The sequence below is a fragment of the Trichoplusia ni genome, chromosome 2 (assembly GCF_003590095.1).
Source record: "Trichoplusia ni isolate ovarian cell line Hi5 chromosome 2, tn1, whole genome shotgun sequence".
In the NCBI taxonomy this organism is placed as follows: domain Eukaryota; kingdom Metazoa; phylum Arthropoda; class Insecta; order Lepidoptera; family Noctuidae; genus Trichoplusia; species Trichoplusia ni.
In genome coordinates, this window is record NC_039479.1 from 15872459 (window position 1) to 15994354 (window position 121896).

Below are 121896 nucleotides of genomic sequence, written 5' to 3' on the forward strand. Positions count from 1 at the left end.
TACTTTTTGACATTTTTTTATTAATATTAATATTTAAGTACATGTAAAAAAACATGTACACTTATCGCTGAAACTAAACAGCCTTATGCCTATTCATTTAATTCTTTAAGTATCCTTATCTAATCAATCAATACTTCTTTAGCCAACCTGAGAATTAGAAGTACCTACGGAACTGTGATCAAATCAGCTAAATCAGTATTTGTACCCTTGCTCGCTAGCTGGAACTAAAGTTAGTCGAACAGCCAAGATACTAACTTAGTTCTACCTTCTGGATTTGTGAAAGGATAACTTAGATTTACAATAGACCAAGTCCTAACTCGATTTAATCTAAGTCATTTCTTTAGATTTAATAGAGATCAATATAAAATAAATTATTTGATAGTAATTTTCATTTTAGGTCAGTACAAACAATTATTAAAAAAAGACTTAAAAATGTGTGTAGGTAGATATATATGTATGGTGTTCTCTATAATATGGGCATAGATTGGTTCACGTAAATGAAAAAAATATTTGAATACAAAATGAATCGTTTCAGGATCTCTTTGTAGGCACTATATACATAGATCAGTAACACAAATGTCTTATAATTGTATCTCGAAAAAAAAGTACCATCACAAAAAGATTATATTCGAGGCGTAACATCCCCGAGAATTGATAAGTTTTCTTTCTTTTTGTATAGAAAGAAGTAGTGCGAGTGGCGCAACGAGCGCGATAACGAGGTTTCCGCACAAATAGCAACACGTGTGAAGTGGCTAATGGAGCGGCCTGCCCGACGGCCGTCGGACACAGGCTTCCGACACCGGCCCGACACCCGCATTACCCGTCCACCGCATATCAGCTCATAACAGATATTAGGAACAATTTAGTTATCCAATTTATAATATGCTGAATTGTTTCGATATTAACAAAAGCCATTTTTGCTCTCCTGCAAATGTTTTTAGGGTCAATAGTAATGGAACAAACGTACGTTGTGTGCGAAACAATTTTATCGATACAATGTACATATGTTTGGATTGTCGAGAATTAGAGCGTGAATATTAAAGCTATTGTTAATACAGTAAATTAAAATGTGACTGTTTTTTGACAATTATGGGTACGCTGTAAACCATACTATTTGAAGATTTTATATGCATTTTTTTATTGTGATTATAAAATGACTCCTGAATTATGGAATTTAATCCTTGTTTCTCGAGAGGTTTCACAAACATTCAAATCGCATGCACAAAGACACCTAGACTCAGGACAAGTATTCGTGTTGTCCTACACGGGGTTTGAATCCGCAACACGTCGCGCACACTGGTTTTGGAGTAGAGACCTTAGCCATGCGGCTATCCGTGCAGTCAGTATATTACGTGTTTCAGAAAGAATCGATATTATTTCCTTGCCATTGCTAACTTCACATAACATCGTTAACAAGTAATAAACGCCAAAAAGCTATGATTGTAAACGTCGTTAAGACTCGACATTTTATACGTTGATAAAAATATCGCAAATTAATAACCGTTTTCGTTTCATCGGTATTTTATGATTATGGAAAACCGATTCGACGATTGATCGAGAACAGATAAAAATCTATTCGATATGTTTAACGGAGAAGTTAATGTGATGAGCAGATCAGCGCTCGTTGTCTGCGCCAAGCGCGAACCTTACCTCCCGACCCCACGTTTCCGTTTTGAGGAAAGCCTAATTTCCTGAAGGTGCTCATTACGGAACAGATTACTCTCCCAACAACCAACGTATCAAGAAAATAAACTTCTACGATATTTAAAATCTAATCGATAGAAAACATATGTCACAAACATTATTTTACAACAATTTCATTTCATGTCACATCTATATTGTAATGTCTGTCACTCCAAATTTAATATCCGGAAGCCTTATTCTGTAAATAAATCACTTTCATGAACGTGAATAAAAAATCTGGTGAAAATGTCCCAAATACATGGTAAGCGTAGGTGATGGAATAAACTTGTCATAAACTTTTTTTTTATTTTGACACTTATTACGAATTATGCGTCCCTAAAGTGGTTTGTAATGTTTTCCCTTTCTCTTGTGTAATTCTACATCGCAGAAAATCGTGGAAATAAAAGATTGGAATAAAATGTTGCACGTAAATTGCTTCTTAATATCCGAGATGGGATAACTTCGGGTCTTAATGACCGAATCTCTAACTCAGATATAAGAAAAAAACATGGTGTATTTGCGTATTGTGTTTACGTGTAGGTATGTAGGTAGGTATTATCAAGTACTAAGCTGTAATTATCAGTGGTTATTTCAATATTTTGGTAATGAAAAACTTATATATACAAAATTTGGTGATGTAGTTCAGAAACCAGTCACGTGTCCTAATGATCGCTCATCTCATTTCACTGATGATCAAAATATTTCATGAAACACGAACAAATAAATGAATAATAATATTTGTAATAGATATATGAAGTTAATGTGTAAATGAAACTGGAGCTAACAGTATCACTCGTTCACCATCCGTTCATGTTAGCGGTCAATTATAAACGCGAGCGTAACAATTTGGCACACAGCGTCCGTACCTAGTACTGTTATAGATATCACGTAGTACTTGTATACTAGGTATGAGTATACTAGTATGTGGAATACTAGGGTATAGTACGTAGGTGTTTGCGTGTGTACGGGGAACAGGGCGCGTGCGACCGCACGACAGCCGCAAACATGTCGCATGTCGCGGTCCTGTCCTGTCTGTCGACCACTTAGCATACCCGACCCTTTTACGTAAAATATCGTATATCGAAAACTGTTACAGAATGGGATTAACCTTCGATCTCAAACCGAACTAGCACTCTCTTCATTTACGTGTACGAGGGCTATTTATATTTTAAGGTATGGGTCGTGTGATTGAACTACAATATATGTGCCTACATTTATTAAATAATACTAGATAAATTATGTAGTAACAGATTCATGTTGATGTTTTGCTACGATTAATGGAGATTTATGGAACAAATAGTGAAATTGTAAAAAAAAGCTTTTATAAGTTAACATTTTGCAGAGACGTCAATGATTAAGTGTGACGCGCAGCCGGACAAAGGCATGGCAACCGGATATTTTTACTATCAACTCTCGCGTTGCGAATACAAATAAAACTCACATTCCAGATAATAGGTAGCGACGTTTGCTCCGGTTTTTCACCTGTTAGTTCTTTAGCTACGCTCTTTTGCATTTCGAAATACAAATGCACTGCAATATCATGCGAATATTAAAATAAAGCATACTCGAAGTCATACACATTGTAGCACAAAATGAACACTGAAATCTTAAGAGTTTTATTGTAGTGAATTGCTTCGCATTGTTAGCTAGTAGGTAGGTATAATACAAGTACGAATTCCACAATAGTGTGTAATATTCACGTGTATGTACCTACAGCACGACGCTCACAATTCGACCTGGATCTTAGTAATTGTGCTAGGATTTATGTAGGCTTGACGACGCGTAGCGCCCGCGGGCGGCGGCTACCGCAGCATCGCCACCGCCGCCTTTGATTAACGGAGCCATTGGACGTATTCCACCGCCAATAAACATTACTATAATACATTTGTACGATCGCTAGTACCGTTTGTATAGCCTTTGGGACCCAAGTAACAGCTACACCGCCGCTGCTAACCGAGCGGCAAACGACAATAAATTTATCTTAATAGCTAGGGTGTGGCTTTTAGCTTCCGACGGACCGAACGTCCGTGTACGTTACTGCCGATGCACGATTTTCAATTAATCAAAATCTGCGATATCGTTAAATTATTGTATTATACCTTCCGATAGGCGTCGTAAATATTTATTAGAACGAGCTCAGTTTTGGGATTTGTTTGTTGTTTATAATTTAAGTCTTATCTTATCTGTAATCCTTTGACTTCACTATGCCCAGTAGAACGCTTTTCACTGGTTAGAATAAATTTGAAAATTAAACTCATTGTTGATTTCAACAAACTGTATAAATTATGTATAGTAATAATATTAAGCTGTTGCTGTTGCTGTATGCATTCATCAACCTGAGTATCATGAAAATCCTATTGCATAAAAATATTCTAAGTTTAGACGAAAACCAGGAACAACTATAAAAGCAAATTCAAAGAAAACGTTTAAGTTTACGACTGAAAAATAAAACTAAAATAATACGAAAACAACATGATCTGAAAACTTTTCCAACACAAATACATAGAACGGGAAACGTTACACGTACAAATAAATATTATTTGTAAAAACTAAGTTGTTTGCGGACGTGACTTCTGTAGTCAGGACTGATAATAATATATTATTCTTGTTCGATTTGAGTCGGTAACTCAGTACTATCATAAAGAGTGGGGAGGCTAATTAAATTGGTCGTAGTTTTGAACAAAGTGACTCGTTAATGTGATAGTGTCGCCGGCGCTCGTACCTGACCCAAAAGTTTGTCTTACACCTCAAAGGAAACAAACTCACCGAACTCACATTATGAGAATTGTTTTACAGCTTTTTTACATTAGTAAATTACTTTTCTAAACAAAGCTTAATTATGTTGGCTTTTGTTTTATTCATTTTGTAGTTTGACGATTTTGTCATCAACGTCTTTAAGCTTTTATAATCTGTTTTGTATTTTCTTCTGTTTTTGTTCAAATCATTTTATCCTTCACCAAATCTGTAATTTTTGGTAATTTGGTTTATCACATTTAATAATAATAACTCTTACAGCCTCTCTTCAAATCTTCACCAAGTTATGTGTTACGAAATATCCTTTTCGTTTTCTATTTAAGGCCCGCTACGAGTCAAACTGGTGACTTCGAGTGTTCCGTACAAATAGATTTAAGGAAAACAAATATTCACAATTAGGTAAATAAATATGGTCACCCAAAAAATATGATCCTAACAACCATTGCTGAACGTAGGTACATTTTATTTGTATTTGTGGTGGCTACAGAAACCAACAGCTTGGTGACATACGGACCGAAAGCGGTGTTCCATTTATGATCCTTTGATCCTACAAATAACCATGCCCTGCATTACTGATTTTATGTTTTGTTTTTAATTTTCGATTCAACACACCAGAACCTAGATAACTGACTGTCAAGTGACAAATATGAATACGAAGTCTAAAGCCTCCCCACAAATAATTTAATTAGTTGATGCACGCATTTAAAGTGTAGATATTAAAAAGCGATGGGTTCGCGAGCACCACTGCCAGTAATAACATTGTTCGGCCGCGGGCAGTTTAATATGAACACATCCACTTATTAACGTTGCACACAATACATTCGGTAATTAGTACACATTAACATAATGGGGTTTTTATATGTGTCTGTTAGTTTAAAACCTATGAAAGGTTGTTTATGCCCTATAAATAAATAATAAATAAAATTGATTATCTCGCGAATAATTTAGGTACTGGCAGCGTAAATAGTGTCCTCAATTCTGCTAAATACTGATCAATTAAGTATCTTAATGAGAAAGGTAGAAAAAAAATAGCTGTTTTGTTACAATTCGGTATTATACGGGAATGACTAATGGCATTAATATTTATTGATATAACAATCCTTGGACATCACTAACATTCACTCGCTATCTTAAAGTAGTGTCATTGCTGTTGCGGAAAAGAGACGCAGTTAAACGTTACGTAGAGCCCTGTCCTGTTTACTCTATTGCAATAATATTTCTTAAAGACGTAACGTTAGGCCGGCTTGTCTGATTTAATTTGACATTTAATTTTATTATTGGATAAGAGATAGTCATAATAAGGTTGTGATTTAAAGGAGACTCTATCTATGAAAGTTAGGCCTGATTAATCGATCAAACATCTTAAATATTTACTCTCAGTCTGATCTTTTGCATCAGTAACTTTTAGATAACAATTGCATTATAATTTTATAAGACGATAATAAATCGAGACTTGTTATTAAACATTTAGCTTGGATATAGTTGCCATTTCGGAGGCTGGCACAGGACCGCAGAAAATGACGTGAAGTCGAGGCCTAAGCCTAGCAGTGGGAGAACAAAGGAGAAAAACTATCTTGTTAGTTTTAAATATCAATAATTGCTTGGTTCTGGTGAGTTCAATTATTTTCTAAGCTTTAGAGGTAGGAATGGTTCATTAAAAAGCCTGTAGCGGGCATAGATACAGCCATCGGTTTTACGAATTCCGTGAAATGTTTAGTTCTCGATTAGCTAATTGGTTTGCTCAGTTTGAACCACGTAATGTGCCCTAAGCGCACACCAACAAAATACTCAGTGCTCTATCGGATTACCTAACATTTTGATGTAGTGTTGTTATGCAAAAGGATATCCAACGAGCTAATAACGAAAAACATCTAAAACAATTGTGTCAATATAAAAAAGTAAATAAACATAAAACAAAAGGTGTGATGATTATAAGTTACTATACTTCTTCTCCATATAGCTGTTATGTAGATTATTGAGAAATATATCACAATACATTTTTAATATAACTAATGGAATTGATCACTGCTCAATGTGGAAAAAGGCATTTGCCCAGGTTTGGTTTGCTGGTCTGACTGGTTTTATGATTTTTATTATTTAAAAATGAACTATACAATTTTATTTATGAATACGTATTCAACACTACCAATATCATATGTGTTAAACCCAATGTATAAAAAATATAGACTCGTTTTACCATACACTATTGATGTTTAAATAAAACTCAACATTTAAAGTAAAGAGGTATAATGTTTTAATTTCGCTGAGTGCTAACAAATAGATAAAATGCTAACGGACGACCGAGACGCTCACACTTTGTTAGCACATTAGACTAACATGTACTGTGTACTCTCTCAGCATAAATGCATGTATATACGTACCTGGTATAAATCTATTCACTACTATAGGTACTATGGCTATTTATTGCTCTATTATTTAGTTGTTGATTATCGTATATGTACGAGTATGTACTCGTTCTCAACAGTTTCAAAATAGGGAATCAGAATCTTGGTGTGTTTTTTAAAAACATAATTAATAAATAAATCTATTTATGGCAGTGGTGTTCCTTCTCTGTTTTATGTTTAAACTGAGTTTTTAAGCAAGAAAAACCACCAAGAACGTTTACTTTTTTTAAAGTACCTTGCCGATAATATCTGTGAGAGCTGAGGGCTCTCGTCTACTACGAGTTCGCACCGCGTGTCGTTTAATAGACTTTAGCATTTCACTTTTTAACATCAAACATAATTTCTATAATCTTTAAATAAAAAAGAAAAGCGACACGAGTGAGGCACGTCTAAAAAGTGTTGATAGTAGTTGATAGAGCTCCCAGCCCCGACCCGCGTCAGGGAAAACAATGCGTGAAACTATTCCGTAATCTAATCTAAGCATTAGGTGAACCACTGCTGAATATAGATATAGAGGCCTTTACACGCAGTTTTCCTGAAACCATACATAACCATTCACAACCACAATACATTAAGGGCCGCTATCAGAGAGCTCGCTATCAAAAACAAAGGTAAATACTTAATACACTCGTAATAAATAGTAGCGAGTAACATGTTTTGTCCTTTCAAGAAAATCGAAGACAAGACAAAATAAAATACAATAAGATATGTGATTGAACACCGGGCGACGGTTACCTTTGCGAAATAAAGACGTTTACGTTATCCGATTGAAGAAAATTCCAAACATAATTTGAGATAAATCAATGCTCTCTCTCTACATGAGTAGAACTTACTCTGCAATGGAAGAGTTCCTGGCTAATATAATTATTTATTTTTTGATAATGTAATTGCATACTTAGTATGTTTTAAATTGTCATTAACGTTTGTGCTTGCGCGATCTTATATTAATACACGATACATTGCGTACTGACAAAGAATACGTATTCGCCATCCCGTATGTATCCAGCCAGGGTTGATGAATAATTAATTAATACTGATAATTTGTTGATGTGCTAAAGCGAAATAACGTAAGATGGGCAACATAGTTAGTATTTTTTTTAAATTCAAAATGTACTTATGTTATGTGAACAATCATCCACAACATTTGACATAATTCATATCTACACATTTATTGATATCCGTCCTTTAGGATCAAAGGCAGCTGACCTTACATTTTCTTTGTTGCCCGCTTCTGCATGTATATGGTAGAAAAGAATGGAAGAATTCCGTTTCCGGCAAATAATAAGCTTCCCTCCAGTGGGATTTGTGACAGAAGGCTAGCTCTTTGTAACATGACGTTATAAGTAATTTAAGCAGTATGTAAGATTCAGATTAGCGGGATCCGGTTTCGGTTGGTAGGTTGAGTGAGAAATAATAATTATTGTAAATATGAGAAGAGAATCTTGTTGAATGTAAAACATAGAGATAGACATATAAAAAATTATTTAAAAAGCCAGTGAAGAACAAGTTTTACTTGCTAAACTAAAAGTTCTGCGCAAAAAGGCTAAAGACGGACATATAACCAGACGGATAGACAGTGGAGTATTTGTGTACAGAACCCTAAGAACACAACGAAATCAGCTCTAAAATCCGATTCAGCAATAAATTAAAATCCGCGTTATTGAAATAACAAACTATTATTTAATTCAGGATTAACAAGGCCATTCATAAACAATGATCCATTTAGGTTTCGCATTTCAAACAATAAATCTACGCCTGTCAATTGCAGACTATTAGCAAATATAATGCATTTAATAAGTCACCAAAGATATTAATTTATCAGATTAACGAATTATCAATGCAAATGTGGAATATTTACAAAAGGTCAAAGCTACAGCGGCAATATTTGCGTAGGCGGACGCGTATAACTTATTTAAATAAAACTTCGATCGTTTGTTCTCAAACAAAAAAGAATCAATAAATTAAATTAGTTGCAAAATCTGTGCTGCTGGCACCGTCGCAGTGTCCATTCCGTTCCTCCCCAGGGACCGAAATTCAGTTGTTTTTTATTTTTACATTTGCAATCGAATGCTACAATATGAGTCGGCTAGGGAAAAGAGGTAGTCACGGTACTCGCATATAGGTACTAATAGGAATAAACTCGTTTTAGTATACAAACTCTTTCGTAATTTATGAAAAAAACTATTCGTTGCTGTCGTCTGCCATATAACATTGCAGCCTATCGGTACTTTTTTTCCCTAGCTCAGATCGATCTGGTACTTTCCTCAAAAGGCCAGTCCAAAGAAATACCGTGCACGGGTTTATGCATTTCTATTCGCATTTAAATTGTCTGGACTCAAAAGAGACTGTGACCCCTGAGTTTGTTTCGACATTTCTTTTTAGGGTAGTCAGATAGGAAATGTCGACTCCAGCGATCTAAAAAAAAAGACTTGTAAAAGTGATGATATATCCTACTTACAGAATAAATGATTTCATTTCATTTCACTCTTCTAAATAACATAACTGCATGATAATGTCAATTTACATTATCAATCATTGTTGACGCTTTCAGAATAATTATGTTTGAACTAATTTGGTAAAATTTTAGCACGGTCACACGGAGAATTCAATGTTCATTGGTTTTACTAGGTGAGCCTCACAGTGTAACCATTGCATTAAATTAAGCCAATGTGTTTTAATTAATCAAAGGTGTCAACTTGCACCATACAAAATTTTACAAAAAATATGTTAAAAATTTAGGAAAGCAAGAAAAAAAACAAACGCCTCCCATATGTCACGTTGAAATCTCACAACCGTCTTTTTTTCTTCATTTAACTAAATATTTCTCCTTCAGAAACTAGTCCATCCAAAGGCTGTCTATAATTGATCGCTTTTAGCGATAAGACCGCCTCTTGTGGCACCATGTAAACATTTATTTATATAAAATCCTGTACTTAAGTGGTGTGCAATGAAGAACATTCTACCTATCTATCTATTATGAAACTTTAAGAATATACGAATAATAGTCGTTAAATAAATTGAATGCAATAGTTTCTAGTTACAGTTTTCCACCGGTGCCGGACGCACGTACCATGCCCAGTCGAGGATGTTTATTGTACCGCCGACAATGAGCCGGGATCACTAACCCCATGCATGTGGTAATTGTATTGTTTCCCCGTATCAAGTTGCTAATGTGATGTACGGTAATGAAAGGTTGATAAAAAGTACGTTTACGGATTGTTTTTGGATAATGCATTTTTAGATCTGAAACGAAACTTAATCGACATCGGTGCTTACAAAATAATGATTGATTTAATAAACAAACTTCTGAATAGTTATGTTTTTTCTTGTACGGATTATGAATGTTTCTTAAATTAAAACTTGTGGCGAGACATACCCTTCATACACTGCGGTGTATGTATCACCAACATTTGTTCTTACCTGTGTTTAACAAATAAAGAATTTATTTGTAATTAATCTTTGCTCAATTTACACCAAAATTTTACACTTAGTAACTTTTACTTCTCACAATAGATCATTAAAAGTTACCGTAACATATGAATAAATCGTGTACTATAAAAGTCATGTCCCGGGCACCTGGAGTCAAGACGCGGGCCGCACTGCCTCAGCGTTTGCGAGCCCGCAGCCAACTCTTAATTCTTATTGCCTACAGTCTGATCCAGTTCTTCATCTTTATTGTTTCTATCATTAACTTTCTACGTTATCAAAACTTTATATTGCCTTCGTATACAAAATTGTACTACACGTATTGTACTACGATCAATTATGGATAAAAAAGTTGTAAAAAAAAAACAAGGTCATTCTGATTTTTGTATTTTTTCCGCATTTGTAAAGGTACTCATTTGTAAATATTAGATCGTTTACTATTCATATAATGTTCCTACTCAAGCTACAATAAACGAAACGACACACAAACAAGACAATTCATTAACGACAAAGAATAATGCTGAACACAAATCGTAATTCATTTCCAACATCCTATTTTAATTCCTTTGTTAATTTTTAACTGCACGAGAATTGTAAAACACTAAAACAATATGGGCGTTAACGAAAGAAAAAAGTTGAATTGAAATTAAGTTAATAGTCAGCAGCAGCAGGCGGAAGCAGAAACCGCAGCACTGTAGGGATCGGCCATGAAGTAAGCGAGGTACCTTAGACGCGTGAGAGCCTAGTACCGCCTCACAACCAAGTGCGGAAGCGAGATGGCGCTCTACAACATTCGATACCATGTATTGCGTCATCCTTGTCCCACATCCTTGCGTCCCAGGTAGCGGTATCTTCCCTGGCTACAACCGACTTAAGAGTCGACCGAGCAGCAATTTAAAGGGGTTTACGGAATTATAAGATTACTTTTGGGTTTTCGGAATTTTATTCTTAATTTTAGACAATGAATGTGGTGGTTCAATTATAAAACTAGCAATGGCCAGTTTTCTAGTGAGAGTGGAAAAAAATATATTTCATGTTTTCAGTTTTTATAAAATAAAATTCGTTCAAGAAATTCATAGAGAATAGTAAAAGAAATTGAAGTTTTTGAAATAAGAAATAGTGAATTGAATTCTCAGTGGCATCCGATCGACAGAAAATAATAAACAAAAACATAAATAAAGCATTTTGTTTTATTGTATACTTTGTCGTTTTGGATACAGTTCCGAATTTAAACATATTAAAACAAAATGAAATTCATTCATCTGGCAACACATCTCTTCAATCGTGAAGAAAAGAGTATCCAATTCGTTGTGACAATTTCTCAGACTCGTCCCGCCGATTTCATGGCTCATAGCAAAGAATTAAATGTAGCGTCGGTCGGATCCGGGATCGCTGAGTTAGTGCCCCGTCGGTGGCCGGAAACAGGTGCTGCCGCCCCACCCGCTCTTACAACTCACTAATTTTATATAAATGTACGTAGGTTCGGCTCGACGCGTAAATGTGGTCGAGTGATTTGTCATGGAAAATGTAGCCACCTGAAAATTGGTCATTTTCCAATCGATGTCAGGTGCATATGCAGCTAAATATCAGCCCGAAAAGGTCGTATTAAATTTCTCATTTACGCGTTTGTGCGGTTGCATTTGGTCGTTAAATTGTTTCACGGTCTTAGTGTATTCAAATCATTAAAAATTATATGAGCCATTAATGTGCTAAATACTTTTAGCTTATAATAGGGGTTTAGTTGCTTGAGTCGTTATGTTTGTCTGGATTTAGGACTCATATGTAGGGATTTCTAGGAACATAAATTATCACCTGTCACCGTTCAAGGCATTATACGCAAGTGCTGACGCGACAGGCGCAGCGACCCCGTTTGATTTGTGTCCGCCTGCTGACCCCTTTGATGAATACAAGACACACAATACTGGTCCACACAGAATTCCAACCAAGGCAAATAAAACAAATTAGCAATTCAATAACGCAATCAATCACATTGAAATGAAACGTGTTTCTCTTTATAAATACGCGCCCAGTCTGAAAGGTTGTAGAGCAAAAAATATGTTTCATAGTTAACACAAAAATTGAATTTGACTCGTAACATGCTCTTGTGGTTACGCTGCACGTAATCAGATCAACAAAACGAAATTTAAAGAGATGCAAAACATACCGAATTCCTCTTTTATCCTCCGAACTCGAAAAACAATTCAGCTTATATTTTAAAACCAGTGCGTTCTTGATTGACAAGTTTAAACTAACTAAATCACAACAAGGTAACATAACATTTAACGCGATTATTTTTGTTTGCGTAGAACGTAAAATGTTAGTTATCATGAAATGAAAACGACTGATATTTACTGGGTGTATACAAACGCGTGCACTGGCGGATATTGATTTTTTATTTGTTTGAAGCTGTGGATAATGGACGCTTTTATGCAAATGCAGCATCCGCACTGCATCATATACCGAGCGAGGTGAGCAAGAAAAACAAACAGGATAAGCCCGTTGTCCATTATAGCGTTATGTGTGCGTAGTGGTGGTGTAGACTGGTAATTACTGTAATAAGTATCTACCTATCAGGTGTATTAAGAAGAATACTTGTAACGTTATATTAATGACAATCATAAGCAGTTATTGGAGAAAATTTGCTAAAACCGACAAGATTAAGATACAACCGGACTCGATACAACCAAGATAATCAACAAAAAAGGTTTTAACAATTAATGCTGGTTACTTTTTCGGGTCCAATTATTATATTATATTTTAAATTAATGATTATAATTAATGGGTATTTTTTTACTTCCGTAGGTTTACGTTAATCCATTAAGTATTGTAAGCTGATTTCAAAGTAACGAGAATAAGTCTAACGCACTCGGTAGACTGCACTACATAGCAGTGTCATTAATAATACCCGCCAGTAACAACATTACAGTTTCAGAATAACGGTGATGATGCCTTTACATATTACGTCTGTATGTCATACGAACGTCCATCATATCGTAACGATTATTTTATGCTCCACTGATATTTGTTTTTGTGAATTGATTTGTACGTACAACTCGTGCTAACAACAGAATTGACTGCGATCGTCGAAAACATTTATTATTTTCATATTTTTTTTCTGCTGTGAAACAATGTCATTTTTTAAGGGATGATTTTTATTATTACTTCCGGAACTTGGATAAACATGTAACAATATGGCTCTAAAACCTTAAACAATAATTGTTACCTAATGTCTCCATGATAAATCTCAATGGAAACTGTGACGTCATCTGTATTTCATATTCACCAGTTTATAAACTGTCTGTTCTGGCTGTAGTTAAGCGGTTCTGAAATGTACTGTCACTGTCCCCTATCTACGCAAGAGGATTAGTATTCCCCGTATGAGGTTATTCGAACACGGCTAAGAGTTATTGCCAATCCATTTACGAAGCTGTAGCCTTTATACATACTTGAGAAAATTGAGTGTATACAGAAACAGCTGTTTAATAATCCCAATTCAACGAGGTAACAATACAGCACTCGACAAAGACGAAAGTTTAATCTTTGAAGCGTACTTTTAATGAATTTCAACTACCATCGTGAAGTCTGCGGGCTGAAATTAATCTTAAGGTACCGAACGATTACGAGGCACAGTTTAGAAGCTGCAAATACCATTTGTACTGGCACAAAGACGTTTGTATTCGACACAATCACTTCTTTGATCTCTGTGACTTTGACGTGACTTCAAATAAGTAGCGGCTTATGTTGATCATTAGATAAATACGGAGCATCAATATTAAATCAAGGAAAAATATGTCGGTCTCGGGCAAGAAACATTTTTTGTGTTTTCCCCTCTTTTATATATCGCGTATACAATATCAACACAACAGAGAAAGCGACGAAACTCAATGAGATTACGTTTTCTTATATTCCGTAGCTAGTTTAATATAAGCTTTTAAAAATAATCAGTAACAAAACAAATCCAGTATATTTTCGTTACCAGGATCGTCGTGAAAAGAAATTAACACAATATCCTAAATTGAATAACGTACACAAAAAGCCATTTTTGCAAATAAAATACAATACATTGAGTTGATTAACGCACCGTAACGAATTTGTGGTTATGACCCCCCTTAGTATCACAAAAATTTATGTAAAGGTACTTACACTAGATAAACGGGGTATTGCTACTGGCCCGCTTGATACATGACCACCCACTGTTTTATGGGAAACAGTCATAGACGTATAATTAAAATAGATTATTCTACGCTCTACATGTAGAGAAATCTAAGATCACAAAAGCATTTCAAAGTGTTTATTTTGTTCAATGTCAACCCAAGGGACGCTTCGAATAAATTATTGGCTCACTAGATAGAAGGGCTGCGGTTGAGATCCCCGTATTAGACAAATGTTTGCGTGATCGTATGTTTCAATGGTAATAAAACACCTGCTTTTATAGTTTAAATTAACAAAACTTTAACATTTATTAATATTGGACGTTAGCGTAGTGAAGCTTATCAAAATACTAGTTTGCATGAAATCTGTCCCAATACATTATCTTAGAAGCTTACGGAAGCCATTGAATAACCCACATTCAGCCAATAGGTTGAACTTATCTATCGATGTAATCAGTTGACTAAAGCCGGTCTCACATGAGCCTTCAGCTACGCCGCTCATTTTAATTAATTTCAGTATCAAAGCCAAACTAAATACCTCGCAAAATACTCGAACAGATAAACGACTATCGATTGGTTGAAACCGTTTCTAGAATTAGGTAAGAACAATTTATTTATACAGCGTTTCGGAAGCCCCTAGCTACGACACCCGAGTAGATCAACTGCCAAAAGCAGAGTCAGGCCCGCGGATATTACCGCGAGACATTTAATTTTCTACGTGAAAGGATAAGGCGAGTAGAATTTCCTGGAGCATCCTGAATGGTTCAAACTGTGTTTAGCCTCGCCTTAAACGAGCGCGGCCCATAGGGTGAGCATGACAAGCAGTTGTTGTATTTCATTTGTACGTATTGTGTTCGATCCTGTTTCGACTGTTTACTTAAACGGATCGTCTATTCAAAGTAATATCGATTTCAATGTCCGATTTTTCTTTTCTTACATCGTCCTGAGAGTAAATAAGAGGTAGGAATGGACCTTTAATTGATTCAAAAGCTTCAAATTTATGAAATAGCAATACCTAATTAATTAATGTTGCTTTATGTCTCATATTCTGTAACACAATTATTTGGAGAGCAATATTATTTAAATGGAAATGAATAATGGGAATTTGCAATTAATACGTATGTACAAAACTAATTAATGTTCATTATTAGAGTTATGCGAATTCACTTTTGACACAAACATCGTAAAGAGCATGCATGACTTATCACAGGCTGTATTGTTACATGAGAAACAAAAATAATGGCAACTGTATTGTAAAGATAAGTTACCTTTTGTTTCTTGGAGACGTCGGTTTATAATAATAAGGCGATTCTCGTGTAAGTATGAGCAAGCTTAACTGGCGCTCCGGTTGAATCCGGATGCGAGTCGAGCAAGCCTCCCCGGAACAAACCCACCACATTTTCGTATTTAAATTGCATGGATCTTCACAGACATATTTTAGTTAAGTGAGAAAGCCTCAGTGACGCCGCGACTATGCATCAACGTAAACAATACACGAATTATATATGGGCAAGCTACATTAAACATAAAACGGGTCAAATCCTTTTAGCCGTAACTTTCAGCCGACGCTGAGCTCTACTTTTAAAGGCAACGTTATTATCGTGGACGCTGATTTCTTTAGAATTACAAATGGCAAAAACCTTTTTAATGGACTCTTATCGTCTTAATGTTGAAAGTATAACGAACCACTTATCAGGATTTCAGTAACCGCTGAAGGGGTACAATAAAATTCAATATCGCGGTTTAACTTTTGACTCGACGGAACTTCGGCGGAAAAAAAACGTTAAAAGCCATTCCAGTGCAGTTTTTCGCCGAAACGGTTGGTAATTCTATTTCACCGCTATCCGAGAGAGTGCTGTGAGGTGAAATTATGAAGTACTTACTATCTTTAAAAAGTGGGATTTTAATGTTGTTTGTTAGTTTCGAGTTCTGCAATGACTCCGGAAATAAAACTGTCCTCGGCTACTTAATGCTCTATTTCTGCATGAAATGCTTCTTTGTTTGCAAATTAAACGAAGCATAATGATATATTATTTCTATCCTTATAAAAGGTAAATGACTAAGAGCGGTGAAGTAAGTTTGTTTCATGTATGTACATACATATGTATACCAAAACTTGAAATAGATCAAAAACAACTAAGCGCACTACGCTACGCTAATCAGGTTAGAATTGAGTGACATTGACTAATTTGCTCGCTCTAATTCATTGTTCATAATCCTTCCAAATATAATACATTTGAACTAATGCTCTACATAGAACATGTTTTACAGGCTTGGACATGTGAAGTCATATTTTACTCACTGCATAAATATGTTCATGAGATTTAAACAACTCCAACAAGCAAGGAATCAAGAAGAAAGGAAGTGAATTTGATTGTATACTCTCAATTTAGATAGTAATATTAGTCGTTATATAGACAGTGACAGCTTGTTTGTATAAGGAGGGTTTAATCACGCGTATTTATCAGTCAGATTTTTTCAGATCAAGCTAGAATCCTGAACCACGAGTTGATGCAACAGGGGGATCGAACAGATAATAATTTTGTTTTTGATACTATCTCATTTTGAAGAATGGCGTATAAAATACATAAAAAAGATTTTTTTTTTTAAATTGGAAAGAGGTTTTATAAACACAATGTACCTAAGTTGTACTCGTATAAGGTATGGAGTGAGATCAGTTACCGAACATAACCGCTACAGCTGCTGACAAATAACCGTTTTCTAACTTCGGTAAACTCCAGTTTCAAAACAGTAATTAAACCTTTGATAAACTATATTGTTATTGTTGATATAATTCATTTCCTGAAGTCTCAGCCCGTAAATACAGCTTACGTAGGTGCTGTAATGGCCATGGAAATTATTTAACAGTAACAACTTGGTACCTCTACTACCAATAATCTATCAACATTAGTATTTAAATAATGTGGAGATATTATTATTTTTTCACATTTAATGGATTTAAATTAAATAATAGTGTAACAAATCAATTTGATTCGAGGTTATCTTAGGTCAAGGTTTTGTTATAATCAAGTACATGAAAAAGGCAAAGGATCTATAACCGTAGGCGGAACTTGTTGACAATTAATCGAAGATATTTCGAGTAGAAATAGCACGGTTTTTAATATAAAATAATGTAAACATTCGATAATAATTGTATATACAAACAAAAATATTCGGTCGTCGACTGCCATCAAAGAACGTAGATTAATCTGTCTAAATGGACGGTTCGTTCACAAAACACACATATGAAAATACATATTTTCACATCCATAGAGCAGTTTGGTGAAACTTTTTTTCTCGCTTTATTTTGCCAGCGTTGTACTATGCGTAACGCCTTTATGTGAAAAGCAAATATGTCGGCTCTGTATTCAGTCGTATGCAAGCAATAGCGAACAGCGTAAGGGGAAAGAATAATACCGATGTAATTTACAAATCAAGATACTTAATTAAATGTTTCAGTGTGTGGTTTATAGAGGTTTGAGCATCGATCACCCAGCTAGCTCACAGTTGGAGATCTAAAATATGAAACCTTATACGATGTTTTCCATCACCACCTGTTGTCTAAGAATGATTTTACAATGTCTAAAGAAAACTGAATTTAACAGCTTGTCTAATCTAATTAGTACTAATCTCTATGTAAGAAAACATAATTAAGACGGCTCAGAATCACGTAAGTCGGATCAGTGAACGAACGAAGATATCTCTGTACGGGATTATTCTACACATTAATTCTCTAGTTGATAATATAACTTGGTACGACACATTAAGCTACCGAAACAAATGAACTATTGGTAGACAAAATAACTCTAGTAATTATATTGCGGTAACTTACAGACGGGTTTCTTGTGAACATGGAGTATATACTTCTAGAGGAAAGAGCATGCTTCGCACTTAGCATTGGAACCAGTATTTCCGACTGCACAGATAGCCGAGCACAGAAGAACACCACGTCAATTGAAAGTCACCATGCACGACGTGTCCTGAGTTCGATCCCCGCGTTTGATCAGGATTTTTGTGAATCACGAATGCTTGTTCTAAATCTGGGCGCCTTGAACTTTTTTGGAAACCCCGCCACTACTTAAGTTTTCAATTCTTTAAAGAAGAACGTGGAAAAGAAAAACCTTTTCTTATAGTGGTCTCTTTGTCGTTTATCAAATACGTAAAAAAATAAAAATGTATCCGTTTGTAAGGATTGAAAAATGTCTTGGGTTTGGACATGAAATTATATCTCGTGTCGAATCTAACGAAATAAATGGTAAGGTTGATCGCCTCCTCCTAATATTGACACGAATGCGTAGCTTTCGCGCAAATTCCTTTTCCTCTTGTTCTAGGTTAAAACTACTAGAAAAGCTAGTCTTTGTATTACAGTATTCATGTCTCTCGGATTGTTTCTGTCTAACATGTGCCACATTTCAGTACTTTAAAACTCGTTTCCATTGAATTAGTAACAGACTTGTTAAGTAATTTTCCTCAAGACAACCTTCGTAAACAATCCTTTTGTTCACATTACGAACAATATTATTCATGAAATGTAGAGCAAAATTAAAAATGTCTGAATCTTTAACAAAATAGTCCCGAAACCAAAACAGGTAAGCCTTAGTGCTAAATCAAAACGTAAACTAATTTTAAAGCGCTCATAGTTCTCTTCTTGTTACAAAAATAAACCAAAATTCTAAGGCTTAAAATACGGCTCATATTTCAGTCTTTCAATTTCAGGCAATCAAGGGTGTGGAGTAAAGTCTGGGTTAAGATTTCAATAGACATGCCCGCATTATGTATGTCGGGGAGTGCCGCCAATCCAAGCTAAAAAGGTCAATAGGTACTTGAGTACATACTCAATTGAAGAGTCGAAGCGTTTCCGTTTATCGATTAAATTTTACACAAACCCTTTAAAAGTCACTCATTCTATATAAAGCGCGTTATAAATTGGATCGCGTCTTAGTTTATCTTCGATAAAATGTTTTTAGATAGATTTTTAGAATAATAAAAATGGTGACTCGTAGAATATATTTGTCCATCAAAATTCGTCGTATTCACAATTTTCTTTGAATACCTTTCCTGAAGACAATGTCACAAAAATCTAGGAAAAACAAGAACTCTACATATACCATGAAATACTCAGTATTTTTAAATGAACTGCGTTTAAAACCGTTACATTTTCCTGTTTTAAATTTGTTACAATTCCCCGCTACGGATAAATCTAGTGAGTTCCTCAAAGCTAGTAAATTTATAAAATAAAACACCATCTAGTTCATTGCTTTCACAGATTTAGAAAGCTTTTTGCAAGCACTCCTTTGTAAGTCGGTGTTTTCAACAGACTGGGTTGCTTCGCGGCTAAGCGCTTAGAGCCTTAGATACGATTCGATGCGAGTTCGATTCTCGTACTTCTTGTAATAGTATTTGTACCGATTGGATTTTAACCTATCCTGATATTACAAGTCAAGTTGAACAAATGGGAATTAAAAATAAAGAAGCAATGGTTTTTCACAGAATCACATTTAATATCTGGGTAGTATTCACCAATGGCCATGGTGAGCTTTTCTATAGAAATTGATCACAATCAAGATAGGAAAACAGATATTTATTCGGAATCGACAATTGTTTACTCGGAAAACGATCTTTATTCCCATGCACAAAGGCGGTGTTTAAAATGAAATTCGTCGAAACTCGTAAATATAAATGAAATAACTTCTCCAAATAGACCGCGTTATTTTTTTCTTGAATGAAAAAGTGTAAAATTTTGTGATCGGTGATTTCAACCAGCTCAAATAATTTTCTGTCGACGACAAAACGTTTTAAAGCCTCCATTTATCCATTTGGTTACGTGTATTCATATTCTTGTTGTGCAAACACAACACTGAGCAACAATGCCAAACGTTATTCCGATACACCGGTTTCAATTTCAGGGATTAAACAACTTTAATGAAAAGGATTACAGCATACAGTCATATGTTTCTTGTTGTATGTAGCACGGTTGTTGTGAAATGAAATTGATTTTTTTTCATTGAAGTATGTATCTCTTGGTATTTTCGACCTGTTTATTATATTTAAGCGAGAAGCATGATTTATGTAACTTATATTAAAAGCGGTTTTTTGGGAGCACTGGATAACTTCACCCTCCGTTCTTTTTAAAGGATTCAAAATGTTTAAAGGAGTCAAAATCTACCACAGATCGTTCAAATGTGTGATAATTGTAGGCTACGTGGACCAGTTTTGAGTTCAGATTTTCCGGGAAGCTACGGCACTTACTTTCTACACTTGGTGTTGTACATTATTTATTAGTGCGCAACAACACGAAACTTGGTCCTTAGCCATAATAAATGAATATCTGTGCTACTACATTCATAATTGTACTCAAAACAAATTATTTTCATGAATTCATTAATTGATTGGACTTCTATCAGCAGATAACGCAAAGTAACAAACTAAGGATCAAAAATTCCTAACATTCGCATTTATGATATTAGAAGGAAGTACGGTGTTCGCAAACATGGAGAAAATGCTTTGAATCATATATGTGTAGCCTGCGGGGGTACGATAAGGCAGTGTAGTTTTTACATGTACCATGTGCATACAACATGCTCGTAACGACGTGCAACGCACAATGTTCTTTTGTGTCGACTCTACCTGCATTTTGTATGCATGCATTTACCATTTCACTCGTAATATTGTGCTCCTAATTAAACTATGTAATGTAATAAATGTTGTCTGTCGGCAAATGGTTAGGTGCTTGAAGAATTCACTTTAAAAACTAGAATGAACGCTTGTTTAGTAAGAACTGCTCATATTAATCATGAAATGGTTTATCTCGAGAGTTAAGCATAAATATTACCGTTTTTGAAAATACTAACGATTTAATAAAAACTGGTATGGAATGACTTTCGTGAGGCCGATTCTTTTTTTTCATGTACTACTACTATGGCCTGATAACATCTATAAAAGATGATTAAAGCTGCATCCGTTTCAGGTGGTTTGGCTTTGGCACTTGCGCCGTGCAGTTTCATGTAGGATTGATTTATTTAAGGGGATAGTCCGACTAGTTTCGGTCCCAACCGGAGTCTTTCAAGAGCTCAGCGGAGGAGTCAGAAGTGCTAGAAATCACTCGGGTTCGCGGAACTAGTCCGGCTCATCATCGGCCTAGCCTTTTCCCAACTATATTAGGGTCGGCTCCCAGTCTAACCGAAATCAGCTAAGTACCAGTGTTTTACAAGCTTCTGACTACCTGTAACGACTGTCAAAGATGTAGGAATAACACCCGGGACCCACAATTTAACGTGCCTTCCGAAACACGGAGGAACTCGTTATGACGAAGATGGTCACCCATCTACGGACAAACCGCGTCAAGCGTAGCTTAACCTGTGATCGATTCAATTGTGCGGTTATAGCTTAGCCACGAGCTCCTCGGAACTAGTCTGGCTATCCTTATAAATATCCTAATCCTTTGGGTTTAATCTGGAGTTACTCACTATGTATTAATTATCTGTTTTTTCCTAGAAGCTATCTACGTCTTTCTTCTTATCTCAATTTTCTTTTTTGCTATTCAATACGATTTAATGATTTAAATCTATAAAAAAATAACCACTACCATGACTATGTCTGGATTCCGGTCTCACCTTCGTGTGAGGTCTAAAAATCGAATAATTGAACAAATGAAAATAAATATCAACGTCTCAATTATCATGAAGATGTGCGTGTGAGCTTGAGCAATTCACGCGTTTGTGCCCTAGGCTATTGATTGTATTGATCCACTTAAACCACGCGCTGAATATTCATTAGACAACTTTGGCCTTCGCTAATGCATTACCATGAAAAATTGTACATTATGTAACCTAAATATTGTTTCATCTGAATCTGTTTCGCTTGTCATCACACGTATATAAGGTTATGCAGAGTGACTTCAGTTACAGTTGCAAACGATAATGAGTTCGACTTGCTTGTACTTGTTCCTTGTGTTGGCGTTTTTTGCTGGGGTCGGTGTTTGTCAGAATGCCACCACGACTGCTGCTACCACGGCTGCGGCTACAACAGCTGCAACTACTGCGGCTGCGACGGCATCCGCTACTACTTCCACTCGTCCTCCCATACAACAAACGGTAAGTCTGTAGTAATGTACTGCAAAATTGCAGATATTAGTTCACAGACAAAATGATTAAGCTAATAACTTTGTGCACGTGAATTTAATGTTTCTGAAACCTCCCGCGACACAAGGATGAAATTCCTCGAAGTTGGTTTTAAAAAAAAGAAAGTAAAAAAGAGTTGCATCACACGACGATGACTTATTTTGCTAAGCAAATACACTTTTTAAAACGTTAATATCCAATAATGTATCGAAGTGTACTGGAACAATCCCTTATATTGTTTTTACTTGTTGAGTTAAGATTTAGAGTATTTTGATCACCATTTCTGGATCTTATACCTTTTATTCTATTTACAGATTTTCCAACACTGGGCAGCGCTCTTCACAAAAATCCCACTTAAATTAATCGAAGCCTGCAAATATGTGAGTTATATTTTACTGCTATTTACTACCTTCAAAAAGGAAGTCACATTAAATAGGTAGTCGCATGAATTTTTGATCCTTGAGCTTTCTCAAGGGTAAGGAAAATGAACCCTAATTCATTCTCTGGATATCGCAGAGGGTAATAGAGTGTGCCATCTTCTTGAGGGCTCCAAATTAAATGGTCCGAAACGCATCGGCGTCTCGTGTGTCGCAAATGTAAATGGACTACCGTGATTCCCCACCATTAGGTGACCCGCAGGCATTTTTTGGAATTTGTTCCTTTCCTTGCCTTGTAAATGTACCATTGAAATAGATTGTTACATCTAAAACCCTTTGGACTACATGAAAATCTGACTTAAATTAATATTTACATCACATTTGTTATTAAAAATCTTGTGCCAATAAAAATACAGTTATGCCATGTGTTTTACTCAAGATCTTCTTCTTTACAGAGCGCGCAAGCTATGGACAACATTTTTCGGGCATTTGGTTGAATAGAATAAATAAAATTTTTCTTTAAAATTGTATTTTATTTCTATTTAATATGTTATTTTAAATCTCACCTGAACTGAATATTTTAGTAATTTATTCTACATACATTCCCATTTTTAATAGTTTACAACTTAACAAAATCGTCAAAATAGGGAGAAGAGTATCTTACTTATTTCATATGAATCTCTGCCAGCAGACCCGCAATAACAGAGGGCCTGAAATCGGCAGGAAACAGTGCAGTCTATATTCACTTTATAAGATTAAAAAAAATAAACTATAATCGTCTCCTAATTAAGAAAATAGACAATTTACAAAATATATTCTAAAACCATTTCACAGCGACGCTACTCATTTGCAACTAAATTAAAAACACCAATTTCGAAACATGTAAATTTTGAGACCTGTTACAAGCTCTTGTACCTTTGACGATTTAAAGCAATATTTTTTATTTTGATCCTAGAATGAAAGGCTCAGTATTACTAAGTTTTATTTTCCGTCTAAATCTCATTTGAAATTAACAACATACAAAATTATTATCAGATTTCGGAAACGGTTCAGCACATTTTTCAAAGAAATAAACATGTACGTAATAGTGAAGTTCCATGGTGTTTTTTTAACTCTTTTTGCAACATTAACTTTTACTTTTCAACCTGAACATAAATATTGACGCCTAAGTATTTGACCTCACAGAATGTCACAGGTAAAATTAAGGCCAGTTAGCACTCACCTCAAACGAAAATTTTGAGAAACATTAATACAGTCCCGTTAGCTGGCATTTAAATACTGCTAAGTTTATGCATAAATATTAATGTTTTAGAGTGATATCCTTCCATATCTATACGACGATATCTATTTGACGGGCCTGTTGGTCTAGTGGTTAGCGACCCTGACTGCTATACCGGAGGTCGTGGGTTCGATTCCCGCCCAGGACAAATGTTTGTGTGATGAGCATGATCATTTGTTCTGTGTCTGGGTGTAATCTATCTATATTATGTATGTATTTAAAAATATATAAGTAAGTTTATCAGTTGTCTGGTTACCATAACACAAGCTCTGCTTAGCTTGGGATCAGATAACCGTGTGTGAGTTGTCCCAGGATATATTATTATATATTATTATTATATACTAATTTTATAATGCTGAAGAGTTTGCTTAAGTTCACTGGTTCCAGGAAATACGAGTCCGATTTGAGAATTCTTTCAGTGTTAAGTAGCTAGGCTATAGAATCAATATATTATTAACGCTCCACAATGAATAGCAGTAGAGAGGGGAGGGGAAAGCGACGACTATAAAACGACTGTTATAAACCCGACATAAAATCCAAAGTTATACTTTCATAACTCGCGCGCAACAGTTAATTTAGGATAAAAACAATATTTTTTTGTCTCTATAGAAAAAGTTTTTAATCCTTTAAAATTAATAAATTAGTTTCTCGTAAAAACTCCAACGCACGCGTTTGAAAGGAACATTGTTATTCTATAGCTCAAACTTTGTTTATATTACACAGTGGTTATGTTTGTATTGAATTAACACTCGAAACTTTTGTCTTGAGCTGCTAATTGAATATTCATCACAGCAAAAACTCTGTGCGGCCTCCAGTCAAAGTATAACCATGAAAAAATTTACATCGCTGTTTCCAAAATATTTATTTCTTTATATGCGTCATGGAGTACAAAGACTTGGTTTCGGTTGTCAACGAAACATATTTTAGTGTTCATTTTTGAGTGGTTCAGTTGAACAGAGACAATGGCGAAGACGTACGCGACGCTGTTCCTTGTGTTGGTATTTACGTTAGAGGTTGTGTTTTGTGATGATAGCAAAAATAATACGACAGCGGTGCCTGAGACCACTACAGCTTCAGTGCCTTCGAATACCAGCACTCCTGGAATGACTACAACAACAACTGCTGCACCTACGAGTACAACACCACAAACGGTAAGTTTGTAATTGGTAGTATATATATATATAGGTATATTCAATGAATATGTAGAGAACTGAATATGTCATGGTGATTGAGCACATTTCATTTTTTGCAAATACTTTTTACGTATCTGTAGTTATGTAGTAACTGTCTATGAAGGTAAATTTCATATCAATACTATTTGGGAATTAACGCGAACATCTGCAATTCTGATGCCAGCGTTATTTCCCAAAACATGAAGCACTCTCAAACTTGTTCTATTCTCCTAAAAAATATTCCTGGTACAAAAGCTGTCATGGATGCCTATCAAAACTATTAGTTAAAGGAAAAAATCCTCGAAACCAATCCTAGTACGATACCGGGCTCACGTCCCTCCCTCACAAATTTTGAAAAAGCAAACCTAGTTTAAATAAAATAGCAAAATGTGAAAATTGAAACTACCAGAATATCTACACGAGGATTCGACACTATGGTAAAATTTCAAGATACTGCGTCAAACCGTTTCCGAGAAATAAAACTGTGGAAACCAGACGCTAGTATTATCTAATAAGAGATATTTGTTTTCTTTAGCTTCGGAGTGGTAAAGCAGCTTTTAGTTTTTTGAGTTCTATTATTCTTAACTATTACGAGATTTTTTTAACATTTAAGAAGAAGAATATTATATATATTTCACAGGCCATAGAAGATTTTGCTGAGATGTTAAAGAATCTGCCGAATACTGTGATGAATGCTTGGGCTAACGTGAGTATGAAACTATTGTATCTACAACTCAGTTCAAAACTAAAAATAATCTTAAATAAAATAACATAAATACTCAGCTTTACAGAAGTCACAACAGTGGATGAATTAACATCAACCAACATCTACTTTTCTGACTTCAGTAGAATATTTTGAGAGCTAGAACAAAATAAGATACGCTGAATTCAGTGCTGGTGAAAGATGGGTAAACACACTTGTAGTAGCGACGTGCATCGAGCGCAGGTATTTGATCTATCGTGCGGCAAATGGCAGCGACCGGCGACCGAGGCAATACGCTCCGCTGGAGAACTACATATTTTACCGAAATACCTGATAGAAACGAACTATATAACATGTTTTTTTAAATCACCTTTTCCAAGCTCTGTTCTTCTGTGTACGATAGACAAAAACAAAAACAAAGGATCAATGCTTAGCAGTGATTTAGATCTATATAAGACTGATAATGATGATGATTCCTGTGTTAGGCAAATATAACATCATGTTACCATTTTACAGACCATAGAAATAAAATTACATGCATGTCTTACTGATGTGAATTTCTTACAGGGAGCACAAGCAGTAGAGAGAATGGTGAACATATTATTTCATAGTTTATTTCCAAAAGAGTAAAAGAGAAAAGTGTATTTCTTAAAACATAATAAATAATCTGTTTTAATTATTGTTTTTTTTTGTATCTAAACGTAAAAATGACAACACATTAGCAAGCAATAGATAATCAACTAAGTACTGAAATACGTACGATGTAAACAAAACGTTACCACTAAAACGCGGTGGACTGTCCGTACGTGGTTTGAAATATTAAGTCGTACAAACATGTCAGAAATTACGATTCCACAAAAATAGCAAATACGAATAGCAGCAAACTGTAGCAACAGAGTAACAAACGTAGTCCACTTGTCATTCTAACAACACATTTAGAATCAAGCCGGAACGACACAAATTTACAATTAAATTGCTGCCTGCGGAACTCGAATGAGACATTAAGTTTTTTTGTACAAAATAATACTGCATTTGAATTAGATTTGTAGTAGAACGTATTGATGGTGTTGATGTAAAAGAGTAGTGATGAAGAAAGATACATTTTCTTGTTTGTTAGAATGAAGTATCTTTTCTGTTCATAGAGAGAGGTGATGATAGTTCTAGTTCCAGTATTTTTTTTCGACTTTTCAATACTACCTTTTATCGATTACCTAAAAGTCTACCCATAAACGCTTAAAATAAATGTAAAACTATCTGATTTGTTTTATAACAAACAGACTTTTTCTCAGAATTGCTTAGGCTTAAGCGCATTTTCTAAATCACTCATTTTTGGACTAGAACCTTTTTTTAATATTACAGTATATATATTATTTGAAAGGACTATTTCAAAGAACGTAATCAATAATTAGTTGTTAAAAATTAAGCCGACTGTAAAAAACTCGCACAAATAATCTTTCATATCATCTAATTGTTTACTAATCTGACCAAAATCGATTTAAAAAATTACATAACCTATCCCCAGCTTAATTAACTAAAATTAGTCATCACATAGGCTCATAAAATAAAAACTATTGGACCAAGCTCAGCTTTTTTTACACCAACTGCAGCTATTTCGCATCGAACAGAATATTAATTACGTATACCATACAAGACGTCCGGTGTAATTAGATTACACATTCACAAAAAGAAAACATACCGTCCGAATTTAGTTACGGTTAAAAATACGTAATACAGCGGTATATTTATTGAAAATATTTTAATACACGTATTGTTTTTGCTTGTGTAGTGTGAAGTGACTCATTATTGCAATAATGAGTAAGAACAGGAGAAAAAGAGTGCAAACGTTTTTAAATTTATAAACACAATTTACAAAAGAAAGTAATCTAAATCAATCACTGACTTGCTCCCTGGCCTGTTTCTATCTCAACGGAAATAAAGTCCATCATTATGTAACTTCTGAATGTTTAATCTAACTTCTTAGTATTTTAAGATACGGTTCTTAAATCCACTGAGAACTTCCTCGAAACTTTAATACAAACTTCAAAAAGAATTGCGACATGTTTTAAATAAGGCTGTCCTTCGCGACACTTCATTAAAACGTCCTCGTGCTTGTTAGATAAACTGACGCGTTGTTTTTGCTCAAACATAAACAATACTCGGCCTTTAATGCTCAAAAAACATTACCATCTCATTAGGTAATTTGAATGTTACGTGTGTGGGTATTTTTGCGAAAACATGTCGTGACCCAAATAATACGGTAAGAATGCCTAATAAAGTAGTCGGAAAGCCTTTTAGTGCAATAGCGAAGGTGAACTAATAATTGGGAACTTCTGCTTTTGAAGAAATATTCTATAGTACCTAGTCTGGTCGTGTAGAGTTCATTGGCAGTACGTCAACCTGTACCTTTGTTGACGAAACGACCGTATAAAAGATGAGCCACCTGGTGTAAATGCCTTGTTAAACGTAAACGCTAATACATTGTCAATAAGTAATGCGTAAAATTGATGATGGCGAGCCAAAGTAGAGACGCGTTTTTCGTAAAGAAAAATACTCGTGGAGTTTGCATTTAGACGAAGTAGACAGATTCTATCGAGTTATTATTTTGTTAATTATTTAGATATACATATCTGATGGATTTTCTTTAGGTCCATTGTCGTGGTGGCCCCTTGAAGCCACGGAATATCTGTTCGTTACTATCGCTTGCAGGTTGTATATATTGTAATTCTGAGATACCATTGACGGAAACGCTGAAGGTAAATCACACACCCTTATCAAACCTGTATTACAAATAATGATAATTAAAATTACAGACCCCATAATGATCTAGCTTGGTGGCAACACGCAAGCCTGGTGGGAGGTTTGTAGGCTGCTATTGTTACTATAATATCTGATTTATTCGATATTTTCAGAGGATTTCGTTTCCTTTCAAGTATACATATTGTGTAATACACGATACGCCCGCATTCATTAAGCAAGCACCGAATATAATGGAGGCGATTTTTCCTGTATTGATTTCTAATAAGTTGTGGGAAGGTAAGCAGTCAATTTATACAATGGTTTCCGGGATTTGTAAAGCACCACAAAAATAATATTCTCATGTTTACGTTCATTTCTATCAAGAAAGTATCGGTAATCACGAACTTTGAGGGCAAGGAGATTTTGTTTTTTAGATTCTTCGATGTCGCAGGTTTGAAAAGTTATGGTGTGTGCAGCTAACGAGTTAAGGTGATCTGAATCTTAAACACATTCTTTTTGTGTCATTTTAAACAAAACTTTAATGAATTTAAATCTAAATTTGAGTCCTTTATGTAATCCTGTGAAAGCATTTAAAAAGAAACAATAAAATTTAGGTCAAAACTTATTAATGACTTAAAAAATTGATAAAAAAATCTCGAAAGAAAATAAAATTGGTATTATTTTTCACAAGTTGCCATATTGTGTTCACAAAACCTACAAGTTCTATTCAAGCTGAACTCCACCTTAGTGAGTAACTTTCAGTTCTTCGTAATAAAGTACAACGTATCGATAAAAAGCGGACTTGTGATTAATAAAAAGGTTAGATTAGATTAGATTGTTTTCGAAAAACGTTTGTTAGTTTTATAACATTTTCAGACTGGAACTTATATGTTAGAGTAGAATAAACTAAATTTATGGAGGGCAGGCATCTTTACTCAAAAAAAGCTAGGCAGTCAGTAGCTAGTCATTGAAATGATTCAATGACTAGATATAACCACCAGTAATTGTTTTTACCTGCGTATTTAAAAACGTTATCTACTCAGTTAAACCGTTCTTCAGTAGCTCGCTGACAGTGTCATTTCAAAGTGGAATGTCTGATTCTCTTTACAATTAGATATTATAGAACGAAACTATCAATGTCTGTCGTAAATTCGACTGTATTTGAGATTTTATCAAAATTCTACAACTTTGGTTGTTTCTCAGGGTTGTCTATAGTGTATTTTTCATTGTTAAATAATGAATAAAGATATCAGAAGAAATAAAACGCTCATAATAAAATAATTTTAATATCACATTGATATATTTCCATGCTTTATATTAGGTACTGAGTTTACTTATATATGGCATCTATATAATTTGTACAACAAAAATATACTTTGATCAAAAACAACAAAACCCTACTTACTTATAGTAAACACGTACAAATCGGAAGTAGCATACATTACAAAGTTACTACGTACCTACATACATATATATTATATTCTTAAAATATAGCAGTCAATGTGTATGTAATAAAATAGTCGATCTGTATTTTTATGAAAAATAAATATATCTTTGATTATTCAAAAATTATCGGCATATGTATAGTTTGTAAAATTATAATAACAATATTTTTTCATCATTTACAGCATAAATGCATCGACTGCCTTCAATGGCCTTACCTACCAACTGTTTCAATCAACAATCCATTCCATTGATTGAAAAAATAAGAATACTAATATTAATTCTAGATGAATCTTGATTAATTCCAATCACGAAAAATATCAATTTGAAAATCAATACATTTACCAAATAATTTTATTCATAAACTTACTATGGATTTCTGAAGTTTCTATATTTAGATACTTTCAAAGGCAATGCATTGCAAAATATTTTAACAACAGCTTTTAATAAAAATAAAACACATTTTAGGAATGTTTTCGGAAGATGTACGAATATTAAAATCATATTTACAATATTATTATAATGGTGGGTTTAAAAAAAAACGTAAATACTGACTCATTCTTACTAACGCGTCCAATTACGAATTCCTATATCAAAATATCACATACACGCCTCGAACTATGGCACTGGCATAAAACGTGTTGCCAGATCAACGTCAAATACCTTTCCAATAACGATCACTTTGTAAAATAAAACAGCATTACATACTTATTAGAACGTACCCAGCAACGGTACCTGCTGAATTCATTAAATAATAACTATAGCATTTTGGTTGCGACTGTACTCATAGAAAAATTATACCAAGCACAAATCTGGCCAACTGGTAACAGCGAGTGGCAAAAATTCGACAAAGTCTCCCGTCTCTACACACCGTACAAATAGGCCACCACATGCAGTCCACATATAAACATAAAACACGTCTGTACACACAATACACCTATGATACGAACCTATTAACATGTATGAAGATACAACTACGAATAAGCCTACACAAGTAAATGACAAGACAAATTAATTACGAAGAGAAAACGATAAGAAAAGAAATCAAGGTTATCTAGAAAGCAAAGTAACATAAATTCTACACAAAGAAGTTATAGTATTTATATCAAAGAAATTAAGAGATCAAAAAACAGTAATAAAATTTAACATTTACGCTGGTAATGAGAATAATGTTCCACAAGTAGATTATAAAGTACGTGAGATTAGCTTATTCTGTTACACGAAATGAAATTATTTGACTAGACCGTTCGGTACGTTTATATACGAGTTAATAATATCTTTAGGTTTCTTCTCAATGTCGACATCCAGTGTTATGTACGTGGGATTTGTGACCGCCGTGTTCTGGGCGTTCTTTGCATTGTTTTGGTTAGTTTCGAACACGTCGTCCGTTTCTTCGTTGATTGTCGGACACATGTTGAGGTAAGGCGATATGTTTCCTTCGTGGTCGGATTCCGAGCCGCTCCTCGCCGGCAGGTTGTTCAAAGTAAGCATCGGCGTGAGCTCCGAACCACAGCTACCTTCAGACTCCCTCGGATTAAATTTGCGAGCGTCGAAATCAAATTTAGTATCCTGAGTTCGTGGACTGAATATGTTTTGTCTTGTCGCCGGACTCATCTGCAGATAGCCTTCCTCGTCTGGAAACGTGATTCAATATTAGAACGGTATTAGTTGACGTGACTTGAGCAAACCATGCCACACCTAGAAGTGGATCACAATCATTCAAACGTGTGTTTTATTGTTTTAGTATTTGCGTGTACTCCTTCCTTTAAAAAACGGTGCATTCAAAATATAATTAAACAGTGTTTTTCAGAAAACACCGTTTATCTTATACCAAAAATTAAAATATTTTTTAAGAAAGGTGTGTGTAAATTTGTTGAGATCAGTACCAACACCCACACAGTTTCCATTGTTAGTTACAACGATGAACACCATGCGTTTTTACCGTTTGTTTGTGTAATCACAAAGTAGTGTTATCCGTTCCGTCTGATGGAGAGAAAAGCTATTATAATATGATTTTGTAAATTGTATAATGTAGGTGAGTATGAATGTATGTCTTAGGTCAAAATTATAAAGGTGATAAAATGTTTTGAAATGGAAGTCAGATATCTTCTTGACGTATTCTTATGACAGGTTGGAAAATTATAAAATATCAGCCTTAAATTCAGATTCTATAAAACTTAAATAACAATGCTTACTAATTTTACCTTTTTTGACTTCGGCTGCTTGAAAAACATACAACTTACTATTACTACTTAATAGTGTTTGTATTAAAAATGAATCATTCGAAAAAAACATATGAGTCTATTTTATTTCAATTTACTTATAGAACATAGGCTCGTTCCACTGTGTGCGTAACTTGGATATAACATTCCACTGCTGGGCATAGGCCTCTACCCAATAAACCCAACCAACTAACGCTACTCTAAAGCTGACTACACGACGATGGCTATTTAAGAATAAAAAACACCAATAATGGGAACAACAGTCTTTTTGATCTCTCTTTTTATGAGCCCAATAGTTCTGATCATCTAATACTATAAAACTTAATAATAATTACCAATTTGCGTCGGTGTGTTTGGGAAGAAACTTCTGTCGTTAACGTAGTGATGCGGGCTCGGTGTCACCAGATTGTTATAGTCTGGTGCACAAACCATCGCCAGGTAGTCTTCCTGACCAACACCACCCACATTCATTTCCATGTACGCGGAGTTGAGGTCCACGTAGTGCTGGAATAGACAGGTAATTGATAGTTATCGATCGAGACTGATAGTCATATTGAAATATTGTTTTGTTAACGAAACCTCCTTTTCAAAGTGAAACCTCCTTCAAGATCCTTAGTGAAACCTCTTTCGAACCTGGGATTTGACAAGCAGTCCGCTATAAAAGACGGAGCGCTCTTAGCAACGCTCTCTCTCCGGTGTCAGCTGGCTTCGCTGGAACATCTCCGTGACCTTCGTTGTATTTATTCAGCATAGCAGCCATATTGTTATTTCGATAATTGCCATTCATATTCCTTTGCAGTAATTAGAGTTTGATGTATTAACTTCAAGTTATCTTTGTAATGATTGGGTTTAATTATTTGTGACGTAACCGTGCTTTCTTTTTAAAAACCTGTCCTCACTTCTGGTTTCTAAGATCAGAAGTGGGATAGACCACGTGCTTTGTGCTGTTTGTGCCATCTGTTTTCAGTTAAAGTAAAGGATTTGTTGAATTTCATCTAATTACTGCAAATTTTATTTTTGACTGTGCCACGAGTATCGGTGAGCTTTTTATTTTTATTCTGCTTTTCCCGAGACATGTCCGAACGTTTGAAAAAGTGTTAAAAACCAAAACGATTCGCGTAGATCGTGTCGTAATTGTTCTCGCATGTTGAGAAGTAGATCGCTTTATCATCGCATAAACACCGTGAGTTCCGTAGTCCATGAAGTGGTCATAGACGTTGTGATAACTCATATAGCTGCCGTGATTCCACGCGTGATCGGGCCTTAGGTTGAATATTAGCTCGTTGAGGTTATGTGTAACATTATAAGTTCATGACATATGCCGAAAGTCTCTTTTGCGTTTTATACCAAAAAGGTTTGTCTGACGATCTGAAAGTTGCAATAATAGTCAGAGGTATTACTGATACTCGAATAAGGGCTGCTGCGACGAATGCGAAACTTAAAATAACAGACTTAGTTGAATTTTTGTTAATACCTATGTGTCAAGAAGGACTTTATTTGTTGTCAAGTTTTGAGTACTGTCACGAATGCTGGTTTTTATTCGGTTAATTTAAAAATATTTCTTTCGTAGATACTGAAATAGATTACTTTGGACGTTTTGTTGATAATGGTCAGGAGCGGCCGAGCTCAAGAAAAATTGAGTGGCTGGTAGGCTTCTACACAAGTATCATGCTGTATAGTGTGTGACGTAACACTTGACAACCGTAACCCTAATCGAGAAGCATTTATGTCTCTCAGGAGACAGCGTGCCTCAGAATTGTTTACAGACAATCAGCGGCGTCAATACAACTTCACCAAAACCAAAACAACCACGAGAATACGCTGCTGGCGACTCTGTAGAAGGCTTCGTGGAGTGCAGCAAAGCTGGACTCTGGCATGCGGGAGCCCTGTAAGTTCCTACGTGTACATCATCGCTGCGAGCTGGAACTGCTGGCTGGTTTGGCTACGGCTGCCGGGCGTATGGTGCTCTGGCGCGGCGAGTCACGCTGGACGCATGCTGTGCTGTCTTCGAGAGTTCAGAGCAACAGGAAGACTTCTGTTTGGCCTGGGCCTCTGGTTCACAGCTTCTGTTTGGTCTGAGCCTTTGGCTTATGGCTTCTGTATGGCCTGGACCTCTGGTTCATGGCTTCTGTTTGGCCTGAGCCTCTGGTTCATGGCTTCTGTTTGGACTGAGCCTCTGGCTTATGGCTTCTGTATGGCCTGGACCTCTGGTTCATGGCTTCTGTTTGGCCTGAGCCTCTGGTTCATGGCTTCTGTTTGGACTGAGCCTCTGGCTTATGGCTTCTGTTTGGCCTGGACCTACAGTTCATGCCTTCTGATCTGGTTAAGTATATCAGCTTCAATACCATCTGTTTATCTTGGCTAGCATTCTACACAATGAAAGTTGGGAATTTCATTGCTTGGAATGTTACTAAGCTCCATTTACATTTTAATTTTAAGAATCAGATTTTGCTGTGCAGTATTTTTAGGTCTTAGCTTTTAAGTTTATTTACTTTTAAGAATCATTGATTTTGCTGTGCAATATTTTTAAGTCATAGCTTTTAAGTTTACCATTTCAATAACATTCCTGAAATCTTTCTGTTCGCTTGTTGGGTACTTGATGGTGGGAGTGCACGCTCACTATCGCGTACTTAACAAAATCACTTCAAATGGTTTCTGTTTTCCAGCTTCGACACAAGTGTCGCAAGAAAACAAATGTTTAGTATGTGTTGTTGTCATTTTGCAGATGATTATTTCCAGTCTGAGAGCGACAGCAGTCTGGTGATGCTTGAGCTAGTGAAGACTCCAAGCAAGATGCGGTCGAGGACGCCTCGCTGTCAGGAACGGCCGTGTTAACGAAACCTCCTTTTCAAAGTGAAACCTCCTTCAAGATCCTTAGTGAAACCTCTTTCGAACCTGGGATTTGACAAGCAGTCCGCTATAAAAGACGGAGCGCTCTTAGCAACGCTCTCTCTCCGGTGTCAGCTGGCTTCGCTGGAACATCTCCGTGACCTTCGTTGTATTTATTCAGCATAGCAGCCATATTGTTATTTCGATAATTGCCATTCATATTCCTTTGCAGTAATTAGAGTTTGATGTATTAACTTCAAGTTATCTTTGTAATGATTGGGTTTAATTATTTGTGACGTAACCGTGCTTTCTTTTTAAAAACCTGTCCTCACTTCTGGTTTCTAAGAGTTTATAATCTACGTCAGTTAACACGTCCAGTAAAAGTATATCCTCGTTATTTTAGAGTGACCTTACTTTGTTTTACTTGTGTTCAGTTAAGTATATCTGTTTAAAAGTTTTGAAGACAGACACACAGCGCCATCTGTGTCGTTTACGATAAACTACCAAAAGGTGCGTGCGTTGTTAAAGTACCACTTGTACTCGTAAGAAAATGTTTCAGCATGGCGCTAGCAGCGAAAATAAAATAATCGGTTAGCTGTAGCAGCGGACTCTATCTTTCCTCTTATTATTATCCTTTTTCATATTTTGGTTTTAATAAAAATTTCTTATGAATTCTGCTCAACCTTCTCCCTTTTCACTTAGGTATATTCAAAAAGTGTCTATTAAATCATCTTAAGTTCAGACTGGTTACTTACGTTTCGTACGTTATCCTCTAGGAATCCGCCGATCATTTCTTGCAGTTGTGAGAAGGTTGGCCTTGACGTGGGCTTCTGTTCCCAGCACCGCATCATGACGTCATACAAGCGGCCATCTGCATACATGGGCTTCGCCAGACGGTTGCTGTACGGTAATTAAAAAACAATAGAACAATCTTATCGGTCATAACAACAACATACATTTTCCTCTTAACCGTGTTATGAGATTACGATTTTGTTGTGACCGTGAAATTTGAATTCGTTTTGGTTCAGTAGTTTTAAATAATTCAAGAAGTTTAAATTAGAATCCATACTAATGTTACAACAAGATTTTCCTTTTTTTTTTAAACTGCAAATACTACCTAAACATCAATTGGAAATCCACTTGATCTAGCCTTCTAAAATACAGCTACACCTTCAAATAAATTAAGAATTACAATAATCTTGGGTACGGTATCTCTATAGTTGAGGATTCTTCTTAATAATAATTGATATTCTAAAATTGACGTTGTCCAAAATTAAGCAACATCCACGCTTTATAATGCTTCACCCTGATAACCTTAGTATATCTTTTAAAATTCAAAACGTACCCTTCAGAAAGCCACTGCAGTAAGCTGGCTGGGCCCACATTGGGGTATGGCGTCTTGGCAAGAGAGAACAGCTCCCACAGTACAATCCCGAACGACCACACATCAGACTGCGTCGAGAATATACGGTCTGTCATGCACTCGATGGCCAGCCACTTGACTGGGAGAAGACTCTGGAAAGAACAATATTGTTTGTTAATTTCATACAAATAGCTTATACATGTATATACTGTTATGTCATTATTATACTGTTTCCATTTCTTGTTCCGATTCAACGTCGAAATTCTGATTGATGAATTTTGATTTCTATACGAACACTAGACGAGATGTAGGTTTTTGTTAAGATACGTTACCAGAAATTTTGGTCGGATAATTAGTTTTGTAAAGATGTACAGCGTAAATATTTGATCGTCGCTGCGGTGTATGTATATTTTCAATAAGGATATGTGCTAAATGATGTTTTAGAATCTATGATCTTTTTCGTTAACAAGGAAGGATGGTACGATAGAATTAGGACATCGTTATGTTAATCTTTTGTACAATTATTATTCTGAAGGTATTCTTTGATCGTTTAATAGCATTGTATTTCTATTTACTTTTGAATGACCTTAGCGATGACTAAAGTGGTTGTAAAGGTATTTTCGAATTACTCACGTTTTCTTTCTTTTGATATTCATCGTTCTTGTAGATACTCCTTGCAAGACCGAAGTCGCAAATTTTGACAATGTTGTCTTCGGCTAATAAGACGTTTCTTGCCGCTAAGTCTCCGTGGAGAACCTGGAATTTATCAATACGCATATAGGTACAATCCTATTGACACATGAAGCATAACATAGAATGCTTTCAAAACAAACAGTGTGAAAGCATTGGTTTTTTAAATCTAGACAATAAAATCGAGTGATCTACAGATACATAGGTATATCTGTGATATCAAGTAATTTTAACATTTTGAATGTGTTCCACAACTCTTGCTTGTAAAACATTAACCAAACATCGAAAAGTTCAAACAACACTTAACAGATATTATTTTATATCTATCTCTAAGTACATTACAATTCATAGGGGCGACCTTTAGAGCTTAGTAATTAATTTATCTTAGTTCCCGGAACATACGTTACTATTATATTGGAATAAAGGATGCTGTACCTTTCTGCTGGCGAGGTACTCCATACCCCTCGCGATCTGGAAGGCCCACACGAGGAGGTCGCGTGACGTCAGAGGCCGCGGGTTCCGCCCGTCGAAACTGTAGTCACTCTCGTAATTAGTCCGCCACTCTGGTTGCACGTAGCCTTCCGACACTGGAATATTTTAAAAGGAAACCTTTTTCATTTACACAATACAGCGAACTGTTGTCCGATTCTCTATTATTTTAAAAGAGAAATCGTCGAAAACTAAAAATCAACTAATTTTGAAAACGATTTGAAATGTTTTTTTATCGGTACTCAATATCTGAAAGTGTTTGAGACAGTATTTAAAACTGATTGACATGTTAGTATTCGTGTAGTTTTTTGGTTAATCAATAAAATGCAGACTTAAAATAGCTTTAAATTAACAATCTTATACCACTAACATTTAAATAAATATATACAAAATCAGGTGGGAATACAGTGCATAAATATCTATAGGTAATTCACACACAAACTATCTACGTGGAAATTTATTTATAGTATCTAATTCATTATGTCTCATCGAGTAGGTTACATTTTAGTCATATTATCCTTGTCGGTCATTTGTAAGCACTAATAAAGTCATTAGTCATTGTCACGTGCTATGCAATAAATTGATTATTCTGTAACTCTTTTCTTAGGCAAATGTACACAGCGATAACGTCAAGAGGTCTGCTTTAAGTATTCTTTTGGTTGTCTCAAGTTAGTCCCATAAAAGAAAAACCAACACTACTTAAAAACTGTCAATAAACTTTGACACGAAATAATGCTTGACTTCAAACCGAGGTATCTAACGATAAAATGTTTTTTTTTCTTTACTTTTTTTTCTATTTATTTGGGACTTTTATAGATGTCAGTCCATTAGGCTTAAACTTCTTAACTTTAAAACTGTATTCTAAAGAAAAAGAGGCATGACGGTATAGATACTTAAATAAATTATAATGCTGGGAAATAAATTAAATTCTGTGTAATTAAGCATAAACGCACTCAGAACACTTGCACGATAACAACCAGATGCATGCAAAAATGAGATAAATGGTGATAAAACAAAAACTGTGTGCTTTGTGACAAATTGGCACTTAAATGACCGTTTTACAGTCGTATTGTTTGTGCACTACTTTGTATGACATACAACATGCAGAGTACACGTGCTCTCCATTGTTAGAAATGTAATCATAAAATAAATAATGTATTTTATTATCGGAATAAAGTCAGTCTGATAATCTATGCAGTTTATTCGTACTAAAATGCTTTCTTTAATAGAACATTAAAAAAAAGAATTTATTAAACGCTTTAAAAATTAAAGCATAAGTTAAGTTTGTTTTTGATAGCAATGCAATGGTATACAACAACATGCTTGAAAAGTCAATGTCAAAGACCTACGTGTTTTTTTATAAGTGCAAACTGCCTAAAGATTTACCTTTTCCAGTTTCCGCTTGGTTAGTGTTGTCTGGTAGAAACAATAAAAAATAAGATAATTATATTTAATTATTTCCTCAAGTCAAGGATGTTAAGGTTTACTTTATAACAAAACTATTGTTGTATTGAATGTAGTCACATGGATATGGTAGTCAAATTCGACACCTAAGATTATGACAGTTCCACCGTTTATGACACGGGTATTTAAATATTTGATGCAAACTGAAGTACATTTAAAGTGTCAACAAATGCCTGTACTTTATTGTAAAACAAGCTTATCTCAAATTACAGTGCTACAAGCCCTAAGGAATGCCCCTGGAGAGCGGCTGTCAACCTTTCGCAAATAATTACCTTAAATAATAAAAATGAAGAGTGGATATTATTAGGGTATGAAAAATTATAAGAGTTTAATATACCTTTTCTCGCAGATCTGTTCGTGTTGGCAGTGTTGAGGCAAGTGTGGTCTGTGTCTTGAGTACTCGAAGCAAAGTAATCTGATTGGGCTCTGCAAAAAGAAAATAGTAGTTGTTAAGCAGAATCTTGCTTTTGATTAAGTAAAAAAGGTCAAAATTAAGCTCATAACCCAAAGAGTAATAGACATACATAATATAGGTGCATTTAAGCAAGCTTCTAACTATGTTTCAATAATCAAGATGATTCTGTAACTGTAACTGATTCAGTAATCAAGTTAATAAGCGAAACAGCCGATAAATCATTTCGAAATTTGCCTTTCCTCAAAAATATTAAATTCTATGGGCCAAATTCGACACATTTCCGATACAACTAAACCTGGTTGAGAGACTTTCTAGCTTCTGCAACGTAAAAGGTGTGTAAATAACTGGGACCCACAATTTAACGTGCATTCTGAAACACGGAGGAACTCGTTATTACATGGCATAGATGGTCATGAATCCACAGATCGACCTTATCAAGAGCAGCTTAACATGTTATCGATCAACTTGTCTAGTTGGTTGTTGTTTAGCCACGAGCTCCTCCATCCTTCATTCTCCGTTACATAACACTATGTATTGGTGTTATATATTCTTGTTGAAAAGAATTACCCAGTGCTGCCGCTACTGCAGGAAAATCCCCTGTTGACTCGTCCGACGTTCTTTTCCTTATTATCAGTCAGTTGGTCGATGAAAACCTCGCGATGCCTTTGCATGTAATTGTGAATGTTCCCGAACTTGCAATATTCGACAATCACTATCAACTCACCTGGAAAAGCAAAAGAAAAATATTTTTAGTATTTTGGAGTAACAATCCGAATGGCGAGGTATAGGTCAATTCGCCAAACCCTTTGTGCGCTAAATGTCGCGAGTTCAACATCCGCTTGGGACAAGCATTTGTGTGATCTAAGAATGCTTGTTCTGAGTCTGGGTTTATATTTGGGCATGTGACTTGAATGTTAATAAAACGAATCGTCATTCAAGGAGTAAATTAATTAGTGCGTTTAAAAAAATATTTCATGGTATAATTTTATTTTAATCTTTGACTGTCTGTCTGTTTGTCCCAGCTAATCTCTGAAACTTTTATCGGCCGGTAGCTTATGTCATAAAGAGTAACATACTTCAATTTAAAAAAAAGATCTGTTATTTTAGAAAATCAAAGTAATATTTGTTAAATAATAATTAAGATCAAATCACAAATACCACAATCGAATGAGGTTAATATACGTTACATTTCATGCATAATTAGTAATGCCCATATTTTACAGGAAAAATGTATATTTGTGACAGACAGACAGTTATCACGTATTTTTGCAGGCAAAAAGATTGTAATATGTATTTCAAATAAGTAAGTAAACGTGTAAATATTGTTTAATTTCTTACGTTTCCCAACATTCTTAGTGCAAGCTCCAAGCAGATTCACAATGTTTATGTGTTTCCCCATGTGCACCATTATTTTTAGTTCTGAGGCCAGCGCTTTGATATACATATTGTCAGCCGTTTTCTTAACCATTTTCACTGCTACCTCTGTTGTTTCTTCAGCATTTATGATTCCACGTGCTTCTGCCTTGTACACAACGCCGAATGCTCCTGCACCTAGCTGTTTACCTGTTTGAAGTATTTTATTAATAAATAAGATAAATGTTTTGATTGATTTTGTTATAAAACCCCATAATTTCACGTAGTGCTTACCGAAAATTAATTTGTCCCTAGGAAACTCAAATTTCTCGTCGTAAGGCAATAGTTCTGCTTGTTCATCGATACCCAGATCTGGGTTCAGAGACTTTGTGACACCTTCCTTAAAGTATAAAAGGCCAGCAGCGGCTAATTCCCGTCTAAACTGCTTCTCTTTACGAACCTTCCATGTTAGATACAACACGACAAGTATTAATGCGAAGATTATTACTATAATGACGCTTAGATATGTTGTATATGTCGCTTCTGCTGAAAACAATCAAATGGATCAAAAAAAACTCATATTGCTTTATGTAAGCAATGCTAATTCAGTACAATATATCTTGAAGTGTTTTAGAAATATACAAGCATTTTTTTCATCTAGTTATCTATGTTCGCAAACAAATCAAATGACAGCAATTCCTTAGATACTTAATATTGCGGTAACATTACGCTGTCAAGAAAAATGTATGTGAGTAAATCAATAAATAAGAAAAATAGCCATATGACCTTTTAGCTAAGTCTGACACACTCAATTACAATTAGATCTAGCAATATTTGTAATACCACCAAGCTTACCGTTAATGGCTATGTTATAAACTCGTCTGGCGGTCCTGCCATCGCTGTTGGCCAAGCATTCGTAGGTGGCCTCATACTCATCCGTCATTGGCGGTAATTCTAGCGTCGAGTTCACAATAGTACGATTTATAATGTTTGTAAAGAACACTCGTCCATCAGTATCGTTTACTATGAGAATGCCATCCTGAAAAAGTCATTTAGTTTTACATCTTTTATTTCTTTGAAATATTTCCTGACATTTTATAGTTAAGTTTTACGACAACTATCTGACTCTCCCACCTCAGCTCATGATTAAGGACTCCAGATGGGTCCAAAACTAGTCGGGCAATCCATTCGCCTGAGTAAACCGCTTCTATTCATCTTTATCATATGTTTTTAATTGTTTTGTTTATAAATATCTACAATATACATATGATGCAGTATGATGCAGACGTCCCGTGAGTAGCAAGGAATGAATAAAATAATTATTTTGCTAACGTTAAAACGAAATTTGTATTCTGCTCGGATCATGATTAAAACTTTATTTTTTTGATAGTAACTGTTGTGAGAATGATTCATTATTAAATGATGTAACGGTTTACTCACGCGTATTTCGACGCGAGTTCGACTCGCGATCCCGCCGCGTCTGCTCATGATTAAGGACTCCGGTTGGGTCCGAAACTAGTCGGGCTACCTAGATAAATACGCGTGAGTAAACCGTTACATCATTTAATAATGATTAAAACTTTACCTTGTACCATTCCAATACAGGTGGGGGTACTCCTTCGGCTTGACAATTCAATTGTATATGTTGGAAACGATAAACTTCCTCAGATTTATCAACAATTGGCTCTTTAATTTCTGGTGGTTGAAGAGCTAGAATTTAAAAAGAAAATTTAGTAATAAGTATCAATTTGGATATACTCAATAGTAATGAAATCACCTCAATGATTTCGTGAAAACTTCTTGTTGAAAAAAAAAAACAACATACCTGCCACTGAAATGTTGATAGTTTCCTCATTATAGGTGTTGTCAAACTTTTTGCCTCGACAAACGTACTGACCACTTTGGTTTACAGAAATGTGGGGCAGCCTTAGTTTGGCAATACGCGAGAACGGGCTCATCACGATTTCCACTGCATCGGCTTGAAATAAAAGTGAAACATAAAAAATGTTAATGGTGTAAATAATACCAGAATAGCGTATTTGAATCTAATATTCACTTTTTATTTACGAGATAGAAGAAAAAATACGTATCCAATATTTTTTGGGAATATAATATAAAGTTTATTACCTGTTTCGTTCATGTCTTCTGCGTCAAGTCCCAACCAAGTTACGCTTTGGTAATCGTATATAGAAGCAATGCATGTGATGATAACATCTTGGTTTTGGGAGAACCAAGTGTTCTCAGCATTTTTGATTCCGAATCCTCCAAAGATCTCGTATACAAGAAGTCTTCTGGTCTCTATGGATGTGCCCATGGAGTTGGTGGCCTTGCACGATATGTTTCCAGAAGCGTGTATGGAAAGGTCTAAGTAAGCGGTTACGTTGTACACGCTGTTAGGCTCCTGCACTATTCTTGTGCTTTCCTAAAAAAAAAATTATATAAAATATTTATTTTCACTATAAATGTAATAATATTATTATAAAAATCAATAGCTTTGTGTCGCGAAGAACTGGAACAATAACATGTTCTTACTTTTAACTAATTCTGCAATAGCCATTATCAATGACCGCTTGTGTTCAACATTCGTCTAATGAATCAATATTCGCAGAGTGACTCCAAGACAAAACTAGTTTAAGTCGTCCTCGGATGTCACGTGTCGTTTTAGGAAGTCTTTATGTTCGCAATTAACATAAAAATTTAGTTCCATCCCAACATTGATTATGCTAAATTCGATCTACTCTTAATAAAATAAACAGATTACAATTCCTATTTAAAGTTGAGCCAAATGGTCATATCTTACATGATCTTTATCTATTATTGCAAGTTTACTATTACACGTCCTTCTAAATTAGGGTACAAATAGAAAATGATCTCACGGGAACCTAAAATTAGGATAAAAGCAATCTTATGTGTTAATCCGGGTTAAAAACTATCTATACAACAAGTTTCGTCTAAATCCGTTCAGTGGATTTTGGGTGAAAGAGGAAAAACATCCATACCAACATAAAAACTTTCGCGATTATAATATTAGTAGGTTAGAAAGATAAAAATGCTTGTTACTTGTGTTTGTTCCTCGGTGTTAGAGAATACCCAAGTGATATCAGGCAGAGGGTACCCGGTCACGATGCATCTGAGTGTCGCTATCACATTCTCCATGTACTTCTTATCCACTTGGGGCCCAAAGTCTATCTCCGGTTTCGCTGTGGAACAAACTTCCTAATTAATATCTTTCGACCAAGCTGCATAGTCTTACCAATGCGTCTCGAAAGAAGGTGAATCTAATATTTTATGGAAACTGAAAAATAGTGTTCTAAGTTGGTACATGTACATTTTTTGGAGGGAAACTTCTTCATCGGCGTTGGGTAAACATTTTCGTCACGCGTCACGCTTCTATTTTCTTTAATATTAACTCAAACAATTGGTTTGACATTTGGGACTCTGTAAAACAACTTTCTTACCTTTTATTCTGATATCATACGTAACATCTTTTGTCAAATACCCATTGGAAGCGACAAGGGTGTAATTACCGCTATCATTGACTTTAGTGTTGTATATAGACAAGCTGACGTCACCAGAAGGCCCAGGTACTCTCTGGATATGATACTTTGTCGGTATCTCAGGTAACGGACGGTCATTAAGCAAGCTATTATAAAAAAAATAAAGAATAATAATTTAAAGAAAAACATAATTGCACGCTTTAAAAAGATTTTAGTCCATAATATGACACTAAAGGACATTTACAAATATAAGAACACTTACAAGTAATATTCAGCTTCGGGGTAATCTGTTAATACCGTGGTGACTGTAATTCTTTTAAGTTTCGATTCCAATAACCTTTTGTTCAGCTGTTTAAGCTTGAGCTGGGGTTCAGCTAAAAAGAAAAAAAACAAGTGAACTATGAACTGGTGATACTTATAAGTTTTAAAAGCAGAACTGTGGGATACAGCACAACACTTCCTCAAAAGCGAAAGTCTTCTATGGGCACTGAATTTCAGAGTTAGTCTCCAATATACACAGTTATGGCGTCTTTATTCAAACGAATATCGGTTCCTTTTTGCAAGCGATTGTTTACAATGATATTATTAGGTATTTCAGCACCTTCAGCTATTTTTTGTCAGGGAATTTAAAACCTTGACATGTTAATTCATGGAATAGTGAAGTAATGTTCCGTGCTTAGTACTTATGCATAAGGTTAACGAGAAATGTAGGTGTAAAAATTTTGCAAAATGAAAATAGAATCATAAAAATATGACGTGCAAAACTTCAGTGAGTCTGGAATTCGCAAAAGACACCGGCTTCGAAGCAAAACAATGATGCATTTGTCCAGGAAAGATGTTATAAGCAAAAAAAGTTACTTATTTTTTGGATAACAAGGAAGTGTTAAGCAAATACATTTAGTTCGTTTATACATGCAAAGGTCAATCGAGCCGATGAGTGCTTATGTTCGAATCTATTGCATATTCAATCAGAAACCGTAGACTCGCATTGCCTCGTGTATGAACGAACTAACAGTTCTTAATTAATTTTCTTTAGCTCCACTTAAGATTACACCAAGAAGGTTTTATTACCTAAGAAAGTCTTGTTGTATGATTTCGCTTTTTTGCCGCAGTTGTTTTGGGAGACACAGTAGTATATACCGCCATGCTCACTTGTCGCATTTCTGACAGTGATGTTACGGTACACTATGCCACCCATCACTTCATTTGCATTCGATGTTTCTGTTCTTGATTCCTAAAATATTGGTAAAAGAGTAAAGATTTCTTCTTCTAAATTTGGGATATACGACACGTTACTACATAACTATAAACCATATATGCTGCCAGTGTTGAACCCACTGCTATTGAAGCAAAGAATATATACAAAAATAATTTTACTTCAAACAAATTAAGATTCATGACATTACTAAATGAAGGCAACCTAAAGAATAATTCTTTAAAACCTGTAAAACTAAAATACCCAACCACCAAAAAAAACTTAACTCACATTAGTGCCTCCCGGCGGAATCCAAAATAAGTTAACAAGGGAATCGGGTTGATACTCAACGGTACAATTAATTGTAAAGGTTTCTCCTGCCAGGAATCGTGCATCACCGCCTATAATTTTTGGCTCAGGAGGGACCCTAACATCTGAAAAGACAAATTCATTATTAATCCCATCGTTTTCATTATTAATAAAGTTAGATGCATTATGTTCTACTGACTTATTCAGCAGAAATAAAAGCTTCTAGTGACCGTATACTCAAACTCTACTTAATTTAAGTGTCCGTTATGTCTCATGTATTCTTTGTCACCAAGGTGACATGTAGTTAGAAATAGACTGTTATTATCTCCTTTAATCTCAAGTACAATTCGAGCACACGGATTCAAATGACTAAATATGATATTGCAACTATTGATTAGAATAAAAATAAATATAAAAATCATTCATAGCACTAAAAATAAATTCATGTAAAAATATAAAATTTTATAAAACTGCTGTCGTAGCCATTATAAACAAAGAGATAAGCAGTTTTACTTTATGATTATTTAAAACAATAAAATGTCAATAAAAATAAACATTTATGGATAAATTATTTCAAAATAGATTAAGCAGCATTCATTTACTTAATCATTTAGTATGGTTTATCAAAAACGAAAAGTGCTAATAACAAACTCAAAATATCATACCAGGCATGTGAAGAATAAAACAAATCGATGTAATTATGGTATTAAACCAAACCCACCTTGAATACATAACATTAAACAATCAACTAATTAAATTAATAAATTAGAACAAAACAGTGTTAGTAAGTTTTGTAAATGTGTGCATGCATACAGGAGTTACGCAGAGCAACACACCAAAGAAGTAGAAACGACAGATAGAGTAGTAAGCTCAAGCTAAACACAAAACATCAAGTATTAAAGTCATCTAAAACATTGAGTATTATTAGACTACTTGGTCCAGTGAATGAAACCATCACACCACGCTACCTTGTTAGGTGACATCTATATTGTAGCACTACTTACTACGTATAAGTTTCCTTTCGATATCGTTTCCGCGCTGTCCTTTGCATTGGTAAGCAGACCTACTACACGTTCTCATTAAAAACCCAATCTTTGAAGAATACGTTATTGATTCTTGTGGTGTCTTGTTACTCTGCGACTATTGTAGTAATTGCCAAATAAATTTTTGGTTAGTAAATATGGATATTTATATAAATTGTTATGCTTTTCAATTATTTAGTGATTTATCCGGTACTCTTATAAGGGTCGTAAGAAAATTGAAAAACACAACAAGTCCACATTCAGAAAGAGTTACTATTCATTATGTTTCGCACTGAGCGGGCGGTGACACACCCTTTCTCGTGAATGTGGTATAAAGTATTTATAATAAAAATGTTAAAACGCACACATCTGCTATTCACCTACGTTGAAAATAAACTTCTTTTTCGTGGCGAACGTTTCGTCCCTGAAACTCACAGATGCGATAGATCATATTCGACCCGAGAGGTTCCGAAAGCATGTCGCTATCGATGACGAACCCGATTTTGGGACTATATTGCTGATAAATTGGTTCTGCAAAGTCCTGAATATTAAGAATGTTATTATAAGTTTATTTCAAATAGCTCGATTAAATGTCATGCTTTGCTGTCTCGGCTTTGTCTTTAGCAATAAGCGTTTTGTTAGTGGTACTTTCGTTAAGGAAGGTTTGAAACCCCTATTTCCGTGGTTTTGTACATTTTTGTTTAATATTTAAACCTACATGTATCTTTACGTCGCATTTAACGTTTGTGTTGAGGTATGTTTACACTTTATACCTATTTGTTTCAGTCCACATCTCACCCATTCGTTTCTGTTCATATCTTTGTGACCCCGTGTGGAACATTTGTTTATTATTCTAGTTATTCTCGACGCCAAGGTTACGAAAAAGCTTGTCTTCAAAATTATTTGTGCATTTTAGCATGCGTGAGCATGGAATTGTGTATTAATTGCATGACGTTCAATTTCATTACCAAGACAAATCATGAGAAATAATTAATTTCTGTGATATGTGCACTGGTTTTGAATAAATCCACGGAAACAGGAGTTTTGAGGAAACCTACTGATACGCCTAGAGCATTTGATTGAGTATGAAACAGTAAGGAAACGAGTTTTACGTCATTAGATCACAACGGTAGCATTTGTGTTATTCAAGTATTGTAAATTAATATCATGCAGTTGCATTAAGCAGTTCATGTAGCGCCTCATGTTTTAAATTTTACTTGTTTTATGATGTATTTTTTAATGATTTTGTACACAAATAGTACCTACAATACAAACACTTATTGTTTGTACACGTTAAATACGCTTTTATGATCTATCATTGACAGCCAATAATCATGTATACGTACCGACGTCAGGGTAACTTCAATGTCTGGTGTTGTTGGTCTACATTCAATAACGACCTTACATTGTTTTCTTGGAATGATTACCTCCCGCATGGGCGCAAACAAGCTATCGGAGCCTAAAAGTTGTATTACAAATCATGAGATACAAACACAGACGGAATACAATTGTATTTAAGTAATACTCAATTAATCTCACCATTGACGTAAATATAAATGAACGAGATATGCTCTGTGTTATTCGGTTCTTCAATAAGGTTATTTAGTATTTCGCTACCGTTTACCGTATCGTCGAAGCAAGCGTAATAGCCAATCGCAAACTGGTCAATGTGATACAACTCAAGGGCTGCCTCAAACTTGTACTCGTCAGCCTGTACAGTCTTATATTTCAGCTCTTTAGAAAACGGTCCGATTACTTCTTCCGGTATTTCTTGTTGCTTAATATGCACTTTGGTTTTTCCTTTACAGTTAATTGTAAAGTTTTGTCCCTTCTGCAATATTATTTCGCTTTGACATGGACTAATAACTGGGCCGTTCAGTTGTAGATCATCTGAAAGCGACAAGGTGAGCAACCCTTTAACGTTTGTTACACAGTCAATGATATGAAAAAATATTGCTATGATTATGTGTGTGAAGGAATGTACCTAACAAGCATCCAAACTTTACGTTTTATACTATAAAAGATAAATATCTACTATTCCCTAATGAATATACTACTATTCAAGGACGTAAAATTGTTTCTATAAAACATAATCTATTTAAATTAACCTCCTCTAAGTCGATTTATCATCATCGAAGGGTAGAACTTATTAATGTTGATGCATAAGCAAATATCGATGGCCTTACAAGGGTGAGTTTAGTGTTTCAGCGCTAATCGAGAGGTAATATATCATCTAGTTGGTAACTGAAGGACGGTAGTCGGGCTGTAACAAGTTGACGAGCTTATCATCATACTAATAGGTTTGTAACTCGAGCCACCGTCGGCGGCGCACGATGGGCTGAAATCAAGCTTCCATAGACTTAGGGACTCACGAAAATTGATGAGCAATTTATCAGAAAATAATAACGGATTTGCAATCTACCACTAAATACAAGACATTTTTCCTCTTTTCGATTTTTGTTTATACCTAATATTTTTAAAGTTATAACGATTTGAATTTATTTTTGTATGAAGAAATTGTATTTTATGTGAATAACTTTTGATTCTCAAAAGTTCTCAAGAAACGGCTTTTGGTATTCGACTGTGCTATTTTTTAGGCAAATTTTCCAATATATCACTTGCTTCGATTTTCTTCGATTTTGGAGTAAATTGATTTTCATTCTCTTTTCCGCACTACCCTTGAGGTAGAGAACTAAGCGCGTTTTTTTTTATCAGTGGTGTCCCCAGGTGTCCCCAGGAGGTAACAGTCTTGTTTTGCATTTTGCACCTTGTAGTAGGAAGGGAACATGTCGACATTTTTCTCTTTGATACTTATTCTTAAAGTATTATATTGCCACTTTGTTAATTTAAGGGACAAAACAAGTCCCAAAGCTTCATCTGGAGTAAATTTAGGTTTTTCATTTTTTTCTAAAAGTCTATCTTTTACTTTATGTACATCCTGTGGATTTTTAAGTAGGTGTTCGAGGATTTCAGCTATTCCTTGATTACCATCCTCTCGTAATTTTATAATACATGCATGAGATATTTCCTTTGTAGTTATAGTTGTATGAATATGTTCCGTACGTCTCTTTTTTTGCTTACGTCCTAATTCACAAAATGGTTTTCTTGGACTTACATTCGTTGACGTGGCAGTAGACACTTTTGCTGGAGATTCATGTACACGTGATGTACTAGGAACAGAGTCTTGGTATCTTTCAAATGCACTTGCAATGAAATCAGGCCAAATTATTTCCGACGATAACCATTCGTTATTATTTTTACGAAACAATACCTCTTTGCTATGAGCAATTTGCCATCTCCTTTGCAGATTATAGCAATATTTTGCACAAAACGCTTTTAAAGCTTTATCGTTTTCATCACTTAACACATTGGGAACTAATCTAGATTTAATAGCACTATATAAAACATTATTATTTTTAAAACTTCCACTTTCCTTTAATAGCACAACAATATCAATATTTGACACCAAATCGAACATTTTTACGTAATAAATAGTAATAGTATTTCAAAAATAGTGAGTAGATAGTGCGTTTATTACGATGTGTAACAACGTACTGAGGGTAATTGTTTTTCAAATGTAACCGTGTCATTGTTTATCGCTGCGCTCATTGGATGACGCGCTAAGAGGGTACCTACACCGCGCTATTGTTTAAAACAAATGACGTCATAAGGGTGGTGTAGAATGCTTACCAATAATTTATTTTTTTGCTATAAGTACATATTTCAGTTATACAACAATAAGACGTGTCAGATTAAACCAAAAACCGATAAATATTTCATACAAAGTTTAGGAGTCCATAACTCGAAAAGTACTAGGTATAAAAAAAAATTACAAAGAACAAAAAATATTTGTATTAGTACACAAAACTCAAAAATGCTCATTTGAATCCTTAAGTCCCAACTTGCTGATTTCAGCCCACCGTGCGGCGGCGGGGATCGCACCTTGTACTGCACACCTATCGAAAACACTTTTAATTAGCAGTATTCGCGTCCAGGGCGTGACACAGGTGCGGTCAACATTCGGAAAATTAATCCTACCAGTAGGATAGCAAATGAACCGCAACGTCATGTCCCTCGCTGATAACAATTGATCGTATTAAACCCTGGAAACAGCGACCAATTAAGTGATTAGGACCCCGCAGCTCTACTTATCAACAAATTAATGGTCTTCTCATCACGCTAAGTGCAAGTGATGACGACTTTGTCTGTCAATATCATATGATAGGCGTTTATAGGAAATTACGTGTATAGCTACAGCTATAAGGCAATTTAATTGGCTCGTGTAACACCCATATCTCAATTTGCAAGTTACTTTTAAATTAGATGAATTGTTTAGCCCCTAGAGCATTTTGTATGGTTATATTCAGATACAATTCGTAAACATGTTATAGGTTGGGACGAAAGTAAAAAGTATTGAAGGAATAAAAAATGCGAAACCATCACTCAGAAATTTACTAGTTATGTGTGCAAATTGTAACAAAACCAACAACGGTGTCTCCCAGGGGAGTGTGTTAGGCCCAATGCCACGGATCGCCCACTGACCTTAGTTGATGTCGGGGCTGTTTTATTTACAAGGCAAAACGACTGTACGTGTGTTACATTACATAAAACACGAACTGTTTCATGTCGCCTTCAACAGCTAATTATTATACCAGGTCAGGTATAGGTAAGTTGAATACTCCAAGTGGAAAATTATAGATGAAGTTTTTACTGTCATAGTCAGTGACGGTAAAGATGCAACAGGAATGATAAAAAGCCTCTAAATATAATTGAATTTTGTTCAAAGTTAATAATGAACTATTACGTAACACTCGTTCGTCGAATATGAAGCCAGTAATCAAATAGAAAATTATTAACCAAAGACTATTATTGGGTGATAATTAGCCATAGTTTTAAAATATAATAACGTGCTTATATTATACTAGTTTGCGATCAGAATTTAATTGGTACTATAGGTACGTATAATTATGTGGTAAATTAAAATTTTAATATAATGTGAAATTATTGATTTCTATAAATACTGTAAGCCGCAGTCTGTTACCCAGTGGTTATAATTATGAATGGGTGCGTTGTGCGAGGTACTGTTTAAGATGGGTCTTTCCTGTTTGTCCAGAACAGTGCATACTGGATATTTCTATACGATGCAGCTGTTGACGATAACAACTCAGAAATACGCTGAAAATAGGTCACATAAGCTTATAATTTTAAATGATTGATTCCCGGATTCGGTAGCATGAAGTATTTCGAATACAGATTAGTAGAAAATCGACTGAACATCTGAATGTGAGTCAGGTTAGTCGAAGTACCCAGGAAAGATGAAGGAATTTGTTTATCATAAAGTTACTGATACTAGGACCTTATAGGCTGAATTGAATTGAAATGGAACTAAAGGGGAAAATAAAGGGATTCACATTAAAAAAATGTGCCGTCATAAAAGCGTATTTGATATAGTTATAGTAAAATTGGGATAGATTGAAATCACTCCGTCTCTTAGCAGAAAAACTTAAATACATAAATAAAACCCTACGCTGGTAATACCACCACTAATAATGCTTGAAATTGTATACAATCCGCATCCGCGAAACCGCAACTACTTTAAAAATGGTCCAACTCGAAAGCAATACTCGCATATCAATCGAAGCTGACTCAATTCAACAGGTCATCGGCACGTTTATTAATAACTACAATCATTTGTTGCAACTCTATTCTAATGATATTTATTTATTTAATATTACATATTAAACGACGGCGGTTGACGTCCTGTACAACGCATGCGCACGGCTTGCAGGAAGTCTCTGTTAAGATATCAGTACGGCCGTCCGGTCGCTAAAATTATTGTAAAACGAGATACTTCCTTTACTATAATGAGTAAAGTGACTGCAGTTAGAGACTAAAAGAAAAGGTAATGAGAAAATAAGCGTATATTATAATTGTTTAAATGATAACGTAAGTACCAGAGTCCTTAATCAGCTGACACGGTAGCGCGTGGTGAGTCCGCGAGACGTATGAAACTTGCGGGTGATTTCGATAAACACGTGTGAATAAACCGTTGTTAAATGAATAATTAGGAATTCGCCTTAAGAAAGTTATAATAATAATATTGTTTAAATGAACTGATTTATTTAAAACACTTTCATTAGGAGTTAAGAATAAACCATTGTATTATGGAACAAAGTTATATTGAATTACTAACTTTGTCTTTGTGATGAAGACCGCAGATTCTCAGAAAAAGACTTATAACATTATTTAATATCAGATATTTTTAAATACTAACGACGTTTATGGACTTTTTATCATCAACGTTATATTGACCCACATCGTTACCTTAAATACTTTTACCGCGATGTTTCAAACTCGTTAATTAAATGGCCTTCAAACGCACAGTTTAATTAAGCCTCTACTAGGTTATAGCAAACAATATATAGGTTAATGTCAAGACAATACGCATAAAAAGACAAATTGGTTCTGGTTACATATAGTTTGTTTACTAATAAGTCATATCGATGCTGGCTGGTCACGCGATCACAATAGAGGGTACTACCTCTTGAAGTAAAATGATTGTGGAAGTGTGACAGCGCATTCGCGGCGTAGAGCGCTGTCTCTTTCCAATAACTGTCAAAATATCACTTTAAAAGATCGTGGTAGGAGGGTATACGGTAACCACCTCGTAAGGAATTATAGCCGTATTTCTTATCATTGATTAAATTATGATTTATGACTATCTATTTGTACTGTTATTCGAAATTTTATCATAAGTAAACAATCCTTGGTTTAATTGATTGTTCATTAATGATTTGCTAATTAATTAATTAATCATATCTATTATGATATTCGAATTATTATTTAGGTATTTAAGCATATTACGAGTTGTATACTTCTTAGTCAGTCTGTTTCAACAAATAATACGTGAGTTTTAAGTCTAGAAGTAAGCTTGAATCGGATTAACATGAATCTTTTAATCATAAAAATCTGATAAACAATATATGGCCAATACAATCTACAGCGCATATAGATTTTATATTTATTATAATGAAGCACGAATAGGCTTCAAATAAACCATTACATTATCAGTGAACTCAACAGATCAGTACATTTATCGTGCCGAAGGATCCAGGAATGTAATACAATCCGTCATCGTGTATTTATAACGGCCATTACATCAGTTCACAATTGCAGGCACTAAATAATGCCGAAGTACTACGATTGCATAACTCAACCTTAGCAAGCTAACTGTTAAACGTGATTACGTACTCTGTTACGGCTACTTGAAACAATTTTGGCTATGACTTCTTGCTATGAACTCAAAGTATAGTATAAATGCAGCTTATATTGGCGAGAGAGCGAGACACTGCTTCACAGTACAACGTGCTTTCTCGCTTCCACAATGACAGCAGCTGTCTTTAGAGACATGGAACTGTTATGAATTTTGTGATGAATGTGGTTTATTTAGGTTCTAGGTTCAATTTACCCGAAAATATTGTTGAACACATTCGGTCGTGCCATTTTTCGTAAGATTATTTACCTCAATATGTATTATTTTTAATTTCACTGAATACTAAATTATTTTGCTTGCATTTTGAAATTAATTTTAATTACATAGTAAAGTCGAAATGATCCTGAAACAATCCTCTTTCTTTCTTCAGACTTTTTCCAAGACATTGGGACTAATTTTACCTGCTTTCCGGTAGTTTCCATTCAGACCGGATTCAACTGAGAGCTGAATTTTAGACACTACCTATCAAACTTTTTATCAAATGAGCTTAAACAAAAAATGTGATTTCGCGTAAAGTTTAAAATATAATTTGGCTACTAATTTACCTAATCATTTGCTTGTTCAACAAGTTGTGAATAATGCCGTACATAATATTTAAGGAAAAACCCCATGTGCGATATATGTGTTGACAGGATACAGATTTTTTTTCTGTTCTATATATGGCATTATAATTGGTTCAAACTAAATCAACTTATTAGACAAACTTTAAACAAGTCTCTGTGAGAACGTACAATTTGATCGTCGGTTTTTTGAGTAAATCTGTAAAAAAGTTAGAAGTTCTTTTTGTTATGATTCAAGACTACAATACGCAACAACAAGATGCAAAAAGTTTGATCACTATGTGAGTCCGCATGTCTGTCTGTAGTAGCAGTAGCTCTGAACTATGTTGAAATTAACAACGTTGTTTTATTTCTGAAGTAGTACTGAAAATGAAAACCTATGTTACATAGAAGGAATTTCCAAATACAATACTTAAGTGTAATTTTTGGCATTTTCAGAAGTGTCCGAAGACATTTTTGATATTTTATAATTTTTGCATTTACAGTCCACAGGGAATATAACGTAACTTTCATCAACAATTTTCCTGATACGATCATGACCATGAATATTTTCCTTAATCCAAATATCATGCTGCACTTTCGTTCACCCTTATCACAATAATGCAAAGCCATTAGCAGGATAGGCGTGATAATAGGCTTGTTAAGAGGCAATTTACGACATCTGTTGAAATTGTCCATTGATTTGTGTAATAAAACAGACTGCGCTCAATTTTATAGGCCATTACTGAACGCAATTTTATCCATGGTTTATAGGAAAAGTTTATTTCCTTTCCCTATGGAGTTTTATTAAGATTCAGTACTAATATTTTATTTATGGCTTTGTTAATCTCTGGCAGTAAATTAGCTATTATTACTGTTTGTTTGTTTCTAGTATATACATCTCATTTTTGTTTATTAATTTTCCCTCCATAATGCTCATAATCCTCTTTACCCATTCTCCCTTTCTCCTATGAAAACATAGGTCTAATAAGTTCAATTAAGCTGAACTTTGGTCTGATGTAAAAAAAAAACATTGTGGCGGGTTTTAGATAAAGATAAATGATAAACCATCATTGGTTTGATAGATTAGTTCAAGGCATTTAGAACACCCACAGAGTTCAAATAATGTCATCCCCACTTAAATAAAGTCCATCATAATCTAAATAAATTGGAACGCCTACGCAACAATAACGCCAGGTTTCCTATTAACCATCTAACCTTAACATTTTCAATATCTACTAACTTTATATTTCTGGAATATTGACAAGAAAAGGTTGTTGTGACTCAACCGAAGCTAAAATTATGCAGTTGGCGGCGCCGTCGTGTAAATGAATACCATCACAAATTAAACAATGAAATTGAACAATTGTTTGAGTTGAGTAGGTACAAAATGTTTCAAAAAGTCACGTTCCATTTCGTCTTTAAGTATAACAAACTATAAATTGCTAGTTGAAATTTAACAAAAGCATGGCAGTAAGCAATTCTAAAATTTCACAAAATTAGTACGACCTATCCAATTGAATACCCGAACCAAATTTTCAGAAGAACTGTTTAATATGTATACTACAACATATACTGCATTCCATTTATCATTTCTTAAATAATGTCAAGATCTGACAATATGTAAAACGTCGAACAATGAGTAGGAAGTACTCATATCTTTAGTAAATACCATATGTAGTAGCAGATAAGAAAGGTCACGTGCTGATATTATTTATATCTCCGAACAAATTCGTGTTTAAGAAATATTTTCAGATTATAACACCCGATCATAAAATATATCATCGATTGGAAATACTTAATACATTTTAATGAAGATAATTATTATTACTCTATGAATGACCAAAGGTAAAGATGTTGCAAAATGGCTGACTCAACTGAAAGTGATCTTGGGATATGTAGGGTATTCCTAAAAATATTTTTTGGAATGACTAAAACCAACAAACAATCTATTCCGCGTGCTCTATTTAAATAAAGAAGATTGTGTTCTTCCTTGGTGTGAAACGACATTTTCTCATCTTTCTACTATACACGGTGATTTTTTAGTCGTCTTACAAAAGGAGCCCAGTTCATGTATCCGACGTAAAATACCCCTAGGCGCGATTATTATTTGTTTTTACCATCAACTAAGATAATAAGTACGACGAAAAATTTAACAAGAGAAATCTGAAAATACTCTTAAAAATGATAAAAACGCCGCCGTCCGCGCCCCTCACCATTGCAACAAGGCTCGGACCGCGCTCACAACAGAGCTGTGTTTCTAAAAAACTATGAATTGCATCATAATATTAAATAAAAATTGCATTTTAAATTTATTCAAATCTCATAAATATCTATTTTTTTTATCATGAACGTGTTTCAGTCATTGGATACATGAACTGGGCTGCTTTTGTAAGACGACTAAAAAATCACGGTGTATAAATTTAAGTCGGGTTTTCCTTCCTGACGCTATAACTCCAGACCGCACGAACCGATTTCCACGGTTTTGCATTCGTTGGAAAGGTCTCGGGCTGCCTGAGCTAATTTTATAGCAAAGAAAATTCAGGAAAAAATTCAACAGAAAAGCGGAAAAACCATCTGGTGGCGAAACGGAGTTCGCCGAGTTTGCTAGTCTCAAATAAAAAAAATGGTTTTATTAGTGTGATTTTATGAATCTAAATTCTATTTTTAAAACCACTTAGAAACACTTTAGCCTGTTATCCATTTGCGTGATATTTTTACAATGCAAATGTCTGCCTATATGTCAATGCAAAATGAATAAACATCCTAAGGATGTCCTTCATTTTTTGGATTAAGGCAACTAACGACAGAATCCCAAAATAGGACGTTGACAAATTACGGTCCTTACACAACGCCTAACACACTTGTACTTGAAATGAGAGAAATCTTTTTTCCCATTTATCTAATCCGTTAAGCTGTCAATGTTTGCACTAAGAGGTTTTCTGTTATCTATTGCTACAACGTGATTTGATCCAGAAATAGATATTCGTGTAACATAATCACCAATGCTTTCAGTTACCTCCTTCGGGCTGACTATGGAAAACACGGAATCATTGAGAAGGATTTTTTTATCAAGGATAAAGTCTTTTTCGTTTTTCTATTCCATAATCCGATTTTCCATTGTTTGTCTGCCAAATAGGAAAAAACATGTCACACGTATTGTATGCATGATATAAGTAGGAGGAATTAATTTTGTGAAGTTTAGATTATTGACAATATTACACATCACCAATACAACATACTTGTCAGTTGAACGATGGTTATACATTGAATTTTTATTCATATTTACTTCTATTACTGTCACTGGTCGTATGAAATTTACAATTGAATAGGTGAATGTAATATTTACTGGTTGAAATACAACAAGTAAACAATCACCTGCTTGTTCATTAATTATGCTATTTAAGTTAATTCTATTTGCTCCTTTTGCTCACTGATGACCCCTAATTTACTTTATAAATACAGTCATTACCTAATTGTTATTTGAAATGACACGATGCCAAACACTTCGAACTGCTTGTTTTGATTCCGTAGGTACTTCGAGTCCTACCTAATTGAAATTTTCCTTCACAATGTTTGTAAGTATTTAGATAATGACATTCCGAAAGAGGTTAGATACTAAACATAATTATCATAAAAACAGCACGTGGCAATAACTTGTCTGTTAGCTACCCTCATTAGCGGAGCATGGTCAACTGATTACAACTAATTACGAAATATTTGAGTCGATTGTTTTCCCCTGACGTCACCACCTTTCGCCGAATACACAGAACCTTGATGACGTCATGCCCGTAAAAACAGAACTTACGTTCTCAATTTAAAGTAACTAGCACTTTACATCATTACACTTTGTTTCGATATCTAAATATAGAAACTTCGAGACGACCTTGGTGGACGGTTGAGGCCACATGGCAAAAATTACAAGCGACGTATTGACGATAAGGCATTAAATCAAGCAATTTTGAGTCTTCTCACGAACAGTACTATTACTTTTTTGCATACCTCTTATTAGTTAAAATAGAGGGTACTTCGTAGAATCAAGTAACTCATTATGATGTTGAATCGCAATTTTTGTTGATAACCGCAACCCACACAATATAACATGCCTTAGCTGTTGAACCGGTTTGTGTGAACTTCGTGATTTTGAGATTGCCATTGAGACTATCGGCCCATGAACCGATATTATCAGTCGGATATAATAGCGATGAGTGTTTTTTTACAATAATCCAAAAAAAACTTTATACTTTAGCGTGTATTTAAGCTGCAAGTATATTTCTTGTAATTTTCATAAAAATTGAGCAACAAAATAATATTACATTTTTTAAACTGAGGATTGCTCCTGGGTCTTCTATATTTCATTTCCCTTATAAATTTCATGAAAGCCACAAGCCAAAAATTTAAACTGATCTTATGAACACAAAGTACTTAAGTATTCTGCCAAAATAAGACTCGGTATCCGCTTAATTGTAACTAAGTGCTATAATTATATGATTGTATAATGTAGTTATCTTATCTCACTGCATACATATCTATAAATTTTGTCATGTACTTATCACTGTCACTGTCCAAGTGGACATGTTCATCTTTATGTCACATAATAATACTGTTACTTATCTTGTGTCAACACTAAAATAAGAAATAAAATGAATGTATTTTTAATCAATCGTTAGGTTTTAAATATAATTTGTTTAAGAAACATGTCTTTTTTGAAAAGATGACTCTTGGACCAATTAAAAGTTTATTCAAAACTACCAGAAACTGGTATCGTTCTGTTTTTGATTTTGAGTTTTCTATCGAGGTTTGGTTAGATAGGTCCTTTACAAATTTCGATTAAAAACAAACCAGTTTCGGGACTATGCTTGCTAGTTCTAGCTCCATTTATTTACCAATTCTAGCAAAAATATCAATTTAGAAATAAAAACATGATTATGATACAAAAACATATGAATGAGGAGTATTTTCATCTAGAATTTAAGATTATCCTGTGCAAAAACTAGTTTTACTATCTATAAAATGCTCTTGTTTTTATTAATTCGTAATAAACCAGTTACAAACTAGATTACATTCTTGTTCTTTTTAAACATAAATGACCATTGAAATTTACATCAACAACAAATGCGTTTAGAAGTGAGTTCATAATTAACATTTTAAAAACAATTATTTCCCACTTCTCAAAAAAATTAAATCGATTAAGTATCTCATTAGATTTTTCTTAAGAATAAATATATTTTGATCTCCTAAAACTTAGATGAAACAGCTAAAATTTTGAATGACCTTCATTTTAATAAATGATTTTGTTTAATGAGACCAAGATGGGAGTTAGGTTCCCACGCGACGTAAAACATGTTTGTCTGTTACATACCGTCTGAAACTGTGTCTAGTATATTTGTTTATATTTTTAATCGTAGATGAGCTAAGCCATTTAAGTAGAACTTTACAACGTAACAATATTATTGTTAATTTTGAGCCTTTAAAAATGTTTAAGTAACGTAGGTCGTCGACACCTTTGTTTGACAGTTTTCTAGCAATTTTACATAATCATGTTTTGTTACGCTGTACGTTGATTTATGGTATGGTATGGAATATAATTACCGTTATGTGTATCAAAAGTTCATTACCTAGTCAACGTGACGTCACGAGTTTTCACATGTTCAAAATTGTTGCGTCATTCTATAGTAGAATCATCAACGCATCATCAAAATTTCGCTTACGCAGAAAAAGATAAATACGTAAAATTTCCCATTCCCTTATTTTTAATTATTACTGTATCCTGTAAATCGTAATTAATTTCGACTATCGATATTCCCAACCGGTTATGAACGCGTTCATCATATCGACCATTGGACAGTTTAACACTGACCTCTTTGCTCGCCGTAACTCGACTATAGTGATCTATGGCCGCAATTACGCGGTGAAGCAAGATAATTGATTTAATCGTGTTTCACACAACCCTCGGGAACGGACCTTGAGGAATGGCCTTTTTAACCACACTATTTACGTTTTTCAACTACTTTTATGTTGTAGCATCGCACTAATATTATTAAGGCGTAAGTTCGTATGTTTTGAATGTATGTTTTATTCTATTAATATCAAATGGCTTTTAAAAAAAAATTGAGACATCTACAAATACATTGACATATTCATGGGTTACTCTTATCCGCGGTTTATAATGCTGGGCGCTTCTGAGTAACAATATTCTTTTCGTATGTATTCGTTGTATGGTTGTTATTAAACACGTCCTTAAAAAAATATTAGTTCTGCTAGTTCTTACACGGTATTTTCCTTCACCATCCTTAGCAAGTGTATTAGTTGTATGAACATTAATTTGATAAAACGTTGATGCGTGATTTGCACCTACGACTTTTGACGTAGGAGTCCAATGATCAGACCTGCACGTGTTAATCTAAAGTCAAGATGATTTGTATTATACTTGTCTGTATGTTTAATAATAAGAATAAAAAATAAGTTATATTTTTTACAATACATATACAGACGATGTCGCAACTATTGTGTTTGAGATTATACAAAAATAAGCGTGGGAGGCCCACCAATCTGGTTTTGTGCATTTAATATTTATATCTGATGCCTCCAACATAATTTGAAACCGAAACTCTTTGGTATAAAAAAAAACAATACAGAAAACTACACTTTTCGTCCTATGGATTCTGATCTACAAATATTATAATATTAGATTAATTAAATAAATATAAAAATTAAATATCGTAAATAATTAACAAAAGAAGATAAAACATCAAAGGTATGATTAATTTCTGTAGGTACAGACGGCCAATGAGTCACACCGTACGTTTCTCGTAAAATATCGTGAATTCATCCGAGACGCCATTGATGGTATCTGACTCATGGCCTCTTAGTAAGGCTGTCCCGGTCTGAGGATGCTGTTATTAAGAAATCCATAGAACAGAGAAAATATTAGACGGTAAGCAGACGATCGAGGCAAAGTGATGGACGAAAATGGGAACATTCGCTTATAGTATTTTTATTGCAAACGTTGAGAGACAAAAGAATGTAATGAAAAAATAGGAAGCAAAAAGAAAACAAAAGAGTTAGATTTTTTAACGACTTAAAACTAGTTTTGGATTCACATTTAGAACTCTTCTCCGTCTTTTATTTTGTTTTGGTTTTCAAGAAAAATAAACAAGGCTACACATCTGCGAAACCGGTCTACGTCAATAGTTTTATAAACACTTCCTTAAGTATATATTAATAAAAAAAACCAATGAAATACTTCCAAGTATAATGACGTTTGGGTTCTTAGAAAAAAGTGACGTAAATAGTTCAAACTGAATGTAATAGTGCGTATTGGAAAATAGTAAAAACTAAAAACTTACAACATTTTGGAATAGACTAAAAACTCTCAGATGAATGAAATTAAACTCTTAAGGCCTTGTATTGTCTGGAGGAAAATAAATAAGACAAAAGAACCCTGCTATAACTGAGTAAAATGACAAAAACTACTTTGTCTGTTATTCTGAATTAGTGGTAACCCTAGACGAAGGCGCCTCCCTAAGACAATCTCAAACAGTTGCAGACAAGTTACAATACGGTACAGTCTGACTCAGACAAATATTTGTTTTTCTTTCAAGTTAATTATGGACGGCCACTCATAGCACTGGCGGATGCAATAAGCGTGTCGTGGACGCGTGCATCACTACTGTTTATGCAACTCTACTTCAAGTAGAGATTGACAGTTAAAAATACGCGGGGACAAAATTTAAAGCGACTCACCTAGGCCATAATTTTGTCAAATATAGCTTTAGCAGCATGTAAATAAACAAGTTTCTTCCAGAAACCAAAAGACTCTTTTTTCCTTTGAGTCCCACACTAAGCTCATAATCCGATCATCAGGAGAGGTCTGACAAACATTCGTGGATCGCAGAAAACCTAGGCGATGATCGAACCCAAGACCAAATGCTCATTTTGAGTGGTTACAACATAGCAATACACTAGGCGTGCAGTTAAAGAAAATCTGTTCTATTCAGAAGACAGAACATACAGATGCAGAAGCGGTAACTAAGATATGTCTGTCAGTCTGGTGTTTGCTTCAACCTGTTGTTCGTAAATATAGAAGATCATTTGTATATGTTGTATTTGCAATTTGATATCTTCCCGAAATCGGCTACATTGGCAAAATACTCAAGCATCAGTAATAGAAATAAACTTTCAGCTATAGACCGTTTGGGATTCTGGTGAAATAGAATAACAATTGAGGATTGTCCTTGTCATTTAAACCTCTTTTAGCAGGACCGGTGCCATATATACAGTTCATCAACACGCTTTCACAAATGCAACAGGTTTTAAGAACTCGTAGTTCTTAGTTCAAAAAACTAAATGATAATGATGGTACGGATGATGTTATTATTCTCAAAACAAGATCTGCTTTGTGTTCCTTCGAAACTCTATGTAAACCAGTCAAGGTGCTCATGTATCAGTTTATTTATAACGCTAAACATGCTGAGAGCAGTTTCATAGCCATGCCTAGATATTCGCGGGAGATAACGCCTCTATTCAATTTTAGTACGCGCTATGTAACAAATATGTTTCAACAAAAATGCTATCCGTCAATCAATAAACAAGCTGATTGGGTTTAATTGATTAGTTACTTAGATGTCCCGTGTCGTATATTCTTCTTTCAATCGTTACCTTAAATTTATTTCACCTATCGTGGTTTTTCTTTTAAAGATTGTTTACGTAAAAAAAATCTTTAAATATTATTTTTTTCAATAAATGTTTGTCCATTGACATCATTTAAAACGGGATCTCTATGTCTAATGACGCATTTAGCTGCAAAAATATTGTCACCACAATAAGGCCATCGATAGTTAACGTGTAAAATACCTGATACCTAGAAATCGAACCCTTTGATAATCATATATCAGTTGCGCATGTAACGATTATGATGATATCATTATTGTCAGTATAACGTGAAACTGATTTTCCTACATGTTGGGCAAACTTCCAAATTGTCAGTATCATTTAAAATTTAGGCGCCAACTACGTAGGTAATGAGTCGGATGTTTCTACTTCAAGATTAAATATTTACTTCTTTTAATTTGAATTTAAATTACAATGCTTGTATTTATTCTTCTTTTTTCACTTTACGACTTTTGTTATCTATAAATAAGGTATCACAATTGAAAGTACGTAAATTATTAAAGTTTTCTTTGTAGTGTGAACCTCTTTTTTATTTTATATTTGAAAGGCATAGGTTTGACTTCTACTTGACTTTAAGTTAACATTTTTGCTGTCTATATTTAACTTAATCTGACTAAATAGGTAAAGTAGTGTTGTGGAACCTGACCTTTAAATATCAAATCGATTGGACTAATTTGTAATGTAAATTCTTTTGTGTGCGTAGTGATAATCTATTGTTTAAATAAAGTTTATCGCGTCGTGTCCTCGCCTTAACACAAAGTATTGGATGTCTCTACACATGTGTGTTCTCGATTTGTGTAACAGCTGTTGTTTTATTTGATTTAATATTTTCTGCCGTTATAATTAGACGACTATTTTCATATATCGATCGCAGTACTCTCTATACTACTACATATGTATATTACCTATGCATAGACGCACACCTAAACAAACTTGTTTGATTAAAAAATAAACTTCTAAGTACTTATTGCAAAGTCTGAGGTTATCAATCAACGGTTATCCGTACCAGACACGCAATTGCTAATGTTATAGCATTCGCACGTCAAAATATTCTGGATGGAAAAACCAAACAAGATTTCCCTTTATTTTATGGTTCTAACACTGGTAAGTGCTAACACTAGAGTTCTATTACAGATACACATAACATTTTCGAAGTGATTCAAGAAAAACAAACTATATTTAATTCTGAAATACAAACAACGCTTTTGTTGCAAAATTCAAATAAGAAAACACATTTGAAATAGCTTCAGGTGTATGGTTTCAATATTAGTGACTGGTTTTAATAACATCGTTTTTAACCACTGTGCGCAGTTGTTAGGTCTTTCGTTATCCACACAGCATCCATGAAGCTGCACATTATCCATTGTATACATACCCTTGCAAAGCTATCCTGTATATACATCAGCATTCCTCATTTTGGGCTAAACTATGTCAGTAGCAAGCTTGTTACAAATTAGTGACCATTATTAAACAAATTCAAAATGCCAGTAGGTATTAGGTTCGCGGAAAAGTGTCAAAAAGATATAATGCTGTTAGATTGTTCGTACATTAGCTGGCTATTTCTCAGTGAAGCAGAAGTGCTACCTTACAGAGGCCTATTCCAACACGTGGTTGCCAATTGATGTCATTCCATTGTGTCCTAATTTGAGTCAAATCAATTTTGTGTGTGAAGGAGTTACAAATTGTTCAAAAAAGGTGCAACGTTTTGTTTAATGTTGATCTTATATGATGGATTGATCTTATATGTATGAATGTTGTGTATTGACTAATGAACGGTAAGGATAGATCTGACCTGTGTCTTGTGGTTATATTTCTCCGAAGTCAAATAGTTTTGTGTTCTACATATTAAAAAAGTTGGTCATAATAGTCTATCTACCTACATCAGAAACCACTGGTTGGAATAGTCCCTGATCACTGAGATAAGGAAACAGTGCAGAAGGATGTTGTTCGTGTATTAAAAGTATGTCTCAATATCCATTTGTAGTAGATAGGATACATGCCTTACAATCTTCATTCAATTAGTCTCATAAAAGGAAACGTGACCAGTATGTCACTAGTAATTGTGCATCTCTAACATAACCTGTTGTTAACCATTAAACGGCATTAACAGTTATTTGTGTCAGAAAGAAGGTCCACTTGGTGTCCAATGAGAAAAATGATCAAACCTGAACAATTGGTACCATCAGCTACTGTGTTCCAGGTCTGAGCCACACTGCTATGTATACACACAGCAGCGACCACAGCCGTAAACAACTGACGAACGCAGCTGTTTGACATATTGCTCACAAATCTTTACACTGCAACTTATAACGAGAAGACGCAATCAGTATCTCCCATAATAGAGAACTGTTTGATCCACCACATGGAATCTTAAAGTTGTTCTATTTTTAAGCTCTTGTATCCAGTTGAACGCAGCTAAGAACGCACATTCCACTGTTTAGCTGTCTGGAACACTATAGCTGTAAACACTTTAATTTACCTAAAAACACTGAGTCATTTTGATTTATAGCATAGGTACGCGAAATAATTGTGCACAGAATATGGGCATTTTGATCATTATTACATTTTAAAACACTAAAGACACAGTTGCCGAACAAAACTTCCTCAAAAACGAGTAGAGCGTATGAGAGACGCGGTTAAGTCACGACGAAAGTTAGAAAACTATTTGTTACGTGAAACGGTATAAGGTTGTGTGTGACGCGGCCGATTCGCGCCATCGACTTCGACGGAATGTCATAGCATAGTACAAATGAGGCGCGGAGTGCGGCGCTCGCGTGTGCTCCGCGGCAAACAAGATAAGAACACCATGAGTGAAAGAGACCCACATAGGCACTATGTAACATAACGCTCGTAAAATTACAAGCACACATACAATTGATTAAGGTTTCGTTGCGAATAGTTTTTTATGAACAAGGTATGCTGGCTGGAATTATAAATTGCAACTGGCAAGGATAAAGCGACGAAGCGAATATTAGTTATCTAATTTATAAGTGTACCGGTTTGTTTATATACATGTTGTGTAATCGAGAACACGTTTACTATTAAAATCTCAGTACAAGATTTTATACGATTGTTTGGTAATACAAAGCACGTAGAAACTTCACACTTTCAAAGAATTTATGATTACTTATTTAATACTGGACACACATTTAACATATTTTCTTGAGTACAAGAAACACGTGTCAAATTTGTAATTGGCCAGGAACTTAATTCTAACATTATTTTCGTTTTATATAATGCCGGCTTTCGTATAGGTTACTTGCTGCACAATAATTTAAATTACTGTTATAATGAGACTCAATAATAAAAAAAAATCTAAAAATAAAATGCATGTAATATTGTTTACAATCGATTTCTGCTGAGTAATTCATGGAATATCATTACAATACATTAAACTTTATTTAAAAGCACTTGAGAAATTTGAAATTTAAATTCGGACTTCGTGAACGCTTAGGCGATTCACCCCTATGGCCATAACTTTAATTATTCATAGACCATTTTAATGGCTACAGAAACATTACTTGTGTATTTTAGTGTCATGCGTTAACTTTATTGAACTAAAACGGATGCAGACGTTTTATACTAATTGAAGACGACTTTCTACACTTATCTTGTCGGGCTTCAGACATTTTGACATCGTACAGCTTCCTTCACTTGTCTTAATAAACAAAAATGATAACGTTTAACTTTACACAAGTTTCTTGTGGCATGATTTATTCCCTCAAGATAAGTTTTTTTTTCTCGCACATGTAGTAAATAACAAAATCATCGAAAACAAAATCGCAAGAATAAATAAATTGTAACAAAAGAACGAGACTGAAACAAACAACACTAAAGCAATTTAACGTGCATTCGTTGCACTGCAGGTACGGTGAAACATTTTTAATTTAACAAAGTATGGTACAACCTAATTAATTTACGAGGCCTCGAGAGAATGTTGGAACCCCATGGTGTGTAAATTGTACTCGGTGCATGGAACACAGGTGTACTACACTGCACGCCTAAGCTATTAAATGCATGTACTTACTGAAAAATACTGTCTAGACTAGCTGGGAAACTGTTTCAAATTCTTTTGTTTTCGAATTCAAAATGCTTTTGTTTTTATAGTTAGTATGGTTAAATTAAATAATAGAGACTATAGATTGTAAATGTATGCTTCAGAATAAATTTATTTACAAAAACAATTGTATTTTGTATTCTCTTCCCATTTTCATATATCTATTTATTAACTATCTTTAACCCAATAAACCAAATCCACAATGAAGTGCAAGCTTCACTTATCTAAGGAGTATCGAAACAGATATAAAACTTCATGCAAATGATGTGGAAAGATCTACTTTATTCATTTTTTATTACCAAAAGCAGTACTTGTTGTTTTCCAAGACCAGTCATTCAGTGGAATATTATCTTATATATTAATACCGTGTTTGACTTAGACCCAAATGTCTTATCTAAGTTGGTCAAATGACTAACATTTTATTGCTAAAATCCGAAAAATTACGTCAATACATCACGGAACTACTGGAATAAACATTTTGATAATATTAGTAAACAATTTTGATGACATCTTTACGACACAGATACTTGAACATGTTAAAAAATAGATAATTAAGCTACTCTACACTGATATCAAATACAAAACCTAAAAGCTAATAATTCTATAGAGAACTTATAAAAATGCAGAAGTCCCCTATGACCTTGTCTACCATGCACTAAAATTTCACTTGAACGAATTCATTTTTAAATGATGCAATGGTTTAAATTGCCCAACTAGTTTCGGACCCAACCGGAGTCTTAAATCAGACTAGTAATATTTCTACCTATGTTTAATATAACCCTACATTACATGTAACAATAACTTTAACATATTCTTACCGTATTTTCCTCATATACAGGTAAATGTTAATTTTTCCAATAAACCTAACTAAATTCTGAGTATGACGATTGTAAAATTGTGTTTCTATGTCATTCATGTAAACGTTTCGAGACGATACAGACGTCATAGTCCGAGACCCATAAAACACTATGCTTATACATTTTGTCATTTATAGAAAGTATTCTTTAGTAGAAAGGTACAGAACGGATAAGCACCGTTACATATTTCAAAAAAAAATCTTTATGTTCCTTATTTAATGTGTGTAAACCTTGTATCCTCCGTTGTACATCAAAATTGCTTTACTGTTTTTTTTCATAATGAAATATAAATGAAGCAAGTGTCAAAATCTTCTCGGATAATTCAGAAGCTATGTTTGAATAAAGACATACAAGTCGGGTTTATTAATAAACGCTGTAAATATAGCACTCCATTGTGTGAGCAGTCGTGAAACAAAAACAATTGAGCTAGGGGCTCTTCACTAAGTGGTTAAAGTTAAAGCCCTACGGTTTAACCGATAACAAAGGTTAAGCCTCTTTCGCCATGTGCGTGCAGTGACCGTTTGCAAATATACCAAGACCCCTCTGTGGCTCGGGACACGTGAAACCATTGATCACAGATACACGTTTATCACAGTGATTACGTCATTACGATTCGAATTCTGACAAACAGTATTAGTTAGTTTAGGGTAATATGTTATTCAGAAATGATACAGGGTCCCGATTCTGCTATTTTACAATGGCCGATGAATGAATGGCAATTGAATTAAACTTGAAATTATTCCTATTCTCTTAACCATTTTGGCGATACAATTATTGGAAGTTAATTGTATTGACTCTGAGTGTACCGTCCCATACTGAATTTACAATTATTGTGTAGAAAAATGCTTAAGAGAATTCGAAAATTGTCATCTTAAGCCAAATTTCATTCATTCATCGGCCGTTGTAAATAGCAGAATTGGGGCCCAGGACTGGTACCTACATAATACATTTTGTTTGGTGTGAGAAGAACGCGTCGGTAAAATGGCTCGAGATACAAGCAGAAATACTTGTATGTGAAAAGCACTGGTTCTACCATCAGCTTATTAAGAAGGTGATTGAATACCGCTCATTACGATATACTTTACCTTGCGTGACTTTAATACAATTAAATTATTTTTACATTTAAAATAACCTTGCTTTTAAATAATTGTTTGATGTAGTCAAATGCATGATACGAGTGTTTACCAACACGACAATCAAAATAACATTTAATAACTCTTCCAAAATGTAACTTTATTGTTTATTTTTATTATATAATTCTTTATTAGAATGACGATGTCATAACATGGTCACAGAACATTATCTAGGAATCCTAATGAATCATCATTTGTTAGAATTTACGATAACAGTATCTAGTTATGTATCAACAAATTATGTCAATGCATAAGTGTTAGTCAATAAAATTGATGATTAAAATTAGTATTCTGCAACACATAATATTTTATTGTAAATAATTGATGCAAATATTTTAGAGAAAATTTTAAATTAATGAGGCAAATGTCAAATCGAAGCATGTTTCAAAATAGGATAATCCTGATATTATTTTCACAATATTTTTCTTTTACGAATCTCAGTTTTGGCTGGTCCATCAAAATACGTCCAAAGATATCATATTATGCAGATATTCTATACAAAATACGTAATGATATCCATAATGCCCATAACAATAAATTTGGTAATTACACTAACGAGTTTAAGTAATTTGCATGATTGTTCATTTACATTTGATGAGTGTTGGGTAGTAAAACGTTGATGACTTTTGCCCTAATTTAAATATAAATTTGATTATTGAGTACTTGACTCAGAGAAAAATACTCTCAGCGCAGTAAAACACAAACCCTCTAGCCAAGTTTCATTTCTACAGTCGTCAACGTTAATAGAAAACGCTTGGTTGTATAGAGATGATAGGTCACGTGACTTATCGAAATGAAATGTCATCTCCATACATTTGCGAGTTACTTTGACGTTAATGTTGCTTAAAATTTCAATTGGCTATAGAGGTTATGCTTTAGTATGTTGAAAGTATGTTTTGTATGAGTCAATTAATCAATAATTAAATTTATATTTAAATCTGGACACAAATCATGAACGTTCGCACCGATAGCAATTAACAAAATTGGATATTTTTAATTCCTTCAGCAATACACAATAGCGATTTATATCGGCTTTGAGCCATAAATTTAGTACGTGAAAATACTTGCATCTGAGCCATTAAGCCCTACGTAGGTAATTTACGACGCAGTACGGCACGCACAAACACCGACTGCCGTACAAACACGCCAGTGTCGCATAAAAACCCAGTTTTAGAGGTCATTTGGTGTTATTTGTTACAATATTTGGGATACAAATACCTATTCTTAATTATAAATTAATAATTTGATATCTTCATAATCCTATGATTTTTTTTTTGTAAATAACGCATGAACTGCGTTAAAATATGCACTTTTTGTTTTATGCTAAAAGTTCATTCGAATAATATTTATTAACCTTTCGTACGATAATTCTTAGAACCGTGTGAGATTTTTTTCAACTGAATTGAACTGTCCCTAAATTTCACGCGTAATGTTTAAGCAAATTTGTAAAGTAATCGTGGATACTGGTTGCTACGGTACAAATCCAATCCTTAAACCAACGAGGAGTAAAAAATGCCAACAATGTACCCAAACAATAGACCCAGTAAAACAAGTACAATTTAAACACAGTTGTTCAGTTATCGTTTTTAGATAGTGCAATCACAAATAAATATACTTTGTAGAGTCCACACGATATGACATCTCGCAAAATCCTGCTATCTCTGGATTTATGTTTACTCTGCGATAATGATAACGCTATCTGATAATGGTTGGGATTTGTAATTATTTTTAATGTATCTCGTTACATGTTACATTAAATTGCATTGCATCTGTATGTACCTAAAAATATCAAAATATCAAAAATCATAAAAATATACTCTTTCTTACCTTTGCATGAGCTTAACAAACAATGGAAAACCTATGTAACGTTACGGTACGCATGCAATATAGAACCGAATTGAAATCAACTCTACAATATAGTATAAGATTAAAAAAGACTCATTTTCAGTCATTGTATTACTTAAACGCTGAATAACTCAAAGTATTCTGTACAATTACCTAATATTGGAACAGCCAATAACAAAATTAATGTATAAGACACCTATTGCTATAGGTAACACAAAACTACTATTCCAAAGTAAATAGGTTTTTGTTAGTTTAGCGTAAAAGTATTACTTACGAAACATCACACTAATTAAATCATATATGTACAGTGGCACCATCGGACATTAATTCCACAAATTGGTCTAAATGACGATTGCTGTGAGCGGGGACCGTCGCGTCGGCTGTCTACTCGTTTCCACTAAAATTTGGCCTTGAACCGTCGCGTGTACTACGATTGCCGCCTGGAAACTTACCACCAGTGTTTTTCAGTTCACGACAATTTTTTATAAATGTTGTAATTCTAATTGAATTTAACAGTATGTCAAGTGTTTTGTTTCTTGATAGGAACTTAAATCCTGTTTCGTGTTATGTTATGCTAACTTCCTCTAATTTATGTTCATTTACATTTTCTTATAATTAACAATTTTTCATTTTTTTTAAGGAGATTTCCCTTTAAACTGAAGTACTGCAATTTAAATGTTTTGTAATGTCTCGTACCCAAAGGCTAAAAACGAAAACCAATTACTGAGAATTCCCTGTCCGTGCATCTGTCTTTCCGTCACCAGGCAGGACAGACTAGTTTATTTTTCTACAATTACGTACGCTTTTTATTATTGAATCCAACTGACATAATTAAATGAAAACACAATGTTGTATGCGCATTTTATGTAAACTACTACCTTATTGTTCTTTTACCTTATTGTTTTTTTAATTTGTTCTTAAACGTTTTCAATTACATAAAGATATAGGGCAAAGTGTACTTTGAAATTGTAATAATTTACCAGCCATAGTTATACGCAGATTGACGCAGTAACTCTAAATTATAATACAGCTCAGACACGAGTTGTACTGCAATTTACTGTTGATAATATACAACAATTAGGTGCACTATTACGAATAGCTATTATGTTACTTGAACGTATTTGAATAATATGGTGTCATGACGCTAAAAGAACGAATTACATCACCTTTGCTAAATGGATTCTTAAGCGTTTCCAAAGAAGCTTATTCTGCCGTTGAAGATGTGAGATGGGGTTAAGCTATGTATTCACATACCGCGGGGCAGGAACTTTCATAATTATATTGAGGGTTGGTTATAGACTAGCATAAAGAAAGGCCTATCCCTAATAGGGGGATATATGATGATCATAAAAGCTGTCCAATATTGTCACGGGAACTGAGAATTTAGGTAGACATTACATAGGATACAATTTAGCACCTTTGTAATTGTGGAATACTAGCTCCCACGGACACTAACTAAAATAAATGTGTGTTACTAAACCAAGCCAGTTAGTAAGAATTTACGAGCTTAATTTTATTTAAGGTATCATAATTTTCACCGTAAAAAGGACTACGATTTTATGGCCTTCAAATGGCTCTACGTAACCTTGTTCAAATTTTCCCTAACAGAAATAGAGCGGTGATAAAAAAATTACCTAACAATAATAAACAAAGAAATAATCAACAACTTAAAAACAATTGCTAATCCTTGGGTTAATGTTACGATAGGCGACATTCCATGCGTATTGCCCAAACACGCCACCTTCGACTTGAAGGACAGATAAAATTAAGCTGTATTTAAGTTTTACCGATTTCTATGGCCGTGACCTTTTCATGTAATATTAAAGAAGGGAATTTGAAAAGCTTATACAAATAAATAGTAGCAAGAAGTCTTCTAAGGGTATTATTCTCTTAGATTCTGAGTCATAATATTCTAGTAATAATAGAATGTATGAGCTAGATTTTTATTCGTTTTACTACAGTCGAATCAGTATCCCTAAAACCAAAATTCGCAAAACTCCAACGGAAAAATGATGGTTAATAAAACACCTACAAAACTGTCATCCATCCTCTTTTCAGGAGTTATTACAAATTGTACCCTTTTTCTGCGAGTGAAAGAAGATATACGAGGTACGAGTTGTGTTATATGATGTTCACGTCACACTAAAAGCTCCCGAACTTGCCCCGCAATAACTCATGCATAAAAGCCTAAGGACCAAGCGTAAAACAGGTGGAGCAAACCTGAACATGGCTTGGGGGCCTACCGCCATCTCCCCATATGACTATTACGGTGAAAAGGAGAGAGCTCTCTGCGGCGTACATAGGCGTTTCGCACACTTAACGCTCTCCCTGTTGTAATTGTCTTTCTTTACGTTGATGGTAGAGTCACTAGAGTCCCCGAGTATCGGCTCGTATTTCACAAACTTCTTTTACATACTGAACTGAAAATGTTAATGATGTTGCTTCTATTTGACGACCTCCGTGGTCGAGTGGCATACGCACCGGTTTCAAGGTGTCGCTAGCTCTGAGGTCCCGGGTTCGATCCCCGGTCGGGTCAATGTAAAAATTCACATTTCTACATTGTCTCGGGTCTGGGTGTTTGTGGTACCTTCATTGTATCTGAATTCCATAACACAAGTGCTTCAGCAACTTACTTTGGGTTCAGAACAATGTATGTGATGTTGTCCGCATTTATTCTATCATTACGTCTCTATTGAGATTGGACTTGTAATTTTGACGTCACTCAGTATAATAGTTTTTTTTGGCAGTAAGATAATGAGTTACCGTATACTTAAAAAGATGTAGAGTTGAGAGAGGGATGAATTACTGTTAATTTGTAAATGTCACATATACAGTTGGAATGTTGACTGAATCAGAAGGACGGCGAAAAAGGTCGATTGATTGCGTATAAGATAACATGAACGAAAGTCAGTGAATGATAGTAAGATGCGGGGGGTTAAATGGAATTAATTGAGTGGCTCCAAATAATACGGGCAGTAAGAAGAAGACTGACATTGTGTATAATTTTAATTGTTATAACAAACACTTTGATCGATCCCTCTATTTGCAAATTGAGCCTTATTTGCTTCAGTATTGCAATAAATAAAACCATACCCTTGTATTCACAGTGAAGCTAAATAACACACCATGGGGGTTAAATTAATTAAATACACGAGCTATATCAAAAAAACATTTTTACTTTGAACAATACAAAATAATACTGCAACTAAGATCAAGTGATAAGCTTGATAGTGTGCTGTGTCGAACCTAAACGTGCTTATCGGGGACAAACATTAATTTGGTTTATTGTAGGGTGGTACTAAGGGTGCGGGGCGAGGGGTGCGGGGGGCGGGGGTGACGTCGTATTACGTCAATCAGCCGGCCGTGGGTCGCGTGATTGTACCTTACATCATTAGCTTGCATTTACTTGTTGTCCTCCAAACATTGCATTAATTTCTTCAATCTACCTTTAGTACAACACTGAGAAACGGTCGCCCACATTTATGTTGCATATTAATTATGATATGATAAGTATTATCTGTTGCTCCAATTAATACCATAAAGGTCGAATACTAACTAGGCTTACAATAATGTGGATTCCGCTGATCCAATCCTTCACAATTATAACAAGCATTAAAACATTTTACATTATGTTTTTTAAAATTGACTGATCACATAGTTATGCGTTTCATTGGAACATTATTCATATAAATATACAAAACATCGATTAGGTTTCAATAATAATTTCCTTTCGTCATCATTCATCTATCATTTTCCGGTTACATTGACTTGGGAATTACGAAAAAGTTCGACTACTAAGAATTTTCATTTAAAATTATGTAAAGCAAAAAACCAAAGTATGCATGACATGTATTTCGGGCAGGATATCACGAACAAAACAACTCCATTACATATTAAATATTCAAATAATAGTACTTTTACCAATTTTCCTCATTTCGTCTCTACATTTTGTGAAAGTCATTTGATAATGGTTTCGAAGGTGGTTAAGTAATTACCAATATTTAAATTAGCTCGTTGATAACTGTGATAGCGGTATTATCAAGACCAACACCGCAATTTGGCTGGACCTGAAAGCAATTTCGTGTAATGTTGTAGAGTTCAGTTGTACCTACCTAATAATAAAGGTAGGTTTACACACTATACCGTCAGTGCACGAAATCGAAGATGAGTGTCCAAGTGTATTTGTAGAAACGTTTATTGTAATACACATACAATTAAGGAGAGAGAGTACATCGCATCCTAAATCTGTCTTCAAGCCTTAGGACCGCACTGCCTATTCCAGACCTATTCCTTGCTAATTAAACAGGATGTTAATAATATGAACCTTTCTGGGTTCTGACCACCTAAACGTATATTCACATACTTGCATTCATTCACCCATGGATTAAAAAACCAATATTAAAAAAGGGATGGAAACTAGCCAAATAGACAGCATAGACTAGTATCCATCTTTTTTTTATTCCATATTAATTTATTCGTAAGAAGCGATTTGATGATATTTAAGTAAGTTTTTCGGTTATTACTATTTTTATGTACTAGCATTAACAGGCTTTTATATTTTTAAGTAACTTATACATATCTGTTACTAACGCAATATCAAACAACAATGTCTAAAGCGATTTATGCTTCCTTTCAATCCTAATTGGGGAAAAATTACCTAGAGTGCCTAATTATCCTGTTATTACCTTGTTACTTGCAACTGACCATTCAATTATAAAATACGGCAACTGTAAAAATACCACAAAAGATTGCAATATTTTGTTTCCTCAAAGCGATAATTATATCGTCACAATCGATGTATAATTACTTAATCAATGCAAGCTTGCGTGTTTAATTTTAAACCAGTAAACCAAAAAGATTTTAAACACTTAACAAGAACCAAGCAGTAACATAATATTGTTAAACTATACAACCATAAATAAAGAAAACACAATCAATATTCTAGAACTCGTTGTTCAAACATTTCATTGCAGTATGGAAAATATTTTATCATCATTAATTTATTTCAGGCCAGTGATAAACAAGAAACAGTCAATTTAATTATAGAGAGAGCGTCTCTCATTTCCGTTGAGTTAAAGTAAAAAAGTTTTTAATAAATTTTTACTGTAAAAAATTCAATAGAAGTCAAGGTAACGATAATGGCTGCTTTATTGTGATGTTATCTAAAAACGGCGTATTGTAATAACCGAGTAGCGCTGCGGGTGAAATCAAATAACGGCTACCCAATATTACCTTTTACGTAATACCTGAAGGAATTAACTTTACTGACTTAAGGTGTTTTCTTTTTGAAGGCTATTACTGTGCTCATTTAGTACTGAGTTGTATATTTACTCTACTTTTAGAGCCTAATAATTAAATCCTACTAATATTATAAAAGCGTAAGTTTGTAAGTGTAAAGGGATGTGTGGGACTCTTTCACTCGAAAAAACACACATAGTTCATCACATGGAAGATACATACATAGGATAGTTTTATTCCGATTTAATTTGCCCGTGTGATCATATAAAATTTGTAAAAGGCGGTGCAGCTGGTGAAAGCTAGATTTTGTGTTGTAAAAAAAATATTTCTGTAGTATCGGTTTTTTTTTTAAATTACGTATTACGTAGCTTTGTCCTTTTCGGAGTCTACAGGCTACATAACATAGAGCGTCGTCCCTCTTCCAAGAATGCAGTAAAACTAAGAGGTGTTTGCAGTTACTCTACATCATAAAATACAAAAGTGTCAAATGCCTTAAAGCATAGAAGCCATTAAGAATATTTTCAGAGATCTTTTTAAATTTCGAAATCCCGTATTGTTTACCGTTTATATCCGGAGAGTTCAAGACAGGACGTTAGCACACAGATGATTAACATTGATGTCGACACATACAATGGCATACTTCTCTTCAATAAATACATTTTTATTCATTCGAACACAGCGTCTATTCATGTATGCACATAGCATTACCGTCCCGATCACGTTGCGGAGTATATTCTATTTCAATAATATCTATTTATAGACATTATTCTAGGTCCTTCATAAAAAGATTTTCTTTTTTTAAGTACTAATAATGCATTACGCAAAACATTATCAATACTAGGTATCAGCGACTGTTAATTGTTCAAGTATTGAGAATTAATGCTATGTGCGTCTAAACTGAGAGACATGATTTTCGCCACAGGCTTTTCGCGAAACGGTTTTTTTAGTGGCATTTAGTAGTTATCTTAATATGTATATTATATTAAACGTACAATTCTTAAAGTGTGTGTCGCTTTACACATAGACCGACAGTTAGATAACAGAAAATATCAGCAAATTTAAGATATTTTATTAACGACGAATATTTTCCCATCCGTCAAGTAGGGACTTATTACTAAGCATTCAACCAAAACCGAAGCTGTTTTTTTCATTATAATATATTTAGGTACCCATTTTGTATGTGTTTTTTGCCAATATTGTTATCTTGTCAGTCCATTTGAATAATTTAAACTGTTTCCCGGACAAGTAATCTACATCCATTATCTGTATTATTGTCTATCGCGCTTTTGACCCACTAAGCTGTGGCCATACAGATTCTATTATGGATCATTATAAATACAGCTATACAGCACTGTGCAACTTGTAAGTACGATGGAAGCACCTCAATCGTAAGTGGCAATCTAAGTTTCACACCCATCTTAACTTACGCTACTGGTGCAAGAACTTACACTCACTCTAATGTTTTGAATGCGAAAGTTTGTGATTTTGAATATGTTTACCTCTTCACCCTGAAACGCTACGACAGATTTTAATTAATTTTGGCATGGTGGTAGCTTACATTTTGATGTAACATATAAAGTACTTATATGCTTGAAGAATAAAGGCTTAAAAATATTATTATTAGTTGTATACAACTATAGTCATGCCAGCATTTGCATATAGCTCCGATAAAAACAGTTTATTTTTTATTGCCATGTTTACGATCTGATCTACTTATCACAAAAGGGTTTGAAGTGATTGTCGTGTCACACTTGTCACACTCTAGTTTATCTAGCTGTCATGTAGGAATACGGGAGCAACAGTCGCTTCGAGATGCGTGGGCGCACAATATAGTTCACTGTACACTTATCCGGCACGCACTCGTAAAGCTTCCGTTACGAAGCGTGCACCACCGCGGCCACACATCCGCTTGATTATATTATGAGAATGTACGTCAGATAAAAAAATAACAAAACATTGTTTTTTTACGATAACTGTATATTGGTACACCCATGTTTATTGTAAACGTTTTTAACTACTCCAAAAAGGACGAAGTTCTCAAATCGGCGTATATTTTCTTGTTGTGTAGCACTTGTTTTTTTATACTAAGGGCATCTTTTTATATTCAAATCATTGGATTGGGTTACCATTTAACCAGCGAACGACGTTGACGAACTAGTAGAAGTTTCATGGTGGCTGGTAGACATTCAACTGTTTTTTCTATGAAAAGAATTTGAGATCACTGGATGACTTGATTTTCTCATAAACTAACTAATTTATTCGGCACACGAGTGTTTTTTCAAGTCATAGTTCTTGAAATAGTTTATTTCATCTCTAATGACACCAATTGAAATTGATAGACACAATCAGTAATAATGATTACTTAATGGTACATTAACAATATCATGGTTATTTATGAAAAACTTCACATAGGAAGGAAATACATCAAATATCACTAAAGCTAATATTATTATACCCGAAGGAATTTACCGTTTACCTGAATGAATAATAAATACTATGTGCGTGACGAGGGGTCGAACATCGCCTGAGGGAAGCTAAATAGCAATGTAAACGTACCGCCATTTATGCTGAAAATACAGGAGTAACATATTTACATAACTATCGCAGTTTTCAGGCATTTCACAGAAAAAAACACCCTTGTAATAAAATCTTTATTAATAAAATTATCAATGTTTAACAATATTAGTACTTATAATTATTTGTCAAATCATTTTTCTTACAATAACATTTAAATAACGTTACAAAAACGGTAACATAAATAGCAAGAGATCGCGCCTTTTATATATTGTGCGAAAAAAAAAACGAATCGTAGAATAATCGAGTAAAGAATTAATAAATATAGCTTGCATTTCTCACAGCATTAGTAATCATAGAAAGTTACATGCGAGTAACGATTAAGTTAATCAAAAGTGTGTAAGTTACTGTTAGGTATTATATTGGTAGGATCAAAATTAGAACTAAATACACGACAAAGCTCCTTATAGTCGAGTTATTTGACGCCAATGTCTCGTGACGTCAGCACAGTGGCGGTGCGAGTCACTGCAGTGGACTCGTTAGCGGTTCTAGCGGCAGTCCCCACTTTCCTAATCGTAGTTGTAGTCGTTGTTTTAGAAATACCACCGTTGGCAAGTTTCTGGACGTCAGTGTTTGTTCGCACTTCCTCAGTAGCTGCTTGCTTCTTTTCATGAGCAGATGCATTCTTAACGTTCTTTTGAATGTTCTGTTCGAATCCTTCACGACTGATCACTTCATTGCTCCTTTCTTCTGTGCAGTTACCGCCCATTTCTCCTTTTTCTGCTACTCTTATTACTCCGTTCTCTACGGGAATAATCTCACTGTGCTCATAATGTTCAGAGTATCCATTTCCATCGGCTTTATCGATGGTGTAAGACCCACGACGTAATGGCTTCTCCGGAACCCAAACAATTTCTTGGGTTAGAGTTTCTTGGTGTTGGATTGGATCGGGAGAAACCGTTGTGCTTCTGACATCATTATCGTGTCTAATTTGAGTCACATGAGCTCCAGTGTTAAAGATTTCACTTGACTCATGAATATCAATTACATTTTGATGGTTTACGTTCTTGACATTCTCGACTTGGTTGCTCTGATGAACTGTTGTCTTTTGAACAGAGGAGACTTCCTTAGTGGTATTTGTTGATGGTGAGACTTGTCTGTCGGACGGGCGCTGAGGCTGTAGTGGTCTTAGCTGCCCCAATAAAGGCGAGTGTTTGATACCAAAGGTAATTTGCGGCGTTCTGTTAATCTGCACCTGTAATTGACATTATTTTTATTAGTTGGAAATCATGTTACTTTTGTTTGCAATTCAAGTAGAACGAAATATGTAATCTTTGAAGGCTAAACACAACATGTTTACCACATTTATTTGATTTGAATATTTAAACTAATATACATTTTTACTTCAAATATTCGCACGTACCTTTTCAGGGGAGTAGGTGCCAGGCGCGGGAACTCGCGTGCGATCATCTACAGGTACCTTGTGCCTTCCAGACATCGTGTATACCGGAGTATCCAATACAGACGGAATGCGGTACGAATTCGGAGCTGAAAATAGTTTACATCACATCAATAAATTTGGTTTTGGTATGAAAGTATTGCCGAGACCCTTGTTATAATTAATGTATATTTAGATTTAAATCTTTTTGTCTAGCGTTAAGGTATTACTTAGTTAAATTACGAGAATTTTGAATAGCATTATGTTAAAACCATCTTATTGCCATATTAGTTTTTATTCAGCTTCTCATGCTTTGTTACAATTAGTAACCCCTTATTTGCCTGTGAAACTCTGACTCACCAGGAGTGTCTGCGAATTTATTTGTATGTATTTTTATACCGAATGTATGTTGAGGAGAATAAGTCAACATGAACTTGTAACCCTTCTCAGGGTTATATGTTCCAGGAGCAGGAACCTTCAGGCGCTCGTCTATCGGTTCCTTATGTCTACCCGAAATTGTATACAGAGGCGTTTCAACGGGCGTTGGAATATTGTAAGAATTCGGTGCTAAAATGCGTTTCGAAATATAATAACAGTTCACAAAATCCATATAATATTCATTTAATTTTGTCACTTACCTGGAGTATCAACGGTTTTGACGTTATCAGTTTTGATCCTGAATGAATATTGAGGCGCATTGTGCAACAATACTTTATCAGCTTTATCCGGGTTGTAACTGTTTGGTGCAGGAACATCATCTGGCTTGTGAGGATTGGTCTTTATTCTGAACGAATATCTTGGTGCACTGTCCAGAAGAATCCTGTCGGCTTTTTCGGGACTATACACGTTAGGAGCTGGAGTGTCATTTATTTTAGAGTCTTTGCCTTTAGGAGCTAAAGAATAAGCGGGGGAATGGTCGTAAATTTCTTTGTTGGCCTTTTCTGGGTTATAAGCATTGGGGCCAGGTGTGTTAAATGTTTTGCCATCATCTAATTTTGGCCGGAATGTATACGAAGGAGCGTGTTCATGAAGAACATTGTCAGCTTTTTCTGGACTGTATGCGTTAGGAGCTGGATAGTTTAATGGTTTGTCAGCGGGACCTTTTGTTCCAAAAGTGTATTTAGGTGCACCATCTAACATGTAATCATATTTGCTGGGGTCATAGGCGTTTGGTCCGGGTGTATTACTGGGTTTCTCTAATTGGTGTTTAATTCTAAAGCTATACGCTGGGGAACTTTCTAATAATACTTTGTCACTTTTCTCAGGATTGTAAGCATTAGGAGCGGGATTATTATCGATTTTCCCAGGTAGTCCTTTACCAGCAATAGTGAATTTAGGAGTACCATCTATGTAATGAGGATCGTATTTGTTAGGGGCAGGAACATCGGAGATCTTAGCGTCAGGTCCTTTACCTGAGATTGTAAATTTGGGAGTATTAGACGGTAAATGGGGATCATAGGAGTTGGGACCAGGCGTATCCGACGGTTTTAAATCATGCCCTCTTCCGCCTAAAGAATATTTAGGAGTACCATCAGGTAAATGCGGGTCGTATGCATTTGGAGCAGGTACGTCCGATATTTTACTATCAGGCGCTCTTCCAGACATAGTAAATCTGGGCGTGCCGTCGGGTAGATGAGGATCATAAGCGTTAGGTCCTGGAGTATTAAAATGTTTGGCATCATGGCCTCTTCCAGCTAGAGAATACTTAGGGGCATCATCAGGCAGATGGGGGTCGTAAGCGTTAGGTCCTGGAGTATTAAAATGTTTGGCATCATGACCTTTGCCAGCTAGAGAATACTTTGGGGCATCATCAGGCAGATGGGGGTCATAAGCGTTAGGTCCTGGAGTATTAAAATGTTTGGCATCATGACCTTTGCCAGCTAGAGAATACTTTGGGGCATCATCAGGCAGATGGGGATCGTAAGCGTTAGGTCCTGGAGTATTAAAATGTTTAGGATCATGACCTTTGCCAGCTAGAGAATACTTTGGGGCATCATCAGGTAGATGGGGATCGTAAGCGTTAGGTCCTGGAGTATTAAAAGGTTTTGCGTCGTGGCCTTTGCCATACATACTAAATTTAGGCGTACCGTCTAATAAGTGTGGGTCGTAGTTATTTGGGGCTGGCGTATCACTAGGTTTATCAGTAGCAGTCTTTGGTCTAAAAGAATAAGCGGGTGAAGACTCGTGAAGAAGCTTATCAGCCTTATCAAGGCTGTAAGTGTTAGGTGCCGGCACGTAATCGGACTTTGGGGTTGATCCTTTTCCCGCCATGCTGTACTTAGGAGAGCTATGAAACATATTGACAGAATTCTCTGGCGTATAAACGTTAGGACCAGGAGTGTTGTCAGTTATTTTTATATTATCTTTTACCCTAAACGAATAAGCAGGAGATGATTCGTGCAAGATTTTGTCTGCTTTATCAGGGCAATAAGCATTAGGAGCGGGTGTATTTTCAATTTTGTCACAGTGACCTTTACCACCCATGGTGAATTTTGGAGTACTATCTAACATATGGATGGATTTTTCTGGAGCGTATACATTTGGTGCCGGAGATTCACTTCGAATGACTGTTTGTTCTTTAATTCTAAATGAATAAGCAGGTGAACTTTCATGCAGGACTTTGTCAGCCTTTTCAGGACTGTAACTATTAGGCGCTGGGGTTACTGTCATCTTGGAAGACACTCCCTTTCCAGAAATAGTATACTTGGGTCCACCGTTCAACATATGCATAGACTTTTCAGGAGCATATACGTTTGGGGCTGGTGTTTGCTCAAATTTTTCAACAACTTCTTTCGATCGCATCGTATAAGACGGGGAACTTTCATGTAGTATTTTATCAGCCTTCTGGGGGCTATAGTAGTTCGGACCTGGGGTTACTTCCAACTTTTCACATACACCTTTGCCAGCTAAAGTATATTTCGGCCCATTTTTAAGCGCGTTGATAGATTTTTCTGGTGAATAAACATTAGGAGCAGGTGCGTTGTGTATTTTAATTACTTCAGTTTTAGTTCCAAAAGAGAAAGCTGGAGATTTTGCTCTTAGTAACCTATCTGCCTTTTCAGGACAGTAAGCATTAGGTGCGGGAATTGGTTCGGCTTTTTCGAGTTTCATTTTTCTTGAGAATGTGCTTCTTGTACTTTTCGCACGATGGGTTGTTCTGTCACCCTGAAATCACAAGAAATGAATAAGAATCACATCAAAATTATTATTCTATGCAAAACAAAAATCTGCTACCTCAATTCAGTTTACTACAAAAACTTTACTTAAATGTATAAATACATATTGGCTACATACATAGAAAAGATAAACAACAACCATGTACCTTATTATTGGCCGAACAGTAGAAGCGGCAGCATGCAAATACTATAAATATGCTTCAGTAAATAAGTTATTGGCAATATCAATGTAAATATAATATAGTATGCTCATGACTTAGTTATTCCGCTATAAACTAAACTGATTTTATTAGAAGAATATTTTAATAATCAATTTTATATACATCACAAAATAATAAATACATTAAAACAATAGAAGGATCTTAGCCCCCACAAAGCGTGACGGTGAATGATAAAGATGGATGAGTATCTTGGTTACAGACGGATGTCGGTTAGATGGCGGGGATCCCTTCGGGCGCGGGGTAGTGCACCGCCTGGCCTGCGTACTGCGAGTGCCGGATGCCGAACGTGTGCGCCGGCGCCCACGGCAGGTTCACGCACACCTGCGTCCACCACCCCCGGGTTAGTACATATGATGCCATTCAATACACAACTAGACCATTCAAACCAAAGATTGAACTCCAAACCAAACTTGCAATCAGTATCAATATCACCGATCATTCAACTGAGGTGAAACGTTAAGCTTTAATAATCATAATAAATAATAACATGCTTAATTGGTGAAATTCCGTCTCCGGTACAAATGCTCTATGCATAAATGGGTCGCAATTTGAAAGCATTGATCACAGTCGATATTAGTAGGCGGAAGGCTACAGATGTTGTCAATTGTTTATTGCGAATACACGCCCACTACTGAACAAACCTCAATGCGAGAGTAACTGACACTGAAGTAAGCTTCCGCGTGGAATGAATTTAGGAAGTATTCAATTCTTAAATTAATTTATGCACAAAATTCATGCGCATGCTGACATCATCTGGCGCGCCTCGACTCGGACTATTTCACACAAGTATACAGACAATGATTGAAGCAGTAAAGGTCGCAACAAGAAATATGATCAGGCAGTTATTCATCTTAAAAATGGGACTGTTAAGCAATGAAGAGTTAATAGTTATGTCTGAAGGGAATATATCTGAGAAATTTCTAATTACCTTTTCAGGGCAATAAACACCAGGGCCTGGTACCGCGGCTGTGGGAGGCCTCTGTTCTCTTCTGGGTGCGATAGTGTAAGCGGGAGGCCGCTTGGTGAGCACCGTAGAAGCTTTGTCAGTGGTGTAGGTCCCTGGGCCGGGCTGTAGACCCTTTGACTCGAGTGCTTTACCACGCCCGGTGATGCTGTACGCCGGCGCAGCGCGTTTACCACCCTCCTTGGCTTCGCCGAGAACAGGTGGCATAGAATATGTGTTTGGCGCTGTAAATAACAAGTAATTTATCTATGAGAACAAGTAAAGTAAATAGTAAGAAATCCGATTACTAAAAGGCTGATATAGTTTAATGTATCTGTTGTCAAATGCTTCTTGCAAAGGCAACCAGTGAAGCTTTCATTGCCTTTGTATCCACAAATTTTAATTTAAATGAAGCGTTTTGTTTTCTGTTATCAGCCTTTCAGACGCCGGGTATCAGTTATTGTATAATATAACTGAAATTAATACAATACTAAAATGTTTTAAACTAGGTACAACTCATCATGTACCTACTTTAACTTATTTAATGAACAGTAAATAAATTCACAACGTAAGAAAACAATGTGTCACAAAAACTACTAATGATTGAATAATAAAAGTGACATCAGGCATCAATTACTAAGCAAAGACGGGCAAAATAAAATAAAATAATTCTTAGAAGCTTAGAGATGTCTTTGTAGCATCTGAAGGAATACAAAGATGTGATAACTAAAATATTTGTGTTGCTGAAATATGTATAACGATGAGCAAAGTGAGGATGTTACGTCATTGGACACCAAATGACCTTTAGTTATCTCAGTGCAGCTAAGTTGGAACTTCAGTATACCACGAAATAGGCCTTATAACGCTCCTTATGAATAAATCATACAAAAAAACAAACTGTTTGAAAAACGAAGCGTTCCTATCAATACACGACCGTGAAGTGATGAGCCGAAGATTTTGGTGTAGCAACGAAAATGAATTTGCAGTGTGCAAAATTTAAGAATAGCTCTAAATACATTTGTACCTAAGTTTGAACAATAAAAATATAAACATACGATAATCGCAAATAAAAACTACTTAAATAAACGATGACCTCAACTTAAAGGTCAACTTACATCTGTTCTCTACGTACAGCATCTGCTACAAAACGTGAATGAACTCAAAACAACACGAAAGCTACTAAAGAAAGGTCAAAGCTAGATGACACAGCCACATGCTACGAGTTTCATAAACCTGGCGTTTTGCCGGCGGGCTGCGGCGGTGCTACTCGGAGGCCGATGGAGAAGGCCGGAGCGTGGTCGTAAACGGCTCTGACTGCTTTGATAGGCTCGTAGTCACACGGAGCCGGTGTCGGGGCGACGCGCGGCGGCGGCCAACGCCCGTGCAGGGACGCAGCGGGCGCCGCGGAGCGCCCTGCTTGTTCGACCAACCGGTACGTTGTACGTTACTACACTACTGGTCAATATCGAGAGGCTTTGCAGTAGGGAATCATGCAGTTTGACCTATTTTCGATGTAGATGCGGATCAATATTTTGAACTGCGTAGACAGAGAGTTCTAGATACTGAATGCTGGTAATAAATTATGAAATACTGATTTTCTTAAACAATTTTCGATACTGCTTAACCGTACCTCTATGTTTTGTCCCTTCATTTGTACCTACCTAATTCTAGAATAAATATTGTGCAAACAGATGCTCATTTTAAAGTTTCTATTCAATACTATTAACTAAAAAGAAAACAAAAAACAATAAATTAAAACACTCACCTTTTTCGCTTTCTTTTAAAAATATATGTATAAACAAATGATGATATTATAATCTTTAAATAGAATAAGGGCTTTTTATAAATTTTACTGAAAACTTAGGTAGCATCATAAAGTTAACTAAACCTACAAATACAAATTTTATTTATCCAATGAAATTAATTGTATTTAATGCAAACAGGAAATCTATTACTTATTCAATGCATGTATTTAAATAATTATTATGAACTGAAGTAAAGTTATCTTATCCAGCATACTGCAATAAAGTTGAATGAATAAAATATTAAATAACTGTAGCAAAACCAAAAAACCCGTAATACACCAATTCCTACTTTTTAATCAATAGTACCTACCTATATTGCCATCAAAACATTGTTATTTATCCTGTAATAGACTACCAAACTAAGAATAGGAAAATCAATAAAACGCTTAGTACTGCTGCTGCTTATAACAATAAAAACTTTCCTACAACTTTTCACTTGACCTCCGTAAAACTTGAAATAACCGTAAGCTTTGAATCTTAACAAAACTGAAATTAAGAACTGAACGTAAGAACAAAATTGAAATTATTTACCAAATGAATCCACACGTCCAAGTAAGTACACACTGCACTCGATATCTCTAGCACTTATCCTAAACACAACTTGTTTAATACAAGCTCTAGGTTGCCTGGAAGAGTGGCGAGTGAAGCGAGTTGGATGCGCGACTGAGCTCGTATTGAGCCGAGAGTCGAGAAGTCGAGACAGTGAGGGTCCGACCGGGCACCTACACGACGTGCTGACTCACCGCCCGCCGATCACCTTCGCCAATACGGACTTATTTGGCGACACCGACCAAATGCAGTCGCAGCCAGAGAAACTCACTAACGAACGCTACGAACATCCAATGCCACAGTAATTGTCCAATTAAGAACATAACATTATATATGATTTGTATAGTTCATTCCCTATGATTATTCGTTTCAATGATTTCATTAATTTAAATACATTCATTGCTATTGACATCGTGTATCATGTTGTGGTTTACTAGCGCAAGGATCGGGAAAACCTAGCGATCATTTACTAATTTATTTTTTCTGTCCCCTTTAAATAATATTCAGTGAAAAGTATTAACTGTAAAACAATAGATCCGTGGGATTAAAATAAACTAACGATGTTATTGTATAGTTCCTAAGCACAGGTACTCGTAGAATAAATAGTTATGTTTAAATACCAATTGTGGTATAAATTTATCTGCTTTTATAGCTGGCAGTAAATAATATTTATTGCAATAAAAATGCCTTTTCTATTAAGGAAAATGAGCAAGAATCACGTAACTAGTTAAAATATTATAAGTACCTAAGTAAACAAGTACGAAATAACTGCAGACGACATCGCTTATGCAAATCAGACTGCAGTCATGACCCACTTACATTGTGCAGCATGAATCACGATGTGAAGAAAATGCGGCCCATTTAACATTCATTCGGGAAGAAATGTTACATTCCGAACAAAGTACATTTCAAAGCAAAACTACGTATTTAACATGACTTTAAAACACGCTTTTATACGTGAGCTCCTCGGAACTGTCTACAAAGGGAGAAAAAATAAAGAAAAATAATCCTCTTTCCATTCCTCAAACAATACCATGAAATTATATACTTACACCATTTGCAGCAAATCTTTGTAATCTTTTCTAGAATACCCAAAAACAAATACGGCGATAATTGATTATTGATGTAAACACAGTTAATTGGGAATAATCATTTCAATCTTCAGTAACTGACTAAATACTGCGTATAGCCGTATAATTCGTAGGCGGCAGACTGTATAATCGTGTACTATAGAAAAACAAACGGTTTAGTTCGAGCTAATATAACCCAAGCAATTATCTAGTAAACGACAATTGAACAACTTCCCACAAACGTTCTATACGAGCCAAGTATACGTAAATTCTACAACTTTATGCTGTAGACGTCTGGCGGCACTGCGGGATGCGCTCTAGTAGTTCCGAGGCATCTGCCAAGTGGGCGCGGCTATCTATTTAAAATCAATATAATACATTTTGTTCATACAGGACGACTGTCTGACAAATTCAAACAATTAGGCTCCAATATAGACGAATAAGAAAATTACAGCTGTAGAAGTGCTAACAATTTTGTTAAATCTAAATGACTATCCAAAACAACATTTAGTTTATTGGCTCAGTAAACGACCGCTTTGACGCCCAAATCATGCGACCGTCGTAGGCAGACGATTTGGTTAGTAGTTTTGGAGAAATTTCCTCAGGACACGCAACTCATTTATGGTTTTATGCCATCGATTCACTTAAACTGGCACAATTGTGTCAATAGATTTCTCTTTGAGGTTGAAAAGGAACTAATGGACTCACCTTTGGCTGTCATTCCTTCTGTGTTGTATGAGGCTGGTCCGGGCCCAAGTTTGACAGTGGTACCAGGGGGATCCAGCTTTTGGCCAAAAGTAAAAGCTGGAGCTCGTGGTCTGCGAGATTCTTGAGGTGGTTTACCTGCGAATAATCCGAAAATTATTTTACTGTCTCAAATTCTTTCATTAAATTACTCTCAATTGAAATTAAACCATTTTTCATATTTAATATTATTAGATATGCTATTAAGCAAGTGTTTGTCGATAAAAAAGTCATTCTCAAGCCCATCGTTATGACAACATAACAACATAAATCGCGCAGCATAAACATTAAAACGAAGATTTTTCATGAAAATGGTACTTAAAAACAACTCTTAAAATATATTTTTATGTTGCAATAACACTTTCAGACCCGATCTGCTAAATTATTCTTGACTACAAGCTTCCACCCAAAAAGGACAGACTTCTTGTCGTAAGACCCAAAAACACGAATCGTGAGCGGAAAATAATAAACATATAACTTAGCATCCTTAACAAAAATAGTAAACAAGTTGAGTAGGCCTCAACTTTGGAAAAACGTGTATAGATTGAAATACAACACTGCAAAATACAATACATAATATTATAGCACTTACGAGACGCTTGGTCAATGTCAAACCATATTGTATATCACACGCACTGATAGAGCTCACCTTGAACAGGGTCAATGTTTCGCCCACGTTACTTATAAAACGAAATTAACAAATGTAACTATAACATTTCCTAGAACAGAAACGCTCACACCGATTGAATGATTGCTCGCCCATGTGATGCGCATGCAAGGAATGTAAATGAACAACTAATACAACTATTACACATTCTTCTCAACAAAAGAAACAAAAACACGTGAGAATCGATTAATCTATTTTGTACTTTACGAGTAAAAATAAATGTGCGATATTATTCGGCGAATAACATTATAAACATGATGTCACTTTGTATATCAACAGGCCGGACGAGCAAGGCCGGTGTGCGGTGCGCAGGCGATAATCTCACAACTCAAAACACAACCTCTATTGGAGTGGGATGGGTGACGTAAGCGCGAGCTCGAGAGGACGTGAACAATAAATAACGCCGGTCGAAATACACGCGACCATAAAGAAATGACCATACTGTTACCGACAAACTTAAATACATATACAGAAGGACCACTCTAACAGCCGGTTCGCACATTGACCGTTTTACCGGACAGTTTTATCGGACACACTTTTTTTATTGATGGCACAACGAATAGAACGTAAGAAATCATTTGTTAACAAAAAATGCTACATAAAACGGTCCGGACCGTAACATGCAATAATAGCTCATAAACTACATTAAAAAAAAACAATCGCTAAAAATTATTGAGAAACTCAGAGTCACGTAAATCGTCCAAAAGGATTGTTGAGTCGGTTCTATGTATTTCAACTATTTCATCAGTGCTTGTCTACGAACACAAAAGCAACGATACTAACAAGGAGCTCCATTCCACTATGCAGTCACGAGCTTCACTGTGACGTTACCTCAGATTGATAATAAACTACAAATAGCCAATCGACATAGTACAAAGTCGTGATTATAATCAGATGTTCATCGAAACAATCGTATACTTTACGAACTGAGTAAAGCAGATAGAAAAAAAAAAATACTGTTGTAGCACTGTCATCTTTCAGCCAGTAGGCAAAAAAAGATACGTAGGTACGATACACAGTACAAAGTGGAACTACTGAACCTTTTCTACTGTGTAACACTTTGTCACATTTTGTGTACACAGCCAACCAAACAACTATTTAAACTACATTGTCACAGTATTTTATTTTACTTTTAGACAATTGCTGTGTACTTAAGAATACCCAAACAGCATTGTTTCCTGAATTCTGGTATTTCCGACGAAATGTTTGCGTAAAAATGTGAATAAAATTAAATGATTTATTAATATAAAATCTTGCTTATCTACGCGATGCAAAAAAAACAGTATATAGTTATTGTACGCAATTACAGTGAAGGAAGAACACAATGCAACACGCCTGAATTATGTTCTTTTTCCCTAGCTATTGACTTTTCTAAAACCCGGGAATCTTTTTCACGATTGCACGGACACTTCATACTATGAACCGAGTTCTGCCGCGTGATTGTCAGGATAATGAGAGCATGAAAAAGCATTTAATGTCTTTTCTTTATTTGTTAGAATGTGTATAACTTTAATATTACAAAGGTACCAAAGTTTTGCGTGTCGTGCCATCTCAATGTGCTAGCTATTTCCAAGAAGATATGCTACGTTAGCCGCGACACATGAACACCAATCTCTATTAAAGTGATTGCCATGGCCGAGACTGTCTGCGATATTATCATCATTAAGCTTACTTGGAGATAAGATCCATTCTCGTGTCTACCACAGCACATACATTACGGCTGTGGTAGACACGAGAATATAACGTGCATTTCGTAAACGTTTCGATGGATCTCAATCTACTTAAGACATACCTATAAGTGAAGGAAGTGACACGACCGCTGGTCCGGGACTGGAGGCTTCGGCAGCTATGGGCCCACGGCGTTTTGTTGGTGTCCACGGGTTCTGCCGTACGCCCATCGGACCCTCGCACGGAAAGAGCCCCTTCGATATCGATGACGAGGTCCGAGCAGTCCTTACTATCGGTTTCGCAAAGCTCTGAAATATATTTTTCAGAACTTAAACTATCTACTTGTTTTACAACTAAATATTTTCTCTTTAGAATATTATAATACGGCAGGTAAATTAATCTAATCTAGATATGGATGCGGTTTAAGCATCTATGAATAAAATTACCATTTTCTTGAACTTAAGACGCAAAAGCTAAAACCTCTGGAGTCACTAACCTCTCTAATTTTTAGTGGTTCTAATCTACATCTGTGTTATACATATTAAGAAAGAGTTTTGAATATTTATTTATGAATTAGAATTCAATAAATATCGCGCATGGACGTATGTTTATACTACATTTCTCATAAACGTGTCAAAGTAATTAAGTTACCACAAGATGTATGACTAATGATACTATGAAAACAGCCACAAGGACATCGTGATATATATTTTCATAATTAGCTGAGACGTTCAGAAAACATTTAACCAAATAAAATAGTTTTACCGGTAAAGGTTGTTCTGCAGCTGCTGTATTACTCATATTGTGGGATTTTGGTGCTGTTGATATCTATTTATAATACTTCACCACAGCAACATACGTTAGAAATAATTAATTAAAAACTTAAATACGTATACAAAAGTAAGATTTTGATTTATTTAATACGCATACTAATAAATCCATAAAAAAATCTAATTAACAACCATCCAAACGCTATTGACAAGTAAATAATATGTCAAAATGTTTACTAAGATACTTTTTTTATTTTGTTTCAATGAGGTTTTACTGAAACTAAAGTAATACTTTTTTTTAAACTATAAATCTATGAGCGTTCGTAAATTATTGAGCTCCATAAAAAAAACAGGGTTATATAGGTATCTACAATATTTATTTATTTTTATACAGCTATTATTGATCTGGTTTTCTACCCTGGCAGAGAAACAACATCTTAAGAATTAATTTATGATATCTCATTTCGCGGAATCTCGTTTAGTAATAATTAAGCAAGAACGTTTAAAACCAGCTTATAAGTTGCTATTATCACCGAAACATGTTTAGTTTTTTACCAGTCTATTCAAGGGATTATTGATTAATGACCCGGACTTGGCAAGAATTTTACTGCAGAGAAAACAAAAATGAAATAAGAAATGAATTCTATGAAGACTCAATAGAGGCCTTACTACTAGCTCTGAAAGCAAGATCATTGCAGTATTTGCAGTTGTGGAAGCAAGATAGCGCGCTACACAACTAGTGTCATATCGCATCTTCATATATACCATAATTTTTATTTTAAGTACTGATTGGTCCCCAGCTCATAAAACCATAAGTTGCTGAGGTAATAACATTGTTTTTTGCTCAACTAAAAGCCATTAAACTTTCGTATTCATTTGTTCACGCATCACATACAATCACGTGGATCTCTCTTGCGATGGCGTCATACTCCTATTTTGGTCATTTATGCAACTATGAGATGAACATTGTATAGGGGTTATCTCATTATGTATTGTATGTCGATAGATTAAGATATCTACATACTAACCTCGGGAATGCTAGTTATTCAAAATCATTTTCTGTCCGAATGGATTTTTCAGGCACTTTTAAAAATTGCCAGAACTCTTTTGAGCCTCTTTGAGCAAAACTCTTATGGAATAATTGCATACCAAATTGTGTTATTCGTATTGAGGAAATTCGGCACTTTTTATTCTTTATAATTTATTTCGAATCGAGCCCACACACTATATTTATTAAATTTCAGAGACCTCGTGAGTTTAATTTGTTGTTGCATTTTTTTTATATGCAAATGTTCTATTCAATACTCGTTAATATTAATATTAATACTCCGAAAAATATCCGGGCAGACCGGAAGACGTTAGCCCTGAATGCCCTGACTCAGCATCTGCACTTAAGGTATTAAGCCTCAAGATTAAAGGTCGTAACCTAGCGAAGTTTTTTTTATACGGACCTTATGGTCTTTTTCCGCATTCAAGCTCTTTTTGGTCTTGCGTTCAATTGTACTAGACTGTTTTGTACAATGCTCGGATCTGCTAAGATTATGGCCATGTGTTATGCAGGTTATGCTGCATATGAAGCAGTTCAAAGCATTGGTAGTATTCCCCGCAGCCATTATGCTATATTATGACATCAAACATACTTTAAAAGTTGCGATATCAGTATATTTTTGAACTACAAAACCTATTTATTTCATCCCCAGTCCGATATTTGACATTATATGAAAATGCCGGAATAAGACCATTCCAATGTTTTATTCTACAAAAACCGAAAAGGTCAAATGTAAAATCCGCAGTCGCAAGCAAATGCCAGTAATATATGATTTACTGAAAAGTTAAAGTAATCAAAGAGTCGTTACAGTTCCTGCATTTAATTATGCTAGCACACGAATACCAGGTAATGACAAAGAGGTCACATGTGTCACCGTCGCGTGCATAAAAATAATAATACACGTCTGTGTGGAAAATCTAGGAAAGTATTAGTTATTTAGTTTGATATTTGTATTGTTAGGGTTTGAAGTGAACTGATATTGCTACAGAAATGTGTACTATTTTCAAAGTTGAGCATATTAATGTATCAACAAAAAATTATAAGATGCATCCATTTATTTAACTTTTCAACCGATTTAAAATTCGGAGCCCGATTGTCATTGAACGCAAAATAGTCATTCTATTCAGTCCTATAACAATTTCATCAAGTACGGCTCAGTACTACTTTATTAGAAAAAGGTTTTTATTTTTTTGTGTTTTTGTTGTTAAACAATATTACAATAAATAAACAATATCGACAAGAATACAAACGAACTTAAGATAGAAAATTAAACGTTCGTTCCACATACGCATAGCCCTGTATGGTCAGATTTAGCTGTTTCGCAAAATCTAGGTAGTCAGTTGTGTAGAAAGTTGTTACTCCTTTTGCGTCTTATGTGACATAAGTTGCGATACGCAGTGGTTGTTGAACCTATAAGCTTCCCAATTGGATTGCTTACTGTTCGCAACACAAATAAAACGACCATGAAGTATGGGCTGTGGCATATATTTTGTTCCATCCTTATATGGAGACCGACGGTACTACTCCAATTTGGATTGGTTCTTGTATTTTAAATGTCGAAGTTATTAGTAGTACAGATAAAATAACGAGTTACGAAATGATTCTATACCAATAAATAATTTGACCTCTTTTGACTTGGCTAAAAGATTATATTCATAAATAAAAATAAAAGTAAATAAATAAAATATTCAAGAGAAGCACTCTTTCAAGTTGGAATTACCAACAATAAATGTTATCGCAAAATGATTACCTTATTACTAGATTTTTTCTCACAATATGCGTGGTCGTTTTATGTATTTATAATCATAACTGTTTGAACTTTGAGTAACAGGACAGTTATCGTGTCAATCTGTCGTGGTCGAGTGTTTTTTAAAAAAAACATATTTTATTCGCCTTTTACGTGAAGACAGCATAAAATCAATAATTATACGTAAAACTTTCCTTTTTGAAAGCTGCATCAGACAAAACAAGATATATTAAGAAGCTTTATGATAATATACTGAATTAAACAAATATGATTTGAATGGAAATCATCTAAATACATCTTGGTTTTAAACAATAGCGATCATATGTATGTTATCGCTGAATCAATTGCCATCATACACGGTCCTATAAGGTAATACTAGTCGGGTTACTCATTAGTACGCCTTCACGCGTCGCCCACATCCCTAGAGCCTGAGTGACAGGTTTGTTAGGATTTATTCCTACGTGCCACATGCTAGGAAACGCAGTAAACTCATTACTCAATTGTCAAAAACAATTGAAGGTTATTCACCGGGATACATCATATCTGAAGCTACAAGGTCCTTTTAAAGCAGCTTTTTTAATACGGGTAGAATTTATTTTATGCCTAGAGTCGCGAAAAAAAGATTTTATGACTATGTGAAGTTAACTTCATTATCTACACAATACAACAGATCATTTCTCTTAGTCCATCCTTTCAGATAAGGATAATTTGAGCAGGAACGACTTAAAAGCTATTAGTAATTCCTAATTATACATGAACAACGTGAGTCTCGTGACAATAATGAAGACGTGAAAGTGAAGCCATTAGCATAAAATGGTAAGCACTCAGCCACAGCTGATCGCAACGGAGTGATAAAAGATAATTGTCATTTAATATATTATGGAGTGCTGTGGTAACAAAATATAAGTGTTTACTTAAGGGCCTGATTCAACACCTTGAGGGGACTTGAAACTTTTCTATTTTAAAGTGGCTAATAGTAGCTAATATGTATTAATCGATATAATTCATGCCAATGTTAAATCCTTCTTGATATGAAAAGAGATCTTTGCCAGGCATAAAACCTTTCGAGAATGGCATTATTACTATTTACTACGATGTATTATTATTTTACCGTGATATAAATACATCTTAACTCGTGTCAAGTAACATGTTAATTCGAATAGTTGATCGATCGCCCACTTGCCTATTATGATGAATTATTACGTGTAAATTACGAATACATTCTGCTCTACATTAGTGATTCAGAAAACAAGAAGTTTATCAAAGGAAATACAATGGATAATGGATCGATGTACATGTTGTACAGTTGTCCCCGTGGTTGGGCTATAAATAAACATACTATTGAAATAAGGAGACCAGCTAGATACATTATTAATTAACTACTTTCTTACAGGTTACCTACTTCTGCTTTACTTTCTAGTACAATCGAGAATTGAAACGGTGGTATGTAGATATCTACTAAAATGTTTATTGTTAACTGCGCGAAAAGTGATAAACCTATTATGTAATACCAATTTATACATATAGGGTACACGAGCTATCTTCGACAATTACAGAAAAACTCAAAGATATCATTGTTTATAAAACATCAAACGAAAACATATTTACAACACACGTTCGTCAAATGCAAGGTACATATAAAAACCGTGACTATATTGGAGTCGTCACCGACTGAAAGAAAAGCTAATTCAGTGCCAGGTCGTACGAGTCACTGTCGCCGTGAAAAATGAATAAAATCGTATTTGGGCCATCCGTTGCGTCCTGAAACCTTCGCGAATATTCAAACTTTTACGTGAATGCGTTTTCTGTCGTACCATAACCTATTTCATGCTACCTACTCTATTTGTATAGCGATTTTTGTGTCCTTGCGTGATATTTTCGTTTTTTGCCGTTGCCGCGTTGTTATGTTCGAGTGGATTATAAATATTGTTGTGTTCAACTTTCAAGCGACGTAATTTGTTATGAATATTCAAGATGTCTAATAAACAAGCGAATGTGGCTGATTGCTGATTGTAGTTATAGGCAAATTACCTGTAGAGCCTAGATCTATAACGATATGGGTACGAGGTATGTATTAATTAATCTGACATTGAACATAAACGTTGGTCTAGCTTCAGTTATCCAATAACAGTCTTTTATCAGAACAAGTGTTGTCTCAATTGAGCTCATTTGCCGATAACCTGTCCGGTAGCCGGCTGGGGCAGCGCATGTCGTCATCGACTATTTCGAACTCGACGAGCTCATGCATTTCATTACAACACCATCAGGAAACATTTTGCCGAGAGGTCAAAATGTGAAGGTTGCTGTTACAATCAATCAGATAAACATACACCTGCCGATGCGGAAAGACTATTTGATAATACTGTACCCATGTTCTAGCATCCAAGTAAGACGTATTATTTAACAAGATCTCAGATGCGGAAGACGATATTGTCGCTTCGCGTTAGATCTCTGATAATACTTGGTAATTGATTGACATACAAAGAGTAACAATACTCGCGAACTGATTGGCATGTGAATGCCAATGCGCTAAACGACAAAGTGACGGACTCGGTTGGTTTTATTTATTTAAATTAAGTTGTGCTCATTTCTATTGATGATGAATGATTTATTTAGGCAATTAATATAAACATGTTCAGAACAGCTAATCCTGTCGCTGCAAATTTTTGGTAACAAATAAAATTTCTTTGATTCACATCGATTTTTTTTTTCTTGCTTGTTTGGATTTTTATTGATTTAGTTTTATAGTTTATTCCAATAAAAATAAAATTAAGCCTGACATAGGTTCGTGTATGTACCTACTTTGTATGTTGCCATAGAAGTAAATTTATGAAAAGGCTGAACTTAACGAAAAGGCGACTCGAATGTTCTACGAAAAAAATTGTCAGCTACGGAAGATCCATAACTCTCTTTTAATATTTCCAAAACTAAATGGTTGACGAGACTACCTTATTGATTTGAGGAACAATTACTATACTATAGCTGAAAATGTAACGCTAAATTACAAATGAATTACAGTGGCTAGTAATATTTGAAATAAAATCTTTATACACTGTATTACCGTAGTCGTAATCGATAGTATTTAACAATCGATAAATTATTTAGACACCCACCGGCGACCCTAATCACTAGATGTAGATACTATGCATAGATACCAGGTACGTAGGTAAAATATTAGTATTACGAATGCATTAGTGTATAATGAATTTCAGCGTGTCGCATGCCATCATCGCGTCAGTGGAAAAACAGTTTCCCCCCATGTGATTTGACTATTCTTCATTTTATATGCGATTTCTTAGTACCTAGAAGCTAGATATCGATTTAAAATTGAAATTACTAAGTGAAAAACTAGTCATCTAGTACTATATTTTATGGGTAAATTCCTAATTCTTTCTATGGTAACTATCTGGCTATTTAGGTATGCATAGAGTTCAATATTTATGTTGAAGTCCTCAATGTTGAAAGATATAAATATCGCGGCCTCCATAACTTAATTCAACATTTAATCTTAGTAAACAGATGAAGTAAGAGTTGACTCACCTGCCAAGTCCTGCTCTGATTTTAACAAGTAGATGCTTAATAATTAATGGGACGACACTTTACTGGCGCGGTTAATCTAATCGTTAAGACTGTATAGTATTACTAGAATAGATATTTAGTTCTATGTTATCTGTTAACAGTCGCAATTTTCGATCAGCCGTGGCTGTCGTCGGGAAACGCGGCGGTCGCTCTTCGCGGTGCACTGCGGTCGAATGTGTTTAGACGGCGTTCACGACTCACGCTGAGTACCGTACAGTTGATGGTAAATCTCCGACCGCTGAATTAGTTGCGCAGCGCCGCGAGCGTGGGCGCTTCCCGCCAAAACCGGTTGCCGTGGCAACCAGACGCCATAATACCGTCCCGATTCACGCATGCGCAATGGAAGTTTAATTGTTGGACTCTTTTTTTTTGTAAGTCATGGTAAACTTTGAACAATGCATGAACGAATTTTTATTTCATTTTATGAAAATAATTTGCATGTAAAATGGCCGATTTGAAATTATCAGATTCTTCTTCCAATTTGTCAGAGTTGGAATTTCAGGGTTCTGATAAATAAATAAAAGTTTTATTTAATCCTTCTAAGTGTTTCAAAATACTGTAATCTTATTCAGACAGTATCTATAAACACTTTTCACTTAGGTTCCATATCTTCATTTTCTAGAAAGTTAAGTGCCTGCCTACGCAGAAAGCATTATGTACCTCTACCTACATAACTACTAGGTACCTATTAACTCCGCAGGTACCTTTGTCTGTGTACCAGCGATACGGCCGTGTGACAGAGGTTTATTTTTAGCTCTTAGCACTTATCTTACCCTATCAACACAAGCACATTCCTCGTAACATAGGTACAGTGCAAGTCTTTTCGTATTATTTTTATTTATTTTGGCTCGCAAATGAGTGGCAATTTTAATACAGTCAAAAATATGTTATTTTTATTATTAAATTAGTAGCCTTACTAGGTACCTCTCGAACCCCGATCTTTTTATAATATATACAAAAACTACTGAATATGTAGATCAGTCACTGTTCTTATTTGCTATGGCTATGGGCCTCCGCCCCCACGTGCCATTTGTATCCAAAGAAATAGGATATAAAGCCTTCTTTGTCACTTTATCGTACGATCGTTAAATATCAAGATTAGCAATATAATTTTACAGTTATGACTGTGCAATTGTATAATTGTTCATAACTAGACAAAAGTCTGGAATAATTTTAATTTATTACCAATTAATCACCCATGACATCACTTTATGTTATTTTTTTATAAGTAGTTAATTTAGCGTCACTCTGAGGTTCAATGTGGAACAGTTTATTTTAATTTGTGATGTCAAAGATTTTTGAGTAGCCGAATTTTTCTGTACATGTAAAACTTTGTATGGGAAGGTGAGTATTGTTCCCAGGCAGTTATTGTATTCTCTTGAGATGCAAGGCGAACACATCTTGCAAGGTGCAGAGCAACTGCAAGCCTTGTACCCCGAGGAATACGTTTTATAATAGGAAGAGAGTTTTTTAAAGTAGATATTTTTTGCCAGAATGGTTGAGTTGGTGTCGTGAGGGTAACATTAGGTTACGGATTATTGGGGCCAGGGCAAGAGGACGCACTTTGGGATTTGTGGACTTTCCTAACATGTATCCTCAAGCCCAGGTTATCCTTAAAATGTCGTGCCTGAGAACAATACAGGCAGCACACTAAATCACCCGTAGAAGATGACGTGGGTTGCACAACAACACCCCCAGACACATCACCGCCCGCGCTCGGGACATATACATTTAAAAATTAAAAATAAACACAAAAACAATTATAAAAATAAAAACACAATTTTTTCAGGTTCGCCGTGCACGCAGAACCGGGTAGCCACGGCCTAGGTACCCGATGCACCCGGCAGCGTCGCCACACCGTCGCTAGCACCAAAATCCTTATGATTTTGAGTGATTGAGCGGATATAATAGTTCATAATACATAATATACACTAAACAATAATAATATAATGATGACAAACATGACATGTCATGATGTGTCATTAGGAACGGCGTATCCGCTCGGGGCGCCGCAACGCGCGCTCGTTGGCGGCGGCGCCCTAAAAAATCTTTCCAATCTTCTGCACCTCTTTAAGTTTTTCTTGTGATATAATGTATAATATATTAATATAACGATGGATTTTATTTTACTTTATTTTCTAACAGAATTTTGCAGCTTGTTCTTTAAGTTGCCTAGCAACTCACCACTTTTTTATTATTTTTCAAGGGATCTACCCTGGTTTACTATGTTTTCGCGTCAATTTATTTTTTTTAACTTTACTAACTTTGCCTGATCGCATATCCAGCGCACACTTTACGTGCAATAAAAGAAAAAAAAATGGATTTCCAAATTTTTATTGGTATAACAATAGCGGAAAGAAAATAAAAACAAATTAAATATCTAGCATCTCTTCCATACGTATAGAATACGGTACATCGTGTACGGATGTCAAATTGACCGTCTTCGATCTGGCGACCACGTCGGCTACGAGTTGCTCCCGGAATTCTTGCCAGCGACGTTCTGCGACAAACTCTTGGAACAACTGCTTTTTTGACGGAATCTGTTAAAAAAACGCAGTTTATGAGCTCATAGAGATCGTAGGTTAGACACTTCTTTACTGCACTTTGAGTGAGCACACAATAGTTTTTGTACAGCATAGTTACTTTTACACATTTTTTTATGTTTAAGAAGTCTATTACAAAAGGATTTACCTGTGATGTTAGCGGTGAAGAGTATATAAATATAAACGTAGGTGTGAAAGAGTTTTTATTAGTGAAAGAGAATTATTCGTCCAATGGAAGGACAATATCAGGATATTCAGTGACCTTGCGCACTATTAACGGCGATTTACGGTGCACTGACTAAGGGATATCGTTTTAGCCGGACGTTTCAGCTACATTTGTTCTGGAAACCCATTTGGATGTGCCCAGAACTTATAGAAGAACCATTCACATTTAGAAGTTGTTTCACTGGGGTTTACCATTGACCATTCATTCATGTTTATTTCTTTCAGTATATTCAAGATACATGAACAAACACACCCAGACTTAGGACAATAATCAATCTTGCTTTAGATAAAATGAGGGTACCTTTTTCTCCAAATAATGCTCGATCCTTGACCAGATGTTAGCTGTGTTTCGTTGTAGCAACCATATCTTTGGCATTAGCATGCAATCGACTGGTGTTAGTGCTATAATACGACGATCTCGCATATTCTCTCCAAAACCGAACGTTGAACCGGGGTAGAATAGACACACCTGCATAAAATGTGATTAAACATGTTCTTAATTACAAAGAAACTTACATCTATTTAGACATCTCAGAATCGAAACTTCATAACTCAATCATGGCAAAAAAAATGATGAAATTAAGGTAAAAGCCTTTGATTCATCATTTTCAAAAGGAACATGAACCCATCGCAGTTAGCCTTTAGGTCAATCGTCACATTGCACGATACATTTTGTCCGGCGTCATTCTCTAAAGCTATGAACTAATTGAGTCTAAAAAGACTATTACAATCCAACCTGCATAAAATAAGTCTTTAAATTCGGAGGCGGCATTATTGGATGTTGGATACTGAACCTGTAATAATAACAAAATTAATATTAGCTAGAGACAAGGTATCGATAATATTTAACATCTTTGACATAATAAAAGCACTATCTTGGAATGGCTAAGTTCTGAGAAAAAAAATCTACAATCTAGTTACAGATTAGACTACTCACCTCACAGATTCTCGATGCTGCTCAGAAGGTTGCATGAGAACTGCAGATTTAACGGAAGCTTCACGAAGTATCCCCTCTTGTTCCTCTGCGCCCTCTTGAACCTCAGCTGGAACTTCATCTTCTAATATCGGTGCAGGGGCAGGTGTGCCGGTTGTTGAAGCTTCAGTTTCCTTCTCTTCTTGTATCGTGACTATACTATCTCTTTTAATAGACCCAGACCGTTTCTGTTTAGAGAGTTCCGAACTGGGTTTCTTTATAGTTTCTGTACCCTTGGCACTGGATGTCACTTGCATGGATGACGAAAGCAGTGTAGCGTCTTCAGATTGACCTTCTCTGCCTTTTTTATAAGCTTGAAAATATTTCGCATCGATATCCTGATCACTCTCTTGTTTGGGAATCTAAAAGTAAGAGATTTCATCGTTTTGTAGTACTAAGTATAAATTTGATATGTCTGAACAAAAAACAAGCCCAAAATGATTTTGTAACACAACGTACATATGGATCATAAAGGACGTAGGAAGTGTGTCCCAATCTTTGGGTAACAGCGATTTGAAGAGTCTCAATCATCTGGCATTGTCCAGACAAGATGAAGTAAACGAAATTAGGTATGCCCATGCCATCGCCTAAAATAGTCTCATTCCTATTGTATGCTTTCATTTTAGCCACAATACAACCTTCGCGCCTAGCGACCTGTAAACAAAACACATAAGAGCAAGTAGTTAAAAAGTAAAGAGTCTGCTTTGAGACCATAGCACACTGCTATGCTAACGTACGTAAAGTCTTAGAATACATGACTCTCAAAAATATAACACTGACGTCGTCTACATAATGTTGCATTTAAGCATTTATAACATCACATTACCTCATCAAGTGCATCAAAGTAAGTGAATGCAGACATAGCACGACGCACTTCATCCCATTGCTTCTGTACGGAAGCTTGCAGAACATTCTTGAAGTCTTCCTGCATTAGTGCCAACAGCTCACAATGACCTGATAATAAATGGACTTAGAGCTTCCGAGTGCGCGCGTGAAATGATAATAGAAGCTACCAAACGCTTTCTGTTCCTAAGATACGTAATCTGTTTGGTCGATAAGATTTTCGATAGATTCCGTTGGGATCGGAAAGTGGTCACAATCAGGACAACGGGTAAATTGCAATTGAAATGTCGTACACTAAAACTCTCCTTACCAACGGTTGTACAAGTAGCTGTTCTTGGAATATTGTGCAGCAAAGAGACTTCGCCAAACATGTCCCCTGGATGCATGACGCCAATATCGACGGACACATTCTGCTGTAGCAGTTCGTCGAAAACCATTTGGCTAACCATGACGTCACCAGTTACTATGAAATACAGTGCATGGGCCTCATGATGCTGGCGTACTATCACACGATTGGGGCCGTAATACCTGAAATACGTTACCGCGGCCAGTTTCTTCTTTACATGCTGAATAATGAAAGAAAATATAATTATAATTAGCAATAATAATTATGAGTGCAATAGCTAATATGCATCTGTCAGGATACGAGTCGTCCGTCCCGACACCTCTTTAAGCAACATGTCTTACTAAAACAAAATATATCACAGTGTAAGCAGCTGTCTTCAGAACTATATATAGACCTTAAATTATATATTACATGTCACAAATCTTATCTTGGCTGCAAAATTTTGTCCTACAATTTCATGTGCGGATTCAGCTGCATCAGGCATTGGAAAATTTAATTTCAAAATTAAAGTATTTAGGTACTTACATTAGGATACCTCTTGAAACACTTAAGCCCCCCGATAATGCGGTAAATATATTTCTTTTCAAAGTCACTCCTTTCATGTGCATCTTTATTTAACAGGGCTTTGTCCTGGCGAAATTGGAATAAACATTCATATAATACGTTTTTATTATAACTATGAGGCTGATTCTAATGAATACCATACCTTTTATACTACATTTTTAATTACTTACTAATTTTATACCCCTCAAAACTAAGCTACCTTTAGAGACACCTAAATCACCGATTATATTGTTATATGTAGCTTGATGCTCTAATGATATTAAAATTTGATGTTCTTATGCTTTTTGGCATGTTTGCTACGATAACATAAGTAGGAAATGCAAAGAGTTAATGTTAATTTCCTCCATGTTTAAAAGACTAACGCCAGGTCATTTTACGTTTCTATTTTAAAACATTATTTGAGCGATAGTTAATAAACCTAAAAAAAAGTTCATAATACATAGTGGTCTAACATTAATTCCCAGTAGTCGTTTCTTCTTCGCCTTCCCGCGCACAGCTTGGGCTACTCGTCTTTTCACGTCTTCAACACCCTCATATTGTTCCGCAGCCTCTATAAGCCAGTATGTGTTTGCCATTGCCAAACGCCCTATAGCTTTAAACCGACATTTCGCGCGAAACTTTCGTTTCATAATTTCTTCCGGATCCTTAAAAACAAATTTTGTATTGCAATTATATTACAGTTATTCATATTTTTCAAGATCTCCTATTACTTAGTTTCAAACTGCGCTAACTGCAACCATTTACGTGATTAAGAAACGGTTGTTATTGTTTAGTTTTAGGTATGATGGTGTGATCACATAATATTATTGGGTTCATTTTTCTCTAGTCTGCTCTAAAATAAAGAATGCATAAATAATGTATACAAACAATTTCTTTTTTAGACCCTCCAGTTCGTATATTCGAAGTCATTTTTATTACAAAAGTAAAATTGTTCAAAAACTAGAAACTTTATAATATTTCAGACAAAATTTAATGAAAACGTCACTATAATTTTATAGTGTCTTGTCATTACAGAAATACAGAAGCAATTAAGCCAAAACATTGAAACAAACAAAGAACAAAAAGTATTTATTCAGCAAGACGCGATAGTTGTATTTTAGTTTGCAATAAAATAAAATAAAAACTGTGAACAGGAAGGAAGCAGGTAGTGACATAAATACCCAGTGTAAAAATTAGGCTCATCTTCTTTATTTTTGTTTCAGTTAAGTTTTTATAGAAAAATGTTGCATAAATATATAAGGTCTGTGTAGCATCCACTTTTTATTGTGTAACGGAATTGACAGTAACAGCAACAAGCCTCAGAATTATTTATTTATTATCTGTGGACGTGATTTAACAAATTTTGACATTTATTTACTTGTCAGAAAACAGAGTCGTCCGGCATACTTGGCCTGGCTTCGAAACGTTTATAAAACTGCACTGCATACCATAATAAACTGGACAAATCTATTTAATACAAAGTAAAAATTGTATCAGTTAATCTTACAAAATGGTAAGTCTACTTCGATTTAATTTGTAAGGTTATTCAATACAGTAAGAAGTGTATTATGCTAAATCATTGTTTCAGAGTTTTAACCTGCCTCCCCTTAAAGTAAAGCCTGAACATGTCAGTAATATCGAGCCACAGGAGGGACCCTTCGGTGTTCCGAATCCGCTCGTAGCAGGTCTGGCTGCAACGAAGAACAAACTTGGCATGTCACATCCTTTAGAAGTCTCTGAGAGAAGCGTAAGTAAATGTATTCAAACATTCGCATATGAATGACTTGACAACACTTGTAACTGTTTAGACTGTTCAACTCTAAATTAACATTGTTCTATGGTTATTTCAGTTTCATTTAAATCAAGAGAAAATGAATATGGCTATGCTCCGTAACATCCAAGGGCTGCACGCACCACTGAAACTCACCATGGAAATGAAGTTTACAAGCAAGGTTAGTTAAAAAATATGCACATATAAAATGGCCAGAATAGCCAGCATACTCATTCCAGAGAGTTGTATTTGTTCAAACAACTACTATGTAACACTTATTGAAAGTCGAGTGCCCGGGTGTGCATTTCCTTAATAATTGTGTTATGGCATTAAAATGGTTTCTTCCATAATTTACTTCAATATTAATAGTAATAGGTACTAGTATGAATAATAACTAACTGCTAACTATACAAAATTTTCTTATTGAGCTTTAAAAAAGTTTTATATCTAAAATCCTTCTTCAATTATGTTACAGGTTGGTCATCTCCCATTCCTTCAGAGGTCCAACTTCCAAAGTGATGTGTTATCCGGCAGACACTTGGATATTGGCTTTGAAGATATTCTCAACACACCAGAGCTATGCGAAGTGGCCGGCCAGCCTCATGCGGTGGTGGAACGGTCCCTAGGCATACTGTGAGCCTGTTAGTCTAGATTTTGTCTTGTAATATGCTACGGTTTTTCAATAAAATTTTAAGAACTTTGTTTTTATTTAATTTTGAATAGAGGAAACTTGAAAAACTGTCATGCTTAGTTTAACTTTAAAAACGAAACAATTTGAATATTAAGTATAGTTTAGCCAGGAGTAAAGCCATATCAGCTTATAAGAAATATGTCACAAGTAATACACATTTTGTATTTAAAATCTTTTCTTATTCTTTTACAATGTCAAGTATTCTGAGTCTGCATATCTTTTTAACTTCATTAATGCCAATTGCTACTTCTTCTTTATAAGAGTTTTCATATCGAACTTGCAAGCCTTCCATTATAGATTGAATTTTATTTTCTCTTGCGCAAATTATAAAAGGAAAGTCGAATTTCTCGTTGTACCTGAAAAAAATGTTCATAATATGAATCAATAGAAACATCAAATCCATTTAACTATTTCATCATGAAAAGCGATTGAGAGTATTAATGACTGAAAACAAGCCAAATGCGAGCTACTATCACATTAATGATTAGATACTAATAATGTCCTGTCCGTTATTTGCCACGGGCCCACAGCGGCTATTATCGCAAGACATCATCATAGTGCACAAGGGGTGCACGCGAAAACAGGTGCACTCTCCTGGTACCTAATTCTCATAGCCTCGGATGAAAATCCGACACTACCGGAGAGAGATCAATCGCTGGACCACAAGTCGGTGCGTGCCTTGGGATTGAACTTGAGACCTGTGACTTGGCAGTCTTGCGAACTTACTACTAGGCTACCAATAATCGAAAACTTTAAAATTTAGTCTTTAGTCTTTGGGTGATACGAACGAACGCACGTCGTTCTCTTATCCGTGGGAAAAAAAGAAGCAAAACTATCTAATTAAGCATGAACGAAAGTATTCGTAGTATTAATGAGAAGAGGAAAGTAAGCACCACGACAGCATTAATCATTATCATAATCATTAATTTTCCTCAATTATGATACAAACAAATGTAACTTTTGGTACTAAAACTTAAAAATGATATTAGTTTACCAGCAATAGCGCCATCTAGCGACAAACGAATGAACGAGAACGTTATGTGTTCGTTTTGATTAAAGTTTTTACAACTGATTGATAGATGGCGGAACTGATCACAATATTGAAATTGTTACACAAAAAAAACAATGTTTTTACATGAATTACTAGCTGAGCACAGTTTCGCAAGATATGTTTGCAGTTAATTTCTGTTCTACTAATTCACTTTAAATACCTTATAATAACGTTATTTCTTTCTTGTTGTAGGTGGATCTACCTACAATATCGTGTATATATATCGTTTAAAAAAATCCGTTTATAATAGTTAGATATTAGGTATATGCCTGCCTATGTAACCTTGATTTTATAGATAAATATTTTATTGGGTATTGTGCAAAGAAATTATAACGGTAGGTATTTTTTATTTTTTTAAGTTATCTTCTTATTGTTTTTTTTTTTTCACTTCAACGATGTTTAGCGCTAGTAATGAAAACGAAACCAAATGAAAATGAAAACGCTAAAATGTATGGGAATTACATTTTTTTTTCAATAAGTGACTTGTTTGTGGTTTGTTATCTTCATAATTTGGGTGTTAGATCACTCAAAATCCACCAATTTCTTTCTCTAAGAGTTTCACAATAGAAGTAAGTCAATTTATAGAGTACCTAGGTATTCACGTATCTGAATAGGTAATGCATAATAGAACTTTATATTTAAAAGCGCCCTAATCAATCAGATATCAAACCACACAACACCCTTCCAATTTACGCATCTTATCATCTTACTCACGTCTTCCGTAATGTAATCTAATTCCTCTACCTACCCTTTGAAAGCTACCTATTATAGATATTGCTATGTATAACTACAAATATGGGAGTACGGTCCCAGTCAGGGAGGGGCTGGTTCTTTTTCTTTATATTCTTATTAGGTTCCTCCGTCTTTGTATCAAACACATTAGGTACTCGAACATTTTCACGTGAAATATTAGATAGTCAAATTATTTTACTTATCTACTGTTCTATTGTATATTTGGACACTAGATACCTTAAAAACCGGGAAAATACAAAGTCATAAATAAATGTTTGTCTGACTCGCCCATTGGACATAGTACAAATGGCTGAACCGATTGAGACACAACAAGACTACTAAGAGTTTAATCAAATTTAAATATGGGTAGGTATATCAGTAGGTATAAGAGGGGGGAGGTCAGAATGCTCCGATTTATTTTTCAAACGCTCCATTAAGCCGTAAAAAGCGCCATCTCACTTCTGCAACGGATAACCCTACAGATTTTTTTTGATGTTCAAAAGTGATCGACCTTCAGATTGACAGTCTGTTGAAGCCTACCTCAAGCACAAGACGTTATTCAGTTCAGTCCAGCGAGTTATGCAGCCAACCCCATCTGAACTTAGAATAGATGACATGAAAGGCTAAGTAGGCAGGCGTAAAGGTGTATTTATGATGTTTACCGATTCTTTCTCTCCTCTAAGATCCGCTTTTGTTCCGAAGTAAGCTTGTCAAGACCAGCGGCTTTCTGTTCTTCAGTGGACTCTTGTGTGAGCTGGCCCAGGTCTGCTAGCCGACCGGCCAGGTCTGGATGTAGCTTTAGTATTACCACTTTATCTGTAATTGTTTGGTAATAAATTGTATAAATAATTATAAATAGAATTTTAAAAAAAACTGTCGTTTTACCCTAAACAGCCCAAACTACGGACTACAAACACTTCATAACTAGGTAGGTGTCTATTGCATCCATCTCACAATATCTATTTGTTCCAGAGCCGACATTTATTAGTTTATATGTACTTTCTGTTGCAAGACGACCAAGACAAAAATATCGAAATATTGGCTGTGTTAATATTTAGTAGATGAAAAATACATGCACCCTTTTAAATTCCTTGCTAGCTGCATTGGTTTGTTTCTAATAAAACTGACACCATAATACCTAAAGGATTTCGTATAGGGTTTATCATAGATGTTCTAGATAACAAGTAACTCAGATATGACTTACAACCCAAGGATACAAATATAGTGATAAGTGCTAATTGGGCTTACCTTCCAAACTCAGATCCTGTAAGTACGTCTGGAATGCGTCACATAAAGCTTCTAAACTTTGAAAAGGGCATTTCTTCTTAACCTGCACCGCAGCATCTTTACAAAGCTCTATAACACCTCCAAAAATTGATTCAAACTGTTTGTCACTTAATGAGTTAATCTCAGAAATACTTATTTTGGAAGTCAGAGATGCCATATTTGGTTGATATGGTATAATTAACGTACTAGCGTAACAACAAACGTCAAACAACTGTGTTATCTGGTTCCTATCGGACGACGAAGCTTCGGGTCATTACGGGGTCAACTAATGAGTGTTTAGTACAGTATCGTTAGACAGACTGGACAAATATTTATGTCAATTATGTCAGAAATGCACCGCGTAAAAAAACAAGTATTTTACCAAATGGTCTATTGCTACGTTACGTTTACGATTGAGATGATTTCTTGGCAAAACCCTTGTTTAGTTGTTCTTATTTACTTGCTTGGTAGTTTTTTAAAAGTGTTTCTGCAGCGAGGTTCAAAGTTCAAGCGAATTTAGACCAGTAAGTATGCTATTACTTTGGTCAATTATTAAAATGTTGATACCGATATGTCTTCTCTCTTGAAAACTCAAATAAGTATGGTCAAGAGTTCTACTTTAGTCAAGGTAGGTGCATACATGAAAAAAGAGTGGGCGAATGCACTACGCGTTACGTTACGTACTATTTTCGCAAAGGGTAACATTCTTGCCTTAACAGCTCACAGTAAAGATCTCTGTTCCGTCTCACAGTACAAGTTTATATGCTTTGCCTTGTGTTCTTGTCTCCTGTCTACTTCGGTAAAGTAGACGCAGAATCTCCAGCTGTCCTTCTAACCTGCGAAAATCGTGATATCAGCAACAACATTTCAATTTTCCAATTACCTACTATCAAATATTTAATCATCAATGATTATCAAAGCGTAACGTATGTAGCATATAGCCACATAACAAAGAAATACAAGATAGAAAATATCGTTCTTGGTTTAAGGTTTACAGAGTAATCGTCCCCGCGCGGAAGGAACATGTAAATCGTTTCGTAAAGAGAAACAAAAGCGACATTTATGTGTCAGTTGTGGGAGCTCGGGTGCGCGGTGCGAATAAATGCGAATAACCGGGAATAGTGAGGAATAAATCAGCGTTGGCGCGTTGACGCGGGGTAACGACGCCTGGGGGATTAGCCGCGCTCTCGCCCGCGACAAATGGCCGCTTGGGAGATGTTTCGTCTCAACCCGCACGCCATTACAACACCGACTAGGATTACCATGACATATTTTTGTAGAATTGTTGAGATTCTCGTTTGACACACTTTCCAGCGTTTGAAGCTTTTGCCGTGAATTAGTACTTTTGTTTCATCAACTTTATTTATCTACTACGTAAAGTGAGTACTAAATTAGATGAGAAAAAAAACACTAAACCTCTTGGTGTTCTGGACATGTTCTAAATCTAATTTAACTAACTTAAAGCCTTCATAATATCTCTACCGATAAACTTTCCCTGTTGCACGATCAAATGTGTAAACTCAATGAAACCAAAATTAAATAGAGTTCCAGCTATAAATAGTCATCTCATACCTAATGTAAAATTTTAGTAAGTAATTGTTAACAGCCAAAAATTTGCGATTATGGTCACCCTATAAACCGCGACGCGTTTAATAGCAGTTTGAAATTTGATTCAGCTGCCGTTTGTTTAATTATATTTCTCAATGAATATTATATCATCAAGGTTTAACAGAAACAATACACATTTAACTGGATCTGTTTTACAAAAAAGCCTAGTTAGGTACTACTGAATATAAAAAAGTGGATAGACTAATTGGCATGGAATAGCATGGTATATTGCATGGAATCATGACAAAGAGCGTTTACACGAAAGCACGCTCATGTCATCATGAGCCTATTTTTACATGTTAAGTGGGGAAACTCTCAATAACTGCTATATAGTCGTAGTGTCAGACTCTTGCTACTAAACCTGAATTGCCGTGCAACGTCTTCCGCATTTGCATAACAATCAATCACGAGGATCATCAGGCTAGCCATTTCCCATGTTAGACTCGGCTCCTAGTCTAACCGGTTACAGCTCAGTAATCCGTTTCAGACTAAGCGACTGGACATTTAACTACCTTAATCCAGTGGTCTGGGTTACACAATACTTCTTAGTAAGAACGCTTTTCGGACTCCGGCTTCTGTTCCCGATGACTGTCAAAGAAGACCACATGACAGTCAGAACCCACAATAAGATAATAACATTCTTCTTCTCTCCGTATGATTTATCTACCTAAACCTGAAATCTGAGTTTTTAAACCATTCGTAGGCCTCTGAAGTTGATTTAAACAAATCTCTCTTAGGAGTAGTCGTTTAGTCATTATTCTTTACCATTTTCAGCGAATATGCACATTAAATCGAAGACATTGGTGCATCGGGACGCGAACCTAGGGCCTTTGATTTGGCAGTCCAACTGTCACACACCACTCAAACACTGCTACTAATACCAGTTTCCCATTATAGCAGGTAACGAAAATAATAGTGCAGACTTAAATAAGCCAATAAAAACTTCCTTTATTTACTTTCCAATACCAATAACCATCTAATATTCAATAGGAAGATATTAATTTAACGTTCATATTGATGACTAAGTATTCATAAGAAGTTGCCGATATGTGGTGACTTAATTGCTCACGATTTGTTCTAATTAATCACGATTGAATAGTAAACAGTGATCGACAGTATATACTATGATAGTAATACTAATAACTATAGGCTGAGATGTAATAGTGGTAGTATTATGTTCAAACTTTAAACAGGTATGTATATTATGTTTACTTAAAAGGAGGTTTCATTTAAGATTAACGCTTTATGTTTGATTGGTGAAGAATAAACCGATTTCCTCACAGTGTTTTCCTTCACCGTTTTTAGCAAATGGTAACCACTTTGCAATACGCACATTAATACGAAAAGATATTGGTGTATCGAGACGATGTAACTTTCTTTCTACGCTTCAGAATATTATGATTTTTAAGTAGTTATTTCGTTTTTGGATGGAGAGTGAGATGTAGGAAAATACAGTTTCGCTTAATAGGTATTGTCTAATGCATTCTTTGCCTATGGAGGACCGCTAACGCTAACTTTTTTGTCGGCTACTTCTAAACTTATTGCCTTTTTCACAATAACGCGGAGAGGTATGAAACTGAAATTAATTTCTATTACAGAAATCCTGCATTTTTCACGACTCCAAAGACGTAAACGTCTTCGTGGTCAAAAGATATGGCAGTACATGTCGCATGATGTTAAGGGAAAACTCACAGGATAACTTCCCATTTTCCTACTCATAATAGAAGGATTTTGGACCTATCTATTTTATGTTTTTATGATAAAAGCATGTTGACTGCACGGATAGCCAAACCCAGTGAGCACGACGTGTCGTGAGTTCGATACCCGTGTTGGAAAAGTATTTGTGTAATCAAATTCCTTAAGTCGAGGTTAAAGTATATTTATTTTATTTATAATAATTAAATTAAAGATATACGTTTTGGATAGTGGTTTAAACCTGTTAAATTAAAGGCATGAGGTCATAATGATAATAGGTAGGTACCTACCTATCTTTTTAATTACAATTATTTAAATAGGTTTGCTTTTGTAGACATAACCCACGAAGCCTAATAAACGCCGCCGAGCTATCAACATGATTTTAATATCATTAAGTGAAAACTTTCGTACATAATAACAATGGAGCAATCGTAATAATACTCTGTTAATAAACTCAGCGGTCATTTGGTAAACAAAACATAACGACAGTGACACTCTTGAGAAATCAAAATGTGGTGCTTTAAAATGATATGGAAACAATAAACATAAAAAGTGCGGCGTGCACGGCGCATGTGATTGCTGTGAATTAATTAAAGTGGTTTTCATTAGGACCATAAACGCGAGTGGCGGCAGTGCGGCGTGCGAGCCGCCATTTTGGTCGGCAGGCTCCGGCAAGGCGGGGCCTGATCGCAGATAACAAAGCTCGGCACGGAACGCGCCGCGCGCCGCCGGCCGCCCGCGCCTACCTGCACTCCATACTCTATGTATCTCACCCAACCACTTATGTAATGGACACTGCATGCATTACTAACGGGAATTCTAAAACACGGATGTGTTTGCGATTTCACAAAGATTATTAATAGAACAAGACGTGTTTCGTATCTCTTCCGTGATTAACGCTTTCCATAGCCACGCAATAAGATTTTCCGAATGTAAGTCAACAACTAAACCCACGTTTAGATCGCGTAGTTATTGATATAAGCTTAATACTGTTAATACTGTGTACATTACAGAACAGCTCCATATAATGATTACCTAGTGACATTTGAATGTGTTATCTCGTCATGGATGCAAGTCCCTCCATAAAACCCTTTTACGTAACATGTGACGTGGACGTCGCGTGAGTGATTTACGGCGACGATCGGGACCACAATATATCCAAGTTTACTTTGGACAATCCTAGCACGGCCTGCACAATACTCAGATAATTTATTTACACGCTACGGGTAAACTTAGGACCTTTATCTCATTGTTCGGGACTTTTAGGTTAGATAAAACAAATAATGTGTTCTTTTATGTGAGTAATCGTAAAGTGACGTCCGCCCGCGGCCCGGCGACCCGGCCTCATGGGGTGCGATCCAATAAGGGATATTGAGCGACTAAACACACGCGTATATCAACGTATAGAATTACACGTGTAGGTACCTACAGCCATTAAACTTTTCCTAGCATTTATAACATTGACAGATAATCGTAAAGAATGTCTTTATCAAGATAATAAAACGCTTAAGTCAAACGTAGATCATTGATAACAGAGATATGTATGTGGATTTATATTTACGTGTTACCTGTTTATGTATAATTTAAGTAGGTATCTATATCCTTTAGCAAACTTTGGTATTCTCTTATTCTGTTTTACATATTTACTTAAGAAGTGATGCATGATGTTAATTAACTCTTAAAATATGTGGACTTTGAATCTGTACACCATTATTTTATTAGGTTCTACAATTTGACATGTCAACTTCTCTTTCTTCTTCATAATATTCAATTAGGTTAGATCATAAATACTCCAAATGCTTACAGATTTTTTTAAAAAAGTACCCATTCTGGAAACTAATGAACCCTTAGAAATCACTGGTCAAAAATAGTTGGTGTCATTATCTAACACTAAATACATACGTTAAATTACTGACTCTACAAGTAGAGAGCGCTCTAAAATGTGCATACAAGCAACGATAAACACAAATTCTGCTCAGCTTAATATTCGTTTTGCGTAATTAGATATGTATATTTTAGAAAATTATTAACATGAAGGTATCATAGCGTGCGTTAAATTGCAGGCTCTTTATTTAATGTCTGAATGACTTACTTTTTCTTGAAGTTCCTATGTACTTACGTATGTACTAATTCTCAAATTCAGAGAAAGTTAGAGAAGAGAGCAGTAGCAAGCCACACACTGTTTCCAGAAATAAATTCTATTTTTTAATCTACAAAAGAAACGTGATGTCCATAGATGAATTTGCCATCAATATAGTTTTTGCCACATTTAACAATCATTAATTAGGCAGATTTTTATTTTATTCAGATTTAAATCCTCTCAGTACGCGTCTAATTAAAAAATAACTGCATCGCCACCTTACAATTTACCGTAACGTAATCAATTGCTGGAATTGATCATTAAGAGTGTTATAAAGCGGTGGAAGCGATATTAATGTAAATATGTAAGAACCTCGGAGATTGAGAGTTTTGCGCCTTACAATTTTTTTTTCAGTTGCCTTTTCAAGCCCAAATATCATATTTCGAATAAGGCGAATTCACTACTTTAATTTATTTTTTGGACAAAAAGATCTATGCTAAAATGAGAGTCTCTTGTGTCTCTACTTCTGTACCCACTTTTTAATAGTGGTATACGTAAGTAATTAAAAAAAATGGTACGACGTTATGTTAAAGCGTGTCTGGATTAACACAATTCTAAGTTCAAATTAAAAGATTTGATCATTAATAGAAGTTGCTGTAAATATATTTATGTTATTAAAGAACTTACAGCGACGTCGTCACGTAAGTAGGTACTTTGTTGTCTGCGACACGACGTCGTTATATAACTAAAGTAGAATGTTAATTTATTTGTGGAGGCAAAACTTGGACATGTGCGGAGTTCACACAGCGGCTGATTTACGAGTCGGAGCGGAGTTTCGGTGGCGTGACGCGGCGCGGCGGCGGCGCGGCGCGGGCGAGGCGCGGGCGCGGCAGGTACGCGGCAGGCCCGACTTTATAGCGGAACTTTAATTTACGACCGCTCTAAATTACGTGGATTTACTGCGCGCCTTTATTGGCCCGAACCGAACGCCCCCGCTCTCCGCCCTTCCGCCGAGTTTCGACTCCCCTCCTCACGACAAACTTCTGCTAGAAAAGTGCATTGCTTAAACTGCATAAATTTATATCCTGTAAAATCGATTTCAGGCTAAGCTATCACGTAATTTCTATACGAATTCAGAAGCATGGAATATGCGCATTAATCAGACGGCAAATAAATAAAACACTTATGTACCGCTAATTAGTTTCTATTCGGTGAGGTAATGATCGGCGTCGCTAGACAGAGCCGACGCGTAAACAAATAAACCGCCAGTGACCATCCACGACTTTCATTAGATGACTCATGCACTTATATTTATGTTGTACAAACTTTAAGTGAGCTGCTTTATCCTCGCTTTGGAATGTATCAAGTAATCGTGAAAAGCTATGGCTGAGTCGCCGTTGCGCAGACGCAAGGCCAACTCACATCCGGCGTTATCTACGGGAGAAAGCGGATGCTGCATGCCGTCGGTAACTTCAAAGCGCTGGAGCCCTTTGTCGGCATTCCATCGTAATTGCTCTTGCAAAACTACCTACATTTATGACCCTATTACGAAGTCGAGTTATTGGCGAAATTACATTTACAATACTAAAATGGTGTAGTACCGTTTTTAATAGAAATTATTTATTTACTTTAGGGTTATTGCATAATTGTAGAGTTCTCTATTCAAAAAAGTGGACATAATAGAACACTTTACGAATACATTCGCAACTTACCTCCTTGAAACAATTGAATGTGTTAGCACAGATTGGTAATTCAGAATGCCTTCGAATATTTTAATGATAACAACAGAACTTACAATCAAGTTAAGATATTTACAGTCAAGTAACTCACGTAAAGTTCTCCTCCTCACACATCACAGAAATCCCACGATGCCCACAGTAACTAAAGTACATATTTACCAGATAATATGGAATACTTTTTTTTGTCTCGACTGACTTTTCGACTAATGAGAGCTAAGTCATGCGGCCGTGTCCTGAGAACCCATTTAATGACCGCCGGCCCTCGGCCCCGCTTTTAACTTCTAATCTAAGCCTATTAAACATCACGAAACCCTCTACGATTTCTCGTGAATGCATTTCCAAGTAACCAAGCCGATATAATTGTAAAAAATAAAACTCGGGACGGACAACAAACACGTTTTACCTAAGCATAATTTGCATCTGACTTCTTCACGTATACAGTATGTTCCAAAATGACTCTCCAAAAGTAGGCCTTGTTGGTTTATAGTTAAGTTTGAAAATGGAATTCCTTAACGTGGTTGTTAAGCCCTTCTGATGTGGGTTTTAGTTTTATAGCGTTGGCGGCTGGGCAATAATTGGAAGCGAGGATGCGCGGGCGCCGTAAAGCGGCAATTGACCAGAAAATAACGAGCCCTCGCCAGCGGCCATACTTATACACATATGCCTTATATACAGCTGCCGTATGCCAACGTGTTTATTGTTCTTCGAATATATTTATTTTATACAGTTAAGTTTACCAACACAATATTCTGATATAGTTAAGACTGTGCATTATAGTTATAGGCTCAAACAGGGTGATCTCTAAATAAAAATAAACGACGTAGTTGCTAATCCCAGCACGTACAAAGTTTTTTCCAATTCATATGCGTATCATTCCCCAAAACAATGAAAGAAGACATTGTTAGAAAACCGGTAAGTACACCTGAAAATAATGTTAAGCCACGTCAGAGACAGTTTAAAAACTCTGACACCAGATTTCATTTCTACCTTACACATAGAACAAGAATATACACGGTTATTTTTAATCGTCTTACAAAAGCAGCCCAGTTCATGTATAGGACGTAAAATACCCCTAGGCGCGATTATTATTTTATTATCATCAACTAAGATAATAAGTACGAAGAAAATAAAGCAAGTGAAATCTGAAACATACTCTTAAAAATGATAAAATTGCCGCCGCCCGCGCCCCTCACAAGTGTTACAAGGCTCGGACCGCGCTCGCAACAGAGCTGTGTTTCTAAAAAACTACAAATTGCATCATATATTGAATAAAAACTGCATTTAATTTTTTTTCAAATCTCATAAATAGCTATTTTTTTATCATGAACGTGTTCTAGTCATTGGATACATGAACTGGGCTGCTTTTGTAAGACGACTAAAAAATCACGGTGTATGGTTCTGCTTTGGACGTTAGGGGTTTCTGATGCAAAATCACAACAATATTTAACTATGCTTTTCTTTACGTGACATTATACTGATTCCGCTGTGATGCTACATACCTGAATAAAAATCCTTTAAACACGTATCAACTAAATATACACAACTACAGACATATTTATGTAGGTTAATATAGTTTCAGCCACATAACCATGACTCTACATTTTGTATGTTTTAACAACTAAAATATTAAGTAGTGTAAACTATATTACGCGTTAGATAAAATAATGGTAACGATGACTGTTAAAATTACGGTAAAGACAAGGTTACGCCCTAAGTTCACGATAATGTAACTCAATTATGTACAAAACAATGTGTTGTGGGTTCACTTACAAAATTCAATTGAATAAATATGTTTTTATTTATTTTTATTAATGGCTTACAATTTTATACAAATAAAATCATCCCTAAGCTGTATTTTGTTGGCGATAGTAGCTAATAATAAATAAATTACTCTTTTTAAATTAATGCCTCTGTTTCAATGGTGCACAAAAGTACGACTAATAAATTAGACACAAATTCTCGGTTTTTGCAAAACAAGAATATTCTGTGGTTATTATAAAGAATATTGGCCAAATATCTCGCATAATATTTATTACCAAAATGCTTTTAGTATGTTTTTCGATTGTATTTAGGGTCCATCAGAGTTGCTAGCGGCAAATATCGACGTATTCTACATGATATTTTTATTTATTTTTCAATGGATACTTCCATTGGTAAGATAGGATTCGTTTAGGTTGTATATACTATTTTTATTTTCCCTTTTTTGTTTTGATGCTATTTTTATTGAAATTAATGGGGTGCCTTTAAAGGTCAAGTAGTTTGACACAACCCATTGGTACACTAACTCGATCTTATTATTAAAAAAAGATAAAAACGTGTCGTTTTCCGTTACCAATTAATACAAAAATTAGTCGTTTTGAAATTGAATAAGTAAAGGCAAAGAATATAAGAAACTGATAAAGGAAAAACAAGTTTCCCCATCAGCGTTACAAAAAAAACTTACTGAAGTTGCTTCACCGTGGTTCGTCGCAAATGTTAAATATAACTTATGCATGCACTTTGGTTTTATTTCCATTAACAACATTGATGTTAGCAAAATAAAATGCCTAATAACAACACAATCGCGTCATAAGCAGTAAATGGTCACCTGCAACATAACCTGAGCATACATTTTACAAAGGTCGCGATAAAATCCCAATGAAATTTTAACTATCTACGCCGCGTTAACAAGTGTAAATAAATGTGTATCAAAATAAAACCCGTAATGGTTATGGTCTTATGGACCCCGAACGAACGAATAGAGTCCATACAACTCGATGATGATTCCATAAATTTATACTGTGCACAATAAAAAGGCAGCTTGGAACAAAACGGCGTCACCTCGTTTTATGGAGTGTACTAACGCACCAATCATTGTTCCGCGGTAAACTCGACTAGCTTGAAAGTGGAGACGTGTCTCATCTAATTACGTGCCGTGAAATTGGTGAATGGCCAGCTTTATTGGGATTTAGCGACTCAATATAGTCGGTATTGAGCACGATTCGTTGCACGTGCTGTCACCAGGTACTGGGATTTGTACGGACATAGATATTTGTTTTTTCGAGTGCTGATTGTGTTGCGATTACCTTTATTCTGATTTGTTATTTTGCAGCTGATGCAGTATTCTACTAATTCAAAATAATATCGTATTATATATCTAGTTGAGGCGCTAAGTAGAATATGTTTTTACGTCAGTTTTCCTTAAGAAAAACTGTTACATACTCAAAAGTAATGTGTCTATTGATATTCTACAGCTTTAAAAGACAGATTGCACCAGCGGTATTGACAAACAGCAATCGGATTTTAAATAGAAAGCAGAGAAAGTCTGCACAAAAATTTTGTTCGCAGGTGGGTGATTCTCCGGAAAAAAGAAACACAAATTGAGAACATCATTATCCTCACCACACTTTTCATACTGCAGATTGCTTGATTTAATATTATTTTTACCTAAGTTTGTAAAGTACTACGGCTATTATTAGATGAAGTAAGAATCAAAACATTTTAAGCATCACAGTGAAGTGAACCAGTTGGTGAGGATAATGATATGACCTTAACTAGTGTATTTTTTCCGAAGAATCACCCAGGTACAGAAATTCTGAAAAAAGTGACAAGTATTCGGCCACTTCAAATAGAAGCAGATAAATCTGTCCGACAAATCACATTCGAATATGGCAACTCTAGCTGCGAGGTAAACACCATAAACTGAGATTCGCCTTGACACACATGACTTGTCTGTCTATCTGTCGGTCGAATTCACGTACGAACGTTAATTAAACACCAATAAAATGACCAAATATATGAATGCTTTATACGTGCATTTATAAGATGGAATTACAAAATTATAGGTATGTCCGACGCGACATAAAAATGTCGTTCGGTAAGTAATAGAGTAGGATTTTGTTTAATTTATGAGTCTGTGTTGTGTCCTTCTTATTCGTACCTTTTTTTGTTAATGTGTTTATGTTTATTCATAATGTCTTGACGTAGAGTTCTTAGAAATAAATCACAAATTGTATACTGTAAATAGCTATTATGATTTTCGCTTGAAGTAGGTAAAATAGGTGTGTTCTTAAAAAACACGTTTGGAATCAACTTTTCATTTAAATGTATTGCACAAGTAATATTTAGGTAGTAAATTATACACTTTAATAATTCTATGAACATTTAAATTTATTTTTGGACATGTTATTCAGTAACACGTTAATAATAAAACACCACTTTTTTATGAGATGTTGAACGATAACAGTTAATTTTAAACAAATTTACAGAAAGTTAAATATGACCTAGCACTAATACACGTACACAAAAATAAACTGATAACAAAGACAATTCAAAATGTTTTTTTTTATAAATCTTGCATAACGTCAATAATATCCATTTACTATGGTTTGTAAAGTAATAAGAAAGATTATGAAATACGCAACATAAAGTAATTAGCAGATCTAGGGCTTGTTATAAAGCACTTAAATCATTACGTGAATTGGAGGAAACAATGCAGCTTCTGGTTTTGAAATACTAAAATATAGGTAACAATACAGATAATAATTGTATATTACATTATATTGAAATGATTTTTCAAAACAGAGATGTAGTGTTTTGCACTCTTGCCACGTTGACGCATCGATGAGTCTTATTTACTTACATACTGTTTTGAAAAACGTATTCTACAGTATGCACTGAAATTTCAAAATCGATACACTACATTAAAAAAATATATTATTAAAACAAATAATCCTTTTATGATAACATCACAATAACATAAATAATAAACTTTAATTAATAAAATCATACTACTGAATATTAGGAACTATCCGATTCCAATTAAGAAAAATCCGTAGAAGAATTTTACAACTCCAAATTATTTGTGTAGAGGTCTACGGTCGTAACTCGTAGCGCGTAGGCGGGGCGTGAACGAGTGCGCGAGCGCCCGAGCTAGCGGCTCGGCGGCGGATTAAAGGCGGACAAAGGCGACACATGAAAAGCGCCGCCGAATCTGCTTATCACACCTTATTGTTTGTTGGCCGCGCTGTAATATTACCCTCTATATATCAGTTTACGTGGACAGCGGATATATTATCTATGTGTGTGCGCATGTGTGTGTTTATGTAACGATAAACTTAGAGTACGTAAGAGTTACGACGGTATTAATTAGATTTTAAG

The 121896-nt window shown here is 35.2% G+C and overlaps 6 protein-coding genes across 19 annotated transcripts; 2 read left to right on the plus strand and 4 right to left on the minus strand.

Annotated features, from left to right (window-relative positions):
• The first annotated feature begins 24881 nt into the window (after positions 1-24881).
• Positions 24882-26747, plus strand: LOC113501105. Of its 2 annotated transcripts, XM_026882137.1 has the most exons (3): positions 24885-25346; positions 26008-26073; positions 26638-26747. In XM_026882137.1, exons 1-3 carry the CDS (start codon positions 25158-25160, stop codon positions 26698-26700), a joined length of 318 nt encoding a protein of 105 aa, XP_026737938.1. In that variant the 5' UTR covers positions 24885-25157; the 3' UTR covers positions 26701-26747. The 2 variants fall into 2 exon arrangements, with proteins under 2 accessions (XP_026737928.1, XP_026737938.1); XM_026882127.1 differs by lacking the exon at positions 26638-26747 and having other exon boundaries at positions 24882-25346; positions 26008-26627.
• A 3606-nt stretch (positions 26748-30353) lies between these two features.
• On the minus strand, positions 30354-66337 carry LOC113508407 (vascular endothelial growth factor receptor 1). Of its 6 annotated transcripts, XM_026891431.1 has the most exons (25): positions 65748-66337; positions 48637-48987; positions 48444-48556; positions 47482-47638; positions 46058-46200; positions 45643-45805; positions 44834-44945; positions 44533-44717; positions 44135-44274; positions 43202-43496; positions 42900-43052; positions 42660-42784; positions 41930-42113; positions 41369-41620; positions 41060-41284; positions 40289-40445; positions 39644-39732; positions 39229-39258; positions 37789-37940; positions 37297-37419; positions 36646-36815; positions 36056-36200; positions 32807-32975; positions 32192-32232; positions 31792-31883 (listed from the first exon to the last, which is right to left on the minus strand). In XM_026891431.1, the coding sequence occupies exons 1-24, from the start codon at positions 65857-65859 to the stop codon at positions 32207-32209; spliced, it is 3771 nt and encodes a 1256-aa protein (XP_026747232.1). In that variant the 5' UTR covers positions 65860-66337; the 3' UTR covers positions 31792-31883; positions 32192-32206. The 6 variants fall into 6 exon arrangements, with proteins under 6 accessions (XP_026747230.1, XP_026747228.1, XP_026747227.1 ...); XM_026891429.1 differs by lacking the exons at positions 32192-32232; positions 47482-47638 and adding an exon at positions 47080-47215 and having other exon boundaries at positions 30354-31883; positions 65748-66336; XM_026891427.1 differs by lacking the exon at positions 32192-32232 and having other exon boundaries at positions 30354-31883; positions 41369-41617; positions 65748-66336.
• Positions 66338-79398: 13061 nt separating this feature from the next.
• LOC113508408 lies at positions 79399-99016 on the minus strand. 8 transcript variants are annotated; one of them, XM_026891435.1, is made up of 9 exons: positions 98613-99016; positions 91632-91815; positions 89137-89271; positions 86238-86420; positions 84990-85249; positions 81303-83829; positions 81025-81231; positions 80650-80774; positions 79399-80481 (listed from the first exon to the last, which is right to left on the minus strand). In XM_026891435.1, the coding sequence occupies exons 2-9, from the start codon at positions 91735-91737 to the stop codon at positions 79702-79704; spliced, it is 4323 nt and encodes a 1440-aa protein (XP_026747236.1). In that variant the 5' UTR covers positions 91738-91815; positions 98613-99016; the 3' UTR covers positions 79399-79701. The 8 variants fall into 8 exon arrangements, with proteins under 8 accessions (XP_026747236.1, XP_026747235.1, XP_026747234.1 ...); XM_026891434.1 differs by lacking the exon at positions 98613-99016 and adding an exon at positions 92273-92421 and having other exon boundaries at positions 86238-86417; XM_026891433.1 differs by lacking the exon at positions 98613-99016 and adding an exon at positions 92273-92421.
• Positions 99017-100969: 1953 nt separating this feature from the next.
• LOC113508410 lies at positions 100970-105172 on the minus strand. The gene is made up of 10 exons (XM_026891441.1): positions 105013-105172; positions 104598-104789; positions 104107-104211; positions 103546-103801; positions 103219-103346; positions 102852-103046; positions 102357-102754; positions 102156-102213; positions 101721-101888; positions 100970-101191 (listed from the first exon to the last, which is right to left on the minus strand). The coding sequence occupies exons 1-10, from the start codon at positions 105052-105054 to the stop codon at positions 101024-101026; spliced, it is 1710 nt and encodes a 569-aa protein (XP_026747242.1). The 5' UTR covers positions 105055-105172; the 3' UTR covers positions 100970-101023.
• A 326-nt stretch (positions 105173-105498) lies between these two features.
• LOC113508412 (proteasome maturation protein) lies at positions 105499-106595 on the plus strand. Its single transcript, XM_026891444.1, has 4 exons — positions 105499-105637; positions 105713-105871; positions 105975-106076; positions 106371-106595. Exons 1-4 carry the CDS (start codon positions 105635-105637, stop codon positions 106530-106532), a joined length of 426 nt encoding a protein of 141 aa, XP_026747245.1. The 5' UTR covers positions 105499-105634; the 3' UTR covers positions 106533-106595.
• Positions 106596-106743: 148 nt separating this feature from the next.
• LOC113508411 (2-oxo-4-hydroxy-4-carboxy-5-ureidoimidazoline decarboxylase-like) lies at positions 106744-109999 on the minus strand. The gene is made up of 3 exons (XM_026891442.1): positions 109618-109999; positions 109032-109185; positions 106744-106942 (listed from the first exon to the last, which is right to left on the minus strand). Exons 1-3 carry the CDS (start codon positions 109811-109813, stop codon positions 106765-106767), a joined length of 528 nt encoding a protein of 175 aa, XP_026747243.1. The 5' UTR covers positions 109814-109999; the 3' UTR covers positions 106744-106764.
• Positions 110000-121896: the final 11897 nt, after the last annotated feature.

Excerpts from the sequence above, each read along its gene's own strand:
- LOC113501105 (XM_026882127.1), top strand. The coding sequence starts at position 25,158 with ATGGCGAAGACGTACGCGACGCTGTTCCTTGTGTTGGTATTTACGTTA. Across the intron at positions 25,347-26,007 it reads CGAGTACAACACCACAAACG|GCCATAGAAGATTTTGCTGA; the intron begins GTAAGTTTGTAA and ends TATATTTCACAG.
- LOC113508407 (XM_026891426.1), bottom strand. The coding sequence starts at position 65,859 with ATGTCAAACAGCTGCGTTCGTCAGTTGTTTACGGCTGTGGTCGCTGCT. Across the intron at positions 46,201-47,481 it reads AAAAGAAGTTTATTTTCAAC|ATGTTAGGGTCCCTCCTGAG; the intron begins GTAGGTGAATAG and ends TTGTCTTTTCAG. Across the intron at positions 44,275-44,532 it reads GTATGATATCAGAATAAAAG|CGAAACCGGAGATAGACTTT; the intron begins GTAAGAAAGTTG and ends TTTGTTCCACAG.
- LOC113508408 (XM_026891433.1), bottom strand. The coding sequence starts at position 92,308 with ATGAGTAATACAGCAGCTGCAGAACAACCTTTACCG. Across the intron at positions 86,421-89,136 it reads AGAAGGAATGACAGCCAAAG|CAGGGCGCTCCGCGGCGCCC; the intron begins GTGAGTCCATTA and ends TGGTCGAACAAG. Across the intron at positions 80,482-80,649 it reads GCACCTACTCCCCTGAAAAG|GTGCAGATTAACAGAACGCC; the intron begins GTACGTGCGAAT and ends TGTCAATTACAG.
- LOC113508410 (XM_026891441.1), bottom strand. The coding sequence starts at position 105,054 with ATGACTTCGAATATACGAACTGGAGGGTCTAAAAAAGAAATT. Across the intron at positions 102,214-102,356 it reads CAGCATCGAGAATCTGTGAG|GTTCAGTATCCAACATCCAA; the intron begins GTGAGTAGTCTA and ends TTATTATTACAG. Across the intron at positions 101,192-101,720 it reads AGCATTATTTGGAGAAAAAG|ATTCCGTCAAAAAAGCAGTT; the intron begins GTACCCTCATTT and ends TTTTTTTAACAG.
- LOC113508412 (XM_026891444.1), top strand. Across the intron at positions 105,872-105,974 it reads TAGAAGTCTCTGAGAGAAGC|TTTCATTTAAATCAAGAGAA; the intron begins GTAAGTAAATGT and ends TGGTTATTTCAG. Across the intron at positions 106,077-106,370 it reads AAATGAAGTTTACAAGCAAG|GTTGGTCATCTCCCATTCCT; the intron begins GTTAGTTAAAAA and ends ATTATGTTACAG.
- LOC113508411 (XM_026891442.1), bottom strand. The coding sequence starts at position 109,813 with ATGGCATCTCTGACTTCCAAAATAAGTATTTCTGAGATTAACTCATTA. Across the intron at positions 109,186-109,617 it reads ACAGGATCTGAGTTTGGAAG|ATAAAGTGGTAATACTAAAG; the intron begins GTAAGCCCAATT and ends AAACAATTACAG. Across the intron at positions 106,943-109,031 it reads TTAGAGGAGAGAAAGAATCG|GTACAACGAGAAATTCGACT; the intron begins GTAAACATCATA and ends CATTTTTTTCAG.